Source organism: Saimiri boliviensis, chromosome 2, assembly GCF_048565385.1.
Source record: "Saimiri boliviensis isolate mSaiBol1 chromosome 2, mSaiBol1.pri, whole genome shotgun sequence".
NCBI lineage: Eukaryota > Metazoa > Chordata > Mammalia > Primates > Cebidae > Saimiri > Saimiri boliviensis.
In genome coordinates, this window is record NC_133450.1 from 110,228,928 (window position 1) to 110,373,106 (window position 144,179).

The following is a 144,179-nucleotide window of genomic DNA, read 5'->3' on the forward strand; positions in this document are numbered from 1 at the left end:
ACCCCATCTCTACTAAAAATACAAAAAAAAATTAGCCAGGTGTGGTGGCATGCACCTGCAGTCCCAGTTACTTAGGAGGCTGAGGCAGGAGAATCACTTGAACCTTGGAGGTGGAGGTTGAGGTGAGCTGAGATCACACCACTGCACTCCAGCCCGGGAGACAGAGCAAGACTCTGACTCAACAAACGAGCAAACAAAGCCAACGTGAAACTCCTCCTCGTGTGATAAAGTGCACCATTCACGGAGGTGGAGAGAAGAAAAATAGTAACAGGCTGGACGCGGTGGCTCACACCTGCATGCAATCCCAGCACTTCGGGAGGCTGAGGCGGGTGCACTACAAGGTCAGGAGTTTAAGACCAGCCTGACCAAGAGAGTGAAACCCCGCCTCTACTAAAACACAAAAATTAGCCAGGTGTGGTGGGACATGCCTATAATCCCAGCTACTCGGGAGACTGAGGCAGAAAATTGCTTGAACCTGGGAGGCAGAGGTTGCAGTGAGCTGAGATTGCGCCACTGCACTCCAGCGTGGGCGAAGAAGTGAGACTCTGTCTCAAGAAAAAAAAAAAAAAGAAAGAAAAAAATAATAATAGTATGTGAGTCTCAGGGCCCAGCTGGATCTCAGCTGTCCACAATGACATGTTTGGAGGCCTCATCATATTCTGAATTTATGAAAAGTTCCATGTTTTTGAACCCCATTCTCTCTCCAGATCTTGTTGAATGCTTGCGATCTGCTAGGCACTAGGCTAGGTGTCCATGATGAATTCTCTTCTCTCTGGCACTGCCATCATTCTCGGATGTCTGTGAAGGCCCTCACAGGCAAGGCATCAGGACTCCCCACTGTGAAAACACAGCTCCCACGAAGGCATCCCCTGCTCCTTCTCCACCAGCACCCACCCTCTGACTGCGTCAGGAGATCTAACTGGCTTTTCTGGTTACAGATTCACCAGGTCAAGGGAGGGGAGAACAGTGTGTCATGTAGGCATACACCTAATGCTGACCTTGCTTCAGCTTGTGCAATGGAAGCCTTGCTACCCAGGCCCAAAACCTCTCCCCCAACTCCCAAAGCAAGCACAGGCTGGGCCTGAAGGGCCAGTTATTTACCTTCCAGCAAAGTGGATTTGCACATGGAAACTAAAAAACAAAGGGGTGATTCTTGGCATTATAAAAGACAGGCAATAGAATTTCCAGAACAATCCTGTAATACATTTTACCTTTTATTTGCCAGTAACTCTTCAAGGATGCATACTTAAATATATCTTTTGTACAGAGTTGATGTTTTATTGATATTTCTTGGTGGTGACTCTAGATAGAAACCCTAGCCACCTTTAAATTTCTCAGCTCCATCACGGCTCCTCAAATAGTTTATTGACCATAAACAAATCCTTATGTTTGCTGGCTCCTGGCTCAGAAGAGCCCTCCAATTAATGCTTTCTAAAGCAAAAGAACCTGGTAAGCAAATCACCTCTCCCTAAATCGCTTGCCTAATGTATTCCTTTTAGAGTCTTTGGTGAGGCATGTTATGGGTGTAATTATTCTGAATTTCTTTTTCTTTTTTGAGACAGGGAGTCCCTCTGTCACCAGGGAATACAGTGGCGAAACTGTAGCTCACTGTAACCTCAACCTCCCAGGCTCAAGCAATTCTCCTGCTTCAACCTCCCAAGTAGCTGGAACTACAGGTATTCACCACCCCGCCCAGGTAACTTTTGTGGGTTTTTTGTTTTGTTTTTGTAGAGATGGGGTTTCACCATGTTGCCCAAGCTGGTCTCAAACTCCTGGGCTCCAGTGGTCAGCCCACCTCAGCCTCCCAAAGTGCTGGGAGTATAGGCATGAGCTGCCACACTTGGCCCGCTGTCCAGTTTTTTGATGAGTTTCTGATTTCATTTTGCAACTATCCTGGCACTGCTTTGGGGGTTGTCAGCTTTGGACAACAGATCCTTGCGTCTCCTTGGGCAGAGAAAGGCGTTGGCATTAGGACCTTCATATTGACCTGTTTCAAGACCTTTTAAGGGAGCCTAGAATGTTTGTCAGTAAAATACAAATAAAGCCTGTAGGATTTGGCCCATGGACTTTTGACAAGGTGCTATTAACACGCACAAGGTATTTTTAGTAGCCACTGCCTTGTGATTTCCCATTATTCCAGGGAATTCCTAGGGCAGCTTCTCCAAACTCAGCTGATCTTTTCTTATTTATTTATTTATTTATTTATTTATTTATTTATTTTGAGACAGAGTTTCGCTCTTGTTACCCAGGCTGGAGTGCAATGGCGCCATCTCGGCTCACCGCAACCTCCGCCTCCTGGGTTCAGGCAATTCTCCTGCCTCAGCCTCCTGAGTAGCTGGGATTACAGGCACGCGCCACCATGCCCAGCTAATTTTTTTGTACTTTTAGTAGAGACGGGGTTTCACCATGTTGACCAGGACGGTCTCGATTTCCTGACCTTGTGATCCACCCGCGTCAGCCTCCCAAACTGCTGGGATTACAGGCGTGAGCCACCATGCCTGGCCGTCAGCTGATCTTTTCTTTAAAATCAATGTCCATCTCACTCAGGCCTGGTCCTCAAACACAGTCTTTCGTGGGTTTCCATCTGCTTATCATTTATACTGTTTGCTTCTTTGAATGGGCCCATTTAATACATGTTTCAGGGAAACTTGGCCTTTCTTCAATAAAGCTCAGTGATTTTCTGCTCTGCAACCTGAGGTGGGGTTAACTAAGCCACACTACAGGAGGATCAAGTTAACTGTTAGCATCCACCCCTATCCCATCCTCCAGTCCTCTTATTTTTGTGTGGAAAAATGTATGTGTATACATTTAAATATATATAAAAAATTTCAATTTTCTACTGATTTTTTAATTGCTAAAAAAAAAGTAAAAAGTCTGGAGACCAGGAAAAGACTCAAGTATTTCACTCTTCTTATACACACACACACACACCACCCCACCCCCCCACACACACCCCCTGTGCCCTTTCCCTGTCTGGAACAGGATGTGCATATGTTTTGACCTCGCGCTTCATAAATGCTCACTGATGGAATTTCTCCACATCTTCCCCTTTGCCAAGCATGGTTTAGTGAACATTTTTTGTTTTGTTTTGTTTTGTTTTGTTTTGTTTTGTTTGAGATGGAGTTTCACTCTATCCCCAGGCTGGAGTGCAGCATTGCAGTCTTGGCTCACTGCAACCTCCGCCTCTGAGTTCAAGCATTTCCCCTGCCTCCACCTCCCGAGTAGCTGGGACTACAGGTGCATGCCACTATGCCCGGCTAATTTTTTGTATTTTAGTAGAGATGGGGTTTCACCATGCTAGCCAGGGTGGTCTTGATCTCCTGACCTCGTGATCTGCCCATCTTGGCCTCCCAAAGTAGTGAATGTTCATTGAAGGAATGGACAGGGAGCAGGGACAGCCCATTGTCTACTATGCTGGTAGGGAAGAGGGTTGAAGTTCCCTCTAGCTACATTTCTCAGCAAACACAGTGGTCACATGTGTCTTGTTGGGAGAGGTTATGTCCCTCCTTCTAGAATTTTCTCCCCTGTCCCCTTATTCTTTGCTTAGCTAACTTTGAATGGTCCTTGAAAATAGTTTAAATGGCTGCTCCTTGAGGAAACTGCCTGAGCCCCAGGCTGACCTCACCACCTTCCCTTTACATGGGAGTGGCCCTGGGCCCACCTTTGGCCTGGCAAGGGTCCCACCCATCACTGATGTACTGATTTCTCTCAATCTCTTGATGACCTATTCATTAAGGGAAGGGCTAGTGTCTTATTGAGGTGAATATTTTATTTATCATTATTTTTTTAATAATAAAAAATTTTTTTCTTCTTCTTCTTATTTTTAAGATGGGGTTTCACCATGTTGGTCAGGCTGGTCTTGAACTCCCGACCTCAGGTGATCCACACACCTTGGCCTCCAAAGTGCTTGGATTACAGGCATGAGCCACCACGCCCAGCCAAGGTGAATATTTTAATAATGAGTGGCATATTAGATAAATAAATGTTGAGCCCATGGAGGCAGCTTTATCTATCTTTCTCATTAAGGTCAAGAGTCCTAACAGGTCTTGCTCTGTTTCCCAGGCTGAAGTGCAGTGTCACATGCACAGCTGGGACTACAGGTATGAACCACCACATCCAGCTAATTTTTGTATTTTCTGTAGAGACAGGGTTTCTCTGTGTTGCCTAGGCTGGTCTTGAACTCCTGGGTTCAAGCAATCTACCCACCTCAGCCTCCCAAAGTGCTGGCATTACAGGCATGAGCCACTGCCCCCACACAGAACTTTTAAAGAAAAAAATCAGTGACTTAATAAAATTATTCAGAGTTAAAATAGTGCTTGGCACAAAATAGGTTAACAATAAATTAGTTATTATTACATCTTCTAAGAATGCCTACTTCAAAATAAGTTAATTCTTAACATCCCTCCACAGTCTCCCAGTCTGAAACTTCCCTGGCTCAGACAGCCATCTTCTGCCATTAGCAGCATCCCATTTGTTTCACGTTTTATTCACCACTCTTCTAAATATTTCCTCCAGCTACTCTGCTCTTAGAGTCACCCAAAGTGCTGGGATTACAGGCGTGAGCCACGGCGCCTGGCCGGAAAGTGAAGTATTTCTTGACCCTGTGTCTCAAACTAAAGAGAAAAATCAGAGTGAGATCCAGGAGGTCACATGTTTTGAGAAAAATAAAGTGAATGTACTCTTTGCATAAGTGAAGAATTTGATACAAAGTTAATATGTAAGCCCAAGGGTGTCTGGTTCAGAAGAGTGCAATTCAAGAGGCTATTCTGGAAACAACTGAGACCAATTCACTTATTTTCTTACTTTATATGCCTAAGCCTGCGGTCATTTGGGCTTATAACCTCTGGTCAAATTGATAATAGCCTCTTGGAACTGAAACCCACCCCAGATTCAGAAGTTCTTTAGTGAATGGATTTCGATTCTCTCTCTGCCTATTTCCAAATGGAAGATGGAAAACTGGTGGCTTTGGCGGCTGGAGTGGGAAGAACACTCACTTCTCAGCCAAGTATCTGATTTCTTTTCCAAGACAAGTATTAATAGCAAGATGAAGGGAGGCAGGAAGTTCTAAGATGGATAAACCACAGAGTCGAATGTGCCTGGAGAGTGTGAACAAGTGTTTGGATTAGAGAGCTCTATTTTTAATCAACCATAAGGAATTATTTTTATTTTCTTAAGTTTTTGAAATAATTTCAGTCTTTAAAAAGTTGCAAAAATAGTAAAAAGATTTTATATAAACTTTTACCCAGATACCTGAAATGTTAACACTTTTTTTTTTTTTGAGACGGAGTTTCTCTCTTGTTACCCAGGCTGGAGTGCAATGGCACGATCTCGGCTCACTCTCAACCCCTCCTGGGTTCAGGCAATTCTCCTGCCTCAGCTTCCTGAGTAGCTGGGATTACAGGCATGCGCCACCATGCCCAGCTAATTTTTTGTATTTTTAGTAGAGACGGGGTTTCACCATGTTGACCAGGATGGTCTCGATCTATTGACCTCCTGATCCACCCGCCTTGGCCTCCCAAAGTGCTGGGATTACAGGCTTGAGCCACCGAGCCAGCAACACTTTCTTAACTAGAGTATAAGCATCAAAATAACAGATACAATGTTATTATTGTATCAATGTAACAGCGATACAATGTTTATCTGATCTACACAATTTATTCTGATTTCACCAATTGTCCCACCCTTGTTCTTCTTCCAGCGGAGGCTCTAATCCAGGATTTCACATTGTGTTTTACTGTCAGGTCTCCTTAGTCTCTTTTAGTATAGAACAGTTCCTCAGTGTTTGTCTTTTGTGAACTTGATAATTAATAAACTGTCCCTTAATTTCAGTCTGTCTGCTCCCTCCTCATGATTAAATTCAGGTTATGTATTGGTAAGCATATCACAGAAATGATGTTGTATCCTTCTCACTGCATCATATTAGGAGATAATGTCTAGTGATATCCAAAGGTTTCTCCACTGTACAGTTAGGAATTTCAAAGAGAGAACAGTATCTTTTGAAGACAGACTTTGAGACAATGTAAATATCTTTTTCCTATTTCGTTACTTCTATTTTTTAAGAGATAATGTAAATGTCCTTTTTCTCATCACACTTTCACCCACTAATTTTAACATCCATTGATGATTCTTGCATGAACCAACCATAATTTCAAACTAGAATAACAGCGAAGAGGAACATGAAGAAACCTGTGAAAATTGCCTAAAAAATGGGAATATCCTTTGGCCCTCTTTCTCAGATAGCAGGTGGAAGTCATATGCTGTCTATTTATTTCTTTAAATTATTCACGAGTCTTGGGCTTCCCCTGAATGGCCTAAGCCCTACAGACCCTTAAGAGTGCTGTGTCTCATAACTTTGGCTGGTTGGGTAATATGGCCTTGTGGCAGCCATATTTTAGACTCTGCATAAACCCTCAACCCTACATTCCATGCTAACAGATCTTAGATTTCTCTGTGCCTAATTACACAGTACCTGCTTGTCCTGGCACATGTGGCATCACTTGGGCTGAACCTGTTTTCATTTTCTTCTCACAAATCAAATACTTCCCACAAGTCTCAGCTGGAAGCTCTCTTCTGCATTAAGTCATTATGGGGTCACAGGGCTTAGCTTAGCTTTTGACATTTTTCTGCATTTAAGAATTAAATTTGGAACCAGCATGGTAGCTCACACCTGTAATCCCAGCACTTTGGGAGGCTGAGGTGGGAGAAACACTTGACTTTAGGAATTTGAGACCAGCCTGGGCAACAAAGTGAGACCTCATCTCTCCAAAAATAAAAAATGAAAAACGAAGCAGCTGGATGTAGTGGTGATCGCCTGTAGTCCCAGCTACTCAGGTGGCTGAGTGGGGAGGCTTGCTTAAGCCTAGGAGGTCAAGGCTGCAGAGAGTTGTGATTGTGCGACTGCACTCCAACCTGGGTGACAGAACGAGACCCTGTCTCAAAAAAATAAATAAATAAAAGGTTTGAGCCTCAGCATTCATTCAATACCTCCTATGGCGGGTGGCAGACAAGGAAGAGTAATTCGTATCTCTTGAGAGGTAGTAAAAAGAAGTGCATAAAATCAACGAATTCTAAAACAAAAATAACAATGCTCACAGAAATTCAAAGAAATCACAGAAAAGGTGGCATTTAAAATGGCCCATGAAGACTGCAGATTCTGAGCTGTGTGAAGCTAGGAGGCCTTGCAGGCTAAAAGAAAAGCTGGCTATGGGCATAAAGGGGTCACACTTACAGAGATATATGCAAAATGTATCTGGGGCTGAAATAGTATGCATTCTAGATTGGCTGAGAGAAGGGATCAGAAGAGATAGACTGAAATATCTTACATAGGCCCTTATGCTGTGCACAGTGGTACCTTAGTCTGGGGTTTCAGGACAATAATTCTTGCAAGAAGATGGAAGGTGGCTGGACGTGGTGGCTCACACCTGTAATCCAAGCACTTTGGAGGCCAAGGCAGGTGGATTACCTGAGGCTGGGAGTTCAAGACCAGCCTGACCAACATGGTGAAACACTGTCTTTAAAAAATAATAATAATAAAATAAATAAATAAATAAAAAGAAGATGGACGGGCCGGGTGCAGTGGCTCAAGCCTGTAATCCCAGTACTTTGGGAGGCCGAGGTGGGTGGATCACGAGGTCAAGAGATTGAGACCAACCTGGTCAACATGGTGAAACCCCGTCTCTACTAAAAAAAAAATACAAAAAATTAGCTGGGCATGGTGGCGCGTGCCCGTAATCCCAGCTACTCAGGAGGCTGAGGCAGGAGAATTGCCCGAACCCAGGAGGCGGAGGTTACGATGAGCCGAGATCTCGCCATTGCACTCCAGCCTGGGTAACAAGAGCAAAACTCTGTCTCAAAAAACAAACAAACAAACAAACAAACAAACAAACAAAAGATGGAAGGTAGACTGGATAAGAGTGTTATTGGAAGAATGGGCATCAATCAGAGTTTCAGGTGGAAGACAATCACCCAAATGTAGGCAGCAGTTGGAAAGGGGCAGCTAGTTTGCAAACAACCAGTGTATAATTTTTTTTCTCTGAAATTCTGAAATCCCAAAAGCTGAAAACCAAAATTTTTTTCCTGATCTTGCAGAAAACATATTTGGTAGAAAAACCTAACCTAAACTGATGCGAAGCTATTTGTTGTCTCTGTGTTTATCTCACTTAGATTAAAAGACGGCCACATTTCTTTATTGCTCCTCCCATCCACAGGTGGTATCTGTTTCCCTTGTGTGTGAATCTGACTGGCCTTGTCATTCATTAGCTTAAACCAATAAAATGTGGTGGAAATGAGTCTGTGTAGCCTTCAGGGCCCGGCCTTAAAAGATCTGCTTCTGCATTTGCCCTTCTTAGAAAGTCTCTTCCAGTAGCCAGGTGCCAGGTAGAAGAAGTCCAACCACTATGAGTGTCTCATGCTGTTAGAAAGCCCAAGTTGCACGGAGAAGGAGGCAAGTTGAAAGAGCACTGAAATGCACAAATGGGATTGAAGACTTTTTGGACCTTCTAGCCCTGCCAAGTCACCAACTAAAAGCAGCTGAGTAAATGACTCCAATTACACCATGCAAAGCAGAAGAACGTGCCAGCCAAGCCCTTCCTAAATTCCTGACACAACAAATTTCTGAGCAAATAAAATGTTTTTTAAGTTATTAATGTTTTTGTGAATAGTTGATACATTGCAATAGATAATCCAAGTATATACTTATGTCATTCATGTAATTTTCCTTGCAGAAAATTAGTGTATTAGAGTGTCACTGCACACCTCATTGAAGGTATTATGTAATATGTGGTATATATACATTTTACCTTTCTAAAATAAAAAAAAAAATCTGAATTTAGAAATCCATTCGACCACAAGAATTTTAAGAGAGGATTGGCCTTTGTGTTATGGAAATAGAGTTGTCTAGACTCTTTTTCTGTCTTTTGTATTCACTAAATGTCATGCACAAAACGTTAGTCCCCTCCAGCCATTTCATGTATGTATCTCTTATTTCCCCAAACTCATTAACAGTTTCTCTAAAGCAGCAACTAACTTCAGCAGGCATCAGGGTCTTTTGGAGGGCTTGTTCAATCACAGCTTCCTGGCTTCACCCTCAAGAGTTTCTGATTCAGTGAGTCTGGGGGTGGGGCTTGAGAACTTCCATTTTCTGACAGGTTCCCAGGGAACTTGCCTGCTGTTGGTCCAAGGGCCACTTTGAGAACTACTGCTCCAGGGGAAAGTGCTATATTTTAAATTTTTAAGATTTACCCACCAGCCCAGGGTGCTTACCAAATGCATATGGATGGATGGAATTTCCCCAAATCTTCATCTCGGCCATGCTTTTCCTGGAGGTCTTCCTGGCTAGACCCTATACTTAAAAGACACTAATTCCTCGTTTTATTTTATTAGATTGTAGTTTTTGCTTTCTTCTCGGCACACTTGATAAGACACTGTGAATAAAATGTCCCTTCTGATCTCTTTTTTAACCTGTTTTGGAATAGATCAGCAGGAATACCCTCACAGCGAATCCAACGTTACCCCTGATTTATAGCCAAAGATTATTTCCTTTTCTTTTGGTGGCTTTCAGGTAAAATGTTTCTTGCCACCCTTTCACAAGATAGAGGGAGGGACCAAGCGGAAGATAATCTTTTTGCTTAGAGGTCCATCTGTCAAAGCCTGCATTTTACGACGGCATTACTGAGGCCCAAAAAGTAGAGCCACTCGCTCTGGATCAAACAGCGGATAAACGCAGACACCCGCGCTCGAGCGCAGTTCTCCCCTGACCCTGTTACAAGCTGCCTCTAAATGAGGACCCCCGTCTCCTTCCCATGCCAGGACAGCACAGCTCGCTTGTCCTTAAGTTAACCTTGCACAAACCACAGTTCTCAATTCATCTTGAAACATTTATTTTCCCAAGCGTGATGGGACGGTAACGCTGATTCATCTTGGCTGGGGACCCCAAACGTCTCCCCTCCTCCGACCCCGGCGCCGTCACCCAGGCTCCACGGGTCCGCGGGACAGAGCCTCGCAGAGCTCCTGGGAGCGTCGTGCCCTCAAAGCCAAGCGATTAAGTTGGTTCCTCAAATTGTTCCCGACAGGAGGGGCAGGAAATAACACCGCGCTCCGGTGGCGGCCGCAGCAGGAAGGGGAGAAGCGCGGGCCGTCTCCCGGCAGTGCTGGCGGCCTCTCATCGATCTCGGGTCTAAGGTCCGGCTGGGTCATCATTCCTGTGGTTTCCCCAACATTCGAGGCCCCACGCCACGCCCAGTCTCGGTCCCCGCTCAGTCCTTCCCTTCGCGCCGAGTCCTGGAGCGGCAGGGCCCCCGGATGCCGGGGTTTCCTTAAGGGGCTCCAGTGCCCGCGGCCCCCGACCCGCCCAGGTGGAAGGAAACAGGTCAGTGGCGGCTGCGGGCCCGGGCCAGGCGGGGCCTGACGGAGGCAAAGGCCGGGAGCCGGAGCCGAAGGCGGCCAGGAGGACCCCTGCGCCCTCTCCTCCGCGCCGCCCGCCGGGCTACCAGCCCAGCCACCCTGTGCGCGACGCGGCGACTTCTTGGCCTCTGGGAGTCGGGAAACAGGTGAAGAGGCTGGGCGTCCGTGGCGCCTCCGCGGGGCGGTCCCTCTCCTGCCCGCCTCCCGCCCGCCCCTCTCCACGCCCCCTCCCCTCCTCCCGGCCTCCAGCAGCGGCCCCGCAGCGTCTCCTCGCTCCTCTCCTCTTCCTCCAGGGCCCCAGCGCAGCCCAGGAGTCCGCGCACGGAGGCGCTAGGGGCGTCCCGCACTCGAAGGACACGCGCGCCTGGACGCCCCCCGGCGGGCGCCCCCCACGTACCCCCTGCCCCGCGCCGGCCGCGCTCCCCTCCCCCGCGCCGGTGTTCCAGGGGCGCAGGGCCGCGCGTCCAGCCCCAGACGCGCCGGGGGTCCCTGGGGACGCGCCAGCCTGGCCGTGGCGCGACGATGGAGGAGCCGCAGCGCCCCCGCTCGCACACCGTCACCACCACCGCCAGCTCCTTCGCGGAGAACTTCTCCACCAGCAGCAGCAGCTTCGCCTACGACCGGGAGTTCCTCCGCACCCTACCGGGCCTCCTCATCGTGGCCGAGATCGTGAGTGCCGGCGGGCTGGGGGTGGCGGGGGCTCAGCCGGACCCCGGCGCGTGCTTCCGCCGTGTTTCTCGGAATGGAGTCTGCTCAGATCCTCCCGCGGGCTTCAGGGAACCGTTTTTGCTCAGCCTCGCCTTCTTCCCAAAGTGCAAAACTCAGACTCCCCTCTCCAAACGAGGTCCAAGAAACTCGGGCTCTGCTGGGAAGAAAGGGTGGTGATCCTCAGGATGTCTTGCTGGGGGAGAAATTCAGCTTGTTGCGCCCTCTCGGTGGCGGCGGCAGATTCTGGGAGCAGGATGCTTGGCTTAGTGGCTGTTGAGTTTGTGCTGAGCGTCAGGGACACCTGGTGCCTCTCTCACCTGATCTCCACGTGGATGGCCTCCTCCCTCAAAATAAAGGTTTCCTAAGATCAGGGGAAGAGGAACGGGCTTCTTTTTCTGATTATTTCCTTGGTAGTCACGTTGGGGTGAGTCAGGAAAATTTTGCTGAATAAAATCTGAGCGCCGCCACCTATTTCGGGACCAAAGAGGTTTTCTGCCTAGTGCTGTGCACATCCTGGTTTAGGCTCAGAACAGTCCTGGGAAAGAGGTGGGACATGGGCGTTCCTCTCTCCGTTGGAGGGCATGGCGGCTGGAAACTCAAGTGATCTCCCCAGAAATCCCAGCCAGTCCTTCAGGGCTGAGAAAGGACTGACGCCCTGTCTGCAGCTAGAGGTAGCCACTGTTTGAGTCTTCTTTGTGTACCAGGGTCTTGTCAAGCCCTTGAGATGTCCTCGTGCCCTCGTGTAATCCACACGACCTCGTCCCCTGTGAAGGCCTGGAGAGGGGAAGTAAATTGCACCAGTGGATGGTGAAGCTGGGATTCAAACCCAGGCCTGCCTTTCTGCAGGGTACTGCTCCTAACCGGGAACAGCTGAGACAGCTCCCAGCTGTGCCCTTCCGCCATGTCTCAGACTTTTGTTTAAATATATGGGAACTGAAATCCAGCCTATGTGGGAATTAGAGAATGGGCACGCCATCATGGCGCAGAGGTGACTGAAGACCTGGGCAGTTCCTTTGAGAAACCTGAAGTAAATTCTGTTGTACCTCAAATAGCTTGCTCGCTCCCCCAGCCTCAGACCCCACCCGGACCGGCTCTATCAAACCCCAGGTGGCCATCGAGGCATGAGGTATGAGAAGTGTTGGCTCAGCTCCTCTCCCAGCTGTTTCTCTCAGAGGGTATTGAGGACTTCAGGAGGCTCAAAAGGCTCAGGTATTGAAATCACCTGGCAGGGCCTGGCTTTTAGGAGTTCAACAAATATTTGCTGTGCGAATGAAGGAGTTGGCAGGCCCCTCTGCTTCAGCAGAGCAAACAAAAGCTAAAATGATGGAGACGGGACTTCTACCTTGGGGTGGGTTTGGACCAGGCATGAAGTAAAACGCCTTTTTTTTTTTTTTTTTTTTTTTTTTTCTGATTTATGATCAATATGCTCTGTGTTCCGCAGTTTTTCAGGATATACAAAAGTGAAAAAAGAAATGTAAATGGCCCACAATCCCATTACTAGAAATAATCACTGTTGACATGTTAGCATGTAGCCTTTAAGATTTCATTAAGTTTTTTGAAAAAATGGGGAAACATGTAAGCAAAATCACCCTCATTACTACTATATAGTTTTTATTTTTGACAGAGTTAATTATGCACTTTTTCTTGTTTGTTTGCTTTGAGACAGGATTTTTCTGTCTCCCAGGCTGGGGTGCAGTGGCACCATCACGGCACGCAGCCACCTTGACCTCTCTGGTTCAAGCGATTTTCCCATCTCAGCCTCCCAAGTAGTTGGGACCACAGGCATGCACAACCACACTTGAAAAATTTTTAATTTTTTTCTAGGGAAAGGGTCTCTGTGTTGCCCAACTGATCTCAAACTCCTAGGCTCAAGCAATCCTCCCGACTCAGCCTGCCAAGGTGCCGGAATCATAGGCATGAACCACTGTGCCTCACCTTATGCATCTATTTTGAAGATTCGGCCCTACAGGCAGAAATAAAAGTTTTTCCAACTACCTTCAACTCTTAGAACTTATTTATTTATTTTTTTTTTGAGATGGAGTTTTGCTCTTGTTACCCAGGCTGGAGTGCAATGGCGCGGTCTTGGCTCACCACAACCTCCACCTCCTGAGTTCAGGCAATTCTCCTGCCTCAGCCTCCTGAGTAGCTGGGACTACAGGCACGCACCACCATGCCCAGCTAATTTTTTGGATTTTTAGTAGAGACGGGGTTTCACCATGTTTACCAGGATGGTCTCGATCTCTTGACCTCATGATCCGCCCGCCTCGGCCTCCCAAAGTGCTGGGATTACAGGCATGAGCCACCGCGCCTGGCCAACTCTTAGAACTTCTAAATAGCATGTTTATAATGCTGCTGTTTTGGAGTTCCCTTAGCCACCGAGTCGTAGGCATTACCCATTGCCTTTCTACTCTGAAAGATGAGGCTTTAGCTGGGATGCCCTCTTCCCCGCCTCCAATTAAACACGCACCCTTCCTGCCTCCCAGTATAGGTCTCCACTTATGATGGTTTGACTTAGGATTTTTCAGCTTTATAGATGTTGCAAAAGCCATCTGCATTCGGTCGAAATCATACTTCGAATTTTGAATTTTGGTCTTTTCCCCGGCTAGCAATACACAGTAGATGTTTTCTCGTGATGCTGGGCCGTTCTCAGTCACCCACGCCATCACCAGTGCAAACCACCCATCCTCTCCAGCGTGCTGTGCTGCTGGCTGATTCAGCCAGCTGTGGGCTAACCTAAGTGTTCGAGAGCGTTTAAGGTAGGCTAAGCTCAGCTATGATGTTTGGTAGGCTAGGGGTATTAAAATGCATTTTTGACTTTGGATACTTTCCTCTTAGGATGGGTTTATCAGGTTGTAACCTCATCGTATGTCAAGGGGCATCTGTGTAGTCATCAGGTGATTTGGGTTAGATGAGCCATTATTGACCCGTGATGCTATAAATGCCACTTACAACTGAGCCACTGAGTAGACTATGAATGCTTTTCCTTTCCTGCCCAATTTCTTGTTTGCCTTGGTGTTAGTAATTCTTTTTTTTTTCTTTCCATTTTCATATTTCTCCAGACATTTAGTCACTAATTTTAACCCTAGTTGCTAGTCTCCCACCAGCAAGTTAAGAGACATCGGGTATTCTGCCAGAGTTCATCCTCATCACTGGCCTCTTAGGAAGATTCTCTTCCCTTCTCTCCTGGGTTGGATCCTCTGCTTCCCATGTCCAGAGTCCTCTGTCTTGCCCTACTCCCACTGGGAGTTCCTTGCGGTTTTCTTTTTTTTTTTTTTGAGACGGAGTTTCGCTCCAGGCTGGAGTGCAATGGCGCGATCTCGGCTCACCGCAACCTCCGCCTCCTGGGTTCAGGCAATTCTCTGCCTCAGCCTCCTGAGTAGCTGGGATTACAGGCACGCGCCACCACGCCCAGCTAATTTTTTGTATTTTTAGTAGAGATGGGGTTTCACCATGTTGACCAGGATGGTCTCGATCTCTTGACCTCGTGATCCACCCGCCTCGGCCTCCCAAAGTGCTGAGATTACAGGCTTGAGCCACTGCGCCCGGCCAACAATAAGCTCTTAAATTTTGTAGACTCCCTCAGACATTTGCCAGTTCACATTTTGTTACATCTGCTTTCTCTCCGTGTGCTGTTCTTATTTCTGTGGCAGGTGGTATTAAACCACTGAGAACTTGCAGGCCCGACATTGACTCCCTAGGTATTTCGCGTGAGCCGTTCTTTCAATTGGAAAGTACCTCATAGAGTTGTCAGGACCTGAACAACAGCTGTGCATGAAATGCTCAGCAGAATACCCTGGATTACTCTTCAGTTACCTCCTTCTCACATGCTGCTTCTCTTCAGCTTCTAATTTCCCTTTTCCTTTGGTATATTTCAACTCCAGCAAATGCCAGAAAGAGAATTAATGGTTTCTCTGTCAAGATATTACAGCAGCGGGGGTGAGTATTCAAACATTTTCCAGTTCATGGCAGACCAACTTTGAATTCACTCCTGATCAACATAGGACCCCCTGCTCCCCCAGCAGACAAGCACATGCGGAGAGGGAGCTGTGGAAGGTCAGGTCCAGGGAGCTGGAAGGTTTGATGATAGCTTCTAGCTGCACTTGCCCTGCACACAAACCAAGACCTTACCTAAGGATTTTTTTTTTTTTTCCAGGAGCACGTGCACTTTATTGAACGCCACTACAGAAAAGTGTGTGAGGGTAAACGGCTGATACAGGAAGGGCTGGGGGCAGGGCGAGGAATGGAAGCTGGAGTACCAGGGAGACAGGTCATGGGCAGAGCCCCTGGCCGGGGTGATTCCTCTGGATCTACCGATAGGCTTGCAGAATCAGGATTGGGATGATGATCATCAGAATGGTCATGATGATGCCCAAAATCAGGGCCCAGATGTTCAGGCACTTGGCGGTGGAGGCGTAGGCCTGGGCCCCGGTCAGGTCGCCAACCATCTTCCTGTCCCTAGACTTCACGGAGTAGGCGTATGCTATGAAGCCCAGGCAGCAGGAGTTCATGAAGAGGGTGTTGAACAGGGACCAGACAACGTGGTCGGGCACGGAGGTCTCGCTTCGGATGTGGATCACGGTGGATGTCGGGGGTGCAGGATTGTGGGGCACCCCCAGCACATCCACCTCATGCTCCTCCCTCAGCATCTCATAGTTTGGGGGACGGTCGGTGCTGGCGGGAGTGAAGAAGGTTTGGACAGTGTGGTTCATGGTGTCCGGGAAGACCGACCATGGTAGGGTTGCTGGGATGCTTCTCCAGGATTTTTTTTTTTTGAAGCAGAGTCTCATGGTGTCACCCAGGCTCAAGAGTGCAGTGGTGTCATCATAGCTCACTGCAACCTGGAACTCCCGGGCTGGAGCCATCCTTCCACCACAGTCTCCTAAGGAGCTGGGACTGGGACCAAAGACATGCACTGCCAATGCCCAGCTAATTTTTTTTGGTTTTTTTTTTTTGAGACGGGGGTCTCACTGTGTTGCCTAGGCTAGTCTCAAACTCCTGGCCTCAAGCAGTTCTCCCACTTAGGCTTCCGAAAACACTGGGATTGTAGGCATGAGCGATTGTAGTCAGAAGATTTTTGTTTAATTTGAGTTTCCTCTTTCCATTTTCTCAGTTCTTTCTAAAACTCCTTTTATACTTTTTTCTTTGCATATATTTTCATTTTCTTTCTTTCTTTCTTTCTTTCTTTTTTTTTTTGAGACGGAGTTTCGCTCTTGTTACCCAGGCTGGAGTGCAATGGCGCGATCTCGGCTCACCACAACCTCTGCCTCCTGGGTTCAGGCAATTCTCCTGCCTCAGCCTCGTGAGTAGCTGGGATTACAGGCATGTGCCACCGTGCCCAGCTAATTTTTTTGTATTTTTAGTAGAGACGGGGTTTCACCATGTTGACCAGGATGGTCTCGATCTCTTGACCTCGTGATCCACCCGCCTCGGCCTCCCAAAGTGCTGGGATTACAGCCTTGAGCCACCGCACCCGGCCTCTTTGCATATATTTTCTTGTGACTTTTTTCTAACTGATCTGTGACCTGCTGTACACTATGCTGTGAACATTTTTCAGGGTCTTGAATCTTTGGAATTACTATCATTTTCTATCCTAAATAAAAATAGAACAGAAATAAAAATAGAATAGAATAAAAATTCTATCTTAAACTAGAAAACCTGATTTCCCCAGTTTTCTGTTTTAAAACTAATGTTTCTAGGTTTGACTAGTATAACCAGAGCCGTAGCAATCTTCTTCCTTTGTCCATCTTTCCATATTTGTTGAGTGCTTCTCTTGAGGAAAAGTCCCTTGAGGTAGAATTGTTGGGCTAAAGGCTATATAAATTTAAGGGTTTTGTGACATAGTCTGAAGTTATCTTCTCCAAAGTCCTACTGGTTAAAACTGTCATCTGTAGTATGAGCCTTTTAAGCTAAAAATACTTTTTAAAAATTCTAAATGCTAAGGAACACCTTAAATTACACACCGTGTTTTGTTGGTTATAATGGATATTTTTTGTTCATGTTTTAATATCTGAATCAGGAAGCAGCTTATAATGGATGATTTCTTGGATATCATGAAATATGGACCCATTGATTCTTTATCTGGGGATAGTGGAGCGTGTCTGTTTCAAATCTTTGCAGTTTCATTCCTGAGACTAAGGATTACCTACCCACAGAAAAATGCTACTTTCTCCCGTGTGAAAACAAAATACTGAGACAAAGAATTACTAAGAACCTGACTTCCTGCTTGAACCTCGGGAAATGAAATTGTGCAGAGAACAAAACGTAGTGTTTTTGCAAATCACATGTCAATCGCTTGCTCTGGCTTTGGGGGCGAGTGGTAGTAAGTAGCTCTACCTATTAAAACACTCAAGGTGATGTCAATGTAACATCATGTGGAAACCAAATCATGGTAGTTTCCTTCCTTTTAAAGTTTTATAACAAGCTAGAAGCAATCCAGTACTTGACCTGTGAATTGTAGGATGCTGTGATCTCATTACTGTTACAAGTACTTGAAGAATGAAAATGATTTGTAAGAAGCTGAGTAAATTGTGCCCTTCCTGTTACTGATGACTTCAAAATGAGTTGTAGTATCCATGTAATAAGGTTAGGTCACCTTTTATTTACATACTGTCATGAGCAAACTTAGTTGGGGAAGGGTAAATAGGGTTTACTGAGAATTGGAATTTAAATATTTCTACTGCCCTACTGAGTTCCTTAAAAAGAAAAAAGTGAACATAGTTTCTATTTCATAAAAGCAATACCCAACATTTGTAGAAAAAACTTTTACTTATTAATTTTATTATTATTTTGAGACAGAGTCTTGCTCCACTGCCCAGGCTGGAGTATAGTGGTATGATCTCAGCTCATGGTAACCTCTGTCTCTCAGATTCAAGTGATGCTCGTTCCTAAGCCTCCTGAGTAACTGGGATCATGCCACCATCCCTGGCTAATTTTTGTATTTTTAGTAGAAACGGGGTTTCACTATGTTAGCCAGGCTGGCCTTGAACTCTTGGCCTCAAGTGATCTACCCACCTTGGCCTCATAATTGTTCCAGAATTTTTTTTTTCTTCTTTTTTTTTTTTTCGAGGCAGAGTCTCACCTTGTTGCCCAGGCTGGAATGCAGTGGCATGATCTTGGCTGACTGCAACCTCCGCCTCCCAGGTTCCTGTGAGTCTCCTACCTCAGCCTCCCAAGTAGCTGGGACTACAGGCGTGTGCCTCCACGTGCGGCTAATTTTTGTATTTTGTATTTTTTAGTAGAAATGGAGTTTCACTATATTGGCCAGGCTGGTCTCGAACTTCTGACCTCATGATCCACCCGCCTCGGCCTCCCAAAGTGCTGGGATTATAGGTGTGAGCCACCGTGCCTGCCCCAGAATTTCTTAAGTTGTATATTATCTGTAATTTTCTCAAGTGTAGTCTCTTGTAAGCTACTCTTTTTGTTTCCTGCTGTGACCATCTGTGCTGGATACCTTCCATTTGTCCTTCACATTCCCTCTCCACCCTGCTCCTGAATGGACTGTCTTAAGGGACCCCTGCCCTCTGATGTCCCAGTGGCCGCATCTACTGGTGGCGCCAGCATGAGGCTGTCAGGTGAGAGGAGAGCAGGTTCTGGACATTCATTCCCCAGGGTTCCTCCTTGCTGGGTCTCAGCTGGTTGGATGTGTCCCTCCATGGAAGACAGGCTACCTGGCAGCTCTCTGCACACTGCGATTTTCCCTGACTCCAATAACTATTTACTCCCCCCTGCTTCTGATTGCCAAGTACTGCCCTATAGCTTGTGGTTTTCCTGCACCCTGCTGTATAAACAATACCCTTATTAAACCCTACTTAGATTACTCAATCTGAATGTGCCTGCTTTCCTGCTGAGACCTGATATATTACCTGTTTTCATCAATGATTAACTTCTTATGACATTCATAATGGCCACATAGTATTTCATAAATATCCAGGCTCCTACTGTTCACTGTATGCTTATTTCCTCTTTTTAGCGGTGCTATAACAAACATCTTTAAAGCTAAATCTTTCTGGATGTTCTTTAGTGTTTTCTGAGGATGCTTACTTAGAATTGATAAAAGGGTATACGAATTTTCTTTAAAGATGAGTTTATTGGCCAGGCACGGTGGCTCATACCTGTCATCTCAGCACTTTAGGAGGCCAAGGCAGGAGGATCACCTGAGGTCAGGAGTTCAAGACCAGCCTGGCCAACACAGCGAAACTCCATCTCTACTAAAAATACAAAAACTAGCTGGGCATAGTGGTGGGTGCCTGTAATCCCAGCTACTCTAGAGGTTGAGGCAGGAGAATTGCTTGAACTCGGGAGGCGGAGGTTGCAGTAAACTGAGATGGCACCACTGCACTCCAGCGTGACAGAGCAAGACTCGGTCTCAAAAAAAAAAGAGAGAGAGAGAAAAAGATAAGTTTATTAAGGTATCCACCTTGTTTATAGTGTAGAGTCCTATGAGTTTTGGCATTTGTGTTTTTTTAAAATCTCTTTTTTAAGATATAATTGCATACAAAATTGACCTTTTTAAAGTCTACAATTCAGAAGTTTGTAGGATATTGACAGAGTTGTATAGCTGTCTCTTATTTTAGAATGTTTCCCCCCTGGAGATGGAGTCTCACTTTATCCCCCAAGTTAGAGGGCAGTGGCACGATCTCAGCTCACTGCAACTTCTGCCTCCCAATGTTCAAGCAATTCACCTGCCTCAGTGTCCTGAGTAGCTGGGATTACAGGCGAGTGCCACCACACCCGGCTAATCTTTTTTTCCTGAATTTTTTTTTTTTTTTTTTTTGAGATGGAGTTTCACCCTTGTTACCCAAGCTGGAGTGCAATGGCGTGATCTCGGCTCACCGCAACCTCCGCCTCCTGGGTTCAGGCAATTCTTCTGCCTCAGCCTCCTAAGTAGTTGGGATTACAGGCACACGCCACCATGCCCAGCTAATTTTTTGTATTTTTAGTGGAGACGGGGTTTCACCATGTTGACCAGGATGGTCTCGATCTCTTGACCTCGTGATCCACCCACCTCGGCCTCCCAAAGTGCTGGGATTACAGGCTTGAGCCACCGCGCCCGGCCTCAAAGAACGTTTTCATCACCTCAAAACCAACCTCATCCCTATTAGCAGTCACTACGCATTCCTCCCTTCCCTCAACCTTTGGTAACAACCAGGCTATTTTCTGTCTTTATGAATTTGCCTATTCTGGACATTTCACATTTGTGGAATCCTCCGTGGCCCTTTCGATCTGACTTCTTTCACTTGCTATCTCATTCATACACACACACACACACACACACACACACACACACACACACAGACAAACACACATATTTTTTGAGGCAGAGTTGCACTCCTTCACCAGGCTGGAGTGCAGTGGTGAGATCTCAGCTTACTGCAACTTCCACCCCCTGGGTTCAAGGGATTCTCTTGCCTCAGTCTCATGTGCTACCACACCCAGCTAATTCTTGTATTTTTAGTAGAGGTAGGGTTTTGCCATCTTGGCCAAGATGGTCTTGATCTCCTGACCTCGTGATCCACCCTCCTCAGCCTCCCAAAGTGCTGGGATTACAGGTGTGACCCACCGTGCCCAGCAGCATCGTGTTTTTTTTTTTTTTTTTTTTTTTTTTTTTTTTTTGAGATGGAGTTTTGTTCTTGTTACCCAGGCTGGAGTGCAATGGCGCGATCTCGGCTCACCGCAACCTCCGCCTCCTGGGCTCAGGCAATTCTCCTGCCTCAGCCTTCTGAGTAGCTTGGATTACAGGCACGCGCCACCACGCCCAGCTAGTTTTTTTTGTATTTTTAGTAGAGACGGGGTTTCACCATGTTGACCAGGATGGTCTCGATCTTTCGACCTCGTGATCCACCCGCCTCGGCCTCCCAAAGTGCTGGGATTACAGGCTTGAGCCACCGCGCCCGGCCAGCATCGTGTTTTTAAGGGTCAGCCATGTTGTAGTAAGCATCAGTAATTCATTTTTTGTAATTGTCAAATAATATTTCACTGATGTATCTGTCCATTATTTTGTTTATTTATCAGTTGAAGGAGTTATAATAGGTACTTCATATGCATGTGTTAATATCTGAATCAGGGGCAGCTTCTAATCAATACCAATTCGTTCCTGCTAAAATAAACAAAAACCTGGCAGCTGGGATATCAGTTTGGATTCTATTGAATCCATAGATCGATTTGGTGAGTAATGCCATCATAACAAAATGAAGTCTTATAACCTATGAACATGGGATATTTACATTGCCTATTACAAATCATGCTGCTATGAACCTTCATGTATAAGCTTTTTTGGTTGTTTTTGAGACACAGTCTCGCTCTGTGGTCCAGGCTAGTGTGCAGTGACGCGATCTCAGCTCACTGCAACCTCCCCCTACTTGGTTTAAGCGATTCGCCTGCCTCAGACTCCCGAGTGGCTGGGATTACAGGCACCTTCCACCACACCTGGCTAATTTTTGTATTTTTTTAGTAGAGATTTGGTTTCACCATAGTGGCCAGGCTGGTTTTGAACTCCTGACCTCAGGTGATCCACGTGCCTCAGCCTCCCAAGCTTTTTTTTTTTTTTTTTTTTAGATGGAGTTTCGCTCTTGTTACCCAAGCTGGAGTGCAATGGCGCGATCTGGGCTCACCGCAACCTCCGCCTCCTGGGTTCAGGCAATTCTCCCGCCTCAGCCTCCTGAGTAGCTGGGATTACAGGCATGCGCCACCATGCCTAGCTAATGTTTTGTATTTTTAGTAGAGACGTGGTTTCACCATGTTGACCAGGATGGTCTTGATCTCTTGACCTTGTGATCCGCCCGCCTCGGCCTCCCAAAGTGCTGAGATTACAGGCTTGAGCCACTGCGCCCGGCCGAAGCTTTTTTTTTAAATTAAAAGTGTTTTTAGAGACAGGGTCTCCAGAGTGAGACCTGCCAGGCTGGAGTGCAGTGGCATCATAACTCATTGTAACCTCAAAACTACTGGACTTGAGCAATTCTCCCCCCTCAGCCTCCCGGGTAGCTGGACAACAGGTGTGGGCTCCCATACCTGGCTAATTTTTAAATTTTTGGTAGAGACAGGGTCTTGAACTCCTGGCCTAAAGTGATTCTCCCACCATGGCCTCTCACAGCACTGGATTACAGGCATGACCCACTCTGCCCAAGCCATGTACAAGCTTTTATGTGTACATATGTTTTCAGTCCCCTTGAACATTTGGCAAGAAATGTAATTACTGGGTCATGTGGTATCTTTATGTTTGATATTGAAGTGGCTCAGTGTGGTGGCTCACCCCTCTAATTCCAGCACTTTGGGAGATCAAGGCAGGCAGATCGCTTGAGCCCAGGAGTTTGAGACCGGCCTGGGTAGCCTGGGCAACATGACGAAACCCCATTTCTATGAAAAATGAAAAAAATTAGCTTGGGGTAGTGTGTGCCTGTAGTCCCAGCTACTTGGGAGGCTAAGGTGGGAGGATCACTTGAGCCAGGAAAGGTGAAGCTGCAGTGAGCTGAGATTGTGCCACTACATTCCAGCCTGGGTGATAGAGTGAGATCGTCCCTCAAAAAAAGAAAAAGTAGTTCGTATCCCAGTCACGACACACACAAAAAAAAAGAAAAAATAGTTGAACCACTGCTAGACTGTTTCCAGCCTATGCCGCTTTACAATCCCGCCTGCAATGTGAGGGTTCTTACTTCTTCACATCCTCGTCTGGACTTACTTTCTTTGATTCGAGCCATCCTAGTGAGTGTGAGATTGTATTGCACTGTGGTTTGCATTTCCAAAATGACTAACAATGTTGAGCAATCTTCAGCGTGCTTAATGGTCATTACACTTTCTTTAGAGAGCTGTCTATTCAAATACTTTGTCCATTTTAAAAATAGGTTAACTTGTCTTTTATTGTTGCGTCGTATAAGTTCTTTACACATTCTGGGATAAATCTCTTATGAGATATATGACTTGAAAGTATTTTTCTCCCATTCTGTCTGTTATCTCTGCACTTTTCTTGATGATGTCCTTAGAAGTACAAAGGTTCATAATTTTGAAAAAATCCAATTTATATAGTTTTTTTTTTTTTTTTTTTTGTCATTTGTGCTTTTGGTGTCACATCTGAGAAGGCTTTAACTAATCCAAGATCACAAAGATTTACTCTCTATTTTCTTTTTTTTTTTTTTTTGAGACGGAGTTTCACTCTTGTTACCCAGGCTAGAGTGCAATAGCACGATCTCGGCTCACCGCAACCTCCGCCTCCTGGGTTCAGGCAATTCTCCTGCCTCAGCCTCCTGAGTAGCTGGGATTACAGGCATGCGCCACGATGCCCAGCTAATTTTTTGTATTTTTAGTAGAGAAGGGGTTTCACCACGTTGACCAGGATGGTCTCGATCTCTTGACCTCGTGATCCACCCGCCTCAGCCTCCCAGAGTGCTGGGATTACAGGCTTGAGCCATTGCGCCCACCTGTTAAATTTATTTCTAAGTATTTTATCCTTTTTGATTCTATTGCAAATGGAAGCATTTTCTTAAGTTCATGTTTGGATTGTTTAGCAGTAGATTATACAAATCCAATTGAGTTATTTTTTATTTTAATTTATTTTATATAAAAAATTTATACCAAAAAAAATAGGCAGGGTTTCACCATGTTGCCCAGGCTGGTCTCGAACCCCTGGGTTCAAAGGATCCACCTGCCTTGGCCTCCCAGTTTGACAGGATTACAGGCATCAGCCACTGTGCCCAGACTCCAATTGAGTTCTACATCCTTTCTTTTGTATTCTGTAACTTTGCTGACCTTGTTTACTAGTTTTAATAATTATTTTGTGGTTTGACATATGTTTTTAAGGCTTTTGGTATTGCTGCCAAGTTGTACAAAAAAAGTTCACGCCAGTTTTCATTCTCTCTAATGGTGTTTCAGCATGTAACAAAATTTGTTTCTGCAAATGCTCAAATTTTCTTTTGATATTTGCCAACTTGTTTGGGGAAGGAGATATTCAGAATAATAAAAACCAATTTGGTATGGGCACCAACGAGTCAGAACACCAGCTATAAATAAGGGGAGCAGGGACATGTGAAAAAATGCAAATGGTTTTTATTTGCATTTCTGTGATCATTAAAGCTGAACATTTGAAATATGCTTATTAGACATCTATTTTTATTTTTGTTTTGTTTTGTTTTTCTGAGGGTCTCACTCTGTCACCCTGGCTGGAGTGCAGTGGTGTGATCATTGTTTATTGCAGCCTCAACCTCCTGGGCTCAGGTGATCCCACCTCAGCCTCCCGAGTAACTGTGACTACAGGCACGTGCCACCACACCTGGCTAATTTTTTGTGTTTTTGGTGGAGACAGGGTTTTGCCATGTTGCCCAGGCTGGTCTCAAACTCCTGTGTTCAAGCAATCCACACACCTCATCCTTCCAAAATGCTAGGATTACCTGCCTGAGCCACCATGCCCAGCCACATCTATTACTTTTTATTATTATTCATGCCACTTTTTCATCAGAAATTCTAATGTGTATGAAATCTAAACTGTTATCTTCCTTTAGCCTTCTGGCCATTACTTAGCTAAACAGGCCCCAGACCCAAGGTTACACAAATACTTGAATAAAATACAGGAGAAATTTTTAAAAAATATTTCTTGATTGGGTGTGGTGACTCACACTTGTAATCCTAGCATTTTGGGAGGTTGAGGCAGGTGGATGGCTTGAGCTCAGGAGCTTGAGACTAATCTGGTCAACATGGTGAAACCCCGACTCTACAAAAAACACAAAAATTAGCTGGGCGTGGTGGTGTGTACCTGTAGTCCCAGCTTCTTGGGAGGCTGAGGTGGGAGGATTGCTTGAGCCTAGGAGCTGGAGGTTGCAGTGAGCCATGATTGTGCCACTGCACACCAGCCTGGGAAACAGAGCCAGACCCTGTCTGAGAAAAAAATAAAAATATTTACCTTCTTACATTTTAAGAAGTTCTTTTTGTGTTTATAAGGTAAGAATTTTACTTTTTTACCCAAGTGGATATCCAGTTGTGTCACTATTAATAATATCTTATTTCATTATATGCAGAACTATTTCTTAACCCTATTTTGTTCTATTCCTCTGTGAATTCCCAGGCCCTTTTAATTATTGTAGTGTTATAATGTATTTTAATATTAACAGGGTAAGCCATACAAAATTTTCTATTTCTTTGCTGTCGCTGTATACTTATACTAACACTAAAGGTGATTTTTAGAATCAGCGTTTCTTAAATTCCATTTCAACTTGGATTGTGATTGCATTATATTTAGAAACCAATTTGAAGAGTTGGCTTTCTGATACCAAATCTCACCATCTATGAATGTTGTCTTTCTTCATTTATTCAGGTTATTTTATGTTCTTAAAGTTCTAAGTGGTTTTCAGATGAGTCTTATGCATTTCTTACTCAGTTTTAAGTATTTTCAATTTTTGATAAATGGGATTTGTTAAAAATGAATTGGATTTCACTCATTTCTGATTATGATTTATGAAGAAAGCTGGTAATTTTTAAATTTTGGTCTTGTGTGTAACTATCTTGAGTCACACTTTATTTTTGATTTTGTCAGTAAAATATCTGTGAATATGGGTGGTTTTCATTTTCTTTTTTCTTTTTTTTTGAGACGGAATTTCACTCTTGTTGCCCAGGCTGGAGCGCAATGGCACGATCTCGGCTCACGGCAACCTCTGCCTCCTGGCTTCAGGCAATTCTCCTGCCTTAGCCTCTTGAGTAGCTGGGACTACAGGCACATGTCACCATGCCCAGCTAATTTTTTGTATTTTTAGTAGAGACGAGGTTTCACCATGTTGACCAGGATGGTCTCGATCTCTTTTTTTTTTTTTTTTGAGACGGAGTTTCGCTCTTGTTACCCAGGCTGGAGTGCAATGGCACGATCTCGGCTCACCGCAACCTCCGCCTCCTGGGTTCAGGCAATTCTCCTGCCTCAGCTTCCTGAGTAGCTGGGATTACAGGCACGTGCCACCATGCCCAGCTAATTTCTTGTATTTTTAGTAGAGACGGGGTTTCACCATGTTGACCAGGATGGTCTCGATCTCTTGACCTCGTGATCCACCCGCCTCAACCTCCCAAAGTGCTGGGATTACAGGCTTGAGCCATCGCACCCGGCTTCATTTTCTTTTTATACTTTTTTCCATTATTGCATAGGCTAAGACTGCCAGTATGATGTCAAATAATTGGGATGATGTGGCTATCCTTGGCTGGCTCATAACTTTAATTGGATAGTTCCAATATTCTAATAATAGTACAGTTTTAACTATAGGGTCTGTTATTGAGTTAAGGAAGGGAAGTTTAACTGTGTAACCTTTTTAATTAGGAATGATTTGAGCAGTATAAATGGGAATGGAGCTAGGAGATAGGATTGTTTTGGTGGGAGGGTGCTTTTTATTGAAGTGATCAGTATGAGTTTTGTTTAATTCAATTTGCTAATGTAGTGAATTGCATTAGGAAACCTAATGTTGAATTATTCTTATACTCTTAGGATAACCTCTACTTAGTTTTATTATTCTAATAAACTATTGAATTTAAATGATTTTTACTCTTGGATTTGATTTATTAATATCATATCTAGGGATTTTGTTGCTATGTGTATATGTAAAATCAACCTTAGTTTCCTTTGCTGTGTTCCATTTTGTCTGATTCTAATCCTGTCAAATCAGCTTTTTTTTTTTTTTTTTTTTTGGTAGCATTTATTTATTTTCTTGTCCCTTTATCTTTTTTTTTTTTAATTTTTTTTTTTTTTTTTTTTTTTTGAGACAGAGTTTCACTGTCACTCAGGCTGGAATGTAGTTGATGTGATCTCGGCTCACTGCAACCTTTGCCTCCCAGGTTCAAGTGATTCTCCTGCCTCAGCCTCCCTAGTAGCTAGGATTACAGTCGCCCGTCATCATGCTCAGCTAATTCTTTTTGTATGTTTAGTAGAGATGGGGTTTCACCATGTTAGCCAGGCTAGTCTCAAACTCCTGAGCTCAGGTGATCTACCCGCCTCGGCCTCCCAAAGTGCTGGGATTACAGGTGTGAGCCACCGTGCCTGACTGGCCTCTTTATCTTTTAAAACTAATCATGGTAATTTCTTTTCATCTTGTATTTCTCCATTTTTATTTTTATTTATTTATTTTTTTAAGAGAACAGGTCTTGCTATGTTGCCCAGGCTGGAGTGCAGTGATTATTGACAGGTGAGATCATAGTGTGCTTCAGCCTTGAACTAATGACCTCAGACAATCCTCCCACCTCAGCCTCCCAAGTAACTGGGACTTCAGGTGAGCACTAATGTGCCCAGCTTGTCCCTCTATTTTTATTTTTTTGTATTTTTTTGGGGGGGGGATGGGGACAGAGTTTCACTCTTGTCACCCAGGCTGGAGTGCAATGGCACCATCTTGGCTCACTTCAACCTCCAACTCCGAGGTTCAAGCAATTCTCCTGCCTCAGCCTCCCAAGTAGCTGGGATTACAGGCACATACCACCACGCCTGGCTAATTTTTGTATTTTTAGTAGAAACGGGATTTCACCATGTTGGCCAAGCCGATCTCAAACTCCTGACCTCAGATGATCCACCCACCTCAGCCTCCCAAAGTGCTGGGATTATAGGCATGAGCCACCAAGCCTGGTCTTGTCCCTTTATTTTTTAATTGAGTGGGATTTGTATAACATGAAATTAACCAGTTTGAAATGAACAACTGAGTGGCATTTACGACATTTACAGTGTTGTACAATTGCCACTTGTCATTCCAAAACATTTCATGTCCTCCAAAAGGAGATATTCCTTTTGTTTTTTACCTTTCCTTGTCATCTTATTATAAGTACATATTTTATATATATTATATAGTTAGATTTTATTTCTATACCCGGTCTGAGAACTTGTCTTCCAATATGGAAATGTAACACATTTATAAATATTGTGATTAGGTAGAATTCTTAGTTTTCCTTAGTTTTTTTTTTTTGTCTAGTGATTGAAAATTATAAAATCTATTTTGTTTGGAGTTACTTTGAAATTTTTACCCCAGATTTTAAGCTTATATTTTTCTAAATATTCAGATAATTCATCAAGATATATATAATTCCATGCAAAGGACAACACTCTCCTCCTTACCTATTCCTGGCCATGTACTTTGTGTCAGCCAGTTTTTTCTGGATTAAAAAAAAAAAAAAGAACAGCTTTATTGAGATGTAAGTATGCTCTGACTTTCAACCCATCTGTTGCTTTATTATGGCTTTGATGGTTTTAATTCCCCAAAATTAGTCATTCTGAAGTATTTCTTTTAGTCTGATCTCTTTTTTATTGAATCACTTTAAGGATGTTGAGTGTATTTTGTTTACTGGGAGACCATTTCTGCTTGCTTCTCCTGTGCTGTTTCTTCAATCATTTGGTGATTAATGGTTGTCTGTGTCTGTAATCAAAGATGAGCTGATCAGCCTAAGTGGGAATCCCTGCACCCCTGGCAGTGAACACATTCTGTGATCTGCATCTGGTGGTTTTTCAAAGGAAGGGAAATATTGATAGGGGTGCAAAGGGGAAACTAGGGGTAATAGAACTGCATGGGCTTTCTCATGGTGTATGTAAATTGCTTGTTGAAGCATCTGGAAATCTCAAATATTTATCCTGGGGGCTATTTCCAGAATTAGCTACTGGAGGGAGGGGGAAGAGAATTAACTTGGTACAGCTAGTGCTCGACTTAAGACCGTGGTCGGGACTGCGGAACGGTCGTAACATGATTTGGTCGTAAGTTGAGTAGGCTATATGTACAGTTGAAATGGTGCACGCGGAGATGGCAGTGCTGCCAGAAGCTGGTCCGCACTGTTGTACGCCCAGCTGGGCAACGTTTGCGCTGCCAGATGCGGAGCAGTCGTGCCTAGCGATTGTGGTCGTAAAGTCGAATGGTCCTAAGTTGCATAGGTCGTAAGTCATTAATACCTGTAGTTTCTAAGCCTTTAAATGTACTCCTTAGCAGATTACCCTTGACTCATTCCTTCTCCAGCTTGTTACTGCTTCTAATCTTTGGCTTATCTGAGGGTCTGCTTGGAGACTTGCTTTTTTTTGGTAGATCCTCTATTTTCTGCTGCACAGCTGCAGACTGCGAACTCCCTTGCTTATCATTAGTTCTCAAGTGCCTTCCAGGAAGTTCTCACTGCTCTGGACTACTGTTGCTACTCTTTCTAGGTGTCAGCACTACTATGTATTTTTTAAAATTTGGGAGTGGGAGACATTTCGATGGAATTTGGGAAGGGTAAAGAGGTCAACAAATAGGTCTAACTACAAAGACGTTCAGTAGTTTTGTTATTCACCTAAAGATATTTTTAGGCCGGGTGTGGTGGCTCAGGCCTGTAATCCCAACACTTTGGGAGGCCAAGGCAGGTGGATCATGAGGTCAGGAGATTGAGACCATCCAGGCCAACATGGTGAAACCCCATCTTTACCAAAAATATAAGAATTAGCCAGGCATGGTGGTACGTGCCTGTAGTCTCAGCTACTCAGGAGGCTGAGGCAGGAGAATCGCTTGAACCTGGAGAATCACTTGAATCTGGCTCACTGGCAGCAGTGAACCAATGTTGAGAATTTGACCCTCTTTCTGTGTTGTGAATATTTTTTTTCTAGCTTATCATCCCTTAGTTTTATTTACAGTGATTTTTTTTTTTTTTTTTTTTTTTTTTTTTTTTTTTTTTTGATAGTCTTGCTCTGTCACCCAGGCTGGAGTGCAGTGTCACGATACAGATCACTGCAGCCTTGACCTCCTGGGCTCAGGTGAGCCTCTCACCTTAGCCTCCTGAGTAACTGGGACTACAGGCACGTGCCACCATGCCTGGCTGATTTTTTTATTCTTTGTGGAAATGGGGGTCTCACTTTGTTGCCCAGGTGGCTCACTTTGGAGTTCTTCTCAAACTCCTGGGCTCAAGCAATCCTCCCGCTTTGGCCTCCCAAAGTGCGATAGTGAGTTTATTTACAAAATCTAAAGTTTATCTTCACATCTCTCGGTCTTATTGTTTTCCCCATATTGGGTGTCATCCTTAGTATTATTTCAATAACAAAGCTAAATATAGTGAACTATACTTTAATCTTTTACCTATATTTTTCTTAGGTGCTTTAAAATATTTAATATTGAAATACATTTCAGCAGAAAGTATAAAATTGGCTCTAATTTTGTTTTTAGATGTTTACTTAGTTGTCCCAGCATTTCATATTGGTAAATTCATTCTACATTCCCTTACCTGGATTGCTTTCTGTTTTTCACTTACTACTTGTATCTGCTTGGGTTCAACTGTACACTTTCCAGTCTGTTCTACTCTTTGTTTCCATGTTTTAATACCTGTAGTTCTTTTTTTTTTTTTTTTTTTTTTTGAGACAGTTTCGCTCTTGTTACCCAGGCTGGAGTGCAATGGCGCAATCTCGGCTCACCACAACCTCCGCCTCCTGGGTTCAGGCAATTCTCCTGCCTCAGCCTCCTGAGTAGCTGGAATTACAGGCACGCACCACCATGCCCAGCTAATTTTTTTGTATTTTTAGTAGAGACGGGGTTTCACCATGTTGACCATGATGGTCTCGATTTCTTGACCTCGTGATCCACCCGCCTCAGCCTCCCAAAGTGCTGGGATAGTTTTGTTTTTATTATATTATTTTTTTTAGAGATGGGTTTCACCATGTTGGCCAGGCTGGTCTCAAACTCCTGACCTCAGGTGATCCACCCACCTCAACCTCCCAAAGTGCTGGGATTATGGGCGTGAGCCACCGTGCCCAGCCAATACCTGTAGTTCTAGATTACATGTTAACATCTTGTAGGATAATCTATCCCAGCTGTGATTTTTTTTAAAGTTTTTTTCCCTATTTTCACGTTTATATTTTTTTCGAGTTGACCTTTATAATTTTTTTTTTTTTTTGCAGTCACTGCTGCTGTCTCCTTTCCTTTGTCAGATTACCTTGAACTTTTGTATAACACAGATTAATGTTGTGAAAGGGAAACTTTTCAGCTATTTCTTTGTCTCAGGTTATGTCTTGGTATTGATTCTTAAGTTCTTCAAGGTCTTTCCCAGTCTAAATGCTATGAAGGTTGGACATCGTGGCTCATACCTGTAACCCCAGCATTTTGGGAAGCCAAAGCCAGAGGAGTGCTTGAGGCCAGGAGTTTGAGACCACCCTGAGCAACATAGCAAGACCATGTCTCTACCAAAAATTTAAAAATTAGCCAAGTGTGGTGGTGCCTGGCTGTAGTCCCAGATACTCGGGAGGCTGAGGCAGGAGGATTGCCTGAGTAACAGAGTGAGACTGTGTCTGTCTCTAAAAAAAAAAAAAAAAAAAAAAAAAGAATAAAAAATAAAATGCTGTGGGTTTTACAGTGCAAATCAATAATGCATATCTTGTTTACTGTCATAAAAATGTGTTGAATATTTACTGTGTGGCAGAATCTGTGTCTAGCCCTTCGAATATAGTGGTAAATGCACCTTTCTATGTTTATTTAAACAAATGATCAATTACAGGATTTAAGACATGTAAAGAAAAAATATGCTTCAAAAGATATTAAATCATAGTAGGAGAAAACCTCACGTTTTCAGATTTGAGGTGACATTCAGGAGACATTTATTCCTTGTAGGCATTTGGTCCTTTATTCACCCCCTAGAGAGAGTTACATCTAAAATTTGGCGAGCTAATACCATTTGTTTGTTTGTTTTTGCTAAGATTTATAGTAGTGCTGTTTCTAGGAAGGTGCCCGTACTTTTCTTTCTTTTTGCCCCCCCATATCTCTTTTGCTGGGGGGAATGGGCCTCTTGGGGGCCCTCGCTGCACGGCTGGTTCACTGGCACTGCTTCCCGAGTCCCGGGGCTTCGTCGCGTCGGACAGCCCAGGCAGGCTGGAGAACGGCTTGACTGGCAGGGCCTCCGCGGTGTCTTCTGCCCGGAAGGCCAGCCCCACGGTGGCTGGGGCCTGTGGCCGTGCTGTTTGATGGCGAGGCCACACTCGCCCAATGTCTTGCCATCATCCGAGACTTGGTCGTCCTCGTGCAGCCGCTGCTCGTCCCGCGACCGCTTGAGGATGCCCTCGAACACGCGCTTCGGCTCGCACACCTCGTTGGATCCTTGGCGCCCGTGAAGACGGTGGTCTCAGGGCGCCGGATCCTGGGGAACACGTCCATCGCGGCGGCTGTCTGGCCCCTCCACGTGCCTGTGAGCACTCTACCGTTTAAAGGGTTTTCACATTCGTTAGCTCACCTGATAATAAACCAGTCCCAGGTTGTGAGGAATCCCTCCTTTCTTTCTTTTCCATTTCTAGTTGAGCCATGATTTGAGGAAACAGTTCTTTTTTTTTTTTTTTTTTTTTTTTTTAAATAAAGATGGTGTTTCACCATGTTGGTCAGGCTGGTCTTGAACTCCCGACCTCCAGTGATCCGCCCGCTTTGGCCTCCAAAGTGCTTGGATTACAGGCGTGACCCACCACGCCCGTCAGAGGAAACAGTTCTTAACACATGAATGAGTCAGCCACACCCTTGGAGAGTTCAGCCTGAAACGATCTGATAGCTTGTCCATCCTCTGTACCCACCCCTGAGATTCATGGCGCCAGCCTAGTGATGTGTCCCTTTCATGGGAAAGTAGGATATTCATTGTCTTAGAGTTCAACTGAAGATGACAATCTACTGTAGCTAGTTGAAGCCTCAAGGGATTTATTATGCATCATTAGTTGGCTTCCACAATTTTTGGTAGAGTTGGAGGAGCAGGCTCTAGGCTGAGCTTCCAGGAGCACCTGCTGGCATCATACCAGGGAACTGACCTGCCATCAGCAGGAAGGTGAGGAAGCAGGATCCATTCTCCAGTCTGCTGGGTCCTGGATGGTCACTGAGTCATGATACCAGATGGCTGCCCCTGACTTGCCTCTCAGCACTATGAAGCAAGAAATGGGACGCTGAGATTTCAACTACAACTGCCACAGAAAAACAAGTCCCTCCTTGGCTGTGTCTGCCAGCAGGAGGATAGAAGCATCCAAAGCATGTCCTTTGGGCCACGGTGCGGTCTTCTTCCAAGTCTAGGATGGTGTGTCTGCCGAAGCTACATTCTTGTGTGGAACCTGAGGTGTGGTCTGGCTTTCCAGCCTCTAGTGAGCAGTAAGGCACACTGCAAGGGGAGTGTAGCAGAGGTGAGCAGATCCGCATGGGTATTTACTACATCCACTTCACTGGATTCTACCTGGGTCACTGTGTTGGAGGTGGAGGGCCACCTGTGATTTGTGGTGCTTCTGAAACATTCTAAGGACTTGCCCTATTTCAGTTAAGACACACATTTGATTTCGAGCTATGTAATCTTTATGACTGATTTGATACCTCCTGAACTTCATCTGTCATAGAAAGATAACGACGATGTCACATGTTAGTAGAAGATAAAGTGAGCAAAAATACGTGGAATCTCTGTCTCAGAAGTAAATATTAGTTTATTTCTTGTGTTACTGTAGGCTTATTTCTTCCCTATTTTTAATCAATGGGTCTAGATATTATAGATTAATTCTGCTTGGACTGGGCTGTATTTGGAATGAGTGGTCATATCAGCTTCTAGTGAGTTTTCACATACTCAGCAATGAGGGGGAACATAGAATTTAGCCGCTCTGGTATATACTAGGGTTAGGATTAGGATCATACCTGTAACTAAAGAAAGCATAAAAGCTATTTAAAAAATGACAGAGAACTGCTTATTTGAACCTTAAACATGCTGAGCTCATTTAGGTTATGTAAATGATTAGTAGAATGATTTAGACACTATTATGAATGATGTCAGCTTTGTAGGTACAGTGGGAAGCTTCCATTGATTTATGTTCCTATACACTTTATTTAAAGAAGTCCTACAAAGCCATGGGGTGATTAGTTTTCCAGAGGTCTGAGTTTAATGATCTTTGTTGGAAAACATGCAAAGCTCTGATCTCATTCCTTATCTTGCCCCTTCCTTCATCTATTCAAAATCTAATTATAACAGGAGCCGCTTTCGGGGTGGGGGGGCGGGGAAGAATTCACAGGAGAAAAGTATCTTTGTTGTTTATTTATAACCTGCCTTGTTTCCAGAAAGGGCTTCAGGTAGGACAGAAACTTTGGGTTTTAAAAAATGCAACAAGAAACCTACATCAATCAAAAACTGAAAAGCATCAAATATCACTTTGGAAGAAAAAGTTGGTCTGAAGCACTAAACACTGAACAGGCTTGAAGGGATATTCTCAAATAAAGGCACTTCAGAGACAGAAAGCAGTTATGTTGCCTGACACCGTTTACAGCAGTCCTGGAGTAAACAATATTGATGACCTGTCAGCTAATCACCCTTCAACTTTAGTTGTAGAGGGGAGAAGTGTCTGTGCATTGAGGCTCTGACTTTCTTCTGGTCTCTCAGGCCCAGAAATTCCTTAGGGAAAGAGATGATTGAAAAGATTATAATAGATGTATTTAATATTCTTTTATTCTTTTGAGATGGAGTTTCACTCTGTTACCCAGGCTGGAGTATAGTGGCGCCATCTCGGCTCACCGCAACCTCTGCCGCCCGGGTTCAAGCGATTCTCCTGCCTCAGCCTCCCGAGTAGCTGGGATTATAGGCGCTTGCTCCAATGCCCAGCTAATTTTTGTATTTTTCGTAGAGATGGGGTTTCACCATCTTGGCCAGGCTGGTTTTGAACTCTTGACCTCGTGATCCATCTGCCTCCACCTCCCAAAGTGCTGGGATTACAGGCTTTAGCCATTGCGCCCAGCCTTACTATTCTACTAGCTTATACTTTGGAAATTATGGCTAAGATTCCTTTTAATTGTGACATGAATATTGAGCAGTTTTCCTTTTCATTCACATTTCACATCATGAACTAATGTTCCGATCTCCCTGGGAGGCTAATGTTGGATTTTTAAACTTCCCTTTATGTGATGAGGTTGCTTTTGTGAAAGGTGGAAGACCAAAGCTCATTAACTAGGTCACTGGTTACTACCAGGCTGGTTTAGTGGCTAACCTGTGGAAGAAGAGCTCAGGTGGGAGCCGACGCTTATCTTTCCATCCCAAGGTATGAAAAAGGTCAGTCCGCAAGGGTTAGGCTGCAGACTTACGTAACTGAGAATGAGGAGCTGTCTTCTGCATGTCCCAGAACTGAGATTCCTTCTTTGTTTCACTAAAACTTTTTTGTGTGAACTATTATACAATACTAAAACTCATAGACAATTTATTTTTTTTTAAGAGAGAGGATCTTGCTCTTGTCCAGGCTGGAGTGCAGTGGCATGATCATAGTTCACTCTAAACTTGAACTCCTGGACTCAAGCAATCCTCCTGCCTCATCCTCCTGAGTAGCTAGGATGATAGGCTTGCACTACCATCCCTGGCTATTTTTTTTTTTTTCTTTTTTTGAGACAGGGTCTTACTATGTTACCCAGGCTGGTCTGAGATTCCTACACTCAAGTAATCCTCCCACCTCGGCCTCTTAAAATGTTGGGATTACAGGCATGGACCACCATACCAAGCTACCTGGCTCATTAAAGAATTTTTTGTGTGTGTAGAGATAGGGTCTCACTGTGTTGCCCAGGCTGGTCTCAAACTCCTGGCCTCAAGCAATCCTCCTCTCTTACCCTCCCAAAGCTCTGAGATAATAGATGTAAGCTATTGGCCTAGAATTTAAATCATGATTAAACAAGTAACCATACACAGCCACTGAGGTTAAGAAATAGAATATTACCATATTTTAGAGGCCCCCCCATAGCCCCTGCCCTCTTCTGCAGAGGTAAAGGTAACCACTATCCTGTTTTTTTTTTTTCCTTTAAGCGTATATCCATTCTATATTCTATAAAGTTCAGAATTTTCCAAGTATTGTTTACCTTGGCTTATTTTGCACTTTACAGAATATAGAAACGCATGGGATTTCCTTCTCTGACTTGCTTCTTCCGTTCATCATTGAGCGTTTTCCGTATTGACATAGGTAGCTGCTGTTCCTGAACTTTTACAGTTTTATCATATTTTATTTTATGAGTGCGCCATAATTTGCCCCTTCTAGGTTGATGACCTCCTGGATTGCCATGTTTTGAACTGATTGACTTTCCCTTTTTGTGTTTCTCCTTCTCTTTCCCGCTTTTGTTTGTTGGGAAGTTACGCTGTATTCTTTTAGCAGATTCTCTAGCTGTCTCAGCATGCATACTGTTTATTATACAGGCTAAGATTAAACTGTATTTTTATCCTGCTCCTAAATGAATGCAAAGACCTCAGAACTCTAAATCAGATGACGTTCTTCACAATTTATAGGACTTTCTCGTTTAGTTTTAGCTACTTTTCCACCTACAAATTAGGCATTGTAGTTTTATATCGTCAACAATTTAGCTCTACTCACAACCCACGTAGTTGCCTGATACCCTTACTCACTGTTCCTTCTTACACCTCACACCTCCTGTTTTTGTCTAGAGATCTTTTTCTTCCTCGTTCTTGAAAGATAATTATACAGGTTATAGAATTCTAAGTTGGCGGTTATTTTTGTCTCAGTGCATTTGAAAGTATCATTCTTCTATCTTACTGGTCTCCATGATTGTTGTTGATATTGGCAGTCAAAATTGTAGACTGCCATTGTTTTTTTTAAATTTAGCTACTTTAGCTTTAAATTTTTTTTGTCTTTGTATACAACGACTTCATTATGATATGTCTGGCTAAGGATTTCTATTTATCCTTGGGTTTGGTTGGGAGTCTTAGATCTAATTACTGCTCTTTCAACAATAGTGGAAAATTCTCAGCCATTATCTCTTACAATATCGGGAATATTGTCTTTCCCATTTTATTTCATCTACTTGTAAAACTCTAATTAAATATGTATTAGATCCTTAGACTCTATCTTCCATGTCTTTTAAACTGATAATTTTCAACTCTGGGTTCCTGGGCTACATTTTAGTTATTTCTATAACTTCATTGTAATAATTCATTTTTTAGCTGTTTAATCTGTTGTTGAATTTTGGATTTTGAATTTCAGTTCTCTCACATTTCTAGAAATTCTTGAACTTTTCCACATCTACTTTGTTCTTTATGGCCTACATAGACTCAGCCCCAACTCACATGAGAGAATAAGTGTGCTGTAAGTTGAAAGGGAGATGTTTTCACCCTCCACTCATTGCCAAGATTGGGATACTCAAGTAATCCTGCTGCTCCCATTGGACACCGAGTTAATTTCTTGTCCATCCTCACATTGAAGGGATGGCCTTTTAAGATCCCAGGTTTACATGGGTGGTTTCCTGTTAGGTTTTCACCTTAAATGGGGCCTTTGCTTTGTCTCCCACCATCCTGCACCTAGGTGAAAGTTTGACCAAGGATTTGAGTAGATATTTCTCCAAAGATATACTAACGGCCAATAAGCACATGGAAAGATGCTAAACATCATTAGTCTTTAGAGAAATGCAATCCAAAACCACGATAAGATACCGCTTCACACCTATAAGGATGGATATCATTAAAAAGACAATAACAAGTATTGGCAAGGGTGTGGAGAAATTGGAACAAATATATGTGTGTGTGTGTGTGTGTATGTCATACCTCTAAATGCACGCGTGCGCGCACACACACGTACACGCACACACACGTACACGCACACACGCAGATACTTTTTCAAGATCATGGATGCTCATAGCAGCATTATTCATAATAGCCAAAAGGTAGATACAAATCAGTTGTCCATTAACTGATGGATGGATGGATGAAAAGAATACCCATGCAATGGAATCTTATTTGACAATACAAAGAAATAAAATATTGATACATGCTATGGAATTGATGACCCTTGAAAGCATTATGCTAAGTGAAAGAAGTCAGACACAAAAGGCCATGTATTGTAAAATTCCATTTATGGGAAATGTCCAGAACAGGCACCTCTGTAGAAACAGCAAGCAGATGAGTGCGTTAGTGCGTGCCGGGAGAAGGAGGAATGGAGAACAATTGCTGATGGGTCTGGAGTTTCTTTTAGGGGTGATAAAAATGTTCTGAAATTAGGCCGGGCGCGGTGGCTCAAGCCTGTAATCCCAGCACTTTGGGAGGCCGAGACGGGTGGATCACAAGGTCAAGAGATCGAGACCATCCTGGTCAACATGGTGAAACCCCGTCTCTACTAAAAATACAAAAAATTAGCTGGGCATGGTGATGCGTGCCAGTAATCCCAGCTACTCAGGAGGCTGAGGCAGGAGAATTGCCTGAACCCAGGAGGCGGAGGTTGCGGTGAGCCGAGATCGTGCCATTGCACTCCAGCCTGGGTAATAAGAGCGAAACTCCATCTCAAAAAAAAAAAAAAAAAGTTCTGAAATTAGATAGTTGTGGTAGTTAGACACCTCTTTGGATAGTCTAAAAATTACTGAATTGTAGAGTTTTAAAAGGTGAATTTTATGATATATGCATTATAACCATCTTGAAGTGTTTTTTTAAATAGATGGAAGCTCAAGAGTTCCCAAGGTTTAACAAACTCTCAGTGTGGAAACTGGTTTTGGCATTTGATATCTCCCAGGATTCTTGTTTTATTTAATTTTTGGCTTCTTGGGATATTTTCTTTTCGTGCCAGCTCAGCAACATGTTTAAAAATGTTTTAGCTAGGCGTGGTGGCTCACATCTGTAATTCCAGCACTTTTAAATGGACAAATCACTTGAGTCCAGGAGTTTGAGACCAGCCTGGCCAACATGGCAAGACCCTGTCTCTACAAAAACTACAAAAATCAGCCAGGCGTGGTGGAGCATGTCTGCGGTCCCAGCTCCTTTGGAAGCTGAGGTGGGAGGATCGCTTGAGCCTGGGAGGTTAAGGCAGCAGTGAGTAGTGATCGTGCCACTGCACTCCAGCCTGGGCGACAGGATGAGAACCTATCTCAAAAAAAAATTTTTTTTTTTTTTTCATTTTTTTCCATACTTGTTTCACTTAGAGGATACCCAGTCTGTCACATTGCCAGAAATTAAAGTCAGAATTCCTTTAATTTTTTTTTTTTTATTTTAAAAAGTTCAAGGCACTAAGAAAAGTTGTAAGGACAGTATAGTGAACTTCCTCATACATTTACTGTAATTTCTCAAATGTAAATATCCTGTTTCATCCTCCCTCCTTCCTGTCTATGTACTTAGTATTTTATGGAACCCTTTGAGAGGAGGTTGCAGACATCATGTCCATAAATACTCTTGCTATTTCAGCATGCGTCTCTAAAGGACAAGAATAGTCTCCTGCATAACCACAGTATCACTGTCATTCTCAAATTATACCAAATTGCCCTATTAATGTTCTTCATACTACTTTTCCCTGTCCAAGATAGAGCCCAAGATCATGAATTATAGTTAGTCATCATGTGTCGTTAGTGGCCATTAGTCTAGAATACTCAGTCTTTGTCTTTCGTGACCTTGACAATTTTGAAGGATCCGAGGGAGTTGTTTGGGGAATGCTCTGCAAGTTAGGCGTGTTATGTGTTCCCTTGTGAGTAGGTCCAGATTTTGTGGTGTCAGCAGAAATCCCACTGAAGCGATGTTTGTCCTTCTTAGTACCATACATCAGGAGGCTTGGGATGTCAGTGTATCCCAGATTAGTGAATGTAATCAGGATCACTTTTCTTTTTTAAAAGACGGAGTCTCACTCTGTCACCCAGACTCGAGTGCGGTGGTGCAGTCACGGCTCACTGCAACCTCAACCTCCCAGGCTCAAGCAATCCTCCTACCTCAACCTCCCAAGTAGCTGGGACTACAGGTGTGCACCACCACACCTGGATAACTTGAGTGTTTTTTTTTTTTTTTGAGGAGACAGTGTTTGGCCATGTTACTCAGGCTGGTTTCGAACTCCTGAGCTCAAGCAGTCTACCCATCTCAGCCTCCCAAATTGCTAGGATTACAGGTTTGAGCCATCACACCTGGCCAGAATCAATTTTCTGGAAGCTAAATGTGATCTTTTTCTGAGCAGACTGACACAGAATTTGTAGTCAAACAGGCTTGGCTTTGAATCTTGGCCCTGCTGCTATTAGCTTTGTGATCTTAAGCAAAATATTTAACATGTTAAAGCATCTGTAAAATATGTCTCATAATACCCACTTCTTAAGATATTGAAAGAAGCTGGGCGCGATGGCTCAAGCCTGTAATCCCAGAACTTTGGGAGGATGAGGTGGGTGGATCACGAGGTCAAGAGATCGAGACCGTCCTGGTCAACATGGTGAAACCCCGTCTCTACTAAAAATACAAAAATTAGCTGGGCATGGTGGCACGTGCCTGTAATCCCAGCTACTCAGGAGGCTGAGGCAGGAGAATTGCCTGAACCCAGGAGGCGGAGGTTGCGGTGAGCCGAGATCGCGCCATTGCACTCCAGCCTGGGAAACAAGAGCGAAACTCTGTCTCAAAAAAAAAAAAAAAAGATATTGTAAAAATCAAATACAAATGCATGTAAATTGTTAAGCACTGGCACATTGTACCAACTCGTAACTCTTGTTCTGGGGAGATGATAGTATCCAAATGGCATGGGGCCTCTCCATCCCTCAAAGGTTTTGGCAAAATTGCTCAGAATCTCTGTGTGAGGAGCTCAAAGGTCTCCCATGTACTTATTTTAATTTTTTCTGGGACAGAGTCTTGCTCTGTCACCCAGGCTGGAGTGCAGTGGTGTGACCTCGGCTCACTGCAACCTCTGCCTCTAGGGTTCAAGCAATTCTTGTGTCTCAGCCTCCAGAGTAGCTGGAATTACAGGTGTGCACCACCATGCCCAGCTAATTTTTGTGTTTTTAGTAGAGATGGGGTTTGCTGGCTCGTCTTGAACTCCTGGCCTCAAGTGATCTGCCTGCCTCAGCCTCCCAAAGTACTGGGATTACAGGTGTGAGCCACTACTCCTGTGTACTTCATTTAATTCCCAAAGACCCTGCGTTCTGTTCCCCTCTCCTGCCTTCTCACCCACCTCCTTTACCCTTTGCTGTCGGCCATATCTGTTTGGTTGTTGTGGGGTTTTTTTGGTTTTTTTTTTTTTTTTTTTTGACTTGAGAGGGTAGCAAGTGGTTGGAACCTCTATGAGCAATACCTTGATGCTGGTACTGCTTGGCTGAAATTTGAGTCATTGCCTGTGGCTGAACATGGACCGTGTGTGGGTGCTTTACCTGAATCCAGAGGAGAGAGCTGGGCTCAGCTGAAGATTTGCCACACAACTTCACTGGTCCCCAGTGGTGGGTTGGTTTTAGGTGGTGGCCAATGACCACTCTTGAGAATGTAGACCTGCCTCCTCTCTGTTCTCCTCCCCCTTCTGTTTTATCTCCCTTCCCTCCTGGATTACTCATCTGCCTCCTCTCCAAATCCTTCTCCCTCTGCTGTGCAGGGAAACTCTCTCCAGTTCCTCCCTCCAAACTGTGTATCTTAGTTAAGCGAGGGCACCACGGAACAAAGGTTTCTCACCAAACCAGAAGCAGCTCCCGAGAGGGCAGCGGGCCTTATAAACAGGAACTTCTTTTCCTGTCACTTGATTGTTTGTATTTTTTTCACTGTGCAGCAGCAATGCCGTGGCTATTTCCCTGATGTTTATTTTCACTCGAGAGGGTAGCAAGTGGTTTGAACCTGTGTGAGCAATACCTTGATGCTGGCACTGCTCTGCCGGCAATTAGCGTCCTTGCCTGTGGCTGACCGTGGACCGTGCGTGGGTGCTTTACCTGAATCCAGAGGAGAGAGCTGGGCTCGCTGAGGCTGTGCCACACCAGGTCTCTGTTCTTCGGAGGGGAGTATCAGTGGGGCCCCGTGCAACGCTGATGCCTCCTTGGTTGTTACTTGTAACCTGAGCCGTCAGCGGGTCCCACAAATTGAGCCCTGGATGTCGCACCTTCTGCATCTTCCTTTATGCCGCCCCGCCGACTCCTCCACAGAGCTGTTTGTCTGGATGGACTCGTTTGGTGAGGCTGCCAGACCTTCCATTTCAAACTGAGGGATGCCTTTTCCACCTGCCAGTTTCTGCTCCGTGATACTAATACCTAGCCCTGTCTCCTGACACTTTGTTTTTGTTTGTTTTTGAGATGGAGTCTCACTCTGTCACCCAGGCTGGAGTGCACAGGAGCAATCGTGGTGCCCTGCATCCTTGAACTCCTTGGTCCAAGAAATCCTCTTGCCTTGACCTACCGAGTAGCTGGGACTACAGGCACAGGCCACCATGCTTGGCTAACTTACTATTTTTTTTGTGTGGCGATGGGGGTCTCGCCATGTTGCCCAGGCTGGTCTTGAGTTCCTGGGCTCAAGCAACCCTCCCACCTCAGCTTCCGAGGTGGAACTACAGGGGTGCTCCACCACACCCAGCCCTGAGACATTTTTTAATCTTGAAAAGGAGAGAAAGGGAGGAGGAGAAAGGAACAGAGTTTAATCCTGGTAAAGTCCACTGGTGTCCAGGGAGGCCCTACAGGGTGAGGCTGTGGGCAAGTAAGGCACACGGTGATTGCTGCTGCTAACTTACAGGTTTTGTCAGTCCATTCTCCACGGATTCCCTCCCTCCCTCCCTTCTTCAGTCTTCCCTTCCCTTCTATCTTCCCTTCCCTCTTCTCTTCTCTTCCCTTTCGTCTTCCCTTCCCTTCCATCTTCCCCTCCCCTCACCTCCCCTTCCCTTCCCTCCCTCTTTCTTTCTCTGTCTTTCTTTCTCTTCTTTCTCTTTTTCTTCTTTCTTTTCTTTTCTTTCTTCAGGGTCTCACTATATTACCCAGGCCAGACTCAAACTGCTAGGCTCAGGTGATCCTCCTGCCTCAACCTCCCAAGTAGCTGGGATTACAGGTGTGTGCCACCACATGTGGCTTATTCTCCAGGGAATGGGACTATATTTGAGGGAAATGAAAGTTGGCAGGAACTGTGTCGTGTTTCCCAAACTCAAAGGACTCTATTACCCTAAGTTATGTTACTTGTTCCAATGAAGTCTTTGTTTTGGAGAGGCCTGTGGACTAGAAATGATACTGGGCCCCAGACCAGTTGTGTTGGCCTATCCAGTGTTAAAAATCAGAATTAGTTGCCAGTATGTAAATGTCAGATATAAGAAAATCTAGATTTCCATAATCTGTTGGAAAATTGGACAAATGCACAATCTGAGCCCACAGTTCCTCATGGCAGTAATCCTTAGGCACCAAGAAGTGGCAGCCCTCTGCATGTGAGAGTGTTGGTCAAGATGCACGTATGACGGTTGTAACAAAAACCAAAACAAGTGACTTAAACAAGGTAGAAACTTGTTTTTCTCTCATGTGACAGTCAAAGCACTAACTGCCCAGGGCAGATACGATAGCTCCATGGTGTCAGAGACACCGCCTACTTCTGTCTTCTTTCTCCCTGTTCTCTGCGGTGGGTTCCATCTTCTGGTCCAAGATACTGCTTCGTTTCCCCCCATCCTGTCTGCTCCAGCTTCAGTAGGATGGAGAAGTGGAGGATCCCTTTCTTCATGATCCAACCTGGAAGTTACATATATCATTTCCTCTTGCATCCTATTGGTCAGAATGTACAGAATGGCCACGTCTGACTGCACAAGAAGCCGGGGAAGTGTGGTCCTCATCTACGTGACCATGGGAATAGCTAAAACCCTCCTCTTACTAAAGGCAGAAGGTGAGAGTGGATGGTAGGGACAAACTATATTCGGTGCTGCTGGGCCTTGCTGTCACCCATTTGCTGCCATCCCCAGCTCTCTCCAGTCTTCCGTGATTGAAACCAAGAGTCCTTGCCATTTGTTGCCTTATAACTGATACGTTTCCCTCATTTCTGTTACCTGCTTGGTCCCTGCAGACATTTGCGTTTGCATTCTCAGCTATGCGCTGATTATCTCTTCAGACACAACTCCATGCTTTTATATTTGTTGCTGCCTCTATTTAGAATTACCTGGCCTCCCTTTCAGGCCTGGCAATCTCCTTAGGATAACACAGCCCCTGCTTCCCTTTAAGTTATCTCTGTTGACACATCCTAATACATAAGCGGCTAATTTTACATGATACCTTTTAGTTTACTTGCCTATCTATACTTGATGGCCAGCATAGCACTGGGTACATAACAGACTAAGCATCAGGCCAGTTTACTGAGTGTTCATTCAGAGAAAGACACTTCCTAGAACTTAAAAGCATTTTTAATATCTGGCAGTGAAATAGAATATTAGTCACAGCCTTTACAGTTGTAGATGATGGAAACTTGGATAAATTGGCTTCTGTGACAACGAAAAGGAGGAGCACCTACTGACTCATGTGTCTGACAAGCTGAGCTATGTATGTGTCAAGCTTCAGGTGTGGCTGGAACCAGGAGTTCAGCAGATAGCAGGACTCAGTCTCTCTGCTCAGTGTCTCGGCTATGCTTTCTTCTGAATAAACTTCATTCTTAGAAAGACTTTCTCTGCATGGTGACAAAGATGCCACCCACAGTTCTGTGTTTTTCTTATAGTGATTTTTTTTAAAAAAAACATAAAGCTGTGTCTTCATAGTGGTAACCAAGCACTTCGTAGTGCCACCAATCAGGAGGAAGTCCCCGATTGACCTAGCTCAGGTCACATGGTCATTCTCGGTCCAGTCAACGTAACCAGGCATAAGTGAGGTGGGAGAATAGGGTCTGGAAGCAGGGAACCTAAGGCCGATTCACACTGACTTTGTAGAACGGACTCAAAAGGAAAACCCCGACTTTCCATGCCCAAGTAACAAAAGGATCAGAGGCTACTTCCTTTGCACCCCACCTGCTTTTTCTTCATGGCAGATGAAAAATGGAAAGTACTCTGGTCCCCTCCTGCAACCAATCAGACTGGTCGTGGACCTAGTCTTCATTTGCATAGGGGTATAATTTTGTAACTTCAGCCGTTGATTGGTTGCTTTCTGCAATCGATCAGACCGGTCATGGGCCACTACTTCATTTACATAGGATGTAACCAAGTAACCAATGGAAAACCTCTAGAGGTTGTTTAAACCCCAGAAAATTCTATAACCAGCACTCTTGAGACCCTTGCTCCATCCTGCTCCCATGCTGTGGAGTGTGCTTTCATTTAAAAAATCTGTGCTTTCATTGCTTCTTTTGTGCATTTTGCCCAATTCTTTGCTCAAAATGCCAAGAACCTGGTCATAGTCAAGACCTTTTGCTGGTAACTAAAGCACTCTGGCCATCCCTGGGTCATCTGTCTACTTCAGGTACCAGGGGTGGAGTCAACCCTACTCAAATTACATTGAAGGAAAGCTAGATCTCCAAGAAGAGAGAACACAGGCAAAAAAAAAAAAAAAAAAAAAAAAAAAAAAAAAAAAAAAAAAGTAGGGGGCAATTATATTTGGAACTACCTTTATCTCATTTTATAACTAAAGCAGCTGAGGCTAAAAGAGATTATAGTGGCCTAAGGTCACAACCAGGAAGCGGCAAAAGTGGGATTCACGCTAGATTTTCTTGACTCTAAATGGTAGGCTCTTAATTCACTGCATCCAACTATTTCTGAAGGGAGTTATCCTGGAATTCCCCAGCCCCCATCTCCGCATGGAGACGATCCTGAGGTGTGATGCTCCTGTGTGACTGTTAGAATATAGAGATATAGGCCCACATGGCAGGATTTTGTTTGGGACCATGTATTTATCTGAAAGCTCTGTTTTCCCTGACCCATCTCTAGTGTCTACACCGTACCTGAAAATATTTCTCTTACCCATCAAAAGAACTCTTTACGTTAATAAAAGTTGGAAGAGTCAGACAGCTGGATTCGTCTCTTGGAACATTTTGTTTCATTTAGCACATGCATTTTCGTGTGCTAAAAGCGGTATTGCTTGCAAGGGAGCAAAAACTGGTTCTTGGGGATAAGGAGGGAAATCTTTCCTTTTTAAAATGAATAAAGTGCATATTTACATGTGGTATCTAAAGAGACAGTTTGCCCGTGATGTTAGCATTTCCTGGGGTAATACACTGTGATGAATGCCATGTTGGAAACTGTAGCACATCTTCCCTCCACGCCTCATTCTTCAGCACTTGCTGCCTTGTTTCCCTGCTCTGCCTTGCAGAGTTGTCTTTATTTCCTAATTCCTCTCATCTCACCTGCTCCTGAACCCTCTCCAGTCAGCCTTGTCGCTAGTCTACCGGAACAGCTCTTACCAACGGCACCGGTGACATCCATTTTGCCAAGAAAAATGGTCAGCTTTCAGTGCTTATCACACTGAGCCTGCAGACCACACTCACACAGTTGATCCCTCCCCTAAATTCCTTAAGTATCTTGTTTTCTTGGCTTCAGAGGTCACTGTCCTAAATTTGTTCTCTGATCTCGCTGGACGTACACCTCATCTTCTTTCCTGGTGTCTCCTTACCTCCCCAGCTGGAGACACAAGAGTGGCCAGGGCTCAGGCCCTAGAACATTCCTCTCCTCGTCTACACTCATTTCCTCGGAACTGCGGCTTTCAACTCTCTCTGTAGGTCCTCATTTCTAGCCCAGCCTAGACTTCTCCCCTGGATCCCAGATGTGCATGTGCCTACTCACCATCTCTTCTGATGTGTCTCACAGGCAACTCAGACTAAGCAATTTTTGGTTAATACAGAGAACAGAGAAACGTGTTAAAAGAACCCAGGAGGACACAGTCAGAAAAATCCAGATTGTGTGTACAGAACAGATGACTCAGATTTTACAAAAAAACAAATTTTAAAAAACAGTAGAGGAGAAGCCTACAGATTAAAAGAGATTTAAGAGATAAATGTCGCCGGGCGCGATGGCTCAAGCCTGTAATCCCAGCACTTTGGGAGGCCGAGGCAGGTGGATCACGAGGTCAAGAGATCGAGACCATCCTGGTCAACATGGTGAAACCTCGTCTCTATTAAAAATACAAAAAATTAGCTGGGCGTGGTGGCGTGTGCCTATAATCCCAGCTACTCAGGAGGCTGAGGCAGGAGAATTGCCTGAACCCAGGAGGCGGAGGTTGCGGTGAGCCGAGATCGCACCATTACACTCCAGCCTGGGTAACAAGAGCAAAACTCCGTCTCAAAAAAAAAAAAAAGAAATAAATGTCAATCACTTGCAATATAGGTACCATGTTTGGATATGGATCCAGGCATCCAGAAAATAATTATGACATGATCCAGGGTTATTTGAATATTGACTGGGTATTGGATATCATAATTATTGTTAATTATTTTTAGCTATGAGAATGGTGATTTGGCTATATTAGAAAAAAATTCAAAAAAAATCTATCCAGAACGTTCTCAGTTCTTACCACCTGCAGTATTAGCACTCTCAGCCAAACTAACATCCTCTCTTGTCTTATTTTTATATTGCCTCTTAGCTGATTTCCCCGCTTATAACCGACCCCCTACCCCAGTCTGCTCTCAACACAACAGCCAGAGCTACCCTGGTAAGATGTGTCATGATATTCCCCTTCCCAATGCATTTGGAGTGAGAGAGCCAGTCTGTTGAATTTCAGTCTACAAGACCCCCTGGGCTCCTCCCTTATCTCTCTGGCCTCATGTCCTGCGCTTCGCTCCTGGGTAAGCCACTCTGGCCTCCTTGCTGCTTTTGTGACGCAGCAAGCGTGCTCCAGCTCCAGGCGTTTGGTGTTCTCTTCCACCTGCCTAGCACCCACTGTCTCCAGGTCTTATTTCAGCACATCCTTTCCCTGAATATTCTATGTAGTAAGTTAACCCATATCCCCTTAGCCTGTCTAATACTTTTTTACAGCATTTGTCACCATCTGACGTATGTTCTGGGTTTTTTTTTTTTTTTTGGTCTGCTGCTTCCACTAGAACATGAATTATAAGACAGTAGAAACTGTATTTTTCATTGCTGTATCCCTAGGACTTAAAATAGCTCCTTGCACATCATAGGCACTAAATAAATGTTGAAAGAAAAATATATTGTGACTATGTTTACATTTCTCTCTCTTTGACACCTTGGGACACTCTGTTTTATCGATCACGTGTTATACAGCAGAACTTCGTGAATTGGCTCTGTTGGCTCTAATTGGGGGAAAAGCCATTTGAGTTTCTTCTCTTCGGCCTGAGTGCTTGCTGTCTGGCTTCTCTGCTGCAGTGGCTCTGGGGAGCTGCCCAGCGCAGACGCATGTAACGAGACCCGCACATCCCAGGGGGGTTAGCTTCCTTCCCTATGCACGAGCTGGAGCCTGCGAAACAGGATGGGGACAGTTTACTGAGGTGCCATTGATCCCGGGACATGTCTTGGTATTTCAGGCCGGGCAGTTGACTGTGGGAGATAGGTCTCTCCCACAAAGCAGGATGTTTACTGTGTTTGGCTTTCAGGATTTATCTTGACACAAAAAACAATTTGTTTTTCACCTGCGTGCACACATCCCTTCCCCTCTGTCCCACCCTTCACACTTTGAGAACTACGATGTCAGGAAGGCCCCAAGGAGGAATAAGCAGGAAATGAGGCAATCTAAGCAGACACTCAGATGCCCTCTTAGTTGATGGCCAGAAAACAGTGCCTAGGTGTGTTTAAATAACTGTGGTATCTTTTCTGAAACTCCATTTTAAATATTTATAGCCCACTTCTTTCCAAAAAGGATTTGAAGTAGGTTTATGAGTTTACAAAAATCCATACACAATATACACTTAGGGCCAGGCACAGTGGCTCATGTCTGTAATCCCAGCACTTTGGGGGGCCGAGGTGGGCAGATCACCTGAGGTCAGGAGTTCGAGACCAGCCAGGCTAACATGGTGAAACCCCGTCTCTACTAAAAATACGAAAAGTTACCTAGGTATGGTGGTGCACGCTGTAGTCCCAGCTACTTGGGAGGCTGAGGCACGAGAACCACTTGAGCCTGGGAGGCAGAGGTTGCAGTGAGCCGAGATTGCACCACTAAACTCCAGCCTGGGCACAGACCGACACTCCATCTCAAAAACAAACAACAAGAACAACAAAACCACCAAATATACGCTTAGATTTAACAAAACAGGAGTGGAAAATAAGAAACCTGGCCTGAAGAACAGGAGGAAAAATGAGGAGTCTTGAGGGTTGAGTCGGGACCTGTGAGGGGAATCACATGCAGCTGGATGCCCTCTGCCAGCCCAGTGCCCAGGGAAGCAGGGTGGGGCTGTCTCACCTTGTCCTCACCTTCTACCAGTCTTTGCATTATATCTCATCATTTTTCCCCTTTAGTCATCACATTGGGTTGTTGATTGAAAAATTCTGGGAGCCAACTATATAGTATCATTTAAAAGTGGACATAGGACTTTGAGTAGACATTCTAGGTGACTGTCCAGCGCCAGCCTGTGATCACAGCTCACAGAGGGTATGAACTGTGCCTGTTCATCTTTGCACCCCAGTACTTGGAAGCCAGGAGGAACTTAGTACATATTTTACTGAATAAATCAATGGTATTACAGTTCTTTTTACAGGAAAGGAAGAAACTTGTCAGTTGTTTAAGAGAAAGCTTTTTGTTTTTGTTTTTTCCTGCTTCTATTTTGAGAGTTCTCTCATGTGGGCAGTTATATTGGGAATTTTGAGCGGTCTCCTGGATTTTGTTTCAAGAAAATTGGGAAAAATGCAGACACAGAATTCATGTGTCTTTCCTTGTAAGGGGGAAAGTTGAAGTCTTGACTTTGACAAGCAGTTTAGTGCAGAGTATGAGAGGCCCCAGAGAAGGTGATCAAGGTCCACACCTTCTCGTCGTATGACCTGGGCCACGAACTGTCCCTAAATGTTACTGCTTTCAGGGCTACTTGGGGTGCATGCTAGAGATAGTTCAAGTTGGAATTATGTAATATAGTAGTAAAAAGCAGGGGCCTTGCATAGAATTATACACAGAAATATGCCACAGAAAATAATAGTACAGCTGGGTGCAGTGGCTCATGCCTGGAATCCCAGCACTTTGGGAGGCTGAGGAGAGTGGATCATTTGAGGCCAGGAGTTTGAGACCAGCCTGGGCAACATGGTGAAACCCCTGTCTCTACTAAAAATACAAAAAGCAACCAGGTGTGTTGGCACACACCTGTAGTTTCACCTACTCAGGAGGCTGACACATGAAAATTGCTTGAACCTGGGAGGCGGAGGTTGCAGTGAGCCGAGATGACGCCACTGCACTTCAGCCTGGGTGACAGAGTGAGATTCGAAACATAATAATAAATAATGGTAGTAGTTCATGTAAAAGTGGGTGATACCTATGTGAAGTGAATTGTGCTCACATTGGTTTCCTGGTTGGGATAAAGTACTGTAATTACGTAAGGTGCCACTCATGAGATAAGCTGGGTGATGAATGTATGAGACCTCTCTGCACTGTTTATGAGTCTGTAATTAATTCAAAATTAAAAGGCAGGGCATTGGCAACAGAGTTGGGCTGAATCCCCATTACCCCAGCTGAGAGGTGACTTTTTTTTCTCCTAGCATTTAACATAATTCTTTTTTTCTTTTCTTTTCTTTTCTTTTTTAAAGACAGGGTTTCACCATGTTGGTCAGGCTGGTCGTGAACTCTCGACCTCAGGTGATCTGCCCGCCTTGGTCTCCAAAGTGCTTGGATTACAGGTGTGACCACCACGCCCGGCTGCATTTAACATAATTCTTAACTACCTATTTGCTCATCACCTTTCTCCCCCAGGAGAAAGCAGAAGCTGAGTCTGTTTTGTTCACTGCTAAATTCTCTGTCTCCTAGCGCAGTGCGTGGCACCATGTTTTGAAGGCAGATGTGTGATGAAAGCATAATTGCGGACACAGGAGACTTTAATTCTCTCAGGCGGTCTGCAGTGAGGTCAATGCCTTCCTCTCAGGACACTGGGAGGATTAAATGGGTGTAGTGCAGGTAACGCTCAGGGCCTGCTACACAGCAAACACTCAACTCCAGGAGGCAGCAGACTTTTCCTGTCGAGGGCTAGATAGCAGTGGCTCAGGCCTGGCAGAGCGTGCGGTCTCTGTTGTAGCTCTCCACCTCTGCCACTGTGGCACAAACGCAGCCAGAGACAATCGTAAATGAATGAGTGTGGTGTGTGTACAAATGCAACTTAAATCTTTTAAATTGCAAATTGAAAACAAAATTTTTTTTTTTTTTATGAACCTGAAATTGGAATTCTTTCCAACCATTTCAATATATTAAAGCCTTTCTTAGCTTATGGGTTAGTGGGTTGGATGTGGCCTGCGGGCCATAGTTTGTGCACTGTGGCGGGCACTGTCATTCTGGGCAAGCTCCTTCTCCACGCTGCCGGCCATCAGGTACACAAAGAAGCTGTGGAAATATATATTTTGGTGACAGTGTTCATGTTCCCTCAAAACCAGATCTGAGTTCAGTGACATGATAGCCCACTGTAACCTTGAACTCCCGGACTCAAGTGATCCTCCCACCTCGGCCTCCCAAGTAGCTGGTACTACAGGCACCCACCACACCCAGCTAATTTTTTCAAAACTTTTTTGTAGCGATGGGGTCTCACTGCGTTGACTGTGCTATACAGCTTGTCATTTCTGAAGCAATTTCTGGTTTCCAGTGGGCTATCTCATCTGTGAATTTCCTACAACTATGAATCAGCTCAGGTACAAGCCATTAGCTCATGTGCATGGTGAGGAAACCATGAAAAGGCTCAAAGATTTAGTGACTTGCCTGAGATTATACCAGCACGTGGCAAAGCCAGAGTCTGATGCTTCGTGTCTTGCAGTTTCTTTGATACCAGCAGTCACAAAATCAACTGCATACAAGCTAGGAAGGCAGAATATATAAGCAAAGGGCCGCAGGGAACAGTGGGTTTGTGATGAACAGAGATTGTAACTTCCGTCTGAAGAGGGTGCTGCTGCTTGGCTGCAGCTAATTGTGCCCATAAAGAAGTGAGAGACCCAATAATAACAGATCCAATTTTTCAGAGATGCCCTACATCTGAATTTTAATTTAATTTAAAATCTCCTGATTACCCTTCTCTTTAAAAATGTGTGCTAAACAGAACAGTCTTTGGGGCCTCAAGTTTGAGAATAAACTCTGCTGGATACTCTCTGGCCTCTAAGACAAACTCTGATGGCTTTCCCCCCAAATGAGGAGAAAGTCAGGAAGCTTCAGAGAGCCATGGTGTCAGAGAGGGCTTCCTGGAGGAAGTGGAATCAGAAAGGAGACTTGAAGGATGGAGAGCAGAAAGAAAGAAGATATCTTTCCAGGCTAGCAGAAGGGAAAGAATATACAGCAAGTATTGAGCACAACAACTGAAATATTATCTGAGGTAATAATATTAGCAATGATGTCAGTATGCTAGTATATTAACAAGAAAGCCAGTGTAACTGAAATAGATGCATAGAAAATGTGGGACCAGCCATCCAAACCTCCAGCAAATACCATACTTAATGATGAAACATTAGCAGCTTTCTTTTTTAAAATTAGGAGCATAAGGATGCTATTACCATTTATATTCATCATAGTACTGCAGGCCCTAATCGGTGTAGTAAGACAAGAACAAGAAATATAAGGGCCGGGTGCGGTGGCTCAAGCCTGTAATCCCAGCACTTTAGGAGGCTGAGGCAGGTGGATTGCTTGAGCTCAGAAGTTTGAGGCCGGCCTGGGCAACATGGTGAAAACCCCATCTTTGTGAAATATACAAAAATTAGTCAGGTATGGTGGTACAATCCCAGCTACTTGGGAGGCTGAGGTGGGAGGATCACGTGAGCCTGGTCAAGGCTCTAGTGAGCTGAGATTGTGCCATTGTACTGCAGCCTGGATGACAGAGTGAGACCCTGTCTCAAAAAAAAAAAGAAAGAAAGAAAGAAAAGAGAAGGAACAGTCATTATTCATCGTCAGTATTATCTGCAACAAAAATCCAAGAGATTTACAAAATAGTGTTCAGCAGGATTGCTAAATATAACATCGTAATACAAAAGGCAATTCCACTTCTGTATACAAACAGTTTGCAAATATAATTTCTAAAACCTACTATATATATGACCTTTATGGAGCAAACCTTTGAAACTTCGTTGAAAGATAAAGATCTAAATAAATGGAAAGCTATACCATGTTCATGAATGGGATATCACTTTGTTCCCAAATAAACACATTCAATATAATTATAATTCAAAATCACAATTTTGTGAGTATAGATAATATACATGTATATTAAGCTGTTTCTAAAATGTGTTATATGTAAAACAGGTAATGCAAGGCCAGCTTTGGAGGACTTTGGTGCCAGAACATGGAGTTTAGACCTGATCCAACATGCTGCTGTTTCTCAGGCTAGGGCCAGTGTTTGTGTTTTCAAGTATTAAAAACAAATTTTTGTGTTATACAAGCAAATTCGAGAATTTAAAATTTGCTCAAGGGCCTCTGGGTGATTGCAGGATAGACACTTGGGTTTGTGTTTACAGTCACATTTATACCGAGTTATAATCATTTGTCATGGGCTAGTGACAGAGGAACAAGGCAGATTGATTATGTAAGCATCTGGTTAGACCAAGTGAAGACCAACTAATCTCATAGTCTAGCAAAGCTTGCAGCAGCTAATATAAAATGGTCAAAAAATTACATAGGATATGTTATTGTCACATGTTAGAGGACATGGACATCATAAAAGAGCCTATGTGGCTTCTGTCAGTGCCATATTTGAGTTGCAAACTGGTTAATTTCATAGAGATAATGTTGGCTTGAATTTCATTAGGTCTGTGGTTTTGTATTCTGTTTAATTTGCAAATTTGGTTTGGTTTTATTGGTGCAGAGGAACTATAAGTAAAAGATAGAGGGCCGGGCGCCGTGGCTCAAGCCTGTAATCCCAGCACTTTGGGAGGCCGAGGTGGGTGGGTCACGAGGTCAAGAGATCGAGACCATCCTGGTCAACATGGTGAAACCTCGTCTCTACTAAAAATACAAAAAATTAGCTGGGTATGGTGGCTCATGCCTGTAATCCCAGCTACTCAGGAGGCTGAGGCAGGAGAATTGCCTGAACCCGGGAGGCGGAGGTTGCGGTGAGCCGAGATCATGCCATTGCACTCCAACCTGGGTAACAAGAGCGAAACTCCATCTCAAAAAAAAAAAAAAAAAAAAAAGGTAGACATGTAGCTTTTTGTTCATACTGACATTCCATGACTTGGCCATCACCGGGTTGCCTTAATAATTATTTTCAGTTTTTGTTCTGTGAGTTACCAGGAAAAAAAGAATTATTTTCAGTTTAACAAGGCTCATGCACTATTCAAGATAGAGAAATACTAAAGTAGGCCATCAGAAGCTTGAGTAGGAGTGGGATGGGATGTAGATTTTATTTTATTCATTTTTTTTTTTTTTTTTTGAGACAAGGTCTTGCTCTGTCGTTTGGGGCTGGAGTGCAGTGGTGCAATCTTGGCTCACTACAGCCTTGACTTCCTGGGCTAACGTGATCCTCGCGCCTCAGCCTCCCACGTAGCAGGTGTGTGTGACCACGCCTGGCTCATTTTTGTATTTTTTCTAGACACGGGGTTTCGCCACGTTGCCCAGGCTGGTCTTGGACTCTGGAGCTCAAGCAATCCACCCGCCTCCGCCTCCCACAGTGCTGTGATTACAGGCATGAGCCACTGTGCCTGGCCAATTTTGTTTTCAAGATTTCATCACCACCAATGTATAGGATAAATGGGAGATGAGAGGCAAAGGTGAGTTTGAGTAGAGAAGAAAATTTATTGAAGGTCAACTGTTGACAAGTCATTAGGCACTTACTCCCCTCAAAACAATCCTGGCTGGGTGCGGTGGCTCACGCCTGTAATCCTAGCACTTTGGGAGGCCGAGGTGGATGGATCACCTGAGGTCAGGAGTTCAAGACCAGCCTGGCCATTATGGTGAAACCCCATCTTAAAAAACAAGAAAACAAAAAACAAAAAACCATCCCATGAGATAATTTCTCCCTTATATAAATGAGGAAGTTGAGGCTCAGAAATGTTAAGTAACTTATCCAAAGCTACATAGCTGGAAAGTGAAGCAGGTGGCTGGTTGTCAGTTCAGACTGCATTCTACCAAGCTGTAATACAGGGATGAGTAGTAGCCACTCTGGCATGGTCACAGGGAAATCCAGAAAAAGCAATGAATCTGGAAACCTGTATTTTGAATTGCCGTTTTTCCACTAGAAACCCTGAGATACCCAGCCCCTGCCTGGTACATGGTGTGTTAAGCCTGTGATCTAGGTAATGTATGGCTGTGTCCCAAGCCCTGGCTCCTTAAACCTAGTTCCTAGAATGTATTATTAGAGGGGGATTCCTTTCCTGCCACTCTGTATAACTAGGCTCGACTAGTTTTATGGCCGTGTATTACTGTTGTTTTTTATTACTTGGTAATTAAAAAACTTGCATAGAGGAAAGTAAATATTTTCTTAGAAGTTGAAAAAGTAAATTAGGTAAGATTGTATCTACTTGAACTCTTCGGCAGATCTATAACTCTCATTACCTTCTATCCAGATCGACTTTGTGGTTTGAGTTTTAACAACCTGGCCTGGAAACAGAATGTTTTGTGTCTTTCAAGGAGAGATTATCGGAGAAAACGTTCAGAAGCATCTGAGTATTCATGAGCTTGAGTTCGTGTGTGGTAGAAATATCTGCCGCCCACATTCAGCCCATGCCACCTTGGATCGTCCGTCCCTTTCATCATGCAGGGCAGCTTGAAATCAGAGGAGATTGCGAAATTGGAGATTTCAAAGGGAGCTTGAGCTCTTCTCGTATAGATGCCTCACAGATAGGAAGACGGGAGGCCAAGAGACAAGGACACTTTGTGAGTTTCTGGAAACCCAGCTGAATCTTGATCTAAAGCCTCTCCTGTTTCCCATATGTTGCAACTTTGGGTTTCTCTTTGCTCAATTAAACTCAGTTTTCAAATAGGCATAGACTAGGGAATCCATTTATGTGGCTCAAATGTATGAAAGCTGTGCACAGAAATCTTGCTCTCCTCTCCTTCCTACCATGAACCCTACCTCTTACATATGACAACTTTAGGTTTCTTATTTCTCTTTCTTTGGATAAACAGAGGATACTGTTGAACGTTTAGGCCAGGGTTTCTCAGGCTGGGCACTGTTGGCCTTCTGGCTGGGCAATTCCCTGCTGGAGGGGACTGGGGTGCACGCCGTGGGAGGCCTTGTGGCATTCCTGAACTCTACCTACTAGACGCCAGTAGTAGCAACCCCCTGACCTGATCTTGGCGATCAAAAATGCCTCCAGATGTTGCCAAATGCTCTGTGAGGGGCAAAATCACCTGTAGTTGAGAACCACTGCTTTGTGCAAATAAAGGCAAATATGAACATATATTTTAATTTTCACCCTTTTCCTTGAGTAAATAGTAGTGATCTATATACATAGCTCCTCTTCCTGATATGCATATATCCTGATAGATATATATCCATCTCCTAATAGATATATATCCATTTCCTGATAGACATCTATCCATATCCTGATACATGTGTCCCAAAGTATATGATGTATGTGGGCATATATGTGCATATATGCATGAGCATACATGTATAGATATCCTAGAGATCTCTGAATCACTGGAGGCTGCCCTCACTGGCAGCTGTGTAGCAGTCCACAGTGTGGAAGCGCCATCATTGATTGAATCTGTCCACCATGGTTGATTGGATACTTGTTTCCAATCTGTAGCTACTAAACTGTGCTCAGGCCAGGAGCAGTGGCTGACTCCTGTAACACCCACACTTTGGGAGGCTGAAGCGGGTGGCTCACTTGAAGTCAGGAATTCGAGACCAGCCTGGCCAACATGGCAAAACCCCATCTCTAATAAAAATACAAAAATTAGCCAGCCATAGTGCACACCTATAATCCCAGCTACTTTGGAGGCTGAGGTGGGAGAATTGCTTGAATTGGGGAGGCAGAAGTTGCAGTGAGCCGAAATTGTGCCACTGCACTCCAGCCTGGGCAACAGAACGAGACTCTGTCTCAAGAAATAAACAGGCTGTCATGGTGGTTCACACTTGTAATCCCAGCACTTTGGGAGGCCAAGGTGGGTGGATCACCTGAGGTCAGGAGTTCGAGACCAGCCTGGCCAACATGGTGAAACCCCGTTTCTACTAAAAATACAAAAATTAGCCGGGCACGGTGGCTCAAGCCTGTAATCCCAGCACTTTGGGAGGCTGAGGCGGGTGGATCACGAGGTCAAGAGATCGAGACCATCCTGGTCAACATGGTGAAACCCCGTCTCTACTAAAAATACAAAAAATTAGCTGGGCATGGTGGCGCATGCCTGTAATCCCAGCTACTCAGGAGGCTGAGGCAGGAGAATTGCCTGAACCCAGGAGGCGGAGGTTGCGGTGAGCCGAAATCGTGCCATTGCACTCCAGCCTGGGTAACAAGAGCGAAACTCCGTCTCAAAAAAAAAAAAAAATATATATATAAATTAGCCATCCATGGTGGCATGCGCCTTTAGTCCCTATTCAGGAAGCTGAGGCAGGAGAATCACTTGAACCCAGGAGGCAGAGATTGTAGTCAGCTGATACTGCGCCACTGCACTCCAGCCTGGGTGGCAGAGGGAGACTCCGTCTCAATAAATAAATAGACAAGCTAACTGTGCTCTGAGGGAGCCTGTTCAAGTGCCATGCTTCTTTGTGCAGCTGTGTCTGTCGGTTAGATCCCAGAACTGGGGTTGCAGGATCAAGGGTAAATACATCTCATTTTGGTGGCCACCTCCAGACTTCTCTGTGGCACTCATGCCTTTGGCACTCCTATCAGCAGTGAGTTGAGAGGCCTGTTTCTCCACAGCCTCACCAACAGGATTGTGGAACTTTTAAATTTTTGCCGATCCCATAGGTGAGAAGTGCCTCATATTTGATCTGATCTGGCCTTACGTGTCGTGAACAAGGAGCTAAGTGAACTCAGCCTTGTCAGCTTTTCCCTGGGTGGCACGTCTGTGTCCAGGCCGTTGTGCTGGCCGCCCCTCTGCAGGAATGCTCTTCCCTTTCACTTTAAACATTTTCACATCCTGTGAGCCTTCCAGATGCCTTCTTCTTTTCCAAAAAATGTTTGCCGATTGTGCTTTACGCTCCATTTCAGCCGCCTTCGTGTTTCCTCTGGTGGCTGCCAGTCACATGGTTGTTGCCCAGAGCCAGGTGGGAGGCTGCGGTCAGTCAGACAGGCCTGGTTTTGAATTCCAGCCTTGCCACTTACTATCTGTGGATCCTTGGTCAAATTTCTTCTCGGAGCCTCAGTTTTCTCACCTATAAAATGGGAACAATACTTCCCTAGGAGAAGCCACATAAAGTATGCAGCAGCAGATGCGCATTTAGTAAACATCAGCTCCTCAAAGGCAGAACCATCTTGTTTTCTGCCCTGCTTTCCGTGTGTCCTTGCACACAGTAAATAAAGATACTGTGTCTATTCTTTAAAATACAAAACTGTGACCAGATGTGGTGGTTCACACCTGTAATCCCAGCACTTTGGGAGGCCGAGGCGAGGGAATCACTTGAGGCCAGGAGTTCGAGACCAGCCTGGCCAGCATGGCGAAACCCCATCTCTACTAAAACTATAAAAATTAGCTGGGCGTGGTCGTGCACACCTATAATCCCAGCTACTCAGGAGGCTGAGGCATGAGAATCGCTTGAGCTTGGGAGGCGGAGGTTGCAGTGAGCTGAGATCGTGCCACTGCACTTTAGCCTGGGGGACAGAGCAAGACACTCTCTCAAAAAAGAAAAAAAAAAAACTTTATAGGAAGTGAATGGCGATTTATTCAGCTATTATTTGAACACCTATTTTGTTCCAGGCATAGATCTGAAAACTGAGGATTTAGGCTGGGTGCAGTAGTTCATGCCTGTAATCCCAGCACTTTGGGAGGCTGAGGCAGGTGGATCACCTAAGGTCAGGGGTTTGAGAACAGCGTGACCAATATGGTGAAACCGCATCTCTACTAAAAATACAAAAATGACCTGGGCCTGGTGGTGTGCACCTGTAGTCTCAGCTACTCAGTAGGCTGAGACAGGAGAGAAGCGGAGGTTGCAGTGAGTTAACATTGCCACATTGCACTCCAGCCTGGACGACAGCTCGAGGCTCCATCCCAAAACAAAACAAAACAATACTGAGGATTTAGCAGTGGAAAGAGAAAATCCCTGCCTTTGTGGAGCTTGCATTCAATTAGGGTGATAGACACCCAATAAATAGAAGTAAATGATACAGTAGTAAGCATAGATCCAACTATTTGATATCATTTTGTTAAGTTGAGGAACTGTCGTTCCTTGGGGACACGAAGGATGACTGCCCTTGGGGGACCCTCCTCAGAGCCTAGTGTGATGGAGGAAACCCAAACCCATGTCTATTAATGTCTCCCCTCTGCTTAAACCCCCAGCAGCTCCTCATGGCCTCCAGGCTATGGTCTGTACTCCTTTCCCGGACTGCAAGGCTCTGTGTAGTCTGGAGCCTGTCTTTCTCTCTGGCTTTGCTGCCTGGGCATCTACCCACCCTGTACCCTATGTTCTAGCTCCTAGAATGCTGCAGGCTGTCTCATCTCTGCTTTTTCCTACCTGTTATTTCACTTGCCTGGAATGGTTTCCATGCCTACCTCACCTGGCTAATATCTATATATCCTTTACATCCTTTTGTTCTCTCTCGGATGTCACGGCCTTCAGGAAGCCATCCTTGATTTTCCCACCTCTCACTCTGGGTCATGTGCCCCTCCCACTCTGTGTTCAGAAACAATCAGGACTTCTTCGAACTTTTTTTTTTTTTTTTTTTAAATAAAGATGAGGTCTCACTATGTTGCCTGGGCTGATTTTGAACTCCTGAGCTCAAGTGATCCTCCCATCTCAGCCTCCCAAAGTGCTGGGGTTACAGGCATAAGCCACCACACCTGGCCCAGACTTCCACAACATTATATTGTAATTGCTGGTTTACTTGTCTGAATCTCCCTAATTGCTCATCCGCCTCCGGAGTAGGCATGTCTCTCCCATCTGATGGTATGTACCTGCAGTGAGTACGTGGCACAGTGAGTTACGGCTAGACAGTGGGATAGTTGAGTCGTAGAAAAGGATGTGGATACGTGTTCTGACTTGGCTCTTCTCAATGGGGCCAGCCCAGTCGGAACCTGCTTTCCTTTGTAGGAATCTTGTTTCCCTTTGCCGCTCCCTTGAGCCAGGCAGCAAGTCCTGCTTCTGGTCCGTCACGGGTCTGATGACCCTGGAAAGATCACTTACCATTCTGGGGCATTTATTAAATTACCCAGTGGGGCTGCAGGATTGCCGAAGCGTAAGGGTTCTGTTGATGTATTCCACAGGAATGGCAACCCTTGGGTTGTGTAATGTGCCCATGTTGCATTATGTGTTCCTACCGGATCTGAGGTTCCATGGTGGGGGCCTCCTGCCTTTCTCACCAGGTTTTCCTTGGGAAGAGCAGTGCCTAATTAAACCGCAAAGGGCAAACCAGGGCGGCCGACTGTTACTGTTGCTGATGATGCTCGACCTGGCCAGTAGAGGGCAGCAGAGCCGTCCACTGTGACCTCCACATTTTCATCGTTAATAAGGCAGCCTGAGGATGCCTTCTCCACCCCCTCCCCATATATTTGCTCTCATAAGGCAGTTGTTTCTCTGGAAAGTTTGTGATCTAGCAATTGAACTGAGAGAAAAAAATCCCCTTAGGTTGTGTTGGTGCAAAAAGATGCCTTTAGAAAAATTGCCCTGTGTTTGAAGAAAGATGACATCATTTTCTCACCTTGAATGTACACAGTCTGGGGTATATAAACGTTTTTTTTTTTTCTTTTTTTGAGATGGAGTTTCACTCTCATTGCCCAGACTGGAGTGCAGTGACTGGAGTTGGCTCACTGCAACCTCCACCTCCCGGGTTCAAGCGATTCTCCTGCCTCAGCCTCCCGAGTAGCTGGGATTACAGGCACCTGCCACCACGTCCAGCTAAATTTTGCATTTTTAGTAGAGATGAGGTTTCACCATGTTGGCCAGGCTGGTCTCCAACTCCTGATCCATCCGCCTCGGTTTCCCAAAGTGCTGGGATTACAGGCGTGAGCCACTGTGCCCGACTTGTACCTAAAGATCTGATGAGACCATTCTTATTTATGAACTGACATTTGTGACTAAAGCTCACCTTGGGGAATACAGTGGCAGCCTCACACAGAGAATGCTGTGGCTAGCAGCAGCCGAGTTCAGGTAGCGCAGGCACTCCGGGCTGCTTTGCCTGTCAGAAACCCCCGCAAAGTCATCACAGCATCTTGTGCAAAACATTGATGGTGAAACATAATAATTTCTTCATTGTTCACCAGCCTCATTTAGAGGAGAATTAATTACTAGCTTGTGGAAGTTAAGGAAAAATAAAGTTCTTAAACTCAGGGGTATTTGGCAGTTTAAAATAAAGGTCTGTGGGTGGGAAAATAAGGTTTGTGTGCAGGAAGGATTTGGGAAAATGGGCTGGGAAAAAGTCCTACTAATTTAAGGACTTGAGAAGTATTTATGAGGAAACTCTGAGTAAGAATAACATTTTTAAAACTGGAGATGATAAGAAACTTAAGGACCAAGGTAAAAAAGTCTGGCTTGTATTCTTCAACTGGTTTCATGGTCGTTAGTAGCATTCATTGCTTGGAACTCCAACAAAAGCTGTCTAATCTCCTAACTAAAAACTTTTTTTTTTTTTTTGAGCTGGAGCCTTGCTCTGTTGCCCAGGCTGGAGTGCAGTGGCACAGTCTAGGCTCACTGCAACCTCCGCCTCCCGAGTTCAAGCAATTCTCCTGCCTCAACCTCCCCAGTAGCTGGGACTACAGGGTCCCACCATCATGCCTGGCTAATTTTTGTATTTTCAGTAAAGACAGGGTTTCACTATGTTGGCCAGGGTGGTCTTGAACGCCTGACCTCAGGCAATCCACCCGCCTCAGCTCAGCTTCTGGGCTCAGGTGATCCTCCCACCTCAGCCTCCCAAAGAGTTGGAATTATAGACATGAACCACTGTGCCCGGCCCAGATTGCTGCTTCAAATTTTTCTCAGGATTACACCTCAAAGAGTTCTGACATATTTTTATAGAAAACAGCCTGTGGGCCTAGAGCCTGTATTGTTATACAGGGTGAGGTGAGAAAAGTTCAAGGCAGGATTTCAGAATGCAAATTTTTCTTCCTTCTACTCCTTCCTTTGGAGAAGAATTTAAATTAGAGAGCATTGGTTTGAATCAATGAAAATACTGGCTTAGTTACTCTGTATTTTGTAAACTTGTTGGAGTACGTGGTTGAACTGTAGAAATGCCAAGATTCTATTTAGCTGAGTTGTCTCTACACCAGAGACCAATTTCCCTTTTACAGGAATCATTAATTCAAGAGGAAAATATAAATCGGTATGAGGTCATTTTTAAGAAAAACTGTTTTTTAACTTTTGTGGTTGTAGAGCAGGTGTTTATATACATGGGGTACATGAGATATTTTGATACAGACGTGCAGTGTGCAGTAATCACATCTTGGAAAATGAGATATCTGTTCCCTCATGCATTTATCTTTTGAGTTACAAACAATGCAGTTATACTCTTATTTTTAAGTTTACAATTCAATTATTATTGACTATAGTCTTCAAGAAAAATTTACCTGAAACTTGGAAAAAGGTTCAAGAAGATGACTAAGTACCTACTTATTTATTGATTCATTTATTGAGATGGAGTCTCACTCTTGTCCTCCAGGCTGGAGTTCAGTGGCATGATCTTGGCTCACTGGAACCTCTGCCTCAGACTTCCGAGTAGCTGGGATTACAGGCACCCACCACTACGCCCAGCTAATTTTGTACTTTTGGTGGGGACAGGTTTTGCCATGTTGGCCAAGATGGTCTCGAACTCCTGACCTCAGGTGATCCGCCCATCTCCGCCTCCCAAAGTGATCCGCCCGCCTCAGCCTCTCAAAGCTGGGATTACGGGCATGAGCCACCGCGCCTAGCCCTGAATACCCTTTTAATATCCTGCTAGTACATTGTCTGACAAACCCAGCAAAGATCGTCTGATATTCTAGGGAAAAACTTAGCAATATTTTTCAGCAGATGGCCAGATAGTAAATATTTTGGGCTTCGTAGGCCAAAATATGTACTGTGTGTATCTCCTTAACTCTGCCGTTATAGTGTGAAGGCAGCCTTGGGTAACACGGACGTGAATGGCTGCAGCCGCTGTGGGTGCTGAAGGGCTGATGCTTTTCTTCTCCATCATGAAGGTCATGGCCAGCACCTCTATAGAAAAAAGGTTAAAGCACATTCCTTTGATCATAGTTTTACGTGACACGGGCGTCTTCAGGTTGAAGACCCAAAGATTACAGGGGAAGCTATCCATTTTAATGCTTAAGTTTAATGATGAATAGATAGCTGTGTGGAACTGTGGTTGGACCAAATGGGTATGCTCTAATGCTATTAGGCTGAGGTGGGGGACCCAGCAAGGGCTGTCTGTTCAGATTCTTCTTGGACTCTCTGCAGCATAATTTCCTTCCAGGTATGGGGCAGGACCCTTTCTGGAATGGGGGTCTTATGACCTACAACCAAGCAAGATAGGTCAGATTATTTCTTTATGGCCAATTCTTAGAAAAGTAAGGGAAATGTTTAGATTTTATGGCTGGCTTTGGGGGAAAGGGTTTTGGTTTCCATGGTCTTCCTTGGGGAAGAGGGAGTCTAGTATCTGTGGCTTGCCTTTTTGAGGGAAACCGGGGAATGAGGCTGAGAGACAGGGGGCAGGATAAGGTCAGAGAGAAACTTTGTCTCTGAGCCCTTACTTGCGGGTATTGTTTTCTGAGCCCTAACACTGTTCCAATAAAACTTTATTTATAGACACTGAAATTTGAATTTCATAGCATTTTCATGTTTCAGTTTATGTTATAAAATATTCTCTTAATTTTTTTCAACCATTTAAAAATACAAAAATCATCCTTCACTTGCAGGTCTTACAAAAACAAATGGCTGAGATTAATAAATTGCAAATGATTATTGTCCAATGAAGATGGGAAGGATTTCCTCAGGCAGAAAAGGGGCCTCAGGGGTACTGCGAGGTGCCCGGTGGGACCTTACCTAGGTTTGTTTCTTGAGTTTCCAGTCTTACTCCAGCATTCATCTTTCCTAGGTTTGTCGCCCTACTTAGGTTTTTGCACCCTCCACCTTAGAGCCAGCTTTGTCATCCTGCTTAGGTTGACAAACTCATCAAGTTACAGAATCTTCAGCATATGCATACTCTATAGGAGTCAAGAGCTGATGTTTAAAAAATATATATATACTTTGACAGCCATATATATGTAAAACAACATGAGACATTTTAAACAACAATATATAAATTTCTGTCCTTTTGTTTTTAAAACTAGAAACGGCAATTATATAATCATTCAGTGTATGGGCAGGATTCCACCTTATCTTTCCCTCCTACCAGGGGTGCAGAAAGTCGTCCAGGGAGGACAGCGGATGAAGAGTAGCAGCAGAGACACAGCCCTTGGAAGGGGTCCTCTGCCTGCCTGCGCTTCATCAAGCTGCAGTGTGGCTCCCCCAGGCATCAGTGATGACACTGTACTAGAGATTCTTGAAATCTCTTACAGTTTTCTTTTTTTTTTTGAGACGGAGTTTCGCTCTTGTTACCCAGGCTGGAGTGCAACGGCGCGATCTCGGCTCACCGCAACCTCCGCCTCCTGGGTTCAGGCAATTCTCCTGCCTCAGCCTCCCGAGTAGCTGGGATTACAGGCACGTGCCACCACGTCCAGCTAATTTTTTGCATTTTTAGTAGAGACGGGGTTTCACCATGTTGACCAGGATGGTCTCGATCTCTTGACCTCGTGATCCACCTGCCTCGGCCTCCCAAAGTGCTGGGATTACAGGCGTGAGCCACCGCGCCTGGCCCTCGTACAGTTTTCTACAAATGATTTTGGTTTCCATCCAGCAGTTCTTATCATTGATACTGAACAAAAGAAAAGAAAAAAATAGTATTTTTCAGATGGCATTAGTGTGAAAGGGCAGGCGATGTCAGAGAACATTGAACTGAGTGTCAAGAGGTTTCACTTTTAAGTGTGTGGCAAACCAGCCATGTGACACTGGGTAAATCATAATACTTTTGTTTCTGCATATGTAAAATGAAGATGAAACAAGGCTCCCAAAAGGCGATTGGCCCCCTGACAAAGCGGAGACAGTGGTGAGACAGATGGAAGCAGAAGAGAAGGAATCAGCGGCCCTTTTAAATGTAGAAGTACACTTGTGGGTGCTTGACGTTCCCTGGGTGTTTTGTTTTGTTTTGTTTTGTTTTGTGTTTTGATTTTTTGAGACAGAGTCTCTGTTACCCAGGCTGGAGTGCAGTGGCGCGATCTCAGCTCACTGCAGCCTTCACCTCCCGTGTTCAAGCAATTCTCCTGCCTCAGCTTCCTGAGTAGCTGGGACTACAGGCATGCGCCACCACGCCTGGCTAATTTTTGTATTTTTAGTAGAGATGGGTTTTACCATGTTGGCCAGGTTGGTCTTGATCTCCTAACCTTGTGATCCACCCACCACCACCTCCCAAAGTGCTGGGATTACAGGCATGAGCCACCGCGCCCGGCCATTCCCTGGATTTTTAAGCCCAGAGAATAGATTAGAGCAAATTTCACAAGACATGGGTTTTTCACCTATTTGAGGAGGGGATCTGTTGAGAACAGAAGAAAGCTAAGGTCCCTCACCTTGGAAACCTCTGTGCATACACACCGAGTTTTGTCCATAACTTCCAGATCTGTTAAGACCCATGGCATGAAGAGATTGACTTGCAGAATTTGAACAAAGGAACCCTGGGGCATTAGATGTCAAACCTTGTTGTCTTTGGAGAGAGACCAGGGCTCACACTTAAATACCCAGGTGGCCCCATTTTGTTTTATTAAATCACTTTTGTGTCTTTAACCCCCAGCCCTTACAATCACATGCCCAATTGCACAGCTTTCTCCCTTTCTTTAGCAAATCATTTTCGATCACTATTACACAGACTCTAAATTGAATGTCCAAATTGTACACGTCTAGGTGCCAAAACAAATATGGGCCACAAATAAGTAAGATTTTTTTTTTTTAGAAAGATCTTTGTCTTATTCTAAATTGCTGATGGTTACTGCTTGCTGGGAAGTGGAGGCCTTTCCTGGCAAGATGTCTCAATATTCTCTTGAGAGCAGTTGTGTTAACAAGTTACAAAGATTACTTTAATGCTGTGGTTGGAATTCATTTCGTATGTGCATAAATCTTCAAGCCCATTATCATATCAGTGAGAAATTTCTAGTATTTTTGAGAACTCTGATGCATCAAAACGTCTGAGTACAGCTGGTTCTTAATGTGGGACAGGGTCAAACATGCTGGATTAGATTCAGGTGTTTTGTTTTTGTTTTATGCTTCCAAACACTTAAAAGTAAATTGGGTCACTTATCTTCAGATTTGAGGCAGGAAATAGTATTTGGCTCTTCTATTTTTTTTTTTTTTTCCCCATATGTTGTATTTCTGAAACATTCTGGCTTGGTTACACATTGATGACAACCTAGCTTCCCCCACCCATCTGTAATTGTGAAAAATTTCAAATTTATAGGAAAATAGAAACAACAATAAGCTCTTCTTCTTTTTTTTTTGAGACAGAGTTTCACTCTTCTTACCCAGGCTGGAGTGCAATGGTGCGATCTCAGCTCACCGCAACCTCCGCCTCCTGGGTTCAGGCAATTCTCTTGCCTCAGCCTCCTGAGTAGCTGGGATTACAGGCACGCGCCACCATGCCCAGCTAATTTTTTGTATTTTTAGTAGAGACGGGGTTTCACCATGTTGACCAGGATGGTCTCGATCTCTTGACCTCGTGATCCACCCATCTCAGCCTCCCAAAGTGCTGGGATTACAGGTGTGAGCCACCGCGCCCGGCCAACGATAAGCTCTTAAATTTTGTAGACTCCCTCAGACATTTGCCAGTTCACATTTTGTTACATCTGCTTTCTCTCCGTGTGCTGTTCTTATTTCTGTGGCGGGTGCTATTAAACCACTGAGAACTTGCAGGCCCGACACTGACTCCCTAGGTATTTCGGTATGTATTTCCCAAAAATCATTAACTATTATTTAATTAAATTAATTGTAATGCCTTCATCACGCTCAAGGAATTTAGCATCAATTCACTAATATGTGATGCAGTCCATACTGAAAATTTCTGCGTTGTCTGAAGAATGTCCTTTACCTCAGCCTTTTGTTTGAGGAACCAGTCAAACGTCAACAGATTCCATTTAGTTGCCACGTTTCTTTCCTCACCTTTCATCTAGAAAAAAATCCCAGGCTGTCAGGCCATTTGGGTTGAACCAGGTGCTGCTGGCATGTAGCTGGTTGTGATCGCACCATAATTGGTTGTCCCAAAATCAATGTTGCTAAGTTTGGTCACTTAGTTACAGTAGCGTCTGCCCGGGTCTTGTAAAAGGGACCCTATTCTCATGTAAAAGTCTGGGTGTTGGCAGGAGACAAGGAGAATGCATGCTCCCCGGCAGCCCTGCACTCTCTGCTTGTGTCACCCACTGATGTTCTTCTCAGCTGTACTTTGATTTGCAGTTGGGGGTGTCATGGGGGAAGGAGACGTATGAAGGAAATGTATTCCCTTTTCCATTGCTCCTTTATTTGTCTAGTCACAAGAAATGAATGATGTGAGTGCCCTGTATTTTCTAGATGGTGATATTCAATCTATATGAACAAAAGACGCTTAGTTTACTTCTGTCTCTCCATAGAGAAACCTCCGAGGCAAATGTTTGTCTGGAGTTAGTAGCCTGCAATGATTACTGAAGGTCAGGATAAGGTTATTAAAATGCCCGGTGTTTGCCCTGGAGGCACACACAAGATCAATGAGGCAGAATTCTTTCAGCTTGGTTACACGTTGGTTTTTCATGTTTCGGTTAATAGTACAGTGTAGGAACGTCTGCTTCTGCAGCATAACAGAAATCAGCAGCATATACCATTGACTTAAGGAGACAGATTTAAACTTTGTAAATAAAAGGTTTGACTAAGCCAGTATTTAGAGGAATAAGGAATAAGAGGAGGAATATTTCTGCATAGATGAGAAAACTCAAGTGAATTTTGTATTTAATCTTTCCCCGTAGGGTAGTGAACTAAAACATGAGTTTTGGGCTAGTGGGTGAGAACCATCTCTTTTTTTTTTTTTTTGAGACGGAGTTTCGCTCTTGTTACCCAGGCTGGAGTTCAATGGCGCGATCTCGGCTCACCGCAACCTCCGTCTCCTGGGTTCAGGCAATTCTCCTGCCTCAGCTTCTTGAGTAGCTGGGACTACAGGCACGCGCCACCATGCCCAGCTAATTTTTTGTATTTTTAGGAGAGACAGGGTTTCACCATATTGACCAGAATGGTCTCTATCTCTTGACCTTATGATCCACCCGCCTCGGCCTCCCAAAGTCTTTAAGATAAATATTTTGGCAATCTAAATCCCCCTTGCGCGGCATTAGGTAGAGAGTGACGTAACTCTTAATCTCAAACATTTTTGTTTCAAACATATTGTTTCTACAAAGCCATCTTCAAATTGCGGCTTTATGGGTTCAAGCGGCTAAGGCAGTGATTCTCAGGGTGCAGTTTTCTTCCCTGAGGAACAGTTGGTAATGACTGGAGGCATTTTTGATTGTCACAACTAGAAGGGTGGTATTGGCATCAGGTACAAAATGCCACTGATGTCACGGGTGGAAAACTGCGTTACAGGATAGGAAAGTTACCTTATTGACAGATGTTTGCAGTACAGGAGATACTGGGTGTTCCAAGAAAATGAAGTCCTGGACCCTGCCTTCAAAGCTGGTTAGGTCACAGCTGCTGACAATCACAAAACTTTGGTGGATACACTTTCTTATTCAGCTACAAGCCTTAATGATCTGAGAGAAGATGGCATGGCAGGCTATCAATCGGAGCTCCGTTTGGGCTGGGGCTTACCAGATGAGTAGGCATTACTAAGCGTGGAGCGTTGAGAAATCCCACTCTTGAGTTTATACGGCAGTGTCATCGGTCCTTGGGGCCTCTTCCTGTTTCCTCATTTGTGCCTTCTTTCCTCCATGCCATTGGCAAACCATATTCATGGGTTAAACATAATAGAAATCTTTAGTTTTGCATGTTTTTAAAAAATAAAATGTGGCCAGACTCGGTGGCTCAGCCTGTAATCCCAGCACTTTGGGAGGCCAAAGGGAGTGGATCACCTGAGGTCAGGAGTTCGAGACCAGCCTGACCAACATGGCGAAACCCCGTCTCTCCTAAAAATACAAAAATTAGCTAGGCATGGTGGCAGGCACCTGGAATCCCAGCTACTCGGGAGGCTGAGGCAGGAGAATTGCTTGGACCTGGGAGGCGGAAATCACAGTGAGCTGATATCGTGCCACTGCACTCCAGCCTGAGTGACAAACTCCAAAAAACAAAAGTATATTATTGACTGTGTAACTGATGTAAATAGAATTGTGTTGAGATATCTCATCAGTTCATTTTCAGTTAACCCAATGCTATTAAAATCGATTCATATTGCTACGGACCCATCTATTCTGTTGCTTTGAATTGCTTCATGGTACTCCTTGGAGAGTGTAGCAGTTAGCACGGTTTGTGATAAACCATCCCAAAACGTAGCGACTTAAAACAATGGCCACTCCTTTTGCATGAGACTGTGGGGTTGGTTGAGTGCTCTGGCTGATTTGCGTCTGAGTCTGCTGATCTCGGCTGGTGTCGCTGGTTCCTCTGTGATCTGCTGGAGACTGCAGGATTTCAGAGAACCATGGCACATTGTCGTCTTCCTTCCTCAGTTTGGCCTGAGCTTGGTCACCTGATGGCAATGTTGTGTCGGGGTTCAGGGGAGCCCCCTCAGTTCCCCTGAGAGGACGTTTCTCCAGGTTCTAGGTGTATCACTCCCCAAGGATGGGTGAGGAGACCACGGCACAGTGTGCTCATAAAAGCAAATGCCAGACTCAGAAGTGTTTCTAAAAAGTAATTTATTTAGGTGGAGAAAGAAAAAGGAGATGAAGAGAGAAAGAAACCCTCACTCTCACTGAGCGAGAGAAAGAAAAGCGGCTGTCGCGCTGAGTGAGAAGGGGTCCCAGAGAGGGACAACCAGAGAAGGAAAGCCGCTTCCACACGGAGCGGAAGGGAAGAGAGAGAGAGATGGAGTTTAGAGGGGAAGATGGGCTTCCACGAGGGTGTGTGGAAGGGGACTCCAGACGGGAGACCCAGGAGAGAGAAGGATGGCTTCCAAGAGGGTGGAAGGGGATCCAAACATGGAGTCCAAAGGGGTGTGGAAGAAGGGGACTTCTAGCTTGGGAGGAACCGCACCTTCTCTAAGACCCCGGGCCAGTGAAAGGAGTTCCTTAGAACTTCCGCTGGAGTGATTGGCTCTTAGTTTTTTCCCCACATCCGTGAAATTCAAACATAAATCGTTAAATCTCCGGGATGGAGAGGGATGGGGGGAGGGGGGCATGGCGCTGGAAAGTTCTTGCCCTTAAAACTGCGGCCCCTTGTGGACCCAGAAGGAGAACACGTTCCCTCAGCAAGGCCCGGAATCCACGGCAGGAGAACTGTGCAAGGCCCGTACTTGGAACGTGAACAGCCATTTCTGCCATATTATGTTGGCTAAACCAAGGCACGAGTCCAGTCCAGATCCAGAGTTTGGGGAAACAGACTCTACCTCTTGATGCCAGGAGCTGAAAAGTTACATTCCCAAGGGATGTTATTGGGAGGTTAATTAGAGCCATTGATTGGTCAGAGTATGCATCCACCATCTTTTACCTATTCACTCTTCCAGGGACAGAAGCCAAAGTTGATTCCAACTCTGGAGGCTGTGATAAATATCTTTGTGCATGTCACCTTATGGAGCTGTTTGAGAACTTGGGAGCTATATTCTCGGGAGTAAGATTGCTGAGGCAGGCCGGGCGCGGTGGCTCATGCCTGTAATCCCAGCACTTTGGGAGGCCGAGGCGGGTGGATCACAAGGTTAAGAGATCGAGACCATCGTGGTCAATGTGGTGAAACCCCGTCTCTACTAAAAATACAAAAAATTAGCTGGGCGTGGTGGCGCGTGCCTGTAATCCCAGCTACTCAGGAGGCTGAGGCAGGAGAATTGCCTGAACCCAGGAGGTGGAGGTTGCGGTGAGCCGAGATCGCGCCATTGCACTCCAGCCTGGGTAACAAGAGCGAAACTCCGTCTCAAAAAAAAAAAAAGATTGCTGAGGCAAATGGTTACATCATCTGGAATGTCTGCAGGAACAGCAGGAGATGAGATGGGGGCTTCCTTGTTGAGAAGCTGGGACTTGGTGCTGAGGGTCGTGGGCAACCTTGGGCTTTAGGCAGGGTTAACGCATTTAGACTCATGTTTTAGAGGGATTATCTTAGCAATAGTGTGAGGGTTAGAAGAGACTGATACTACATTAGGTCCTTGGGTGCCTCATTGGAAGCTGACTTAGGCCAGTTGAGAGCCTGAATTAAGGCCATAAAAATGGAGAGAAGAGGGTGGGCACGGTGGCTCACACTTGTAATCCCAGCACTTTGGGAGGCCAAGTTGGGTGGATCACCTGGTCAGTAGTTCGAGACCACCCTGGCCAACATGGTGAAACCCCGTCTCTGCCAAAAATACAAAAGTTAGCCAGGTATGGTGGCAGATGCCTGTAATCCCAGCTACTCAGGAGGCTGAGACAGGAGAATTGCTTGAAACCGAAGGCAGAGGTTGCAGTGAGCTGAGATCGCACCATTGCACTCCAGCCTGGGCAACAACAGCAAAACTTCATCTCCAAAAGAAAAAGGGAAAAAAAGGAGAAAAGAGGGAGATCAACCCGACCTGGTGGCTAACTGGATGGCGGAAAAGCAGGAGTCTAGGATGACTTCGTGGTTTCTGTCTTGGGTAGGTGGGGAGGTGGCGTTGGCACGAGTTGCTGGGAATGAGGGAGAAAGAACAGACCCGGGGGAGCTGATAAGTAAGTCCTTTTTGGGCGGTGTTGAGTGTAGGAGACTGTGGAGTAGAAAGGCAGGGATGTCTGCAGACATAGGTGCATAGCTTGAAAAGAAGCTGAGGTTAAAGATGAAGATGTGGGAATTGCCAGTCAACGGGAGGGGGTGACAGCTAGGGGTGGGTTTGTCTAAGGCAGGGGTTCTCAATCTTTATCTGCACCAGAATCACCTGGAAGGTTGTAAAATCAGAGCTCACCAGGCCCTACTCTCGGAGTTTCTGGTTCAGTGGATCTGGAGTGGAGCCACAGAATTCATGCTTCTCACAAGCTTCCAGGTGAGGCTGGTGATGCTGGTCTGGGACCACACTTTGAGAGCCAGTCTGGGGCAAAAATATAAATGGAGAAGGCCGTGACAGACCGTGTTCAAGGAGCAGGCAAAGGGAAATAGTCAGCAAAGGCATTTGAGAGAGTTGAGGCTCTGAGAAGCTAAGAGAATATTGAGATACCCATTTAAGACCATTTTTTTAGAGGCTCAATTCAAAAGGAGAAGAGAGCAGAAAATAGAAGACCCCACAAGGTGGGGAAGATTTTTTCTTAACCATTTAAGAGCAACAATTAAATGATCTTCTATTAAATGCTTATAGGAAAAGATTTAAGCATCCTTTTTTAGGATGAAAGAGGCACACCCTCTTCAGACTCTACCCCACTCCTTGTGTCAGGATCACAAAACGCAGAAGCAGATTCATGTCTACAGTGTGAGGAATGTTAGTGATATATTGCGAAGAAATTAAAAAAGCAATTTACAGACTAATACATTGAGTTGTCTTGTTGTCTTTTTTTTTTTTTTTTTTTTTTTTTTTTTGGAGACACAGTCTTGCTGTGTCTCCTGGCTGGAGTGCAGTGGTGCAATCTGGACTCACTGCAACCTTCGCCTCCCAGGTTCAAGCAGTTCTTCTGCCTCAGCCTCCCAAGTAGGTGGGACTACAGGCGTGTGCCACCGCATTCAGCTAATTTTTGTATTTTTAGTAAAGTCGGGGTTTCACCATATTGGCCAGGATGGTCTCGATCTCTTGACCTCGAGATCCACCCGCCTTGGCCTCCCAAAGTGCTGAGATTACAGATGTGAGCGTCCTCACCCTGCCCTTGAGTTGTCTTTATAGGGAAGAACAATGATGTAAACTGCCCCTCCCTATGGATGCATGGTTATGCTTAACAGAAAAAAGTAAACAGATTTGCAGGAGAACTCTTTAGCACACACCTAAGCATTTCTACTCCGCAGTTTCTTCTCCAGAACTTAGCTACTTGGATGGGACAGTGAATACTGTGGTAGAGCTGGAAAGGGTATTGGCATGAAGAGATTGGGGCTCTTTGTCCATGATGTTAGCATGACTTCACCTCTCTGTGTCTCAGTTTCTCTATCTGTAAAATGGGGCTAATTGTGGTACCTACCTCAGAATCATGATCTAGTTTAAATAAGAATGCATGGAAAGCCCTGAGAACATGGCCAGGTATGTATGAGGTATTCAAAATAGACATTATCTGCTGTCAATGTATTTTAACATGGGTTGATAGGCACAATGATGCTTAGTGAATTTTAGTATTTATTATCCATTAGATCCTATGGTGTAACTGTTACATGAAAATAAGATGGTAACACCTCCAGGAACCTAAGGTTCAAAACTCTTTTAGAGTTTGGGGTCACAGCAACCCCATGAGTTAGAGGTGCTCCTTCCTGTGCTGGAAAGTCATTGTGGCAACTCAGTTGCCCATAACTGGAAGGGATCGGCCCCTGTCTTCAGACAGCCACTATCTCTGAGGTTATGGCATTACGAGGTTAGGAGAACCAGGAGGTTTGAACGGTCATTGGATGTTTCTTAGAGCTGGAGAGAGCTGGGTGTCCTGGGGAGCGCTGAGTCTGGGTCATACATATGCATGTGTACCAAGTTGCTCATTTCCAGGCCAGCATCCTTAACACGCTCACTGCTGGTTTAGAGAAATGGGGAGTGAGTCTGGGCCTCTCTGGACTTGGTGATGTGGCAAGACCCGCTGATTTGAGTTTAAACTTGGAGGGTCTCAAGCATGCCTGAGCTCTCAACCAACTTACCAATTTTTTTTTTCTTTGAGACAGAGTCTCGCTCTGTCACCCAGGCTGGAGTGCAGTGGTGCAATCTCAGCTCACTGCAACCTCCACCTCCTGGGTTCAACTGATTCTAATGTCTCAACCTCCTGAGTAGCTGGGATTACAGGCATGCACCACCACACCCAGCTAATTTTTCTATTTTTTTTTTTTTTTTTTTGAGACGGAGTTTCACTCTTGTTACCCAGGCTGGAGTACAGTGGCGCGATCTCGGCTCACCGCAACCTCCACCTCCTGGGTTCAGGCAATTCTCCTGCCTCAGCCTCCTGAGTAGCTGGGATTACAGGCACGCGCCACCATGCCCAGCTCATTTTTTTGATTTTTAGTAGAAACGGGGTTTCACCATGTTGACCAGGATGGTCTCGATCTCTTGACCTCGTGATCCACCCGCCTCGGCCTCCCAAAGTGCTGGGATTACAGGCTTGAGCCACAGTGCCCGGCAATTTTATTTATTTATTTATTTATTTATTTAATTTTATTTTATTTGACAGAGTATCACTTTGTTGCCCAGGCTCTATTTATTTATTTGACAGAGTATCGCTTTGTTGCCCAGGCTGGAGTGTGGTGGCACAATCCCTGCTCACTGCAACCCCTGCCTCCTGGGTTCAGCAATTCTGCCTCAGCCTCCCAAGTAGCTAGGATTTCAGTTATGTGCCACACATCCAGCTCATTTTTGTATTTTTAGTAGAGATGAAGTTTCACCATGTTAGCCAGGCTGGTCTTGACCTCCTGACCTCAGGTGATCCACCTGACCTCAAGTGATCCGCCTTCCTCAGCTTCCTAAAGTGCTGGGATTGCAGGCATCAACCGGCAGAAAGCTTAGAAAGGTTCTTAAGCTGTACATGAAGTGGAATTGTCTAATTTACATCTAGAAAATTAAAACAATTTCTTCCCCCTTCAAATGTATGGGAGTGCCAATGTAACCATATCCTTGTCCACGTGTGGTATGCGTTTAAAAACATGGCCACCCAGATGTTTTTAAAAACTCGGTTACCCTAGACACCCAGTCCTCACCGTGCTTGAAGGCTCCTTTATCTCTGAAATCTTTGAAATTCTATCAGAATCTCTTTGCCTTAAATTTGGCTAAAACATAAAATGTATACATTTATTTTTTTTCCTTTCCTTCTCTTCCTACCCCTTTTCTTCACATAGTTTTCTTCAGTAATTCCTTTGGTTACTACTTCAGCTTCACTAGTTCTAGAACGTTTTGAAGACACATTTCATGTCTTTCTTACTCTCTAGTGTGTCATGGCTGTAGTATACTAGATGCTCAATGATCAGCAAATTTGTCAAAAATATATATATATATATACTGTTTTCTTTCTATACACAGTATTGGTAAGGTTGATCTGCATATTTCTATCATTTTTTCTTTCATCTTGTTAATCTATTTTGTCTATTGATTCGAGTTGTAGGATAATTCATTTACTGATTTTTTTGTTACTAATTGTTGTTTGGTTATATTTCATCTGCCACTTCTATTGCTGTTTTAAATTTGGTAAATCACGCTTTTCATCTCTGAAAATCTTTTCATCTCAAATGTTTCCTCAGATTATTCTGATTTCATTTTTACAGATGCAAAACTCAAATTCTTTTAAAATAATAAGCACCTTGCATTTTATTATTTTTCTTCAACTTATACCAGATACTGTGAGATTGTCAAGTTTTTAAATCTCTTTTTCAGCTCTAGGGCAATTCAACTTTAATATTAGTGTGTTTAAAACCCCTTAGGACTGGGTAATAAAAGAAAATGGAGTACCCATTTCTTTCTTCAATCCAGCCACCTCAGCACATAATTAAAATGTGGTATTGGTGCTGGACACAGTGGCTCATGCTTGTCATCCCAGCACTTTGGGAGGCTGAGACAGGCAGATCCTATGAGCCCAGAGGTTTGACACCAGCCTGGAAAACATGGTAAAACCTCATCTCTACAAAAAATTAGCCACACATGGTGGCTTGTGCCTGTGGCCCCAACACTTGGGAAGCTGAGGTGGGAGGACTGCTTGAGCTCAGGATGATGAGGTTGCAGTGAGCTGTAATTGTACTCCAGCCTGGGTGACAGAGCAAGACCCTGTCTCAAAAAAAAAAATAAATAAAAAATAAAGGTATCATGAAAATTTTATTTGTATAAAGTTAGGTCTAAAAGTTTTATTTGCAGAGATTACCATGGGGGAGTAATCTCTAGACATTTTTGCCTTCCTGGCCTATTTGTAAGGGAGAGAACTGAATCAAGAAAACAAGCAGAGCTTGAATACACATTGCCATTTTTGAGAGGACCAGGAATTCAGAACTTGAAAGAATTGGAGTTCTTTCCTTAATTACACTTGGGAGTTTTGCTCTCGGGACCCAGAAATGAATGTGAGTTCCTCTTCCGTAGGAGTCCAGTCTAATACTAGACATCCATGGTAATAAGCACAGGCAGTGTGACGGAAATCGGTGGTGTGAAGGTGAAGTGAAGAGACCCATAATTCATGGTTGATATTTTCCACTGAGGGGCCAGCATGGGTTTTATGCAGAATCGAAGACATTTGAGATTTCATTTGGGGATAATAGGATACTGTAACCTTGGTAGTAAGTCAAGTCTTCATCATCTGGTTTAGGGGATGAATCCACACACAGTTCGTGGAAAATGTTCAATGAACAATGCTTAGTTGACAGGACCCTCATGCTGCCCCGAGGAAGTCAAGCTCCTGGCTGCTTCTGGCACCAGAGAGGGAAGTTGGTCAGGAGTGGGTTCAGGCGCCCTCTGGTGGCACCAGAGCTCATCACAGACACTCTTGCTCAGTCTCTTGGTGGATGTGCACCCCGGCGTGGTTGTCCTGAAATACGTGGAGGCGGCCCAGAGTTGTTCCAAAGGGAGGCTGTGCCCGCTAGGTCTATGCTGTGGATGACGCAGCTCCTCCGTCACGCTGCCGCAGGGATCCATTGAGAGAATTTTTGTATTTTTAATAGAGACAGCGTTTTGCCATGTTGGCCAGGCTGGTCTCAATCTCCTGACCTCAGGTGATGCTCCCTCCTCAGCCTCCCAAATACTGGGATTGCAGGTATCAGCCACCGCACCTGGCCAATCAATTTTTTTCTTATGCCCCCATGCTGGCCTCGTGTTCATGTGGTGTTCCAGACTTACAGCCTCTGGGCCTCAATTTTCCTCAAAGACCAGCCGTGCCTTAGTAACTTGGCTATTCTAATTGAACCTGTGGTCCATCAGAAGTCCAGAACAGATGTTCACATCCTGTGCTAGCCCCGTCTGTGTTCTCAGGGTTTATGATTTTCCAAGTTACTGTAGGGAATAGGAGCTTCTAGGAAAGCCCCCTCATACTGAGAGCATCCTGAGCTTGTGATAGGAATGTCCGTTCACTCCCCCAGGCGTCGGGTGACTGGATTCAGTCACCCTCAACCTTGCCTGGTCCGCCCTGCTTTCCACAGGACCATCTGAGCCTTTCACAGCCGGTCTTTATTTCCACAGCTCAGTTTTTAGAAAAGAGGAAGCAAATTAAGGACATCTCAAAATGAGACTAAGTGAACACAGGAATCCATCCGTTCTGGGTTTTCTCATGTGTGGAAAGGAGTAATGGAACTGTCGATGATTTTTGAAATTTGGTGGGTTTTCTTCAGTAAAGAGAATTTACCAAGACTAAAGTGTGGCTTCGAAATCAGGTACTCAGCTGTGGGGGCAGATTTGAGAGACGGCTCTCAGAAGGAAGTTTCCATCAGAACCAGCGTGGCAGAATTCTAGAGCAAAGGGATTTTGCTGGCACTGTCAGGCTGCAGCTTAAACTTACAGTTCAGCTATGTTTTGACTCCAAGAAAAAAATGATAACTGAGCTGTAGATACACTGTCTGGAGATGCTTTAGAAATCTCCCACCCAGTAAATAACATCTTAATGGGAGGCCTTGTCCTTGCCAATGAGGAGTGCCAAGGAAGAAATGAGTTCAAGTAAACTAGGTCGGACTTAAAAATAGCCGTTTACTACTTTCTCCTAGGGTTTTCCTGCATTGCGAGGAAGAAATCATACTGTGAGGCTCAACGCAGCAATCACGTGTGCTGCTTCCTCCCAGGAACCTGAGAATGTCTCCTCAGGATTATCCTTACGGTCAGCTATGGGCTCACGCTTTTGAGTGGCGCCAGGTGTGACTCTGAATGTCTAAACAAATTAGGAAATGCTGACTTGTTTTACGGGATCGGTTTGCATTCTCATGTTACACAAGTATAAAGAATGGTGACTTGTAGAAACTTGAAGGAAAACATAGAAATTCGGAAATATACAAGGTTGGGAAAAATGTTAAACAGCTAAGCTACTATAATTTTTGCTTTTCATTCAGGACATTTTTAGAGCATATGCTCTAAATATTTCAACAAATAACGATTTATAATAAAGACAAGGTAAACAGTTGGACCTGTCTTTTAACAGGTGAATGAATAAACAGTTGTGGCGTAGCCACCAATGGGACACTGCCCAGCAATGTAAATTACTAACGTACAGAACCTGGATGAATTTTAGACATTGTGTTGAACCAGAAGCTAGACACAAAAGGGTATAAATACGCTCTTTTCTTTTGGAAATCGATGCTCGGTGCCACAAAGAAAAAATTAGCACTGAGACAAAGGATCTTTCAGCAATGCAATTTTTACTTCCTGGACTGCAGGAAGGGTGCCCTCGCTAGCCATCCTGCCACGAGAGTACGACGAACAGAGGAAAACACACAAATTTATCCATTACGCATCTGGGGTCGTTCTTACTGCTGTGTCTGATCTCCGTTGGCTGGAGCCAGACTTTACAATCTAAACTAAAACCCGATTGGCTAACAACTTAAAAACGTTTCTAAGCAGGTAAAAGCAATGGAGAGCTGGGACATGCCTGTGAGCACGTCCAGCACAGATATCTTGGTTAAAGTACAAGGACATAGAGTGTGCTACATGCCTGTAAGCATGGCATGTCTAACAGCTGCATAGGACAGGGCTTAACAAAGTCATGAGCACACTTACCCTTTAACAAGAAAGGAAACTTTAAAAAGGAGCTTTTCTACTTCGCACAAGACGATATTGGGGGTGGTCAGCGAACCACAGCCTACAGGCCAAATCCGGCCCATGACATGTTTTTGTGTGGCCTGCAAGCTAAGAATGACTTTTATATTGTTTAATGGTTACAGAAAAATTAGAACAAGAATACCATTTTGCAGTTTGTAAAAATTACATAAAATTCAAATTTCAGTGTCTACAGCTAGAGTTTTATGGGAATATAGCCGTTCATTTGTGAACTGTCTGTGGCTGCCTCTCTGCATCAAGGACAGAGTTGAGTCTGTGACAGACCGTATGGCTGCAAAGCTTAAAATATGTGCCGTCTGGCAGGACTTCGCTCCTTCTGGAGGCTCCAGGAGAGAACTGGTTCCCTCGTCTCTCCAGCTGCCTTGTTTGTTCCATCTTCAAAGTCATCTTCAAATCTGTTTTTCACCCATGTGGACCTCTGTGACTATATCAGGTCCATCCCAGTAATCCAGGAGAACTTCCTCACTTTAAGATTCTTTTTTTTTTTTTTTTTTTTTTTTGAGACTGAGTTTCGCTCTTGTTACCCAGGCTGGAGTGCAATGGCGCCATCTCGGCTCACCGCAACCTCCGCCTCCTGGGTTCAGGCAATTCTCCTGCCTCAGCCTCCTGAGTTGCTGGGATTACAGGCACGTGCAACCATGCTCAGCTAATTTTTTGTATTTTTAGTAGAGATGGGGTTTCACCATGTTGACCAGTATGGTCTCGATCTCTTGACCTCATGATCCACCCGCCTCGGCCTCCCAAAGTGCTGGGATTACAGGCTTGAGCCACCGCGCCCGGCCACTTTAAGATTCTTAATCGCACATGCAACATCCTCTTTGCCATGTAAATGGAACAACTCCTGTTTCCTCTCTAGTGTTCATAATCAGCCCGCTTCCATGGCCACATGTGCGGTTCCTTTTCCCACACCAACCAGTTCTCCACCAGCTGGATGTCCTAGAAATCAACTCGTTTCTGACACTAACTGGAGTTAGCAGGGCTCCCACAGGCTGAAGTCTCAGTCCCACAGGACTGCCCCACCCACTTCAGATGCCAATTGCCAGTAGTAGATCCTGTTGACCTCAAAGAAGAAACCGAGGCAAATTGCTATACGTAGAGAATTGGTTTGGGATAAGTTGATGACCGCAGCTGGAAACAGTGGGAAGTCCTCTGGAAAACAGAGGCTTCAGCTTTTAAAGAAAAAAAGCATAGCCAGGCACGGTGGCTCACGCCTGTAATCCTAGCACATTGTGGCTGAGGCAGGCACACCACCTGAGGTCAGGAGTTTGAGACCATCCTGGCCAACGTGGTGAAACCCCCTCTCCACTAAAAATACAAAAAAAAATTAGCTGGGCATGGTGGCAGGTGCCTGTAATCCCAGATACTCGGGAGGCTGAGGCCGGAGAATCGCTTGAACCCAGGAGGCAGAGGTTGCAGTGAGCCGGGATGGTGCCATTGCACTCCAGCCTGGACAGTAGTGAGCAACACACTCCGTCTTTAAAAAAAAGAAAAGAAAAAGGATAACTCAGAGAAGGGGCAATTATAAAAACTGTTTCTCAAGAATTCTCTTTGGTTTACAGAAGTAACGTTGATGAGTGATTCGCTATACATTGTTGAACCGTAGGGTATGTGTTACGGGGTCCAGTGGATGGCATGTTACGTTAATTTTTTAGCTATTTGTGACATCAGTCAGTCTATAGCCCTCATAGCAAGTGACTCAGAAGTGATTGCTTAGCTCAAGGGCAGAGGGGTAGGATGTGACCCCTGAAATGAAATCTCTCATTTCAGTGCCTCTCTAGGCTTGATCATTTATAGGTGCCCACGTTCCTCAGATAAAAAGTTTCTTTTCTTCCTCAGTCCCCAGGTTACCCAGAATTTCTGTCTGACTTAGCGACAAATTGGAAGTTCCTGTGACCCCTACCTCAGGTTTGATCACTTGCTAGAAGAGCTGGCAGAACTCAGAAAACACATTTACTGTACAGGATATTACAATGCATACAAATGAACAGCCAGAGGCAGAGGCACCCAGGGCAAGTGGGCAGGGGCGTGGAGCAGGAGCTCTGCCCCATGGAGCTGGTCACTGCCCTCCTGCCCTGTGAATGAGTTCTTGCTCACCAACCTGGAAGCTCTGCAGACCTGCCCTTTGAGGCTCTCATGGAGGCTGCGTGACAGAGGCACGCTAGATTAAATCACTGGCTGATGGCGATCAACTCAGTCTTCAGTCCCTCTTCTCTACCCAGAAGTTGGGATGTCGGGCTGAAGGGTCTAACCCCTGATCACATGATTTGTGCTCCCTGGCTCCCAGCTCCCCACTCCTGTGGTGGTTATCTGGCAGCTTTCCAGAAATCACCTTATTAACATAAACTCAGGGGTGGTTGAAAGGGGCTTGTTATTAAATAACGAGACGTTTTCTCACCTTTACTGATCTAGAGCTGTTCCAAGAACGGAGGACAAAAGACCAAACCTTACAATAAAAGATACTCCTTTTGCGCTAATCAGTTAGGAAATTATAAGGGTTTTAGGAGCTATAAGCCAGGAACCATGGATGAAAACCAAAATGTATATATGGCTTATTAGATCACAGTATCACACCATGTAAGGTAACATATTCGTAGGTTCTGAGCATCAGGACATGGACATCGCTGGGAGGCCATTATTCTGCCTAGCACTGATAGAGACAGGAGGCAGCCAACTGTCCCCTCTCGCCGCCCGTCAAACACCACCTTCAGCCTGAAACGGCCTGAAAGCTGAAAAAACCGGACTGCTGGTCTGGAATGAAGCCCACTCTTTCCCGGCTGATTCTTTCTGAATAATGCCCACCTGAGCACTGGGAGGCCGGGTGGGACCTTAGAAAGTTGACGCCATCTGCAGCAGGGAGGAGCCTGGCCTCTGTTCCCGTTTGGTGAGCTGGGATTCAGTCCGTGAGGTGGGGAGCCTGTTAGCAGGACTCCATCTCACTTTGCTGAGTTGTTTTTTTTTGTTTTTTTTTTTTTTCCTTTTCACCCAGTAAATTCCACTCCTCACCCTTCTGTGTGTCCACCAGCCTAATCTTTCATGGTCGTGTGACAAGAACCCGTTTTTTTTTTCTGTAACAGCACAGTGAGGCATTCTTCTTCCCACTCTTCTCTCTTCACCTGGTGTTTTAAAGCAGTGCTTTGCAAAGAGTATCAGTTACCTGTAACTTGTTAAACACAGATTCATGAGCACTAAACACCCAGGATTCTGACCCAGTAGTTCTGGGATGGGTCCCAAATGTCTGCATTTTTAACAACTTCTCCAAGAGATTTGGATGCCGGGCCAGGCTTGGTGGCTCATATCTGTCATCCCAGCACTTTGGGAGGCTGAGGTGGGTACACTGCTTGAGCTCAGGAGTTCAAGACCAGCCTGGGCAACATGGCAAAACTCCTTCTTTACTAAAAATACCAAAAAACTAGCCAGGTATGGTGGCATGAGCCTGTAGTCACAGCTGCTCAGCAGGCTAGAATTGCTTGACCCTGGGAGGTTGAGGCTACAGTGAGCCATGATTACACCATTGCACTCAAGCCCGGGTGACAGCGAGACCCTGTCTCAGAAAAAAGATTTGGATGGCCGTAGTCTAAGCATCACACTTTAAAAGGAAGATGACTCCGTCTCAGAGAAGCTGCTGAGGCTAGTTCCTAGAGAGGGTTCTACAGGATCTGTTTCTCATCTTGGAGGCTGGCACGGCTGCAGTAGCAGTCACACCGTTCAGAAGTAAAGCATCATTACCTTGTTCTCTGTCAACCATTGGGCCCTCTGGAGAAAGGGGAGCGGTGTGAGTTAAGAAAAGGGCAACCTTGTGATTTTGTGGTTACACCACGTGAGAGCAAATATCGGGGGTATCAGGGCTGTAGGGGCTGACTGGGGTCCCAGAGGATTTGCTGATGAATGCTAAACTCCTGACCAGTGGCTGCTCTGCAGAAATTGATGAAGGGTTGATGTGAGTTCCTATTTCCAGAGGAGCCAGCCCTTCAGAGACCAGGGGTTTCAAGGCAGGTCCTGGTCGGGAGACGGTGGGTAGGCAGAATAAGCCAGAAATTTTATTTTATTTTATTTATTTATTTTTTTTCTTGAGACAAAGTCTCACTCTGTTGGCCAGGCTGGAGTGCAATGGTGTGATGCCAGCTCACTGCAACCTCCGTTTCCCGGGTTCAAGCAATTCTCACACCTCGGCCTCCCAAGTAGCTAGGATTACAGATGCATGCCACCACACCTGGCTAATTTTTGTGTTTTTAGAAAGACAGGGTTTTACTATGTTGGCCAGGCTGGTCTCAGACTCCTGGGCTCAAGGGATTCACCTGCCTCAGCTTCCCAAAGTTCTTGGATTGCAGGCATAAGCCATCACGCCTGGTCCAGAAATGATATCTTAATATCTTAATGTGCCTTTCTTTCTTTCCATTATTGGTAAGGAAGGAGAATTTTCCAGGGTGGGCTGGTGGGTGGCGGGGCTCCAATTGAGGCCTTGTTGATGGAGATATTGATAGCCTTTTACACAGATCTTTATTTTTTGTGTTCTAGTGAACATAGGTGAAAACTTAGTGTCAAAAAAATATTCCCATCACAGTCCCTGTTTTTCTGTTCATACTTCCTGACTTTTGAGTACCCCAGTGAACCTTTGGTCATGAGTTCAGTGGTGAACTAAGTGCTTTGGGGAAACAAAGGTAACTAAGCCACAGTTTTAGTTTTCAAAGGCTTTGCAGTTCAAGGAAGAGATGTGGACACTGAAGCACAAAACGGCAGGATGAACCAAGTGCTAGAATAGAGGTATCCAGGCGGGGCGCGGTGGCTCACGCCTGTAATCCCAGCACTTTGGGAGGCCGAGGCGGGTGGATCACGAGGTCATGAGATCAAGACCATCCTGGTCAACATGGTGAAACCCCGTTTCTACTAAAAATACAAAAAATGAGCTGGGCGTGGTGGCACATGCCTGTAATCCCAGCTACTCAGGAGGCTGAGGCAGGAGAATTGCCTGAACCCAGGAGGCGGAGGTTGTGGTGAGCCGAGATCGCGCCATTGCACTCCAGCCTGGATAACAAGAGCGAAACTCCGCCTCAAAAAAAAAAAAAAAAAAAAAAAAAAAAAAAAAGAATAGAGGTATCCCTGGCCAGGCGCTCAGCGAAGGCGTCCACAATGGGATCCCACGGAAGAGTTTAAAAGCGGAAGACATTCCATGGCTGAGCAAGGTTGGAAGGCCAGGTTAAACACAGTTAACGTTGTACTGTGTGACTCCTTGCTTTCATACGCCACGCTTCCAAGAGATGGCTTGAGTCTAGCTTTTCCCAGATTTCACCATGAACCTTTGTTTCATAAAATATTTCTGAGAACATGCTTTGGAAAAGGTAATTTAGGGAGCAGATGGCATGTTTTTTGGTGGCTTGCGTAGTATTAAGTACTAATTTCTAAACTATCTGGAGTTGGCAACCTATACTTTCTTTCTTTCAAGAAACTCAAATGCCTCTCACTCCCTCTCTCTTTTTTTAATGAATTGGATCTATTTTGAGAGACTCTCAACACTCCTTGAAACAACTAGACATCCTCTGGGAAGTTAAAAAAGAAAATTACCGTGATCTAAAATGTTACTCTATCTTTTCTGTGATTCTGCCTTTTTACTTTCTCAAGTCCATTCACTAGTTAAGCAGATTTGATGAAGTTTTGGCCATTGCCTTAAAAAAAATTCCCCTGAGAGCCGGGCGCAGTGGCTCATGCCTGTAATCCCAGCACTTTGGGAGGCCGAGGCGGGTGGATCACGAGGTCAAGAGATCGAGACCATCCTGGTCAACATGGTGAAACCCCATCTCTACTAAAAATACAAAAAATTAGCTGGGCATGGTGGCGCGTGCCTGTAATCCCAGCTACTCAGGAGGCTGAGGCAGGAGAATTGCCTAAACTAAGGAGGCGGAGGTTGCGGTGAGCCAAGGTTGCGCCATTGTACTCCAGCCTGGGTAAAAAGAGCAAAACTCCGTCTCAAAAAAAAAAAAAAAAAAAAAAAAAAATTCCCCGGAGAATAATTCTGGCTTTTCCAGATGCTTGTTGTTTACACATTGTGTCCCGAGCCTTGACAGATGGGCAGCTTTTTCAGAGCAGCTTAGTAAAAGTTGACAGAAGGCACGACAAGAATGCAGCCTTTACTGCTGAAAGGTTTGTGGCTAAATGTATATGGCCTGATGGAGAGGTTGAATCAGTTGTTGAGCTCCATGCTACCTGAATATGGAATGAAAGCTGCACATAAAAGTTCCTGCTTGCTTGTTTGAAGATTTCCCCCCTCCCTAAAACAGCAGCAGTTTCCACTGAAACTCCACATTTATTCAAGGGAAATAATATTTGGGAGTGAGATGGGAAGGTGAGTTGAATGACTTGAGTTGAAAGTTACATTTTTCAGAGAAGTTTTTAGAAACCAGTTTCTACATGGCAGGATCAAACCCCTGACTGTAAGTCCAGGCTTGAAAATCAATTTGTCAATATGGTAGATATCTTCCTATTAAAGGGGAGTTTTGTTTGTTTGTTTGTTTGTTTTGTTTTGTTTTGTTTTTGAGATGAAGTCTTGCTCTGTTGCCCAGGCTAGAGTGCAGTGGTGTGATCTAGGCTCACTGCAACCTCCGCCTTCCGAGTTTAAGCGATTCTCCTGCCTCAGCCTCCTGAGTAGCTGGGATTACAGGCACCTGCCACCACACCCAGCTGATTTTTGTGTTTTTAGTTGAGACGGGGTTTGACCATGTTGGCCAGGATGGTCTCAACTCCTTAACCTCATGATCCGCCCATCTCAGCCTCCCAAAGTGCTGGCATTACAGGTGTGAGCCACCACGCCCAGCCAGAGGATGTTTTTGTATATAATTTGTTCCTAAAAATTCAAGACAAGCCAGTTAGGAAATTGAATGCTAGACTTACATATCACTTAAAGAGAACCGAATATTGGAATTGTCTTGGGATCTACATTTGGAACACTTCAGAGAGCTCTGCACAGATGGGCAGTCAAGGGAAAGGGTGAAGTGCATCTGAAATCTGCTTGTCACTCACAAGGTGTGGGACCTGGGACAGGGACGCACGTCTGGCTGCTTTCCTCATCTGAAATCACAGTTGGTAATAGGATTGACCTCAAGGTCGGGCTAGGATTAAGTCTGTCAATACATGGAAAGGGCTCAGAGCTGCCTGGACCATAGGGACCTCTCAGTAAATGTTAGGTTTTTTTTTAATATAAATACTTAAAACGTAGATTAAACAGTAAGTATGGACAATTGTGATTACTTTTCTAAGGTAAATTCCTCATATTTACCTTGGTCCGTCTTACTTGAAATGACATTTAGTAGGAAAATAAACATTAATGTTGGAAGAAGGACTTACTGCTAAAGGGAAGGAGGTAGATGGTCATGACTTTGGATTTTATTTTTGAATTCACACATTGTTGGTGGGAAAATAAATTGGTGTGGCCTTTATGAAAGCCAGTTTAACGGTAGCCATCACAATGATGAATGCAGGTACCCTTTGACCTAGCAGTTACACTTCTCTTAAACTTACCCTAAGGTGAACCTGAACACATACAAAGTGGCCAGTGTAAAGGTGTTACTATACTACGCAGTACTGTTTGCAATAGGAGGAGACTGGAAACAACCAAAATGCCCACCAGTAGGGAACTAATAGAGACACTGTCATCCCCGGGAATACCAACTATGTAGCAGTTTAAAAAGAAATAAGAATGTGGGTTGGTCATGGTGGCTCACACCTGTAATCCCAGCACTTAGGGAGGTGGGCAGATCACGAGGGAGATCAAGACCCTCCTGGGCAACATGGTGAAATCCCTTCTCTACTAAAAATATGAAAATTAGCTGGGTGTGATGGCGCATGCCTGTAGTACCAGCTACTTGAGAGACTGAGGCAGGAGAATTGCTTGAACCTGGGAGGTGGAGGTTGCAGTGAGCCGAGATTGCACCACTGCACTCCAACCTGGCAACAGAACAAGACTGCATCTCAAAAAAAAAAAAAAAAAAAAAAAAAAAAAAAAAAAAGAATGCATTCTAAGTGCTTAGAAAAGATCTCCCAAATGTAAATGTGTTAAAATCAGGAAAGCAACTGATGGGATCCTGATGGCGGGAGGGGGTGGGGTGGGGGAAGCAGTTAATGATAACTTTGAAAAGATACACAAGGAACGTAGGCAGGAAAAGCCATGGCAAGGAAGACCCCAAAGGGTGATTCCAGGGACAAAGAGACTCCTCCCTGTCTAACCTCTTGTACTTTTCCATTTTTTAACCTTGTCAATGTGTTATCTATTTGAAGAATTAAAATAATAAGAAGGAATTCAGCCCCACCCTTCCTCCTCTTATAAAGATGTCTGCAGCAAGCTGTAGCCCTGTTAGCAGTGCTGAGACTCTGGGAGTTTCTTTCTGTGTTTGGGTCTCAGGAATGGCTGGTTTCATTTTTATCTTATTGTAAGGAATTTGAAACTGCGCACAATAAAATCCCATCTGCCCACCACTCAGCTTTAGTCATTATTAATTTATGGTCAGTGTTGTTTCATCTATATCCCTACCTAATTCTTTTTCCAGCAGGATTTTAAAAGAAATTCTAGATGGTATAACATTCCATCCATAAATATTTTCATAGGTAGCCCTAAAAGATAGGAATTTTCATTAATATTTTTTGGAAATATTAATTTTAAAGTTGTTTTTTTTTTTTGAGACGAAGTCTCACTCTTGTCTCTCAGGCTAGAGTGCAATGGCACAATCTCATCTCACTGCAACCTCTGCCTCCCAGGTTCAAGTGATTCTCCTGCCTCAGCCTCCCGAGTAGCTGGAATTACAGGCGCCTGCCACCATGCCTGGCTAATTTTTGTATTTTTAGTAGAGATGGGGTCTCACCATGTTGGCCAAGCTGTTCTGGAACGCCTGACCTCAGGTGATCTGCCCACCTGGGCCTCCCAAAGTGCTGGGATTACAGATGTGACCCACTGCACCTGGCCTTAAATATAAATTTTTGAGTTAAACTTAAGTTCTCTCCTCCTCCTCCTCCCCTCCCATACCCCCCACCCCTGCATAGAATCACAATACTACCATACTTGAAATTTTGTCATGCTAGGTTGTTTTTTAAAACACGAATCCTCAGTGCATACTTTTAAAGGTTTCTCCACTTCTGTCACTTTACCTTGCTTCTTAGATGCTGTTTAGAGAATTACTTCCAGCATTTCCTGCGTGTTAAGTGGTCCTTTTTAACTGCACAGTCTAGTGACTTTCATCCTGTGAATGTGTAATTAACAATATCATCACTAGCATCAGCAGTTCCACTTTTCCATCTTTGACTCACTTTAATAGGCTAAGAAGGGTAAAAGGCAAAATATTCAGCTATTTGTGCAAACTGGCACTGCTGTGAAGATAGGCATGGCAGAACTGTCAAAGCAGCCCTTGAGGAGACAACCCTTGGAAGTGTTGGTTTGTCAGCGCATGTCAGGATGCTTCACATAAAAGGCTTTGGGCGTTGCAATCAGTACTGTGCCAAAAGTGAGCTTCTGAGTTGAGGCCCGTGTGTATTTTCTTACGTAGGTATGCTCTGCCCCATGCAGCTTGTAGGAGAGGCAGCACGAACAAAACTTTTGTTTCTTCCATCTAGAGACCTGGTGATTCTATGACCTAAAAATCTAAATTACCTCTTTCCTGGGCCGCTTCCCCAGCTCCTGAGCAAGCTTCCCTTGTGCATTCGAAAGCATATTTGGTTTAAGAGAAATGAAAACATGTGCCCACACAAAAGCGGTACACAAGTATCTTTTGCAGTGTGATTCACAGTAGCTAAAATGTGGAAACAATTCAAATGCCCATCAGCTGATGAATCTATAAACAAAACATGGTATACCAAACAGTGGAATATTGTTTAGTCATTAAAAAAATTGGAGCAGCCAGGCATCGTGGCTCATGCCTGTAATCCCAGCACTTTGGGAGGCTGATGCGGGTGGATCACAAGGTTAGGAGTTTGAGACCAGCCTGGCCAACATAGTGAATCCCCGTCTCTACTAAAAATAATACAAAAAATTAGCTGGGCTTGGTGGTGGGCACCTGTAATCCCAGCTACTTGGGAGGCTGAGGCGGGAGAATCACTTGAACTGGGAGACGGTGGTTGCCCAGGCAACAGTGCAAGACTCCATCTCAAAAAAAACCAGATTGAAGAACTGTTACATGCCACAACGTGGAGGAGCCTTGACAACTTTAAGAAGTCAGACACAAAAGGCCGTATCACATATGATTCCATTTCTGTGAAAAGTCCAGGATGAAGAAACCCATAGAGACCGCAGATCAGTGGTTACCTTGGCCTGAGGGTGGTGTGGGTGGGAGGGAATGGGGAAGAGGCTTCCTTAGGGTGATAAAAATGCTCTAAAGTTGATTGTGATGATGGCTGAACAATTCTATGAATATAGTAAAATCTATTGTATGCTTTAAATAATTGAATTTATGGTATATGAATTATATCTCCATATGGCTGTTACGTAACAAATAGGATTTACACTGATGCCTCAAGATACGCCTGTAGGTCTTCACTGGCATTCATTTTTTTCTCTTTTTTTGGAGTTGGGGTGCAGTGCACACCGGGGTTGGGGGGGTCTGCTGCGTAATATAAGGGAGGAGGAGAACTGGTTTTCCTTTGTCTTTAAAACTCTGTGTATACTTAGTTTCTCTTCTCAAAAATTACTCATGAAGCCGTGGTGACTTGGTTTGCTTCTTTGATCTGATTTTACTTCCAGTTGTTTCTTTGGAGTTACTTTAACAGATAATAAAGTAGTTCTTTCCTTCTCTACCCACTCCCCTCAGACTTAATGTAAAGCCTCTTTGTACTTTATAGGCAACAGTCAATGACTTTGCTTTCTCTGGAATTTTCCCTGGGTCAGAAATTGCTTTGGTCTTCAAACAACAGTGTTGGTACCAGCTAAAGACAGGCCCTTTTATTTAGAGGACCCGTCAAGCAGACAGGGCTTAAAAATAACACCCAAGTCAGCGGGTGCTTTCCTAGGGTGGAGCAGCGGGAGCAGCATTGTTTCCCAGGGAAACGTGACGCTGGTAAACTACGCTGGGGACTAGATGGGGATCGGGTCATACGCCAGCTTGTTCACTTGAAAAGCTGCTGAATGTAGAAAACCGTGGTGGAAGAGGGGCAGGAACACATTCACCCAAGTGCGCACGTGCGATGGGGGCCTAGGGTGCGTGTGGTTCCCTCGTGCCTCAGTGGAGCCTTGTGAGGAGGAGGGAGGGCAGGCCCCACCTTTTCAGTGCCATGTGGTACTGAGGAGGAGTGTGCCCTCCCGAGTGGGAGCCCCCATCCTAGGAACCCCTCGACTCCATTTGCTGTGAAGGGAAATTGCGACCGTAGTCTGCTAAGTCAGGAGTTGGCAAACTACAGCCTGGGGACCAGATCAGACCTGCTGCTTCTTTTTATCATTTTTTAAAAGTCAGAGTCTTACTCCATCCCCCAGGCTGGAGTGCAGTGGTACAATCATGGCTCACTGCAGCCCTGACTTCCCTGGCTCAAGCAATCCTCCCACCTCAGCCTCCCAAGTGGCTGGGACTACAGGTGTATGCCACCACACCTGGTAATTGTTTTCTATTTTTTGTAGAGACAGGGTCTCACTATGTTGCCCAAGCTGGTCATAAAATCCTGGGTTTACCAGGCACGGTGGCTCACACCTGTAATCCCAGCACTTTGGGAGGCCAAGGTGGGTGGATCACCTGAGGTCAGGAGTTTGAGACCAGCCTGATCAACATGGAGAAACCCTGTCTCTATTAAAAATATAAAGTTAGCTGGGCATGGTGGCAATGCCTATGTAATCCCAGCTACTCGGGAGGCTAAGGCAGGAGAATTGCTGGAACCTGGGAGGCAGAGGTTGCAGTGAGCCAAGATCATACCATTGCACTCCAGACTGGGCAACAAGAGCAAAACTCCATCCAAAAACAAACAAACAAAAATCCTGAGTTCAAGTAATCCACCGACCTTGGCCTCCCGAGGTGCCGGGATTACAGGCGTGAGCCCCAGCCCCCAGCTCCTGATTTCGGAAGTCTCTGTTCAAACACAGCCATGCCCATTTGTTTACATGTTGTCCGCTTTCCAGCCTCAACAGCAGAGATGGGTTAGCACGACTGTCTGTTCTGTGAAGCCAAAACCGTTCATTATCTGGCCCTGTCTAAGAGAAAGTGTGCGGACTTCAGTGCTAAATGATGGAATTCCCTTCCCACGGGAGTCCTGGAAGAGGCCTTTATTGGTGGTACTTGGAATTTGAGTCTGCTGTGAGGAGAACCACAGGTCCCAGAGCTGTATGCCTAGGGGTTCAAGAACCAACTGAGTGTGCAGTCCAATTCAGATTATCCTGACACGGCACATTGGCTGTGGATTCATTAAATGGCTTGTTTTTTGGTGTTTTCCTCCCTGGAGTAGTTGGGAAGGTAATTATTTGGTCATCTTTCAAATATTCTTTAGTGGTGTGTTTATTAATTACCAGAGCATTTGGAGTCAGTGAGGTGCAGGCGTGAGACTAATTGACATTTGCTCCTAAAGGATGAAGTTGTGTGACACCAAGTTAATGTTTCCCCATGAGGTTAATCTCTTCATGAATTGATAACCTAAGTAGCTTCCTGGCTGGGCTGCTGTTTTTGCTGCCCTGGTAATGGGTATCTGTTGAGTTATTTGTTCACAGTGTTTCGAGGAATTGTTAGTCCTTCTAACAGACTAACATGTATGGTGGCAGTGGGAAGGGCGTGTTCACTTACTGTCATATCCTCCCACCACTTCCCACCCCAGCCATGGCATAAATGGTTGGTCCAGAAGTGGGTGCCTGGCCCAAGTGGAGCCAATAGTGGCCTCGTGTTCCCTGGGAAATTAGACCTGAGACCGAGCTGCTGTAGGTGTCTCTCTATGTGATCTGAGCTCTAACATTTACAATTTGGATTGCCATTTTCTTTCATGTGGCCAGGATACAGAGAAATCCAGAGACAGAGATAGCAGAGGGGGACATCTTGCAATCCCCATGGCAACTTGGTAAATCTTGGTTCCTGCTTCTCCAGAGTGGACATTTTAAGGCTTGGGTGAGGTGAGACCTCACGGGATGCTGCGTAGGCTCTCACCATAGACCCTGTCCCAGGTGCGAACCCTGAGGCCTGGCCTTTCCTGCAAGCCAGGAGACAGTGAGGTCAGCCTAGCAGTTGGAGGACCCAGGGATGCTGCAGCCCAGGGGAGGTGATATTCAGATGGTTTGGTGGCAAGAGTAGGAATGAGTCCTCCCAATTGCATATCTGGCAGCTTTTGAGCTCCTGAGGCCAACCTGGCTGGGGGCAAGGATGGGGACAGCTGGACAGCTATTGAGAGCCTGTTCGGGTAGCTTTCTACTGGCCACACATCTATCTAGCTTCCTGTCCCCAGTTCACCTTCCTTGAGATGCATTCATGGGCTTCTGGGAGCAGCAGCAGCAGCGAAACAGTGGCTTCACATTCTCCCCCAATTCCCATCTCTGCCTTATGTAGTTTACAAAACAAGCTTGTTTTACTCTATGTATAAAAAATAATTTTTGTAAGTTAATATGGGCATGGCTAGCTTTCGACTCTCATACTTTGTAACTTACCCACAAGGTAACTAACCTTGTAACTTTCACCCCAGTAGTGCTTCCATATAAATAGTTACCTGTTGGCCGGGCGCGGTGACTCACACCTATAATCCCAGCATTTTGGGAGGCCGAGACGGGTGGATCACGAGGTCAAGAGATCGAGACCATCCTGGTCAACATGGTGAAACCCCCCGTCTCTACTAAAAAAATACCAAAAATTAGGTGGACATGGTGGCGCACGCCTGTAGTCCCAGCTACTCGGGAGGCTGAGGCAGGAGAATTGCTTGAACCCAGGAGGCGGAGGTTGCGGTGAGCCGAGATTGCGCCATTGCACTGCAGCCTGGGTAACAAGAGCGAAACTCTGTCTCAAAAAAAAAAAAAAAAAGTTACCTGTTGTTCTCAGACCAGAGACTGAATCATTACAAGCTGCTTTGGAACTTATGAGACTCCCAGAGCTTTGTAGCCAAGCCCTCTCCCTGCTCAGGTTCACACAGAGGGTGTCTGTGACCCTGAACTGGTACCTCCCTTTTGGCATTTTGAGCGCAACTTGAGAGATGGCTGAAGATCTTAGAAATGAGTACAACCTCTAGGGGTCAGAAAATCAGGTGCAGATTCTGCTTCTGCTTGTTGCCTGCTTTGGGCAAGTAGCCAAATTAGCCTGTTTCTCTCCTTTGAAAACATGGATAAAATCACCAACACCATCAAGTTGTTGCAGAGATGTGGTGATTCATTTTTTTTTTTTTTTTTTTTTTGAGACGAAGTTTCACTCTTTGTTGCCCAGGCTGGAGTGCAATGGCGTGATACTGGCTCATCACAACCTCCACCACCTGGGTTCAAGTGATTCTCCTGCCTCAGCCTCCCGAGTAGCTGGGATTACAGGCACCCACTACCACGCCCAGCTAATTTTGTATTTTTAGTAGAGATGGGGTTTCACCATGTTAGTCAGGCTGGTCTCCAACTCCCGATCTCAGGTGATCCACCTGCCTTGGCCTCCCAAAGCGCTGGGATTACAGGCGTGAGCCACCGTGCCCAGCCTTGGTGGTGATTCTTAAGAAGCCCATGCTAGGGACTCAAATAATGTTAGCTGTTTCTCTTTTTCTCCCTTGCAAAATGATGCAGGTCAGGGCCAAAACGGATCAGTTCTGCTAGTTGCCAACAGCTCTGTAAAAAATTAGGTGGAAGAAGCAGTGAATGGCTTTGAATCTGTTAAAGCGAATTTGGGAGATTGATGGTAAACTTTGATATGCCAGCCCTCCTGTTTCTACCGCTGATCAAGTCGGCTGAGCTTTGTTTTTCTATTTGAACCCCTTCCTTCATTTCCGCGTCTTTCACAGTTATCAGACTTTTAATTCTACCAGTGGTTTGCAACGTGACCTATTACCTCATTTATTTAAGAACAACAAAGTAGAGATCTGATTGTAAAGTCATGTGCTTATAACATAAAACCCTTTTTCCAGTCTGGTAGTTGAATCTGGTGGGTTCGGAAAATCTACTTCCATCCAAAAATGCTTTCAGGTTATTTCCAGAGAAAAAGAGTTCCCTGCACCTCTCCTTCCAAAAGAGAATGCGGACTCGTTATAAATAAGTATTATCGGGCCGGGCGCGGTGGCTCAAGCCTGTAATCCCAGCACTTTGGGAGGCCGAGGCGGGTGGATCACGAGGTCAAGAGATCGAGACCATCCTGGTCAACATGGTGAAACCCCGTCTCTACTAAAAATACAAAAAATTAGCTGGGCATGGTGGTGCGTGCCTGTAATCCCAGCTACTCAGGAGGCTGAGGCAGGAGAATTGCCTGAACCCAGGAGGCGGAGGTTGCGGTGAGCCGAGATCGCGCCATTGCACTCCAACCTGGGTAACAAGAGCGAAACTCCGTCTCAAAAATAAATAAATAAATAAACAAACAAATAAATAAGTATTATCAATGCCTGTTTGGTGACATTTGAGAGGAAGTTTTTTTTCTACAGTGTACAAGGTGCTGATGTAGTATAATTATGTAAGGTTTATTGGCTTGTTTTGGGTATGCCCTTCCCTTATGTAAACTATGCCATGCTCCCCTAAGAGGGCGAAAAGGTAGCAGATGGTCTCTTTTTTCTCATTTAGGGAATTATTACTGTTAAACTGGTCTAAGGACAAAGACGGCAGGGTCTTTCGGCAGCATCTTACCCAGGAAGGAGCTCAGTGATGTAGAGGAGACAGAATTACCTGCCAGCCCCCTGCGTCTGGCTCTGCCTGAGAATCAAATTGACATCAGACAGGTTAACAGGAGAGAAGTGTATATAGGATTGTACACATATGTGGAAACCCCCGTAGGAAAACAAAGACCCAAGGAAATGGCAAGGCCCAAGTGCTTATATGCTAGGTTGGGGAAAAAGAGGCAGTCATGGAAAAGTAACGTAAGAGGAGACCAAAGGAAGATCAGAGTTACGTTAAGAAGTTGTGTTTGCACAGAATTAGTTCTCTTGGTCTCAGCTCCCCATTTCTGGTGATAAGAATGTTTCTTTCCTCCTGGTGCAGGGAGGGCATCTTTTATCTCCTGCTTTCAGGAAGAAAAGGGGGAGGTCAGAGTACCCCTCTTGCACCTGTTGTTTTTCAAGGGTCTTTAGCTCCAAATAACCCTATGCCAAAGTGGTATATTTCAGGGTAGCATATTCTGCCATCCTTCAGTGAACGGTTTAAAATTTCAGCTCATCTGGCAGCAGCACTTACTCCAGTCTTAGTGGGGGCATTGATTTATGACCATCCCCATGGGTCATTAGATGCCTATTTAAATTGTGAAATAGACCAAGGGTTGCTTCCGTGTAACTCAGTTACAGGGGGAAAAGTTCCAATAATAGAGACGCATTACTATTTGCTTGCTTAAAAAGCCTTCGAACTTGTCAGTTCAGATAAAAGGCCATGCTGAGCCATGAATAATCACTTGCTCCTAGAGTAGGGGAGGGGACTACTCTCTCGCTCTTTTTTTTTTTTAAAAGACCTAATGGAACAGAAATGTCACAGTAGTCATCTAAATTAACAAGTCTTGTTTCTGTAAGCCTGGACTTTCTAAGCTTTTCCGCCAAAATACCTCACACCTCTCAGAGTGAACTTACTCTCACAGGAGTCTTAAGGTGAGGGCTGAAACTACCCAGGTTAAATTTTAGTTTGAAGTTTTATGTTTTACTTTTTACATTTCTGTGAGCTGTCTTCTCCCCTACAATATTTCTGGTTGTGATTTTCAATGAAAAGGTTTTTATTTATTTCTCCATGACAATGCTGAACTTTTTTCCTTCCTAACTCCCAAATTTTTGAATAAAATTGATTCTCCATAGTCCAGCAGGTCTCCAGAATTAGTTGTGACAGCCCAGTTTTCCTTCTCATCACTCAGTAGTCACAGAGGAAGCCCAAAGGGGTGAGCAGCTGACTGTGAAATGCCAGGGGAGCTTTTGAACCCACCAAGGGGAGGAATATTCCTCTCCCAGGAGCAGTGGCATCAACCAGGATGAAAGCATTTTTTCGTTTTTAACTTTTTTTTTTTTTTCAAAGATGGGGTTTCACCATGATGGCCAGGCTGGTCTGACCTCAGGTGATCCACCCACCTCTGCCTCCCAAAGTGCTAGGATTATAGGCGTGGGCCACCGCGCCCGGCCAACGAAGGCATTTTTTAATGGGACTTGTGAAGTAGCCAGCTCAGGATGACTGGTGTGAAACCTTCTCTCAGGAATGCAGGTCTGCTCCAAAGAAGGGCAAAGACATCCTGGAAAGGTGCAGAACCCAGCCTGGCAGCCCCCCTCCCCGCCCTCCCCCCCCCAACTACACCATCCATCTGCTGGCCTTCTAGGCAACATTGCATTGAAGCAAATACTGCTGACTAGTCACACTCAATTACAGGACTGGCTCTCCCTAGACAGCCATTGCCAAACGAGATCTTGAAGACGTGCCAATTCTGAAACACGGATGTCAGAACAGGTTCCCGAAAATGCCTCTGGTTCTGTCACTGCCTGCTCAATGAATAAAACCTGAACTCTTTAACCCGCCATTCCAAGCACTCCACAGTGTGGCCCCAACTACCCTCTCCTTCTGCATCTCACATTACCATCCAAAGCGTTGCTAACTCTATGGCCTTTTACCGTGTTCTCAAAGCAGGAAGGTGCCAAATCCCAGCCTCATCCCTGCCTGGAGTACAACTGCTCACACTGAGGCTCCTTCCTTCTTTTTTTCCTTCCTTCCTTCCTCTGTCTCTGTCTCTTTCTCTTCTTTTTCTTTTGACAGAGTCTTGCTCTGTCACCCCGGCTGGAATGCAGTGGTGTGATCTTTGCTTATTACAACCTGTGCCTCCCAGGTTCGAGCGATTCTCCTACCTCAGGCTCCCAAGTAGCTGGGACTACAGGCATGTACCACACTCCTGGCTTATATTTGTATTTTTTAGTAGAAACGGGGTTTTGCCAGGTTGGCCAGGTTGGTCTCAGTCTCCTGACCTCAAGTGATCCGCCCACCTCAGCTTCCCAAAGTGCTGGGATTTCAGGCGTGAGCCACCATGCACAGTCGGTCCTGGCCTTTCTGAGACAGTGAGTTCTCCCTGAGCACTCAGAATCATTTATTGGTCTCCCCCATACCTTGAAAATGAATCTCTCACCATGTCTTGATGGGATTCCACTTCCTTGACTCTTGCCACTGGCTACATTTTCAGCTGTAACTCGGAAAATAATACAAATACACCCCCAAGTTTTGTTATTTTCAAAAATAAAAATACAACCCTGAGCTGTATCTCGGAAAATAATACAAAAGCACCACCAAGCTGTGTTATTTTCAAAAATACAAATACAACCCTTAGCTGTATCTCGGAAAATAATACAAATACACGCCAAAGCTCTTTTATTTTCAATAATAAAATAAAACCCTTTGTTGTATCTCGGAAAATAATACAAATACAACCAAAAGCTGTGTTATTCTCACAAATACAAATACAATCCTTAGCTGTATCTCGGAAAATAATACAAATACACCCCCAAGCTGTGTTATTTTCAAAAATATAAATACAACCCTGAGCTGTATCTGGGAAAATAATACAAATACACCCTCAAGCTGTGTTATTTTCCAAAATACAAATACAACCCTGAGCTGTATCATGGAAAATAATACATATACACCCCCAAGCTGTGTTATTTTCAAAATACAAATAAAACCCATAGCTGCATCTTGGAAAATAATACAAATATACTCCCAAGCTGTGTTATTTTCAAAAATACAAATGCAACCCTGAGCTGTGTCTCGGATAATAATAGAAATACACCCACAAGCTGTGTTATTTTCAAAAATACAAATACAACCAAGAGCTGTATCTCTGAAAATAATACAAATACACCCAAAAGCTGTGTTATTTTCAAAAATACAAATACAATCCTTAGCTCTATCTCGGAAAATAATACAAATATACCCCCAAGCTGTGTTATTTTCAAAAATACATATGCAACCCTGAGTTGTAACTCGGAAAATAATACAAATACACCACGAAGCTGTATTATTTTCAAAAATACAAATACAACCCTGAGCTGTACCTCGGAAAATAATACAAAAACACCCCCAAGCTGTGTTATATTCAAAAATACAAATACAACCCTTAACTGTATATCGGAATATAATACAAATACTCCCGAAAGTCTGTTATTTTCAATACTACAAATACAACCCTTTGCTGTATCTCGGAAAATAAAAAAAATACACCCCAAAGCTCTGTTATTTTCAAAAATACAAATACAACCCTTAGATGTATCTCGAAAAATAATAAATATACACCCCCAAGCTGTGTTATTTTCAAAAATACAAATACAGCCCTTAGTTGTATGTCGGAAAATAATACAAATACACCCCCAAGCTCGGTTATTTTAAAAAATACAATTACAATCCTTAGCTGTATCTCAGAAAATAATACAAATACAACCCCAAGCTGGGTTATTTTCAAAAATACAAATACAACCCAGAGATGTATCTCGGAAAAAAATAAAAATACAACCACAAGCTGTGTTATTTCCCGAAATACATATACAACCCTTAGCTGTATATCGGAAAATAATACAAATAAACCCCCAATCTGTGTTATTTTCAAAAATACAAATACAACCCTTAGGTGTATCTCGGAAAATAATACAAATACACCCGCATGTTGTATTATTTTCAAAAATACAAATACAGCCCTTAGCTGTATAACGGAAAATAATACAAATGCACCCACAAGCTGTGTTATTTTCCAAAATACAAATACAAACCTTATCTGTATCTGGGAAAATAATACAAATACAACCCCAAGCTGTGATACTTTCAAAAATACAAATACAACCCATAGAAGTATCTCGGAAAATAATACAAATACACCCCCAAGCTGTGTTATTTTCAAAAATACAAATACATCCCTCACCTGTATCTCGGAAAGTAATACAAAAACACCCCCAAGCTGTGTTATTTTCAAAAATACAAATATAAACCTTAGCTGTATCTCGGAAAATAATACAAATACACCCCCAAGCTCAGCTATTTTCAATAATACAAATACAACCCTTAGCTCTATCTCGGATAATAACAGAAATACACCCCCAAGCTGTGTTATTTTCAAAAATACAAATACAACCCTCAGCTGTATCTCGGAAAATCATACAAATACTCCCCCAAGCTGCGTTATTGTGAAAAATACCAATACAACCCTGAGCTGAATCTGGGAAAATAATACAAATACACCCCCAAGCTGTGTAATTTTCAAAAAAAAAATACAACCCATAGCTGTATCGTTGAAAATCATACAAATACACCCGCAAGCTCTGCTATTTTCAATAATACAAATACAACCCTTAGCCTTATCTCGGATAATAATAGAAATACACCCCCAAGCTGTGTTATTTTCAAAAATACAAATACAACCCTCAGCTGTATCTCAGAAAATCATACAAATACACCCCCAAGCTGCGTTATTTTCAAAAATACAAATACAACCCTGAGCTGTATCTGGGAAAATAATACAAATAAACCCCCAAGCTGTGTAATTTTCAAAAAAAAAAAAATACAACCCATAGCTGTATCTTTGAAAATAATACAAATACACCCCCAAGCTGTGTTATTTTCAAAAATACAAATACAACCCTGAGCTGTATCTCGGATAATAATAAAAATACACCCCCAAGCTGTGTTATTTTCAAAAATACAAATACAACCCATAGTTGTATCTCGGAAAATAATACAAATACACCCCCAAGCTGTGTTATTTTCAAAAATACAAATAGAACCCTGAGCTGTATCTCGGATAATAATAGAAATACACCCCCAAGCTGTGTTATTTTCAAAAATACAAATACAACCCTGAGCTGTAACTCTGAAAATAATACAAATACACCCCCAAGCTGTATTTTCAAAAATACAAATACAATCCTTAGCTGTATCTCGGAAAATAATACAAATATACCCCAATGCTGTGTTATTTTCAAAGATAGAAATAAAACCCTTAGCTGTATCTCGGAAAATAATACAAATACACCCCCAATCAGTGTTATTTTCAAAAATACAAATACAAGCCTTAGCTGTATCTCGGAAAATAATACAAATACACCACCAAGCTGTGTTATTTTCAAAAATACAAATACAAACCTTAGCTGTATCTCGGAAAATAATACAAATTCTCCTCAAAGTCTGTTATTTTCAATAATACAAATAGAACCCTTAGCTGTATCTCGGAAAATAAAACAAATACACCCCCAAGCTGTGTCATTTTCAAAAATACAAATACAACCCTTAGCTGTATCTCGGAAAATAATACAAATACACCCCCAAGCAGTGTTATTTTCAAAAATGCAAACACAACCGATAGCTGTATCTCGGAAAATAATACAAGTACACCCACAAAATATGTTATTTTCAAAAATGCAAATACAACCCTTAGCTGTATCTTTGAAAATAATACAAATACACGACCAAGCTTTGTTATTTTCAAAAATACAAATACAACCCTTAGCTGTATCTCGGAAAATAATACAAATACACCCCCAAGCTGTGTTATTTTCCAAAATACAAATACAACCCATAGCTGTGTCTCGGAAAATAATACAAATACACCCCCAAGCTGTGTTATTTTCAAAAATACAAATACAACCGTTAGCTGTATCTCGGAAAATAATACACATACACCCCCAAGTTGTGTAATTTTCAAAAATACAAATGCAACCCTTAGCTGTATCTCGGAAAATAATACAAATACACCCCCAAGCTGTGTTATTTTCAAAAATACAAATACAACCCTGTGATGTATCTCGGAAAATAATACAAATACACCCACAAGCTGTGTTGTTTCCCAAAATACAAATACAACCCTTAGCTGTATCTCGGAAAATAATACAAATACACCCCCAAGCTGTGTTATTTTCAAAAATACAAATACAACCCTTAGCTGTATCTCGGAAAATAATACAAATACACCCGCAAGTTGTGTTATTTTCAAAAATACAAATACAGCCCTTAGCTGTATATTGGAAAATAATACAAATACACCCCCAAGCTGTGTTATTTTCCAAAATACAAATACATCCCTCACCTGTATCTCGGAAAGTAATACAAAAACACCCCCAAGCTGTGTTATTTTCAAAAATACAAATATAAACCTTAGCTGTATCTCGGAAAATAATACAAATACACCCCCAAGCTCAGCTATTTTCAATAATACAAATACAACCCTTAGCTCTATCTCGGATAATAATAGAAATACACCCCCAAGCTGTGTTATTTTCAAAAATACAAATACAACCCTCAGCTGTATCTCGGAAAATCATACAAATACTCCCCCAAGCTGCGTTATTGTGAAAAATACCAATACAACCCTGAGCTGAATCTGGGAAAATAATACAAATACACCCCCAAGCTGTGTAATTTTCAAAAAAAAAATACAACCCATAGCTGTATCGTTGAAAATCATACAAATACACCCGCAAGCTCTGCTATTTTCAATAATACAAATACAACCCTTAGCCTTATCTCGGATAATAATAGAAATACACCCCCAAGCTGTGTTATTTTCAAAAATACAAATACAACCCTCAGCTGTATCTCAGAAAATCATACAAATACACCCCCAAGCTGCGTTATTTTCAAAAATACAAATACAACCCTGAGCTGTATCTGGGAAAATAATACAAATAAACCCCCAAGCTGTGTAATTTTCAAAAAAAAAAAAATACAACCCATAGCTGTATCTTTGAAAATAATACAAATACACCCCCAAGCTGTGTTATTTTCAAAAATACAAATACAACCCTGAGCTGTATCTCGGATAATAATAAAAATACACCCCCAAGCTGTGTTATTTTCAAAAATACAAATACAACCCATAGTTGTATCTCGGAAAATAATACAAATACACCCCCAAGCTGTGTTATTTTCAAAAATACAAATAGAACCCTGAGCTGTATCTCGGATAATAATAGAAATACACCCCCAAGCTGTGTTATTTTCAAAAATACAAATACAACCCTGAGCTGTAACTCTGAAAATAATACAAATACACCCCCAAGCTGTATTTTCAAAAATACAAATACAATCCTTAGCTGTATCTCGGAAAATAATACAAATATACCCCAATGCTGTGTTATTTTCAAAGATAGAAATAAAACCCTTAGCTGTATCTCGGAAAATAATACAAATACACCCCCAATCAGTGTTATTTTCAAAAATACAAATACAAGCCTTAGCTGTATCTCGGAAAATAATACAAATACACCACTAAGCTGTGTTATTTTCAAAAATACAAATACAAACCTTAGCTGTATCTCGGAAAATAATACAAATTCTCCTCAAAGTCTGTTATTTTCAATAATACAAATAGAACCCTTAGCTGTATCTCGGAAAATAAAACAAATACACCCCCAAGCTGTGTCATTTTCAAAAATACAAATACAACCCTTAGCTGTATCTCGGAAAATAATACAAATACACCCCCAAGCAGTGTTATTTTCAAAAATGCAAACACAACCCATAGCTGTATCTCGGAAAATAATACAAGTACACCCACAAAATATGTTATTTTCAAAAATGCAAATACAACCCTTAGCTGTATCTTTGAAAATAATACAAATACACGACCAAGCTTTGTTATTTTCAAAAATACAAATACAACCCTTAGCTGTATCTCGGAAAATAATACAAATACACCCCCAAGCTGTGTTATTTTCCAAAATACAAATACAACCCATAGCTGTGTCTCGGAAAATAATACAAATACACCCCCAAGCTGTGTTATTTTCAAAAATACAAATACAACCGTTAGCTGTATCTCGGAAAATAATACACATACACCCCCAAGTTGTGTAATTTTCAAAAATACAAATGCAACCCTTAGCTGTATCTCGGAAAATAATACAAATACACCCCCAAGCTGTGTTATTTTCAAAAATACAAATACAACCCTGTGATGTATCTCGGAAAATAATACAAATACACCCACAAGCTGTGTTGTTTCCCAAAATACAAATACAACCCTTAGCTGTATCTCGGAAAATAATACAAATACACCCCCAAGCTGTGTTATTTTCAAAAATACAAATACAACCCTTAGCTGTATCTCGGAAAATAATACAAATACACCCGCAAGTTGTGTTATTTTCAAAAATACAAATACAGCCCTTACCTGTATATTGGAAAATAATACAAATACACCCCCAAGCTGTGTTATTTTCCAAAATACAAATACAAACCTTATCTGTATCTGGGAAAATAATACAAATAAAACCCCAAGCTGTGTTATTTTCAAAAATACAAATACAACCCATAGATGTATCTCGGAAAATAATACAAATACACCCCCAAGCAGTGTTATTTTGAAAAATGCAAATACAACTGATAGCTGTATCTCGGAAAATAATACAAGTACACCCACAAAATATGTTATTTTCAAAAATGCAAATACAACCCTTCGCTGTATCTTTGAAAATAATACAAATACACCACCAAGCTTTGTTATTTTCAAAAATACAAATACAACCCTTAGCCGCATCTTGGAAAATAACCCAAATACACCCCAAGCTTTGATATTTTCAAAAATACAAATACCACCCATAGCTGTGTCTCGGAAAATAATACAAATAAACCCCCAAGCTGTGTTATTTTCAAAAATACAAATAAAACCTTTAGCTGTATCTCGGAAAATAATACAAATACATCCCCAAGTTGTGTAATTTTCAAAAATACAAATACAACCCTTATCTGTATCTCGGAAAATAATACAAATACACCCCCAAGCTCTGTTATTTTCAAAAATACAAATAAAATCCTTAGCTGTACCTCCGAAAATAATACAAATACACCTCCAACCTGTGTTATTTTCAAAAATAAAATAAAACCCTTAGCTGTATCTCGGTAAATAATACAAATACACCCCCAAGCTGTGTTATTTTCAAAAATGCAAATACAACCCTTAGCTGTGTCACAGAAAATAATACAAATACACCCCCAAGCTGTGTTATTTTCAAAAAAACAAACACAACCGTTAGCTGTATCTCGGAAAATAATACAAATACACCCCCAAGTTGTGTAATTTTCAAAAATACAAATAAAACCCTTAGCTGTATCTCGGAAAATAATAAAAATACACCCCCAAGCTGTGTTATTTTCCAAAATACAAATACAACCTGGAGCTGTATCTCGGAAAATAATACAAATACACCCCCAAGTGTGTTATTTTCAAAAATACAAATACATCCCTGAGCTGTAACTCGGAAAATAACATAAATACACCCCCAAACTGTGTTATTTTCAAAAATACAAATACAACCAATAGCTGTATCTCCGAAAATAATACAAAAACACCCCCAAGCTGTGTTATTTTCCAAAATACAAATACAACCCTTAGCTGTATCTCGGAAAATAATACAAATACACCCCCAAGCTCTTATTTTCAATAATACAAATACAACCCTTAGCTGTACCTCGAAAAATATACAAATACTCCCCCAAGTTGTGAAATTTTCAAAAATACAAATACAACCCTTAGCTGTACCTCAGAAAACAATACAAATACACCCCCAAGCTGTGTTATTTTCCAAAATACAAATACAACCATGAGCTGTAACTCGGATAATAATAGAAATACACCCCCAAGCTGTGTTATTTTCAAAAATACATATACAACCAATAGCTTTATCTAAGAAGATAATACAAATACACCCCCAAGGTGTGTTATTTTCAAAAATACAAATACAACCCTGAGCTATATCTCGGATAATAATAGAAATACACCCCCAAGCTTTGTTATTTTCAAAAATACAAATATAACAAATAGTTGTATCTCGGAAAATAATACAAATACACCCCCAAGCTGTGTTATTTTCAAAAATACAAATACAATCCTTAGCTGTATCTCGGAAAATAATACAAATATACCCCCAAGCTGTGTTATTTTCAAAAATACAAATACAACCCTGAGCTGTATCTCGGACAATAATAGAAATACACCCCCAAGCTGTTTTGTTTTTAAAAATACAAATACATCCCTCAGCTGTATCTCGGAAAATAATACAAATACAACCCCAAGCTGTGTAATTTTCAAAAAAAAAAAATACAACCCATAGCTGTATCTTGGAAAATAATACAAATACACCCGCAAGCTGTGTTATTTTCAAAAATACAAATACAACCCTGAGCTGTAACTCGGAAAATAATACAAATACACACCGAAGCTGTGTTATTTTCAAAAATACATATACATCCCTGAGCTGTATCTCGGAAAATAATACAAAAACACCCCTAAGCTGTGTTATTTTCAAAAATACAAATACAATCCTTAGCTGTATCTCTGAAAATAATACAAATACACCCCCAAGCTGTGTTATATTCAAAAATACAAATACAACCCTGAGCTGTAACTCGGAAAATAATAGAAATACACCCCCAAGCTGTGTTATTTTTAAAAATAAAAATACAATCCTTAGCTGTATCTGGAAAAATAATACAAATATGCCCACAAGCTGTGTTATTTTCAAAAATACATATACAACCATGAGCCGTAACTCGGAAAATAATAGAAATACACCCCCAATCTGTGTTATTTTCAAAAATACAAATACAACCCTTAGCTGTATCTCGGAAAATAATACAAATACTCTTCAAAGTCTGTTATTTTCAATAATACAAATACAACCCTTAGCTGTATCTCGTAAAATAAAACAAATACACCCCCAAGCTCTGTCATTTTCAAAAATACAAATACAACCCTTAGCTGTATCTCGGAAAATAATACAAATACACCCCCAAGCTCTATTATTTTCAATAATACAAATACAACCCTTAGCTGTACCTCAGAAAATAATACAAATAAACCCACAACCTGTGTTATTTTCAAAAATAAAATACAACCCTTAGCTGTATCTTTGAAAATAATAAAAAGACACCCCCAAGCTGTGTTATTTTCAAAAATACAAATACACCCCTTAGCTGTATCTTGGAAAATAATACAAATACACCCCCAAGCTGTGTTATTTTCCAAAATACAAATACAACCCTGAGCTGTATCTCGGAAAATAATACAAATACACCCCCAAGCTGTGTTATTTTCAAAAATACAAATACAACCCATAGCTGTATCTTGGAAAATAATACAAATACAACACCAAGCTGTGTTATTTTCAAAAATACAAATACAACCCTGAGCTGTATCTCGGAAAATAATACAAATACACCCCCAAGCTGTGTTATTTTCAAAAATACAAATACAACACATAGCAGGTTCTCGGAAAATAATACAAATACACCCCCAAGCTGTGTTATTTTCCAAAATAAAAATACAACCCTGAGCTGTATCGCGGATAATAAAAGAAATACACCCCCAAGCTTTGTTATTTTCAAAAATACAAATACAACCCTCAGCTGTATCTCGGAAAATAATACAAATACACCCCCATACTGTGTTATTTTCAAAAATACAAATACAATCCTTAGCTGTGTCTCGGAAAATAATACATATATACCCCCAAGCTGTGTTATTTTCAAAAATACATATACAACCCTGAGCTGTAACTCGGAAAATAATACAAATACACCCCCAAGCTGTGTTATTTTCAAAAGTACAAATACAATCCTGAGCTGTATCTTGGAAAATAATACAAAAGCACCCCCAAGCTGTGTTATTTTCAAAAATACAAATACAATCCTTAGCTGCATCTCTGAAAATAATACAAATACACCCCCAAGCTGTGTTATTTTCAAAAATACAAATACAACCCTGAGCTGTAACTCGGAAAATAATAGAAATACACCCCCAAGCTGTGTTATTTTCAAAAATACAAATACAACCCTGAGCTGTATCTCGGAAAATAATACAAAAACAACCCCAAGCTGTGTTATTTTCAAAAATATAAATACAACCCTTAGCTGTATCTCGGAATATAATACAAATACACCCCCAAGCTCTATTATTTTCAATAATACAAATACAACCCTTAGCTGTACCTCCTAAAATAATACAAATACACGCAAACCTGTGTTATTTTCAAAAATAAAATACAACCGTTAGCTGTATCTCGGAAAGTAATACAAATACACACCCAAGCTGTGTTATTTTCAAAAATACAAATACAACCCTTAGCTGTGTCTCAGAAAATAATACAAATACACCTCCAAGCTGTGTTATTTTCAAAAATACAAATAAAACCGTTAGCTGTATCTCGGAAAATAATACAAATACACCCCCAAGTTGTGTAATTTTCAAAAATACAAATACAACCCTTAGCTGTACCTCGGAAAACAATACAAATACACCCCAAAGCTCTGTTATTTTCAAAAGTACAAATACAACCCTTAGCTGTATCTCGGAAAATAATACATATACACCCCCAAGCTCTGCTATTTTCAAAAATACAAATACAACCATGAGCTGTATCTCGGATAATATTAGAAATACACCCCCAAGCTGTGTTATTTTCAAAAATACAAATACAACCCATAGCTGTGTCTTGGAAAATAATACAAATACACCCCAAAGCTGTGTTATTTTCAAAAATACAAATACAACCGTTAGCTGTATCTCGGAAAATAATACATATACACTCCCAAGTTGTGTAATTTTCAAAAATACAAACGCAACCCTTAGCTGTATCTCGGAAAATAATACAAATACACACCCAAGCTGTGTTATTTTCAAAAAAACAAATAAAATCCTTAACTGTATTTCGGAAAATAATACAAATACACCCCCAAGCTGTGTTATTTTCAAAAATACAAATACAGCCCTTAACTGTATCTCGGAAAATAATACAAATACACCCCCAAGCTCGGTTATTTTAAAAAATACAAATACAACCCTTATCTGTATCACGGAAAATAATACAAATACACCCGCAAGTTGTGTTATTTTGAAAAATACAAAATGCAGCCCTGAGCTGTAAATCGGATAATAATAGAAATACACCCCCAAGCTGTGATATTTTCAAAAATACAAATACAACCCTGAGCTGTAACTCGGAAAATAATACAAATACACCCCCAAGCTGTGTTATTTTCAAAAATAAAAATACAATCCTTAGCTGTATCTCGGAAAATAATACAAATACACCCTCAAGCTGTGTTATATTCCAAAATAGAAATACAACCCTGAGATGTATCACGGAAAATAATACAAATACACCCCCAAGCTGTGTTATTTTCAAAAATACATATAAAACCCATAGCTGTATCTTGGAAAATAAAACAAATACACCCCCAATCTGTGTTATTTTCAAAAATACAAATACAACCCTGAGCTGTATCTCGGATAATAATAGAAATAAACCCACAAGCTGTGTTATTTTCAAAAATACAAATACAACCCATAGCTGTATCTCGGAAAATAATACAAATACACCCCCAAGCTGTGTTATTTTCAAAAATACAAATACAACCCTGAGCTGTATCTCAGAAAATAATACAAAAGCACCCCCAAGCTCTGTTATTTTCAAAAATACAAATACAAGCCTTAGCTGTATCTCGGAAAATAATACACATACACCCCAAAGCTCTTTTATTTTCAATAATACAAATAAAACCCTTAGTTGTATCTCGGAAAATAATACAAATACACCCACAAGTTGTGTTATTTTCAAAAATACAAATACAATCCTTAGCTGTATCTCGGAAAATAATACAAAAACACTCCGAAGCTTTGTTATTTTCAAAAATACAAATACAACCCTTAGCTGTATCTCGGAAAATAATACAAATACTCCCCAAAGTCTGTTATTTTCAAAAATACAAATACAACTCTTAGCTGTATCTCGGGAAATAAAACAAATACACCCCCAAGCTGTGTCATTTTCAAAAATACAAATACAACACTTAGCTATATCTTGGAAAATAATACAAATACACACACAAGCAGTGTTATTTTCAAAAATGCAAATGAAACCCTGAGCTGTATCTCGGATAATAATAGAAATACACCCCCAAGCTGTGTTATTTTCAAAAATACAAATACAACCAAGAGCTGTATCTCGGAAAATAATAAAAATGCACCCCCAAACTGTGTTATTTTCAAAAATACAAATACAATCCTTAGCTGTATCTCGGAAAATAATACACATATACCCCCAAGCTGTTTTATTTTCAAAAATACAAATACAGACCTTAGCTGTATCTCGTAAAATAATACAAATACACCCCCAAGCTCGGTTATTTTAAAAAATACAATTACAACCCTTAGCTGTATCTCGGAATATAATACAAATACTCCCCAAAGTCTGTTATTTTCAATAATACAAATATAACACTTAGCTGTATCTCGGAAAATAAAAAAAAATACACCCCCAAGCTGTGTTATTTTCAAAAATACAAATACAAACCTTAGCTGTATCTCCGAAAATAATACAAATACACCCCCAAGCAGTGTTATTTTCAGAAATACAAATACAACCGTTAGCTGTATCTCCGAAAATAATACAAGTACACCCACAAGATATGTTATTTTCAAAAATGCAAATAAAACCCTTAGCTGTATCTTTGAAAATACTACAAATAAACACACAATCTTTGTTATTTTCAAAAATACAAATAAACTCCTGAGCTGTATCTCGGATAATAATAGAAATACACCCCCAAGCTGTGTTATTTTCAAAAATACAAATACAACCCTTAGCTGTAACTCGGAAAATAATACAAAAACACCCCCAAGCTGTGTTATTTTCAAAAATACAAATACAACCCTGAGCTGTATCTCGGATAATAATAGAAATACACCCCCAAGCTGTGTTATTTCCAAAAATACAAATACAACCCTCAGCTGTATCTCGGAAACTAATAAAAATACATCCCGAAGCTGCGTTATTTTCAAAAATACAAATACAACCCTGAGCTATATCTGTGAAAATAATACAAATACAACCCCAAGCTGCGTAACTTTCAAAAAAAACAAAAAAAAACAACCTATAGCTGTATCTTGGAAAATAATAGAAATACACCCCCAAGCTGTGTTATTTTCAAAAATACAAATACATCCCTGAGCTGTATCTCGGATAATAATAGAAATACACCCCCAAGCTTTGTTATTTTCAAAAATACAAATACAACCCTCAGCTGTATCTCGGAAAATAATAAAAATATACCCCCAAGCTGTGTTATTTTCAAAAATACAAATACTATCCTTAGCTGTATCTCGAAAAATAATACAAATATACCCCCAAGCTGTGTTATTTTCAAAAATACATATACAACCCTGAGCTGTAACTCGGAAAATAATACAAATACACCACTAAGCTCTATTATTTTCAATAATACAAATACAACCCTTAGCTCTACCTCAGAAAATAATACAAATAAACCCACAACCTGTGTTATTTTCAAAAATAAAATACAACCCTTAGCTGTATCTCGGAAAATAATAAAAAGACACCCCCAAGCTGTGTTATTTTCAAAAATACAAATACAACCCTTAGCAGTATCTTGGAAAATAATACAAATACACCCCCAAGCTGTGTTATTTTCCAAAATACAAATACAACCCTGAGCTGTATCTCGGAAAATAATACAAATACACCCCCAAGCTGTGTTATTTTGAAAAATACAAATACAACCCATAGCTGTATCTTGGAAAATAATACAAATACAACACCAAGCTGTGTTATTTTCAAAAATACAAATACAACCCTGAGCTGTATCTCGGAAAATAATACAAATACACCCCCAAGCTGTGTTATTTTCAAAAATACAAATACAACACATAGCAGATTCTTGGAAAATAATACAAATACACCCCCAAGCTGTTTTATTTTCCAAAATAAAAATACAACCCTGAGCTGTATTACGGATAATAATAGAAATACACCCCCAAGCTTTGTTATTTTCAAAAATACAAATACAACCCTCAGCTGTATCTCAGAAAATAATACAAATACACCCCCATACTGTGTTATTTTCAAAAATACAAATACAATCCTTAGCTGTGTCTCGGAAAATAATACAAATATACCCCCAAGCTGTGTTATTTTCAAAAATACGTATACAACCCTGAGCTGTAACTCGGAAAATAATACAAATACACCCCCAAGCTGTGTTATTTTCAAAAGTACAAATGGAATCCTGAGCTGTATCTTGGAAAATAATACAAAAGCACCCCCAAGCTGTGTTATTTTCAAAAATACAAATACAACCCTTTGCTGTATCTCAGAAAATAATACAAATACACCCCCAAGCAGTGTTATTTTCAAAAATACAAATACAACCATTAGCTGTATCTCGGAAAATAATACAAATACACCCCCAAGTTGTGTAATTTTCAAAAATACAAATACAACCCTTAGCTGTATCTCGGAAAATAATAAAAATACACCACCAAGCTGTGTTATTTTCCAAAATACAAATAAAACCCTGAGCTGTATCTCGGAAAATAATACAAATACACGCACAAGCTGTGTTATTTTCAAAAATACAAATGCAACCCATAGCAGTATCTTGGAAAATAATACAAACACACCCCCAAGCTGTGTTATTTTCAAAAATACAAATACATCCCTGACCTGTATCTCGGAAAATAATACAAATACACCCCCAAGCTGTGTTATTTTCAAAAATACAAATACAACCCATAGCAGAATGTCGGAAAATAATACAAATACACCCCAAGCTGTGTTATTTTTAAAATTACAAATGCAACCCTTAGCTGTATCTCGGAAAATAATACAAATACACCCCCAAGCTGTGTTATTTTCAAAAATACAAATACAACCCTTAGCTGTATATCGGAAAATAATACAAATACACCCTCAAGCTGTGTTATTTTCCAAAATACAAATACAACCCTGAGCTGTAACTCGGATAATAATAGAAATACACCCCCAAGCTGTGTTATTTTCAAAAATACAAATACAACCAATAGCTTTATCTCGGAAGATAATACAAATACACCCACAAGCTGTGTTATTTTCAAAAATACAAATACAATCCTTAGCTGTATCTCGGAAAATAATACAAATACACCCCCAAGCTGTGTTATTTTCAAAAATACAAATACAACCCTGAGCTGTATCTTGGAAAATAATACAAATACACCCCCAAGCTGTGTTATTTTCAAAAATACAAATACAACCCATAGCTGTATCTTGGAAAATAATACAAATACAACAGCAAGCTGTGTTATTTTCAAAAATACAAATACAACCCTGAGCTGTATCTCGGAAAATAATACAAATACACCCCCAAGCTGTGTTATTTTCAAAAATACAAATACAACACATAGGAGATTCTCGGAAAATAATACAAATACACCCCCAAGCTGTGTTATTTTCCAAAGTAAAAATACAACCCTGAGCTGTATCGCGGATAATAATAGAAATACACCCCCAAGCTTTGTTATTTTCAAAAATACAAATACAACCCTCAGCTGTATCTCAGAAAATAATACAAATACCCCCCCATACTGTGTTATTTTCAAAAATACAAATACAATCCTTAGCTGTGTCTCGGAAAATAATACAACTATACCCCCAAGCTGTGTTATTTTCAAAAATACATATACAACCCTGAGCTGTAACTCGGAAAATAATACAAATACACCCCCAAGCTCTGTTATTTTCAAAAGTACAAATACAATCCTGAGCTGTATCTTGGAAAATAATACAAAAGCACCCCCAAGCTGTGTTATTTTCAAAAATACAAATACAACCCTTAGCTGTATCTCAGAAAATAATACAAATACACCGCAAAGCTCTGTTATTTTCAATTATACAAATACAATCTTTAGCTGTATCTCGGAAAATAATACAAATAAACCCCCAAGCTATGTTATTTTCAAAAATACAAATACAACCCTGAGCTGCATCTCGGATAATAATAGAAATACACCCCCAAGCTGTGTTATTTTCCATAATACAAATACAACCAATAGCTTTATCTCGGAAAATAATACAAATACAACCCCAAGCTGTGTTATTTTGAAAAATACAAATACAACCCTGAACTGTATCTCTGATAATAATAAAAATACACCCCCAAGCTGTGTTAATTTCAAAAATACAAATACAACCCATAGCTGTATCTCGGAAAATAATACAAATACACCCCCAAGCTGTGTTATTTTCACAAATACAAATACAATCCTTAGCTGTATCTCGGAAAATAATACAAATACACCACCAAGCTGTGTTATTTTCAAAAATACAAATACAACCCTGAGCTGTAACTCGGAAAATAATACAATACACCCCCAAGCTGTGTTATTTTCAAAAATACAAACACTACCCTGAGCTGTGTCTCGGAAAATAATACAAAAACACCCCCAAGCTGTTTTATTATCAAAAATACAAATACAACCCTTAGCTGTATCTCGGAAAATAATACAAATACACCCCCAATCTCTGTTATTTTCAGTAATACAAATACAACCCTTAGCTGTATCTCGGAAAATAATACAAATACACCCCCAATCTGTGTTATTTTCAAAAATAGAAATTGAAAACTTAGCTGTATCTCAGAAAATAATACAGAAACACCCCCAAGCTGTGTTATTTTCAAAAATACAAATACAACACTGAGCTGTATCTCGGAACATAATACAAATACACCCCCAAGCTGTGTTATTTTCAAAAATACAAATACAACCATTAGCTGTATCTCAGAAAATAATACATATACACCCCAAAGCTGCGATATTTTCAAAAATACAAAAACAAACCTTAGCTGTTTCTCAGAAAATAATAAAAATACAACCCCAAGTTGCGTTATTGTCAAAAATACAAATACAACCCTGAGCTGTATCTTGGAAAATAATACAAATACACCCCCAAGGTGTGTAATTTTCAAAAATAAAATTACAACACATAGCTGTATCTTGGAAAGTAATACAAATACACCCCCAAGCTGTGTTATTTTCAAAAATACAAATACAACCCATAGCTGTATCTCGGAAAATAATACAAATACACCCAGAAGCTGTGTTATTTCCCAAAATACAAATACAACACTTAGCTGTATCTCGGAAAATAATACAGATACACCCACAAGCTGTGTTATTTTCAAAAATACAAATACAACCCTTAGCTGTATCTCGGAAAATTATACAAATACACCCGCAAATTGTGTTATTTTCAAAAATACAAATACAGCCCTTAGCTGTATATCTGAAAATAATACAAATACACCCCCAAGCTGTGTTATTTTCCAAAATACAAATACAAACCTTGTCTGTATCTGGGAAAATAATACAAATACAACCCCAAGCTGTGTTATTTTCAAAAATAAAAATACAACCCATGAGCTGTAACTCGGAAAATAATACAAATACACACCAAAGCTGTGTTATTTTCAAAAATACATATACATCCCTGAGCTGTATCTCGGAAAATAATACAAAAATACCCCCAAGCTGCGTTATTTTCAAAAATACAAATACAACCCTTAGCTGTATCTTGGAAAATAATACAAATACACAGACAAGCTCTGTTATTTTCAATAATACAAATACAACCCTTAGCTCTATCTCGGAAAATGATACAAATACACCACCAAGCTGTGTTATTTTCCAAAATACAAATACAACCCTGAGCTGTATCACGGAAAATAATATAAATACACCCCCAAGCTGTGTTTTTTTCAAAAATACAAATACAACTCTTAGCTTTATCTCGGAAAATAATACAAATACACCCCCAAGCTGTGTTATTTTCCAAAATACAAATAAAACACTGAGCTGTATCATGGATAATAAGAGAAATACACCCCCATGCTTTGTTATTTTCAAAAATACAAATACATCCCATAGCTGTATCTCGGAAAATAATACAAATACACCCCCAAGCTGTGTTATTTTCAAAAATACAAATAAAATCCTTAGCTGTATCTCGGAAAATAATACAAATACACCACCAAGCTGTATTATTTTCAAAAATACAAATACATCCCTGAGCTGTAACTCGGAAAATAATACAAATACAACCCCAAGCTGTGTTATTTTCAAAAATACAAATAGAACCCTTAGCTCTATCTCGGAAAATAATACAAATACACCCGCAAGTTGTGTTATTTTCAAAAATACAAATACAGCCCTTAGCTGTATATCGGAAAATAATACAAATACACCCCCAAGCTGTGTTATTTTCCAAAATACAAATACAAAACTTATCTGTATCTGGGAAAATAATACAAATACAACCCCAAGCTGTGTTATTTTCAAAAATACAAATTAAACCCATAGATGTATCTCGGAAAATAATACAAATAAACCCCCAAGCTGTGTTATTTTCAAAAATACAAATACAACCCTTAGCTATATCTCGGAAAATAATTCAAATACACCCCCAAGCTGTATTATTTTCAAAAATACACATACAACCATGAGCTGTAACTCGGAATATAATACAAATACACCCCCAAGCTGTGTTATTTTCAAAAATACTTTTACATCCCCGAGCTGTATCTCGGAAAATAATACAAAAACACCGCAAGGTGTGTTATTTTCAAAAATACAAATACAACCCTTAGCTGTATCTCTGAATATAATACAAATACAGAGCCAAGCTCTGTTATTTTCAATAATACAAATACAACCCATAGCTGTATGTCGGAAAATGATACAAATACACCTCCAAGCCGTGTTATTTTCAAAAATAGAAATAAAACCCTTAGCTCTATCTCGGAAAATAATACAAATACAACCCGAAGCTGTGTTATTTTAAAAAACACAAATACAAACCTTAGCTGTATCTCGGAAAATAATATAAATACACCCCCAAGCTGTGTTATTTTCAAAAATACAAATACAACCCTTAGCTGTATCTCAGAAAATAGTAAAAAATACACCCCCAAGATGTGTTATTTTCAAAAATACAAATACAACCCTGAGCTGTAACTCGGAAAATAATAAAATACACCCCCAAGCTGTGTTATTTTCAAAAATACAAATACCACCCTGAGCTGTATCTCGGAAAATAATACAAAAACACCCCCAAGCTGTGTTATTTTCAAAAATACAAATACAACCCTTAGCTGTATCTCGGAAAATAATACAAATACACCACAAATCTCTGTTATTTTCAGTTATACAAATACAACCCTTAGCTGTATCTCGGAAAATAATATAAATACACCCCCAATCTCTGTTATTTTCAAAAATAGAAATAGAAAACTTAGCTGTATCTCTGAAAATAATACAAAAACTACCCCAAGCTGTGTTATTGTGAAAAATACAAATACAACACTGAGCTGTATCTCGGAACATAATACAAATACACCCCCAAGCTGTGTTATTTTCAAAAATACAAATAAAACCATTAGCTGTGTCTCAGAATATAATACATATACACCCCAAAGCTGCGATGTTTTCAAAAATACAAAAACAAACCTTAGCTGTATCTCAGAAAATAATAAAAATACAACACCAATTTGCGTTATTTTCAAAAATACAAATACAACCCTGAGCTGTATCTGGGAAAATAACACAAATACACCCCCAAGGTGTGTAATTTTCAAAAACAAAAATACAACCCATAGCTGTATCTTGGAAAATAATACAAATACACCGCCAAGGTGTGTTATTTTCAAAAATACAAATACAACCCTGAACTGTATCTCGGATAATAATACAAATACACCCCCAAGCTGTGTTATTTTCAAAAATACAAATACAACCCATAGCTGTATCTCGGAAAATAATACAAATACACCCCCAAGCTGTGTTATTTTCAAAAATACAAATACAACCATGAGCTGCAACTCGGAAAATAATACAAATACACACCAAAGCTGTGTTATTTTCAAAAATACAAATACAACACTTAGCTGTATCTCGTAAAATAATACAAATACACCTTCATGCTATGTTATTTTCAAAAAAAAAATACAACCCTTAGCTGTATCTCGAAAAATAATACATATACACCCTCAAGCTATGTTATTTTCAAAAATACAAATACAGCCCTTAGCTGTATCTCAGAAAATAATACAAATACACCCCCAAGCTCGGTTATTTTAAAAAATACAATTACAACCCTTAGCTGTATCTCAGAAAATAATACAAATACACCCCAAAGCTGTGTTATTTTCAAAAATACAAATAAAACCCTGAGCTTTTTCTCGGAAAATAATACAAATACACCCAGAAGCTGTGTTATTTCCGAAAATACAAATACAACCCTTAGCTGTATTTCGGAAAATAATACAAATACACCCCCAAACTGGCTTGTTTTCAAAAATACAAATACAACTCTTAGCTGTATCTCGGAAAATAATACAAATACACCCCCAAGCTGTGTTATTTTCCAAAATACAAATAAAACCCCGAGCTGTATCTCGGATACTAATAGAAATACACCCCCAAGCTGTGTTATTTTCAAAAATACATATACAACCCTGAGCTGTAACTCGGAAAATAATACAAATACACCCCCAAGCTGTGTTATTTTCAAAAGTAAAAATACAATCCTGAGCTGTATCTTGGAAAATAATACAAAAACACCCCCAAGCTGTGTTATTTTCAAAAATACAAATACCACCCTGAGCTGTATCTCGGAAAATAATACAAAAACACCCCCAAGCTGTGTTATTTTCAAAAATAAAAATGCAACCCTTAGCTGTATCTCGGAAAATAATACAAATACACCCCCAAGCTGTGTTATTTTCAAAAATACTTATACATCCCTGAGCTGTATCTCGGAAAATAATACAAAAACAACGCAAGCTGTGTTATTTTCAAAAATACAAATACAACCGATAGCTGTATCTCGGAAAATAATACAAGTACAACCACAAGATACGTTATTTTCAAAAATGCAAATACAACCCTTAGCTGTATCTTTTAAAATAATACAAATACACCCCCAAGCTGTGTTATTTTCAAAAATACAAATACGACATTGAGCTGTATCTCGGAAAATAATACAAATACACCCACAAGCTGTGTTATTTTCAAAAATACAAATACAACCCTTAGCTGTATCTCGGAAAATAATACAAATACACCCACAAGTTGTGTTATTTTCAAAAATACAAATACAGCCCTTAGCTGTATATCGGAAAATAATACAAATACACCCCCAAGCTGTGTTATTTTCCAGAATACAAATACAAACCTTATCTGTATCTGGGAAAATAATACAAATACAACCCCATGGTGTGTTGTTTTCAAAAATACAAATACAACCCAAAAATGTATCTTGGAAAATAATACAAATAAACCCCCAAGCTGTGTTATTTTCAAAAATACAAATAAAACCCTTACCTATATCTCGAAAAATAATACAAATACACCCCCAAGCTGTGTTATTTTCAAAAATACAAATACAACCCTGAGCTGTATCTCGGAAAATAATACAAATATACCCCCAAGCTGTGTTATTTTCAAAAATGCAAATACAACCCATAGCATTATCTCGGAAAATAATACAAATACATCCGCAAGCTGTGTTATTTTCAAAAATAAAAATCGAACCCTTTGCTGTATCTCGGAAAATAATACAAATACACCCCCAAGCTGTGTTATTTTCAAAAATACAAATACAACTCTTAGCTGTATCTCGGAAAATAATACAAATACACCACCAAGCTGTGTTATTTTCAAAAATACAAATACAACCCTTAGCTCTATCTCAGAAATGAATACATATACAACCCCAAGCTGTGTTATTTTAAAAAATACAAATACAACCCTTTGCTGAATATCAGAAAATAGTAAAAAATACACCCCCAAGATGTGTTATTTTCAAAAATACAAATACAACCCTTAGCTGTATCTCGGAAAATAATACAAATTCACCCCCAAGCTCTGTTAATTTCAAAAATACAAATACAACCCACAGATGTATCTCGGAAAATAATACAAATACACCCCCAATCTCTGTTATTTTCAGTAATACAAATACAACCCTTAGCTGTATCTCGGAAAACAATACAAATACACCCCCAATCTGTGTTATTTTCAAAAATAGAAATAGAAAACTTAGCTGTATCTCGGAAAATAATACAAAAACACCCCCAAGCTGTGTTATTTTCAAAAATACAAAAACAACCCTTAGCTGTATCCCAGAAAATAATACAAATACTCCCCCAAGCTGTGTTATTTTTCAAAATACAAATACAAACCTTTTCTGTATCTGGGAAAATAATACAAATACAACCCCAAGCTGTGTTATTTTCAAAAATACAAATACAACCCTTAGCTGTATCTCGGAAAATAATATAAATACACCCTTAAGCTGTGTTATTTTCAAAAATACAAATACAACCCTTTGTTGTATCTCAGAAAATAGTAAAAAATACACCCCCAAGATGTGTTATTTTCAAAAATACAAATACAACCCTTAGCTGTATCTCGGAAAATAATACAAATACACCCCCAAGCTTTGTTAATTTCAAAAATACAAGTACAACCCTGAGCTGTATCTCGGAAAATAATACAAATACACCCCCAAGCTGTGTTATTTTCAAAAATACATATACAACCCTTAGCTGTATCTCAGAAAATAATACAAATACACAACAAAGCTGTAATATTTTCAAAAATACAAAAACAAACATTATCTGTATCTCGGAAAATAATAAAAATACAACCCCAAGTTGCGTTATTTTCAAAAATACAAATAAAACCCTGAGCTCTATCTGGGAAAATAATACAAATACACCCCCATTCTGTGTAATTTTCAAAAACAAAAATACAACCCATAGCTGTATCTTTGAAAATAATATAAATACACCCCCAAGGTGTGTTATTTTCAAAAATACAAATACAAACTTTAGCTGTATCTCGGAAAATAATACAAATACACCCACAAGCTGTGTTATTTTCAAAAATACAAATACAACCCTTAGCTGTATCTCGTAAAATAATACAAATACACCCGAAAGTTGTGTTATTTTCAAAAATACAAATACAATCCTTAGCTGTATCTCGGAAATTAATACAAATACACCCCCAAACTATGTTATTTTCAAAAATACAAATACAACCCTGAGCTGTACCTCGGATAATAATAGAAATACACCCCCAAGCTGTGTTATTTTCAAAAATACAAATACAACTCACAGCTGTATCTCGGAAAATAATAAAAATAAATTACCAAGCTGTGTTATTTTCAAAAATACAAATACAGCCCTTAGCTGTATCTCGGAAAATAATACAAATACACATCCAAGCACGTTTATTTTCAAAAATACAAATACAACCCTTAGCAGTATCTCGGAAAATAAAAAAAATACAAGCCCAAGCTGTGTTATTTTCCAAAACACAAGAACAACCCTGAGCTGTATCTCGGAAAATAATACAAATACACCCCCAAGCTGTGTTATTTTCAGAAATACAAATACAACGCTTAGCTGTAACTCGGAAAATAATACAAATACACACCCAAGCTGTGTTATTTTCAAAAATACAAATACAACCGTTAGCTGTATCTCGGAAAATAATACAAGTACAACCACAAGATATGTTATTTTCAAAAATGCAAATACAACCCTTAGCTGTATCTTTGAAAATAATACAAATACACACCCAAGCTGTGTTATTTTCAAAAATACAAATACAACATTTAGCTGTGTCTCGGAAAATAATACAAATACACCCACAAGCTGTGTTATTTTCAAAAATACAAATGCAACCCTTAGCTGTATCTCGGAAAATAAAAAAAATACAAGCCCAAGCTGTGTTATTTTCCAAAATACAAGTACAACCCTGAGGTGTATCTCGGAAAATAATACAAATACACCCCCAAGCTGTGTTATTTTTAAAAATACAAATACAACCCTGAGCTGTATCTCAGAAAATAATACAAATACACCCCCAAGCTGTGTTATTTTCAAAAATACAAATACAACCCTGAGCTGTACCTCGGATAATAATAGAAATACACCACCAAGCTTTGTTATTTTCAAAAATACAAATAAAACCCTGAGCTGCATCTGGAAAATAATACAAATACACCCCCAAGATGTGTAATTTTCAAAAACAAAAATACAACCCATAGCTGTATCTTGGAAAATAATACAAATACACCCATAAGCTGTGTTATTTTCAAAAATACAAATACAACCCTGAACTGTATCTCGCATAAAAATACAAATACACCCCCAAGCTGTGTTATTTTCAAAAATACATATACAACCCATAGCTGTATCTCGGAAAATAATACAAATACACACCCAAGCTGTGTTATTTTGAAAAATACAAATACAACCGATAGCTGTATCTCGGAAAATAATACAAGTACAACCACAAGATATGTTATTTTCAAAAATGCAAAAACAACCCTTAGCTGTATCTTTGAAAATAATACAATTACACCCCCAAGCTGTGTTATTTTCAAAAATACTCATACAACCATGAGCTGTAACTCGGAAAATAGTACAAATACACCCCCAAGCTATGTTATTTTCAAAAATACTTATACATCCCTGAGCTGTATCTCTGAAAATAATACAAAAACACCACAAGCTGTGTTATTTTCAAAAATACAAATACAACCCTTAGCTGTATCTCGGAAAATAATACAAATACACATCCAAGCTCGTTTATTTTCAAAAATACAAATACAACCCATAGCTGTATCTCGGAAAATAATAAAAATACAAGCCCAAGCTGTGTTATTTTCCAAAATACAAGTACAACCCTGAGCTGTATCTCGGAAAATAATACAATTACACCCCCAAGCTGTGTTATTTTCAAAAATACAAATAGAACCCTTAGCTGTATCTCAGAAAATAATACAAATACACCACAAAGCTGCGATATTTTAAAAAATAAAAAAAAAAAACCTTAGATGTATCTCGGAAAATAATAAAAATACAACCCCAAGTTGCGTTATTTTCAAAAATACAAATACAACCCTGAGCTGTAACTGGGAAAATAATACAAATACACCCCAAGGTGTCTAATTTTCAAAAACAAAAATACAACCCATAGCTGTATCTTGGAATATAATACAAATACACCCCCAAGCTGTGTTATTTTCAAAAATACAAATACAACCCTGAACTGTATCTCGGATAATAATACAAATACACCCCCAAGCTGTGTTATTTTCAAAAATACAAATACAACCCATAGCTGTATCGCGGAGAATAATACAAGTACAACCACAAGATATGTTATTTTCAAAAATGCAAATACAACCCTTAGCTGTATCTTTGAAAATAAAACAAATACACCCCCAAGCTGTGTTATTTTGAAAAATACAAATAAAACCTTTAGCTGTATCTCGGAAAATAATACAAATACACCCCCAAGCTGTGTTATTTTCAAAAATACAAATACAACCTTTAGCTGTATCTCGGAAAATAATACAAATACACCCCCAAGCTGTGTTATTTTCAAAAATACAAATACAACGCTGAGCTCTAACTCGGAAAATAATACAAATACACACCCAAGCTGTGTTATTTTCAAAAATACAAATACAGCCCTTAGCTGTATATCGGAAAATAATACAAATACACCCCCAAGCTGTGTTATTTTCCAGAATACAAATACAAACCTTATCTGTATCTGGGAAAATAATACAAATACATCCCCAAGGTGTGTTATTTTCAAAAATACAAATACAACCCTTACCTGTATCTCGGAAAATAATAGAAATACACCCCCAAGCTGTGTTATATTCAAAAATACAAATACAACCCTGACCTGTATCTCGGAAAATAATACAAAAACACCCCCAAGCTGCGTAATTTTCAAAAATACAAATAAAACCCTTAGCTGTATCTCGGAAAATAATACAAATACACCACCAAGCTCCGTTATTTTCAAAAATACAAATACAACCCTTAACTGTATGTCAGAAATTAGTACAAGTACTCCCCCAAGCTGTGTTATTTTCAAAAATACAAATACAAACCTTAGCTGTATCTCGGAAAATAATACAAATACACCCCCAAGCTGTGTTATTTTCAAAAATACAAATACAAACCTTAGCTGTATCTGGGAAAAAAATACAAATACACCCCAAAGCTGTGTTATTTTCAATAATACAAATACAAACCTTAGCTGTATCTAGGAAAATAATACAAATACACCCCCAAGCTGTGTTATTTTCAAAAACACAAATACAAACCTTAGCTGTATCTTGGAAAATCATACAAATACAACCCAAGCTGTGTTATTTTCAAATATACAAATACAAATCTTAGCTGTATCTGGGAAAATAATTCAAACAGACACCCAAGTTGTGTTATTTTCCAAAATACAAATACAACCCTTAGCTATATCTCCGAAAATAATACAAAAACAAACCCAAGCTGCGTTATTTTCAAAAATACAAATACAAACCTTAGCTGTATCTGAAAATAATACAAATACACCCCCATTTTGTGTTATTTTCAAAAATACAAATACAGCCCTTAGCTGTATCTCAGAAAATAAAACAAATAAACCCCCATGCTGTGTTATTTTCAAATATACAAATAAAACCCTTAGCTGTATCTCGGAAAATAATACAAATACACAGCCATTTTGTGTTATTTTCAAAAATACAAATACAGCCCTTAGCTGTATCTCAGAAAATAATAGAAATATACCCACAAGCTGCGTTATTTTCAAAAATAGAAATACAACCCTTAGCTGTATCTCCGAAAATAATACAAATATACCCCCAAGCTGCGTTATTTTCAAAAATACAAATAAAAACCTTAGCTGTATCTCGGAAAATAATACAAATACACCCAGAAGCTGCGTTATTTTCAAAAATACAAAAACAACCCTTAGCTGTATCTAGGAAAATAATAGAAATACACCACCAAGCTGTGTTATTTTCAAAAATACATATACAACCCTGACATGTATCTCGGAAAATAATACAAATACACCCCCAAGCTCAGTTATTTTCAAAAATACAAATAAAACCCTTAGCTGAATGTCGGAAAATAATATAAGTACACCCCCAATCGGTGCTATTTTCAAAAATACAAATACAAACCTTAGCTGTATCTCAGAAAATAATAGAAATACATCCACAAGCTGTGTTTTATTCAAAAATACAAATATAAACCTTAGCTGTATCTGGGAAAATAATACAAATACACCCCCAAGCTGTGTTATTTTCAAAAATAAAAATACAAACCTTAGCTGTATATCGGAAAATAATACAAATACACCCCCAAGCTGTGTTATTTTCAAAAATACAAATAAAACCTTGTGCTGTATCTGGGAATTTAATACAAAACTCCCCCAATCTGTGTTATTTTCAAAAATTCAAATACAACCCTTAGTTTTATCTCGGAAAATTATACAAATACACCCCCAAGCTGTGTTATTTTCAAAAACACAAATACAACCCTTAGCTGTATCTCGAAAAATAATACAAACACACCCCCAAGCTGTGTTATTTTCCAAAATACAAATACAACCATTAGCGTTATCTCGGAAAATAATACAAACACACCCCCAAGCTGTGTTATTTTCGAAAATACAAATAGAACCCTTAACTGTATCTCGGAAAATAATACAAATACATACCCAAGCTGTGTCATTTTCAAAAATACAAATACAACCCTGAGCTGTCTCTCGGGAAATAATACAAAAATACCCCGAAGCTGTGTTATTTTCCAAAATATAAATACAAACCTTAGCCGTATCTGGGAAAATAATACAAATACATCCCCAAGCTGTGTTATTATCAAAAATACAAATACAAACCTTAGCTGTATCAGGGAAAATATTAAAAAATACACCCACAAGCTGTGTGATTTTCCAAAATACAAAAACAACCCTTATCTATATCCCGGAAAATAATACAAATACACTCCCAAGCTGTGTTATTTTCAAAAACACAAATTCAACCCTTATCTGTATCTCGCAAAATAATAGAAACACACCGCCAAGCTGTGTTATTTTCAAAAATACAAATACAACCCTGACCTCTGTCTCGGAAAATAATACAAGTACACCCCCAAGCTGTATTATTTTCAAAAATACAAATACAGCCCATAGCTGTATCTGGAAAAATAATACAAATACATCCCCAAGCTCTGTTATATTCCAAAATACAAATACAAACCTTAGCTGTAGATGGGAAAATAGTACAAGTACACCCCCAAGCTGTGTTATTTTCAAAAATACAAATACAAACCTTAGCTGTATCTGGGAAAATAATACAAATACACACCCAAGCTGTGTTATTTTCAAATATACAAATACAACCCTTAGCTGTTTCTCGGAAAATAATACAAATACTCCCACAAGCTGTGTTATTTTCAAAAATACAAATACAAACCTGGGCTGTATCTAGGAAAATAATACAAATACCCCCACAAGCTGTTTTATTTTCAAAAATACAAATACAACCCTGAGCTGTATCTCCGAAAATAATACAAATACACCACCAAGCTGCGTTATTTCAAAAATACAAATACAACCCTGAGCAGTATCTCAGAAAATAATACAAATACACCCCCAAGCTGTGTTATTTTCAAAAATACAAATACAAACCTTAGCTGTATCTCAGAAAATAAAACAAATACACCCTCAAGCTGTGTTGTTTTCAAAAATACCAATACAACCCTTAGCGGTATCTCGGAAAATAATACAAATACACCCCCAAGCTGTGTTATTTTCCAAAATACAAATACAACCCTTAGCTATATCCCGGAAAATAATACAAATACACCCCCAAGCTGTGTTATTTTCAAAAACACAAATTCAAACCTTAGCTGTATCTCGCAAAATAATAGAAATACACCGCCTAGCTGTGTTATTTTCAAAAATACAAGTGCAACCCTGACCTGTATCTCGGAAAATAATACAAATACACCCCCAAGCTGTATTATTTTCAAAAATACAAATACAACCCATAGCTGTATCTTGAAAAATAATACAAGTACACCCACAAGATGTGTTATTTTCAAAAATGCAAATACAACCCTTATCTGTATCTCTGAAAATAATACAAATACACATCCAAGCTGTGTTATTTTAAAGAATACAAATAAAAACATTAGCTGTATCTTGGAAAATAATACAAATACACCCCCAAGCTGTGTTATTTTCAAAAATACAAACACAAACCTTAGCTGTATCTGGAAAAATAATACAAATACACCCACAAGCTGTGTTATTTTCCAAAATACAAATACAAACCTTAGCTGTATCGGGGAAAATAGTACAAGTACACCCCCAAGCTGTGTTATTTTCAAAAATACAAATACAAACCTTAGCTGTATATAAGAAAATAATACAAATACACACCCAAGCTGTGTTATTTTCAAAAATACAAATACAACCCTGAGCTGTATCTCCGAAATTAATACAAACATACCCCAAGCTGCGTTATTTTCAAAAATACAAATACAACCCTGAGCTGTATCTCAGAAAATAATACAAATACACCCCCAAGCTGTGTTATTATCAAAAAAACAAATACAACCCATAGCTGTATCTTGGAAATTAATACAAATACACCCACAAGCTGTCGTATTTTAAAAAATACAAATAGAACCCTGAGCTTTATTTCAGAAAATGATACAAATACACCCCCAAGCTGTATTATTTTCAAAAATGCAAATACAACCCATAGCTGTATCTCGGAAAATAATACAAATACACCCCCAAGCTGTGTTATTTTCAAAAATACAAACACAACCCTTAGCTCTGTCTCAAAAAATAATAAAAATACACCCCCAAGTTGTGTCATTTTCATATACAAATACAACCCATAGCTTTATCTCGGAAAATAATACAAATACACCCACAAGCTGTGTTATTTTCAAAAATACAAACACATAACTTAGCTGTATTTCGGAAAATAATACAAATACACCCCCAAGCTGTGTTATTTTCCAAAACACAAATACAAACATTAGCTGTATCTGGGCAAATAATACAAATACAACCCCAAGCTGTGTTATTTTCAAAAATACAAATAAAAACCTTAGCTGTATCTCGGAAAATAGTACAAATAAACACTCAAGCTGAGTTATTTTCAAAAATACAAATACAACCCAAGGCTGTATCTTGGAAAATAATAGAAATACACTCACAATCTGTGTTATTTTCAAAAACACAAATACAACCCTTAGCTGTATCTCGGAAAATGATTCAAATACATCCCCAAGCTGAGTTATTTTCAAAAATGCAAATACAACCCACAGCTGTATCTCGGAAAATAATACAAATACACCCCCAAGCTGAGTTATTTTCAAAAATACAAACACAATCCTTAGCTGTATCTCGGAAAATAATACAAATACACCCCCAAGCTGTGTTATTTTCAAAAAATACAAATACAACCCTGACCTGAATCTCGGAAAATAAAACAAAAACACCCCCAAGCTGTGTTATTTTCTAAAGCACACATACAACCCTTAGCTGTATGTCGGAAAATAATACAAACACACCCCCAAGCTCTGTTATTTTCAAAAATGCAGATACAACCCTTAGCTGTATCTCGGAAAATAATACAAATACACCCCCAAGCTGTGTTATTTTCAAAGATAGGAATACAACCCTTAGCTGAATCTTGGAAAATAATACAAATACACCCCCAAGCTGTATTATTTTCAAAAATACAAATACAAACCTTAGCTGTATCTCGGAAAATAATACAAATACACCCCCAAGCTGTGTTATTTTCAAAAATAAAAACACAAACATTAGCTGTATCTGGAAAAATAATAAAAATACACCCCTAATCTGTGTTATTTTCCAAAATACAAATACAAACCTTAGCTGTATCTGGGAAAATAGTACAAGTACACCGCCATGCTGTGTTATTTTCAAAAATACAAATACAAACTTTAGCTGTATCTGAGAAAATAATACAAATACATACCGAAGCTGTGTTATTTTCAAAAATACAAATACAACCCTTAGCTGTATCTCGGAAAATAATACAAATACACCCCCAAGCTGTGTTATTTTCAAAAATACAAATACAAACCTTAGCTGTATCTGGGAAAATAATACAAATACACCCGCAAGCTGTCTTACTTTCAAAAATACAAATACAACCCTGAGCTGTATCTCGGAAAATAATACTAATACACCCCCAAGCTGTGTTATTTTCCAAAATACAAATACAACCCTGGGCTGTATCTCGGAAAATAATACAAATACACCCCCAAGTTGTGTTATTTTCCAAAATACAAATACAAACCTTAGGTGTATCTCGGAAAATAATACACATACACCCCCAAGCTGTGTCATTTTCCAAAACACATATACAAACATTAGCTGTATCTGGGAAAATTATACAAATTAACACCCAAGCTGTGTTATTTTCAAAAATACAAATAAAAACCTTAGCTTTATCTGGGAAAATAGTACAAATAAACACCCAAGCTGCGTTATTTTCAAAAATACAAATACAACCCTTAGCTGTACCTCGGAAAATAACACAAATACACCCCAAAGCTGCGTTATTTTCAAAAATACAAATACAACCCTGAGCAGTATCTCAGAAAATAATACAAATACACCCCCAAGCTGTGTTATTTTCAAAAATACAAATAAAACGCATAGCTGTATCTTGGAAAATAATACAAATACACTCACAAGCTGTGGTATTTTAAAAAATACAAATACAACCCTGAGCTGTATCTCAGAAAATGATTCAAATACACCCCCAAGCTGTGTTATTTTCAAAAATGCAGATACAACCCATAGCTGTTCAAAAATACAAATACAACCCTGAGCTGTATCTCGGAAAATAATACAAAAACACACACAAGCTGTGTTATTTTCTAAAACACAAATACAACCCTGAGCTGTATCTCGGAAAATAATACAAACACACCCCCAAGCTCCGTTATTTTCAAAAATACAAATACAACCCTTAGCTGTATCTCGGAAAATAATACAAATACACCCCCAAGCTGTGTTATTCTCAAAGATAGAAATACAACCCTTAGCTGTATCTCGGAAAATAACACAAATACACCCCCAAGCTTTATTATTTTCAAAAATACAAATACAAGCCTTAGCTGTATCTCGGAAAATAATATAAATACACCCCCATGCTGTGTTATTTTCAAAAATACAAATACAACCCTTAGCTGTATCTCGGAAAAAAATACACACACAACCCCAAGCTGTGTCATTTCCAAAAATACAAATACAACCCTGAGCTGTATCTCGAAAAATAATACAAAAACACCCCCAACCTGTGTTATTTTCCAAAATACAAATACAAACCTTAGTTGTATCTGGGAAAATAATACAAATACACCCCCAAGCTGTGTCATTTTCAAATATACAAATACAATCCTTAGCTGTATCTGGGAAAATAATACAAATACACCCCCAAGCTGTGTTATTTTCAAAAATAGAAATACAACTCTTAGCTCTATCTCAGAAAATAATACAAATGCACTCCCAAGCTGTATTATTTTCAAAAAGACAAATACAACCCATAGCTTTATCTTGGAAAATAATACAAGTACACCCACAAGTTGTGTTATTTTCAAAAATGGAAATACAACCATTATCCTTATCTCGGAAAATATTACAAATACACCCCCAAAATGTGTTATTTTCAAAAATACAAATACAAACCTTAGCTGTATCTGGGAAAATAATACAAATACAAACTTAAGCTGTGTTATTTTCAAAAATACAAATACAACCTTTAGCTGTATCTCGGAAAATAATACAAAAACAACCCCAAGCTGCGTTGTTTTCAAAAATTCAAATACAACCCTTAGCCGTATCTCGGAAAATGACACAAATACAACCCCAAGCAGTGTTATGTTCAAAAATACAAATACAAGACTTAGCTGTATTTCGGAAAATAATACAAATACACCGCCAAGCTGTGTTATTTTCGAAAATACAAATACAACCCTTAGCTGTATCTCCGAAAATAATACAAATACACCCCCATTTGGTGTTATTTTCAAAAATACAAATACAGCCCTTAGCTGTATCTCAGAAAATAATACAAATACACCCCGAAGTTGTATTATTTTTAAAAATACAAATACAACCCTTAGCTGTATCTCCATAAATAATACAAATACACCCCAAAGCTGCGTTATTTTTAAAAATACAAATACAACCCTTAGCTGTATATCCGAAAATAATACAAACATACCCCCAAGCTGCGTTATTTTCAAAAATACAAATACAAACCTTAGCTGTATCTCGGAAAATAATACGAATATACCCACAAGATGCGTTATTTTCAAAAATATAAATACATCTCTTTGCTGTATCTCGGAAAATAATACAAATACACACCCAAGCTGTGTTATTTTCAAAAATACAAATACAACCCTGACCTGTATCTCGGAAAATAATACAAAAACACCCCCACGCTGCGTTATTTTCAAAAATGAAAATACAACACTTAGTTGAATCTCGGAAAATAATACAAATACACCACCATGTTGCGTTATTTTAAAAATACAAATACAACCCTTAACTCTATGTCGTAAAATAATACAAATAAACCCCCAAGCTGTGTTATTTTCAAAAATACAAATACAACCCTTAGCTGTATCTCCGAAAATAATACAAATACACCCCCAAGCTGCGTTATTTTCAATAATACAAATACAACCCTTAGCTGTATCTCAGAAAATAATACAAATACACCCTCAAGCTCGGTTATTTTAAAAAATACAATTACAACCCTTAGCTGTATCTTGGAAAATAATACAAATACACCCCCAAGCTGTGTTATTTTCAAAAATACAAATACAACCATGAGCTGTAACTCGGAAAATAATAAAAATACACCCCAAAGCTCTGTTATTTTCAAAAATACATATACATTTCTGAGCTGTATCTCGGAAAATAATACAAATACTCCCCCAAGCTGTGTTATTTTTCAAAATACAAATACAAACATTTTCTATATCTGGGAAAATAATACAAATACAACCCCAAGCTGTGTTATTTTCAAAAATACAAATATAACCCATAGATATATCTCGGAAAATAATACAAATACACCCCCAAGCCGTGTTATTTTCAAAAATACAAATACAACCCTTAGCTGTATCTCGGAAAATAATATAAATACACCCTTAAGCTGTGTTATTTTCAAAAATACAAATACAACCCTTTGTTGTATCTCAGAAAATAGTAAAAAATACACCCCCAAGATGTGTTATTTTCAAAAATACAAATACAACCCTTAGCTGTATCTCGGAAAATAATACAAATACACCCCCAAGCTTTGTTAATTTCAAAAATACAAGTACAACCCTGAGCTGTATCTCGGAAAATAATACAAATACACCCCCAAGCTGTGTTATTTTCAAAAATACAAATACAACCCTTAGCTGTATCTCAGAAAATAATACAAATACACACCAAAGCTGTGATATTTTCAAAAATACAAAAACAAACCTTAGCTGTATCTCGGAAAATAATAAAATTACAACCCCAAGTTGCGTTATTTTCAAAAATACAAATAAAACCCTGAGCTCTATCTGGGAAAATAATACAAATACACCCCCATTCTGTGTAATTTTCAAAAACAAAAATACAACCCATAGCTGTATCTTGGAAAATAATACAAATACACCCCTAAGCTGTGTTATTTTCAAAAATACAAATAAAACCCTGAACTGTATCTCGGATAAAAATACAAATACACCCGCAAGCTGTGTTATTTTCAAAAATACAAATACAACCCATAGCTGTATCTCGGAAAATAATAAAAATACACCCCCAAGCTTTGTTATTTTTAAAAATACAAATACAACGCTTAGCTGTATCTCGGAAAATAATACAAATACACCCCCAAGCTGTGTTATTTTCAAAAATACAAATACAACGCTGAGCTGTAACTCAGAAAATAATACAAATAAACACCCAAGCTCTGTTATTTTCAAAAATAGAAATAAAACCGATAGCTGTATCTCGGAAAATAATACAAGTACAACCACAAGATATGTTATTTTCAAAAATGCAAAAACAACCCTTAGCTGTATCTTTGAAAATAATACAAATACACCCCCAAGCTGTGTTATTTTCAAAAATACTCATACAACCATGAGCTGTAACTCGGAAAATAATACAAATACACCCCCAAGCTATGTTATTTTCAAAAATACTTATACATCCCTGAGCTGTATCTCAGAAAATAATACAAAAACACCGCAAGCTGTGTTATTTTCAAAAATACAAATACAACCCTTAGCTGTATCTCGGAAAATAATACAAATACACATCCAAGCTCGTTTATTTTCAAAAATACAAATACAACCCTTAGCTGTATCTCGGAAAATAATAAAAATACAAGCCCAAGCTGTGTTATTTTCCAAAATACAAGTACAACCCTGAGCTGTATCTCGGAAAATAATACAATTACACCTCCAAGCTGTGTTATTTTCAAAAATACAAATAGAACCCTTGGCTGTATCGCAGAAAATAATACAAATACACCACAAAGCTGCGATATTTTAAAAAATAAAAAAACAAACCTTAGATGTATCTCGGAAAATAATAAAAATACAACCCCAAGTTGCGTTATTTTCAAAAATACAAATACAACCCTGAGCTGTAACTGGGAAAATAATACAAATACACCCCAAGGTGTCTAATTTTCAAAAACAAAAATACAACCCATATATGTATCTTGCAATATAATACAAATACACCCCCAAGCTGTGTTATTTTCAAAAATACAAATACAACCCTGAACTGTATCTCGGATAATAATACAAATACACCCCCAAGCTGTGTTATTTTCAAAAATACAAATATAACCCATAGCTGTATCACGGAAAATAATACAAGTACAACCACAAGATATGTTATTTTCAAAAATGCAAATACAACCCTTATCTGTATCTTTGAAAATAATACAAATACACCCCCAAGCTGTGTTATTTTCAAAAATACAAATACAACGCTGAGCTCTAACTCGGAAAATAATACAAATACACACCCAAGGTGTGTTATTTTCAAAAATACAAATACAGCCCTTAGCTGTATATCGGAAAATAATACAAATACACCCCCAAGCTGTGTTATTTTCCAGAATACAAATACAAACCTTATCTGTATCTGGGAAAATAATAGAAATACACCCCCAAGCTGTGTTATATTCAAAAATACAAATACAACCCTGACCTGTACCTCGGAAAATAATAGAAAAACACCACCAAGCTGCGTTATTTTCAAAAATACAAATAAAACCCTTAGCTGTATCTCGGAAAATAATACAAATACACCACCAAGCTCCGTTATTTTCAAAAATACAAATACAACCCTTAACTGTATGTCGGAAATTAGTACAAGTACTCCCCCAAGCTGTGTTATTTTCAAAAATACAAATACAAACCTTAGCTGTATCTAGGAAAATAATACAAATACACCCCCAAGCTGTGTTATTTTCAAAAACACAAATACAAACCTTAGCTGTATCTTGGAAAATCATACAAATACAACCCAAGCTGTGTTATTTTCAAAAATACAAATACAAACCTTAGCTGTATCTGGGAAAATAATTCAAATAGACACCCAAGTTGTGTTATTTTCCAAAATACAAATACAACCCTTAGCTATATCTCTGAAAATAATACAAAAACAAACCCAAGCTGCATTATTTTCAAAAATACAAATACAAACCTTAGCTGTATCTGAAAATAATACAAATACACCCCCATTTTGTGTTATTTTCAAAAATACAAATACAGCCCTTAGCTGTATCTCAGAAAATAAAACAAATAAACCCCCATGCTGTGTTATTTTCAAATATACAAATAAAACCCTTAGCTGTATCTCGGAAAATAATACAAATACACAGCCATTTTGTGTTATTTTCAAAAATACAAATACAGCCCTTAGCTGTATCTCAGAAAATAATAGAAATATACCCACAAGCTGCGTTATTTTCAAAAATACAAATACAACCCTTAGCTGTATCTCGGAAAATAATACAAATACACCCCCAAGCTGTGTTATTTTCAAAAATAAAAACACAAACATTAGCTGTATCTGGAAAAATAATACAAATACACCCACAAGCTGCGTTATTTTCAAAAATACAAAAACAACCCTTAGCTGTATCTAGGAAAATAATAGAAATACACCACCAAGCTGTGTTATTTTCAAAAATACATATACAACCCTGACATCTATCTCGGAAAATAATACAAAAACACCCCCAAGCTCAGTTATTTTCAAAAATACAAATAAAACCCTTAGCTGAATGTCGGAAAATAATATAAGTACACCCCCAATCGGTGCTATTTTCAAAAATACAAATACAAACCTTAGCTGTATCTCAGAAAATAATAGAAATACATCCACAAGCTGTGTTATTTTCAAAAATACAAATATAAACCTTAGCTGTATCTGGGAAAATAATACAAATACACCCCCAAGCTGTGTTATTTTCAAAAATAAAAATACAAACCTTAGCTGTATCTCGGAAAATAATACAAATACACCCCCAAGCTGTGTTATTTTCAAAAATACAAATAAAACCTTGTGCTGTATCTGGGAATTTAATACAAAACTCCTCCAATCTGTGTTATTTTCAAAAATTCAAATACAACCCTTAGTTTTATCTCGGAAAATTATACAAATACACCCCCAAGCTGTGTTATTTTCAAAAACACAAATACAACCCTTAGCTGTATCTCCAAAAATAATACAAACACACCCCCAAGCTGTGTTATTTTCCAAAATACAAATACAACCATTAGCGTTATCTCGGAAAATAATACAAACACACCCCCAAGCTGTGTTATTTTCGAAAATACAAATAGAACCCTTAACTGTATCCCGGAAAATAATACAAATACATACCCAAGCTGTGTCATTTTCAAAAATACAAATACAACCCTGAGCTGTCTCTCGGAAAATAATACAAAAATACCCCGAAGCTGTGTTATTTTCCAAAATATAAATACAAACCTTAGACGTATCTCGGAAAATAATTCAAATACACCCCCAAGCTGTGTTATTATCAAAAATACAAATACAAACCTTAGCTGTATCAGGGAAAATATTAAAAAATACACCCACAAGCTGTGTGATTTTCCAAAATACAAAAACAACCCTTATCTATATCCCGGAAAATAATACAAATACACCCCCAACCTGTGTTATTTTCAAAAACACAAATTCAACCCTTATCTGTATCTCGCAAAATAATAGAAACACACCGCCAAGCTGTGTTATTTTCAAAAATACAAATACAACCCTGACGTCTGTCTCGGAAAATAATACAAGTAAACCCCCAAGCTGTATTATTTTCAAAAATACAAATACAGCCCATAGCTGTATCTGGAAAAATAATACAAATACACCCCCAAGCTCTGTTATATTCAAAAATACAAATACAAACCTTAGCTGTAGATGGGAAAATAGTACAAATACACACCCAAGCTGTGTTATTTTCAAATATACAAATCCAACCCTTAGCTGTTTCTCGGAAAATAATACAAATACTCCCACAAGCTGTGTTATTTTCAAAAATACAAATACAAACCTGGGCTGTATCTAGGAAAATAATACAAATACACCCGCAAGCTGTTTTATTTTCAAAAATACAAATACAACCCTGAGCTGTATCTCCGAAAATAATACAAATACACCCCCAAGCTGCGTTATTTCAAAAATACAAGTACAACCCTGAGCTGTATCTCAGAAAATAATACAAATACACCCCCAAGCTGTGTTATTTTCAAAAATACAAATACAAACCTTAGCTGTATCTCAGAAAATAAAACAAATACACACTCAAGCTGTGTTGTTTTCAAAAATACCAATACAACCCTTAGCGGTATCTCGGAAAATAATACAAATACACCCCCAAGCTGTGTTATTTTCCAAAATACAAATACAACCCTTAGCTATATCCCGGAAAATAATACAAATACACCCCCAAGCTGTGTTATTTTCAAAAACACAAATTCAAACCTTAGCTGTATCTCGCAAAATAAAAGAAATACACCGCCTAGCTGTGTTATTTTCAAAAATACAAGTGCAACCCTGACCTGTATCTCGGAAAATAATACAAATACACCCCCAAGCTGCATTATTTTCAAAAATACAAATACAACCCGTAGCTGTATCTTGGAAAATAATACAAGTACACCCACAAGATGTGTTATTTTCAAAAATGCAAATACAACCCATATCTGTATCTCTGAAAATAATACAAATACACATCCAAGCTGTGTTATTTTAAAGAATACAAATAAAAACCTTAGCTGTATCTTGGAAAATAATACAAATACACCCCCAAGCTGTGTTATTTTCAAAAATACAAACACAAACATTAGCTGTATCTGGAAAAATAATACAAATACACCCACAAGCTGTGTTATTTTCCAAAATACAAATACAAACCTTAGCTGTATCGGGGAAAATAGTACAAGTACACCCCCAAGCTGTGTTATTTTCAAAAATACAAATACAAACCTTAGCGGTATATGAGAAAATAATACAAATACACACCCAAGCTGTGTTATTTTCAAAAATACAAATACAACCCTGAGCTGTATCTCCGAAATTAATACAAACATACCCCAAAGCTGCGTTATTTTCAAAAATACAAATACAACCCTGAGCTGTATCTCAGAAAATAATACAAATACACCCCCAAGCTGTGTTATTATCAAAAAAACAAATACAACCCATAGCTGTATCTTGGAAATTAATACAAATACACCCACAAGCTGTCGTATTTTAAAAAATACAAATAGAACCCTGAGCTTTATCTCAGAAAATGATACAAATACACCCCCAAGCTGCGGTATTTTCAAAAATACAAACACAACCCTTAGCTCTGTCTCAAAAAATAATAAAAATACACCCCCAAGTTGTGTCATTTTCAAATACAAATACAACCCATAGCTTTATCTCGGAAAATAATACAAATACAGCCACAAGCTGCATTATTTTCAAAAATACAAACACATCACTTAGCTGTATTTCGGAAAATAATACAAATACACCCCCAAACTGTGTTATTTTCCAAAACACAAATACAAACATTAGCTGTATCTGGGAAAATAATACAAATACACCCGCATGCTGTGTTATTTTCAAATATACAAATACAACCCTGAGCTGTATCTCGGAAAATAATACAAATACACCCCCAAGTTGTGTTATTTTCCAAAATACAAATAAAAACCTTAGCTGTATCTTGGAAAATAATACATATACACCCCCAAGCTGTGTTATTTTCCAAAACACATATACAAACATTAGCTGTATCTGGGAAAATTATACAAATTAACACCCAAGCTGTGTTATTTTCAAAAATACAAATAAAAACCTTAGCTTTATCTGGGAAAATAGTACAAATAAACCCCCAAGCTGCGTTATTTTCAAAAATACAAATACAACCCTTAGCTGTACCTCGGAAAATAACACAAATACACCCCCAAGCTGCGTTATTTTCAAAAATACAAATACAACCCTGAGCTGTATCTCAGAAAATAATACAAATACACCCCCAAGCTGTGTTATTTTCAAAAATACAAATAAAACGCATAGCTGTATCTTGGAAAATAGTACAAATACACTCACAAGCTGTGGTATTTTAAAAAATACAAATACAACCCTGAGCTGTATCTCGGAAAATGATTCAAATACACCCCCAAGCTGTGTTATTTTCAAAAATGCAGATATAACCCATAGCTGTTCAAAAATACAAATACAACCCTGAGCTGTATCTCGGAAAATAATACAAAAACACACCCAAGCTGTGTTATTTTCTAAAACACAAATACAACCCTGAGCTGTATCTCGGAAAATAATACAAACACACCCCCAAGCTCTGTTATTTTCAAAAATACAAATACAACCCTTAGCTGTATCTCGGAAAATAATAAAAATACACCCCCAAGCTGTGTTATTCTCAAAGATAGAAATACAACCCTTAGCTGTATCTCGGAAAATAATACAAATACACCCCCAAGCTTTATTATTTTCAAAAATACAAATACAAACCTTAGCTGTATCTCGGAAAATAATATAAATACACCCCCATGCTGTGTTATTTTCAAAAATACAAATACAACCCTTAGCTGTATCTCGGAAAAAAATACACACACAACCCCAAGCTGTGTCATTTCCAAAAATACAAATACAACCCTGAGCTGTATCTCGAAAAAAAATACAAAAACACCCCCAAGCTGTGTTATTTTCCAAAATACAAATACAAACCTTAGTTGTATCTGGGAAAATAATACAAATACACCCCCAAGCTGTGTCATTTTCAAATATACAAATACAATCCTTAGCTGTATCTGGGAAAATAATACAAATACACCCCCTAGCTGTGTTATTTTCAAAAATACAAATACAAATCGTAGCTGTATCTGGGAAAATAATACAAATACACCCCGAAGCTGTGTTATTTTCAAAAATAGAAATACAACTCTTAGCTCTATCTCGGAAAATAATACAAACACACTCCCAAGCTGTATTATTTTCAAAAAGACAAATACAACCCATAGCTTTATCTTGGAAAATAATACAAGTACACCCACAAGTTGTGTTATTTTCAAAAATGGAAATACAACCATTATCCTTATCTCGGAAAATATTACAAATACACCCCCAATCTGTGTTATTTTCAAAAATACAAATACAAACCTTAGCTGTATCTGGGAAAATAATACAAATACAAACTTAAGCTGTGTTATTTTCAAAAATACAAATACAACCTTTAGCTGTATCTCGGAAAATAATACAAAAACAACCCCAAGCTGCGTTGTTTTCAAAAATTCAAATACAACCCTTAGCCGTATCTCGGAAAATGACACAAATACAACCCCAAGCAGTGTTATGTTCAAAAATACAAATACAAGACTTAGCTGTATTTCGGAAAATAATACAAATACACCGCCAAGCTGTGTTATTTTCGAAAATACAAATACAACCCTTAGCTGTATCTCCGAAAATAATACAAATACACCCCCATTTGGTGTTATTTTCAAAAATACAAATACAGCCCTTAGCTGTATCTCAGAAAATAATACAAATACACCCCGAAGTTGTATTATTTTTAAAAATACAAATACAACCCTTAGCTGTATCCGTAAATAATACAAATACACCCCAAAGCTGCGTTATTTTTAAAAATACAAATACAAACCTTAGCTGTATCTCCTAAAATAATACAAACATACCCCCAAGCTGCGTTATTTTCAAAAATACAAATACAAACCTTAGCTGTATCTCGGAAAATAATACGAATATACCCACAAGATGCGTTATTTTCAAAAATATAAATATATCTCTTAGCTGTATCTTGGAAAATAATACAAATACACACCCAAGCTGTGTTATTTTCAAAAATACAAATACAACCCTGACCTGTATCTCGGAAAATAATACAAAAACACCCCCACGCTGCGTTATTTTCAAAAATAAATATACAACACTTAGTTGAATCTCGGAAAATAATACAAATACACCACCATGTTGCGTTATTTTCAAAAATACAAATACAACCCTTAACTGTATGTCGTAAAATAATACAAATAAACCCCCAAGCTGTGTTATTTTCCAAAATACAAATACAACCCTTAGCTGTATCTACGAAAATAATACAAATACACCCCCAAGCTGCGTTATTTTCAAAAATACAAATACAACCCTTAGCTGTATCTCCGAAAATAATACAAATATACCCCCAAGCTGCGTTATTTTCAAAAATACAAATACAACCCTTAGCTGTATCTCGGAAAATAATACAAATACACCCACAAGCTCTGTTATTTTCCAAAACACAAATACAAACATTAGCTGTATCTCGGAAAATAATACAAATACACCCACAAGCTGCGTTATTTTCAAAAATACAAATACAACCCTTAGCTGTATCTCGGAAAATAGTACAAATAAAACCTAAAGCTGAGTTATTTTCAAAAATACAAATACAAACCATGACTGTATCTTGGAAAATAATACAAATACACTCATAATCTGTGTTATTTTCAAAAATACAAATACAACTCTGAGCTCTATCTCGGAAAATGATTCAAATACACCCCCGAGCTTTGTTATTTTCAAAAATGCAAACACAACCCACAGCTGTGTCTCGGAAAATAATACAAATACACCCCCAAGCTGTTTTATTTTCCAAAATAGAAATACAAACCTTAGCTGTATCTGGGAAAATAATTCAAGTACACCCCCAAGCTGTGACTTTTCAAACATACAAATAAAATCCTTAGCTGTATCTGGGTAAATAATACAAATACACACCCAAGCTGTGTTATTTTCAAAAATACAAATACAAACCTTAGCTGTATCTCGGAAAATAATACAAATACTCCACCAAGCTGCGTTATTTTCAAAAATAAAAATGAAACCCTGAGCTGTATCTCGAAAAATAATACAAATACACCCCCATGCTGTGTTATTTTCAAAAATACAAATACAACCCATAGCTGTATCTTGGAAAATAACACAAATACACTCACAAGCTGTGTTATTTTCAAAAATACAAATACAACAATGAGCTGTATCTCGGAAAATGATAAAATACACCCCCAAACTGTGTTATTTTCAAAAATACAAATACAATCCATAGCTGTATCTTGGAAAATCATACAAATACACCCCCAAGCTGTGTTATTTTCAAAAATACAAATAAAACCCTGAGCTGTATCTCGGAAACTAATATAAATACACCCCCAAGCTGTGTTATTTTCAAAGATAGAAATAAAACCCTTAGCTGTATTTCGGAAAATAATACAAATACACCCCCAAGCTGTGTTATTTTCAAAAATACAAATACAAACCTTAACTGTATCTCGGAAAATAATACAAATACAAACCCAAGCTGCGTTATTTTCAGAAATACAAATACAACCCTTAGCTGTATCTCGGAAAATAATACAAATACACCCCCAAGTTTGGTTATTTTCCAAAATACAAATAAAACCCTTAGCGGTATCTCGGAAAATAATACAAATACACCCCCAAGCTGTGTTATTTTAAAAAATACAAATACAAACATTAGCTGTATCTCGGAAAATAATATAAATACACCCCCATGCTGTGTTATTTTCAAAAATACAAATACAACCCTTAGCTGTATCTCGGTAAATAATACAAATACAAACCAAAGCTGTGTCATTTTCAAAAATACAAATACAACCCTGAGCTGTATCTCGGGAAATAATACAAAAACACCCCGAAGCTGTGTTATTTTCAAAAATACAAATACAACCCTGAGCTGTATCTTGGAAAATAATACAAAAACACACCCAAGCTGCTTTATTTTCTAAAACACAAATACAACCCTTAGCTGTATATCGGAAAATAATACAAATACACCCGAAATCTGTGTTATTTTCAAAAATACAAATACAACACTTAGCTGTATCTCAGAAAATAATACAAATACACCCCCAAGCTGTGTTATTTTCAAAAACACAAATACAAACCTTAGCTGTATCTTGGAAAATCATACAAATACACCCCAAAGCTGTATTATTTTCAAAAATACAAATACAAACCTTTGCTGTATCTCGGAAAATAATATAAATACACCCCCATGCTGTGTTATTTTCAAAAATACAAATACAACCCTTAGCTGTATCTCGGAAAAAAATACAAATACAACCCCAAGCTGTGTCATTTTCAAAAATACAAATACAACCCTGATCTGTATCTTGGAATATAATACAAAAACACCCCCAAGCTGTATTATTTTCCAAAATACAAATACAAACCTTAGCTGTATCTGGGAAAATAATACAAATACACCGCCAAGCTGTGTCATTTTCAAATATACAAATACAATCCGTAGCTGTATCTGGGAAAATAATACAAATACACCCCCTAGCTGTGTTATTTTCAAAAATACAAATACAAACCTTAGCTGTATCTGGGAAAATAATGCAAATACACACCCAAGCTGTGTTATTTTCAAAAATAGAAATACAACTCTTAGCTGTATCTCGGAAAATAATACAAATACAACCCCAAGCTGTATTATTTTCAAAAATACAAATAAAACCCATAGCTTTATCTTGGAAAATAATACAAGTACACCCACAAGTTGTGTTATTTTCAAAAATGCAAATACAGCCATAAGCGGTGTCTCGGAAAATATTACATATACACCCCCAATCTGTGTTATTTTCAAAAATACAAATACGAACCTTAGCTGTATCTGGGAAAATAATAAAAATACACCCCCAATCTGTGTTATTTTCAAAAATACCAATACAAACCTTAGCTGTATCCGGGAAAATAATACAAATACAAACTTAAGCTGTGTTATTTTCAAAAATACAAATACAACCTTTAGCTGTATCTCGGAAAATAATACAAAAACAACCCCAAGTTGCATTGTTTTCAAAAATTCAAATACAACCCTTAGCTGTATCTCGGAAAATGATACAAATACAACCACAAGCAGTGTTATGTTCAAAAATACAAATACAAGACTTAGCTGTATCTCGGAAAATAATACAAATACACCGCCAAGCTGTGTTATTTTAAAAATACAAATACAACCCTTAGCTGTATCTCCGAAAATTATACAAATACACCCCCATTTGGTGTTATTTACAAAAATACAAATACAACCCTGACCTGTATCTCGGAAAATAATACAAAAACACCCCCTCGCTGCGTTATTTTCAAAAATAAAAATACAACCCTTAGCTGTATCTCGGAAAATAATACAAATACACCACCATGCTGCGTTATTTTCAAAAATACAAATATAACCCTTAACTGTATGTCGTAAAATAATAGAAATAAACCCCCAAGCTGTGTTATTTTCCAAAATACAAATACAACCCTTAGCTGTATCTCCGAAAATAATACAATTACACCCCCAAGCTGCGTTATTTTCAAAAATACAAATACAACCCTTAGCTGTATCTCCGAAAATAATACAAATATACCCCCAAGCTGCGTTATTTTCAAAAATACAAATACAAACTTTAGCTGTATCTCGGAAAATAATACAAATACACCACCAAGCACTGTTATTTTCAAAAATACAAATAAAAGCCTTAGCTGTATTTCGAAAAATAATATAAATACACCCCCAAGCTGTGTTATTTTCAAAGATAGAAACAAAACCCTTAGTTGTATCTCAGAAAATAATACAAATACACCCCCAAGCTGTGTTATTTTCAAAAATACAAATACAAACCTTAGCTGTATCTTGGAAAATAAAACAAATACAAACCCAAGCTGCGTTATTTCCGAAAATACAGATACAACCCTTAGCTGTAACTCCGAAAATAATACAAATACACCCCCAAGCTGTGTTATTTTCAAAAATACAAATACAACCCTTAGCGTTATCTCGGAAAATAATACAAACACACCCCCAAGCTGTGTTATTTTCAAAAATACAAATAGAACCCTTAGCAGTATCTCGGAAAATAATACAAATACACCCCCAAGCTTTGTCATTTTCAAAAATACAAATACAACCCTGAGCTGTCTCTCTGGAAATAATACAAAAATACTCCAAAGCTGTGTTATTTTCCAAAATATAAATACAAACCTTAGCCGTATCTGGGAAAATAATACAAATACACCCCCAAGCTGTGTTATTATCAAACATACAAATACAAACCTTAGCTGTATCAGGGAAAATATTAAAAAATACACCCACAAGCTGTGTGATTTTCAAAAATACAAATACAAACCTTAGCTGTATCTCGGAATATAATACAAATACACCCCCAAGCTGTGTTATTTTCCAAAATACAAAATAACCCTTATCTATATCCCGGAAAATAATAAAAATACACCCCCAAGCTGTGTTATTTTCAAAAACACAAATTCAACCCTTAGCTGTATCTCGCAAAATAATAGAAACTCACCGCCAAGCAGTGTTATTTTCAAAAATACAAATAGAATCCTGACCTCTATCTCGGAAAATAATACAACTACACCACCAAGCTGTATTATTTTCAAAAATACAAATACAGCCCATAGCTGTATCTGGAAAAATAATACAAATACACCCCCAAGCTCTGTTATATTCCAAAATACAAATACAAACCTTAGCTGTAGATGGGAAAATAGTACAAGTACACCCCCAAGTTGTGTTATTTTCAAAAATACAAATACAAACCTTAGCTGTATCTGGGAAAATAATACAAATACACACCCAAGATGTGTTATTTTCAAAAACACAAATACAACCCTTAGCTGTTTCTCGGAAAATAATACAAATACTCCCGCAAGCTGTGTTATTTTCAAAAATACAAATACAACCCTGAGCTGTATCTCCGAAAATAATACAAATACACCCCCAAGCTGCGTTATTTTCAAAAATACAAATACAACCCAGAGCTGTATCTCAGAAAATGATACAAATACACCCCCAAGCTGTGTTATTTTCAAAAATGCAAATACAACCCATACCTGTATCTCGGAAAATAATACAAATACACCCCCAATCTGTGTTATTTTCAAAAATACAATCACAACCCTTAGCTGTTTCT

General features: G+C 40.7%; 1 protein-coding gene and 2 pseudogenes across 1 annotated transcript; 1 reads left to right on the plus strand and 2 right to left on the minus strand.

Annotated features, from left to right (window-relative positions):
• The first annotated feature begins 794 nt into the window (after positions 1–794).
• On the plus strand, positions 795–53,895 carry LOC120360845 (uncharacterized). Its single transcript, XM_074392582.1, has 4 exons — positions 795–905; positions 9,890–10,172; positions 10,319–10,547; positions 10,695–53,895. Exons 1-4 carry the CDS (start codon positions 795–797, stop codon positions 11,284–11,286), a joined length of 1,215 nt encoding a protein of 404 aa, XP_074248683.1. The 3' UTR covers positions 11,287–53,895.
• Positions 15,391–15,857, minus strand: LOC120360840 (interferon-induced transmembrane protein 3 pseudogene; annotated as a pseudogene).
• On the minus strand, positions 31,676–32,192 carry LOC120360844 (elongin-B pseudogene; annotated as a pseudogene).
• Positions 53,896–144,179: the final 90,284 nt, after the last annotated feature.

Bases quoted from the DNA above. Each gene is read 5' to 3' on its own strand.
- LOC120360845 (XM_074392582.1), top strand. From the start codon at position 795: ATGTCTGTGAAGGCCCTCACAGGCAAGGCATCAGGACTCCCCACTGTG. The intron at 10,173-10,318 runs GTCTAAGGTCCG...GGTTTCCTTAAG, and splicing joins CGGCCTCTCATCGATCTCGG to GGGCTCCAGTGCCCGCGGCC. The intron at 10,548-10,694 runs GTGAAGAGGCTG...CTCTTCCTCCAG, and splicing joins CTCTGGGAGTCGGGAAACAG to GGCCCCAGCGCAGCCCAGGA.